Raw genomic sequence first — 144,179 nt, 5'->3', positions numbered from 1 at the left:
TGTGGCACGCGGGAGGTGCTGGGAGGGAGGGGGAAGAGTTGATCAGCAGGGCTGCCAGAAGATGGGAGGCACTGGGGTGGGGGGTGGAGCTGGCTGCCAGTGGATGCTAAGCACCCACTAACTTTTTAGCATGGGTGCTCCAGGGCTGGAGCACCTTCGGAATTGGCACCTATGGTCACAGTGTCAGGGAGTCTAGATACAAAAGGTAGGCTTCATGATTTTAAAAAATTACAAAACATGCTATGAATAGAAATGATTTGAATCATAGAATATCAGGGTTGGAAGGGACCCCAGAAGGTCATCTAGTCCAACCCCCTGCTCGAAGCAGGACCAATTCCCAGTTAAATCATCCCAGCCAGGGCTTTGTCAAGCCTGACCTTAAAAACCTCTAAGGAAGGAGATTCTACCAACTCCCTAGGTAACGCATTCCAGTGTTTCACCACCCTCATAGTGAAAAAGTTTTTCCTAATATCCAATCTAAACCCCCCCCCCCCCCCGCCACTGCAACTTGAGACCATTACTCCTCGTTCTGTCATCTGCTACCATTGAGAACAGTCTAGAGCCATCCTCTTTGGAACCCCCTTTCAGGTAGTTGAAAGCAGCTATCAAATCCCCCCTCATTCTTCTCTTCTGCAGGCTAAACAATCCCAGCTCCCTCAGCCTCTCCTCATAAGTCATGTGTTCTAGACCCCTAATCATTTTTGTTGCCCTTCGCTGGACTCTCTCCAATTTATCCACATCCTTCTTGTAGTGTGGGGCCCAAAACTGGACACAGTACTCTAGATGAGGCCTAACCAATGTCGAATAGAGGGGAACGATCACGTCCCTCGATCTGCTCGCTATGCCCCTACTTATACATCCCAAAATGCCATTGGCCTTCTTGGCAACAAGGGCACACTGCTGACTCATATCCAGCTTCTCGTCCACTGTCACCCCTAGGTCCTTTTCCGCAGAACTGCTACCTAGCCATTCCGTTCCTCGTCTGTAGCGGTGCATTGGATTCTTCCGTCCTAAGTGCAGGACCCTGCACTTATCCTTACTGAACCTCATCAGATTTCTTTTGGCCCAATCCTCCAATTTGTCTAGGTCCTTCTGTATCCTATCCCTCCCCTCCAGGGTATCTACCACTCCTCCCAGTTTAGTATCATCCGCAAATTTGCTGAGAGTGCAATCTACACCATCCTCCAGATCATTTATGAAGATATTGAACAAAACCGGCCCCAGGACCGACCCCTGGGGCACTCCACTTGACACCGGCTGCCAACTAGACATGGAGCCATTGATCACTACCCGTTGAGCCCGACAATCTAGCCAGCTTTCTACCCACCTTATAGTGCATTCATCCAGCCCATACTTCCTTAACTTGCTGACAAGAATACTGTGGGAGACCGTGTCAAAAGCTTTGCTTAAGTCAAGAAACAATACATCCACTGCTTTCCCTTCATCCACAGAAACAGTAATCTCATCATAAAAGGCAATTAGATTAGTCAGGCATGACCTTCCCTTGGTGAATCCATGCTGGCTGTTCCTGATCACTTTCCTCTCATGCAAGTGCTTCAGGATTGATTCTTTGAGGACCTGCTCCATGATTTTTCCAGGGACTGAGGTGAGGCTGACTGGTCTGTAGTTCCCAGGATCCTCCTTCTTCCCTTTTTTAAGGATTGGCACTACATTAGCCTTTTTCCAGTCATCCGGGACTTCCCCCGTTTGCCACGAGTTTTCAAAGATAATGGCCAATGACTCTGCAATCACAGCCGCCAATTCCTTCAGGACTCTCGGATGCAACTCGTCCGGCCCCATGGATTTGTGCACGTCCAGCTTTTCTAAATAGTCCCTAACCACCTCTATCTCCACAGAGGGCTGGCCATCTCTTCCCCATTTTGTGATGCCCAGCGCAGCAGTCTGGGAGCTGACCTTGTTAGTGAAGACAGAGGCAAAAAAAGCATTGAGTACATTAGCTTTTTCCACATCCTCTGTCACTAGGTTGCCTCCCTCATTCAGTAAGGGGCCCACACTTTCCTTGGCTTTCTTCTTGTTGCCAACATACCTGAAGAAACCCTTCTTGTTACTCTTGACATCTCTTGCTAGCTGCAGCTCCAGGTGCGATTTGGTCCTCCTGATATCATTCCTACATGCCCGAGCAATATTTTTATACTCTTCCCTGGTCATATGTCCAACCTTCCACTTCTTGTAAGCTTCTTTTTTATGTTTAAGATCTGCTAGGATTTCACCATTAAGCCAAGCTGGTCGCCTGCCATATTTACTATTCTTTCGACTCATCGGGATGGTTTGTCCCTGTAACCTCAACAGGGATTCCTTCAAATACAGCCAGCTCTCCTGGACTCCTTTCCCCTTCATGTTAGTCCCCCAGGGGATCCTGGCCATCCGTTCCCTGAGGGAGTCGAAGTCTGCTTTCCTGAAGTCCAGGATCCGTATCCTGCTGCTTACCTTTCTTCCCTGCGTCAGGATCCTGAACTCAACCAACTCATGGTCACTGCCTCCCAGATTCCCATCCACTTTTGCTTCCCCCACTAATTCTACCCGGTTTGTGAGCAGCAGGTCAAGAAAAGCGCTCCCCCTAGTTGGCTCCTCTAGCACTTGCGCCAGGAAATTGTCCCCTACGCTTTCCAAAAACTTCCTGGATTGTCTATGCACCGCTGTATTGCTCTCCCAGCAGATATCAGGAAAATTAATGTCACCCATGAGAATCAGGTCATGCGATCTAGTAGCTTCCATGAGCTGCCGGAAGAAAGCCTCATCTACCTCATCCCCCTGGTCCGGTGGTCTATAGCAGACTCCCACCACTACATCACTCTTGTTGCACACACTTCTAAACTTAATCCAGAGACACTCAGGTTTTTCTACAGTTTCGTACCGGAGCTCTGAGCAGTCATACTGCTCCCTTACATACAGTACTACTCCCCCACCTTTTCTGCCCTGCCTGTCCTTCCTGAACAGTTTATAACCATCCATGACAGTACTCCAGTCATGTGAGTTATCCCACCAAGTCTCTGTTATTCCAATCATGTCATAGTTCCTTGACATCACCAGGACCTCCGGTTCTCCCTGCTTGTTTCCAAGGCTTTGTGCATTCGTATATAAGCACTTGAGATAACCTGTTGATCGCCCCTCATTCCCGGTATGAGGCAGGAGCCCTCCCCTCACAGACATTCCTGCCTGTGCTTCCTCCCGGTATCCTGCTTTCCCACTTACCTCAGGGCTTTGGTCTCCTTCCCCCGGTGAACCTAGTTTAAAGCCCTCCTCACTAGGTTAGCCAGCCTGCTGGCAAAGATGCTCTTCCCTCTCTTCGTAAGATGGAGCCCGTCTCTGCCCAGCACTCCTCCTTCATGGAACACCATCCCATGGTCAAAGAATCCAAAGCCTTCTCTCCGACACCACCTGCGTAGCCATTCGTTGACTTCGACGATTCGACGGTCCCTACCCAGGCCTTTTCCTTCCACGGGAAGGATGGACGAGAACACCACTTGCGCCTCCAACTCCTTTATCCTTCTTCCCAGAGCCACGTAGTCCGCAGTGATCCGCTCAAGGTCATTCTTGGCAGTATCATTGGTGCCCACGTGGAGAAGCAGGAAGGGGTAGCGATCCGAGGGCTTGATGAGTCTCGGCAGTCTCTCCGTCACATCGCGAATCTTAGCCCCTGGCAAGCAGCAGACTTCTCGGTTTTCCCGGTCAGGGCGACAGATAGATGACTCAGTCCCCCGGAGGAGAGAGTCCCTGACCACCACCACCCGCCTTCTCCTCTTGGGACTGGTGGTTGTGGAACCCCCAACCTCAGGACATCGCATCTCATGCCTTCCAACCAGCGGAGTCTCCTTCTGCTTTCTCACCCCAGACATATCATCTGGTCCACTCTCCGCAACGGTACCTGTGGAGAGAACATGAAAGCGGTTAGTTACCTGTGTCTGTGATACTGGAACCCGGACATTCCGCTTACCTCTTCTGGAGGTCACATGTTGCCAAGCTTCTTCACTGGCCTCTTGGCTCCTCTGTGCAACCTGATCTATATCTTTAGAGCTTTGTGCCCCTAGAAGCATATCCTGAGTTTTGTCCAGAAAATCCTCAGTTTCTCGTATGCAATGCAGGGTTGTTATCTGTTGCTCCAGACCTTCAATCTTCTCTTCCAATATGGAGACCAGCTTTCACTTTGTACAGACAAAGTCACTTCTGTCCTGTGGAAGAAAGACAAACATGGCACATCCAGTGCAGGTCACAACAGCTGAACCCCCCCCTTCCATATCACCTTCCTACTATGAGCTTCCTCAGAGCAGTTTGCAAGACGTAAGCCTCACTGGGCTCACTCCAGGCGAACTCCCAGGCAAACTCCTGCTGTGAGCTGCTCTGCTGTCCACCGCTGCTCAGCTGGTTCGCCGCCACTCAGCTGGTTCCCGAAGCTCTGGCTATTTTTAAACAGCCAGGCTTCCCTGACACAAACAAACGGACACCCTAATGCCCGCCCCCTGCAGGCTAGCAGCCAATCAGACACTCACTCAGGCTCTCACACTGCCCTCCCAGCAAACACACGCTCGTATACTTCCTCAGCAAGCAAACACACACACACTCGGATACTTACCAGTCCCAGGCAAACTCCTGCTGTGAGCTGCTCTGCTGTCCCCCGCTGCTCAGCTGGTTCGCCGCCGATTTGCATGAGGATTATTTATTTCATAATAGCCTTTTTTGGAGAGGGTGGCGGTGCAGATAGGAATTTAAGCCTTCACTCCTAAGCCACGAACAGCAGAGTTTCTGTGGGAGTTTGGCCTGAAAGGAGAGTGATGAGTTTGTGTTCTGATGAAAAAGGTCTAGGCAAGCACTAGAAGTGACATGTGAAGAACAGGAAACAAAGAAGATGGTCATGTGCAGAAGTTGTGGGATATACATCATTCTTAAGTGAAAATTAGATGGAAGCTACTTATATATGAAATATCACCTGAAAGAGCTTATGGCAGAGAAGATCCAAGAATTAGAGAGGCAGCTGGAGTCTATGATGGAATTCAGATGGGAAAGGTATAATGCAAGAGAGGAGATAGTATAGACAATTCATGATTTCTTGACACCTGCCAAACGAAAAGACCCGGAGGGCAAAATGCCAGAAGAAGAGGGTGATCCATGGAAGAATGTGACCACAAGGACAAGGCAGAGGAAGAAACCAGTTATTGGTGTTGAAATCAAGTTGAGTAACATGTTTTCTGAACTGGGAAATGAGGAGGAGAAATATGCAGAAGATGGGTTAGCAAGGAAGAAAAGAAGGAAAGCCTGTCCCTGAAGAAGAAGAAGGGAAGATATGATGGAGATAGACAAGGACAGGAGCCTAAGGAAAAAAGGGGAGGATGCTGTACAAATGGCTGAGAGAAATAATATAAAATGGATTCATGCCAACACCAGAAAGAAACAGGTCTGTGTGATCATCAACTCCATACCAGATGGATACGAAATGTGGACATGAGTCTGACAAGGATCCTGATGAGAGCAAGAAAAAAACCACTGATTGTGCTGCATGTGAGGACAAATGACATTAGTAGATTCCCCCTAGAATGGATCCAAACCCACTATGTCTGTATGGGTAATACACTTTAAAATGTGGAAGCCCAGGAGAATACTTCCAGTCCTTAGAGAAGGCGTGTGAAGGCATGACAAGGTGATGAAAACCAACAGATGGCTCAAGGACTGATGCTATGAGGAGGTGTTTTGGGATGATTGACCATTGGGAGTCATTCACAGAGAGAATACTCTTCTCAGCTGATGGACTCCACTTTTTGTATCTGGGTATATACATGCTCAGATCAAGGTTGGCATGATTGATAAGAGGGGCTTTAAACTAGGAGATGAGGGGGAAAGGTTGGGAGAGACTCGTGAAATCTCCACATCTGGTTTCAGTACACAGAAAGAGGAAAATCAGCGACATGAAGGTATAGTAAGGGATAATGGAAAACACAAAGTAAGAGTATGGACAGCAAGGAGAAAGTACAAATGCTGACTGGGGTACTAGTCAGGTACATGTTATAGTTAGTGTAAGGACTATTCCTAATCTGGCTGCAAAACAGGGTCAGGTACAAAGGAAACAACTGAGACGTTTGTACACGAATGCCAGGAATCTGGGCAATAAAATGGAGCAGCTGAAACTACTGGTGCATGAAGTCAAACCAAATAATACAGGGATTACAGAAACATGGTGGAATAAACTCATAACTGGATTAGTGTTATTGAAGGGTAAATGCTATTTAGGAGAGATAGGAATAAAGGTGAAGATGGTGGGGTAGCATTGTACAGCAATGAAGCAGTAAACTGTAAAGAAGTACAAAGTGATAGTATGGACAGCAGAATCTGTTTGGGTCAAAATCACTCTGTGGAAGGACTGTAAAAGAGGTTCTATTGGAAAAGTTTCAGAGTAGCAGCCGTGTTAGTCTGTATTGGCAAAAAGAAAAGGAGTACTTGTGGCACCTTAGAGACTAACAAATTTATTAGAGCATAAGCTTTCGTGAGCTACAGCTCACTTCATCGGATGCATTTGTTAGTCTCTAAGGTGCCACAAGTACTCCTTTTCTTATTGGAAAAGTGTTCGAGATCTGCTACAGAACCCCCACCCACAAGGTCCAACTTAGATATGGTTAGAGATCTATTATTATTAGAGAGGTAAAAACTATTGAGAATTGTGTCACAACAGGAGAATTCAACTTGCCGGATATAGATTGGAGAATGAATTCTACTAATACTGGCAGTGCCCAGTTACTCCTGGATGCAAGAGACGACAGTTTTCTTTGCCAAATTTTCACTGAACTAACAAGAAGCTATGCAATTTTAGGCAGATCAAGTGATCACAAATTGATTCAATTTAAATTAAATGGAAGGATAACCAAACTGAGGTAATCAACCATGGTTTTTTATTTGAAAAGGGCAGGCTTTGGGAAATTAAGGGAATTAGTTAAAGAAGTCAACTGGACTGAAGTGCTCAGGACTTAAGTATGGAGGAGCCTTAGAATTTCTTCAAAATCAACTATAAAAAAGCTATCTGAAAGTTGCAAGCAAGGCGGGAAGGGAATTGTAGGGAAAGGCTCCAGATCCAACTGGATGAATAACCACCTCAAAAAGGTTATTAGGAATAAGCAGAGAGTCCATAGGGAATTAACAAAGGGACTGATCAGCAAAGAAAGCTACATTGTGGAGATTAGAAAATGTAGGATAAAAGTGATAATTTCAAAAAGTCAAGTTTAATTAGCTCTTGCAAAGGAAATTAAAATAAGAGGATTTTTTGAGTCATATAAAATAAAAAGAGAATAAAGAAGAATGAGTCTATGCAATGTAGATGGGAAACAGATTAAAGATAATCTAGGTATGGTCCAAAAACTAAATGAATTCTTTTTGTGCTGGTTTTCAATAAATGATAATTTGGAACATGGCATGAAGGCTGGACTGCTAGTTGAAACGGGGATATAGAAATGGAAATTACCACATCTGAGATGGACAGAAAACGTGAAGAATTTAGTGCAGTCAAATCAGGGGGACCAGATAATTTCCATCCCAGAAGGCTGAACTGGGATAAATAAAGAACTGGCATGAGATGTCATTCTTTTAGCATTTTTTTTCTATTCGGGGATAGTATCATATGACTGGAGAACAGCTAACATCATGGCTGGAAAATTATAGACCTTTTAGTCTAACCTCATTAGTATGAAAGTCTTTAGAACAAATTGTGAAGGAAAGAGTAATTAAATTCATGTAGGTAAACAGTAAAGGGGATGTGATACAACATGGGTTTAGCTACGGTAGCTAATGCAAAACTATCCTGATTTCCTTCTTTAAGAAAATAATTCATTTAAGGGAAATGCAATCGATCTAATATTCTTGGACTTTAGAAAAGCATTTGACATGTACCATGAGAAAATGGGGATTATAGAAAATGGGGATTAATACAAGAATTGTATGGTCAACAGGGAATGGCTAAAGGGGAGAAAGCAACAGGTTGTGCTAAAAGATGAACTATAAGACTGGAGAGAAGTTACTAGTGGAGTTCCTCAAGGATCAGTCTTGGGACCAATCTTAATCAATATTTTTATTAATGAGTTTGGCAAAAAAAAACAGGTAGCAATGTGCTAATGATACAAAGTTAGGAAGCATCATCAATACAGAGGAAGATTGGCACAGTACATAAGACGACCTGGATGACCTTGAAGACTGTAGTGACAGAAAGGGGATGAAATTCTAGAGTACAAAGTGAAAGTTCATGCACTTAGGGTCTAATAATAAGAATTTCTGCTACAACCTGTGGGCGCCTCACAGAAGGAGAGAGAACAGGACATGAGAGGAAATTCAAAGAACTTCCTTTGAAGTTCCTAAACTTCTTGAACTTCCTAAACCCCTTTGCTGGTTTAGCCTAGCAAAAAGAAGACTGAGAGGGGATATGATTGCTGTCTATAATCGGTAGGAGAGGTGGGGAAGATGACATCAGGCAGGGTGAAGAGTTATTTAAGTAAAAGGACAAAGTTGGCACAAGAATAAATGGGTATAAACTGGCCATGAACAAATTCACACTGGAAACCATCAGAGGGGTCAGGGTCCAGAACAGCTTCCTGATAGGAATTGTACAGGTAAACAACTTAATTAGTTTTAAGAGAGAGCTAAGAAATGTATGAGTGCAATTGTTTGATGGGGTTGCTAGTGAAGGTAGCAGGTAGGACTCAGCAGTCCTGGAGCTCATTTTCGGTTTATGTCTTATGCTCTCAAAAGTTCATGCTTCAGGGTTTCAACCAACCAGCTGAAAGGGTCAGAAAGGGATTCCATCCCTCTTTTCCCCTCCCACCCCAAAATAAATACTGCTCTGAGGTGACACAGAGCATTCTCTCTCTCCAGCGCTTGGCTGGTTGGTTCTTGCTCACATGCTCAGGATCTAATTCATTGCCCTACGTAGGGTCAGGAAGGAATTTTCCCCAGGTCAGACTGACAGTGGTCTTGGGGTTTTTTCACCTTCCTTTGCAACCTGTGGGTGACTTGCCAGGATTATCTGTGTACATTTCACTAATAATTTCCCTGTCATTTCAGGAGCCTCAGTCATTGGTGCACCTTGGTCCCTCCTATGCTCTGCCTGTAACATGTACTAGTCGAGTCTCCTGTGAGCTGTAATACTTTAGTCTAATTTCAGTTGTTGGATTTAGTATGTGGGTGCTGGCTGGCGTTGGTGGCCTGGAATATACAGGAGTCAGACTAGATGATCTGGTGATTCCTTCTGGCCTTAAACTCCATGACTCTGTGTAAAGTTGTGATAATGTATGGGGGAAAGAAAACCAGAAGGGTCTTATTACACTCTCCAAGCTGAATAAAATGCAAAAGTTTAAAAAATATACCAAGAGTGAACGATGGTTAGCTTTTAAAATTAAATGATAAGATTATAGTTAAGTATTCATAGATGATACATTTGTAATGATTTTTCTCTTTCTAAAGGACTTTAAACATCTATCTTTATGTTATCTGCGTAAAATGTACATTTTTGTCCCCATTCAGCAAAGCACATGTGTAAGTCCATCCTTATTTGGCAAATCACTTGTTTATTATGCAACAAAACACTTAAACTTATGCTATAAAGATATAGTAACTGTAAAGATAGAGTAACTGAGGAAGAGGGCAGAGAAATTGCTAAAGGCACAGAAAGGAGTGGTATCTCCTTAGAATGCTTATCCCTTTGTTCAAGACATATCTTGTTTGGGCTCACTATTACACTTGACTTCATATGGAATATTAAACAAGTAAGACTGTAAAAAAGTAGTCAGAGACAAGTAATTTAGAGCAATGTTCCAATTTTCTAGTTTCCAGTTTATTTCTGAGAATCAGTATCCTCTTCTTAATTTGTTTCCTCAGAAATCAACAATATTCTTCTTGCATCCAAACATGTTAACCTATTTTTCTTTAGCACAACATTTTATTATATGCCGTGGAAGCAATATATTTGCACTGAATGGGTCTTGTTTTTAATTTCTTCTACTTGCTATTTGGGAGCCAGAGGAATTTCAGGAATTTTTTAATAAAATGCTATTCTGTATAACCTTGATAATGCTGAACACTAACAGATTCAGCAGCCCCTCAGGGACATCAGTAAATGTTTCATGAATTTAGCAACTGAGGTTTCACACCGGGATGCATTTTCTGTCATGTAACCTGAAAACCCCACACCTGCAGAAGATCATCAGTTTCCAGCTTCCACTGAGTTACTAGATGAAAACCCCTGTTCCACAGCAAGTAATAATGACACATTGTCCTTACTGCAGTCTTTACTCAAGAAGCAGAATGACAGTTGGAGTACCTCAGATTTAAAACAATCCATTGCAGCAAATGTTTATAGCTGAGAAAAGAACATCAAGGACAAAACACAAACCCTAGACATGCAATGAAAAATGAGAATAAAAGTTAGACGTGGAATATCATTTAGATCCTAATTTAAGACCTTTAAAATATAATTTAATTTGGCTGGAAATCCACTTTGAACAGCCACTACTGTATCTATTATTTTTCAATACAGAGGCATGGGAAAAAAAGGCAGTTGGCAACTGCAAAATCAATATTGCTTCAGGACATTATCTACAGCCGGAAGTCAATGGAATTTCCTCTTCCATATCCCTACTATTATAAACTGTAGCATTGTACAATTGGCCAGGTGCACAGTGAAGGAAAAAGGGGGTCACCTTCTGCAGCGTCAATAGTCAATAGTCTTTTGTCAATAGATGACAAAAGAAGAATAGGTTTCAGAGTAGCAGCCGTGTTAGTCTGTATTCGCAAGAAGAAAAGGAGGACTTGTGGCACAAACCAATTTTATTTGAGCATAAGCTTTCGTGAGCTACAGCTCACTTCATCAGATGCATACTGTGGAAAATACAGAAGATGTTTGTTTTTATACACACAAATCATGAAAAAATGGGTGTTTATCACTACAAAAGGTTTTCTCTCCCCCCACCCCACTCTCCTGCTGGTAATAGCTTATCTAAAGTGATCACTCTCCTTATAATGTGAATGATAATCAAGGTGGGCCATTTCCAGCACAAATCCAGGTTTTCTCCCCCCCACACACACACAAACCCACTCTCCTGTTGGTAATAGCTTATCTAAAGTGATCACTTTCCTTACAATGTGTATGATAATCAAGGTGGGCCATTTCCAGCACAAATCCAGGGTTTAACAAGAACTTCTGAGGAAGGGGTGCGGGAGGGGGTTAGGAAAACAAGGGGAAATAGGTTATCTTGCATAATGACTTAGCCACTCCCAGTCTCTATTCAAGCCTAAGTTAATTGTATCCAATTTGCAAATGAATTCCAATTCAGCAGTGTCTCGCTAGAGTCTGGATTTGAAGTTTTTCTGTTGTAATATCGCAACTTTCATGTCTGTAATCGCGTGACCAGAGAGATTGAAGTGTTCTCTGACTGGTTTATGAATGTTATAATTCTTGACATCTGATTTGTGTCCATTTATTCTTTTATGTAGAGATTGTCCAGTTTGACCAATGTACATGGCAGAGGGGCATTGCTGGCACATGATGGCATATATCACCTTGGTGGATGTGCAGGTGAACGAGCCTCTGATAGTGTGGCTGACGTTATTAGGCCCTTTGATGGTGTCCCCTGAATAGATATGTGGGCACAGTTGGCAACAGGCTTTGTTGCAAGGATAGGTTCCTGGGTTAGTGGTTCTGTTGTGTGGTATGTGGTTGCTGGTGAGTATTTGCTTCAGCTTGGGGGGCTGTCTGTAGGCAAGGACTGGCCTGTCTCCCAAGATTTGTGAGAGTGTTGGGTCATCCTTCAGGATAGGTTGTAGATCCTTGATAATGTGTTGGAGGGGTTTCAGTTGGGGGCTGAAGGTGACGGCTAGTGGCGTTCTGTTATTTTCTTTGTTAGGCCTGTCCTGTAGTAGGTGACTTCTGGGAACTCTTCTGGCTCTATCAATCTGTTTCTTCACTTCCGCAGGTGGGTATTGTAGTTGTAAGAATGCTTGATAGAGATCTTGTAGGTGTTTGTCTCTGTCTGAGGGGTTGGAGCAAATGCGGTTGTATGGCAGAGCTTGGCTGTAGACAATGGATCATGTGGTGTGGTCAGGGTGAAAGCTGGAGGCATGTAGGTAGGAATAGCGGTCAGTAGGTTTCCGGTATAGGGTGGTGTTTATGTGACCATCATTTATTAGCACTGTAGTGTCCAGTAAGTGGATCTCTTGGGTGGACTGGGCCAGGCTGAGGTTGATGGTGGGATGGAAGAATACCAGATCAGATGTATCAATGTTTCTCCTTGCATAGAGCTTTCATTAACATTTTACTGTACCCAAGTTTGGCCTATTGTATTGAGGAGGCTAAGTGGGGGTTAATGCCATTTTAGTTCAGATGTCTTTTGACCAGTTAGAAATGGTTCTTTAATATAAACACAAATGTGCAATATGAATCCAAGTCCCTTTGAATTTGTTTATTCTGAATAAAAGTAATAGAGGAAAAAATCTGCCCTCCAATACAGCCATTCAGCTCCTATTTCACTGGGAGTAAAGCATACATCTCTAAAATCAGAATCTTACTAAATGGCTATTTTAAAATGTTTGACAAGTACAGAATAGAGTTGACACACATTACCAGAATCAGTGTGTATGGTTTTGGTGGTCTTATTTTTCAGAAAGGCCCTATTATTTGTTTATATTAATAGTCACAGGATATTAATTGTCCTAACTTCTCAAAACTGACCACCCATTTTGAGTGCCTACCTTGAAGTACTTGAATGGAGTCCGATGTTCAGAAAGTTCTAAGCACTTGCCTTCCGCGAATCATGTTCCTTAAGAGTGTTTCTAGTTGGGTACTTAAGATCACTAGCTCGTTTGGAAGACTTTGGCTATAACCTTTATCAAATAAAGTATGCTGGCTGGACATTACACAGAACTATCCAGAAATTCCAAAGTTGTTGACTATTACGCAAAACTTCAGACAAGCTTTTCAAGGAGTGGCTCTACTGCAGCTGTTCCTACAGTTTGGAGGGGAGCTTTGCTATATATTTCATCTGATTCAAACAGAAACACAGCATATCCAGCTTCTGCACAGCAATAGCATGACTACGGCTGCAATTTCCACAACTAATCAATTTGCCATCGCTTCTGCAGTGAAAGTCCAGACATATTTTTTCCGATTAAATCAAGCTTTTATATTATATCAACAGGGTGATATAGACATATCTTTGTTCCCCCATAGATACATTATGATTTGTTACAGTTTTTCGCTTTGTTGAAATCACTGTGTGAAAAGCAGGTATGTCAATTACACACAAATATTTTTGCTGTTTAGAGGAACTTGTCATGATAGCTTGGGATCCCAGAATAGGTTTGATTTTATAGTAAAGCCATAGAGAGACCATGCATTTCTTTTCCCTCTAATGATCCAAAAGCATTACTGGTCAACATAATAATTCACTTCATATTCGTTTATGGCTGGGGAATTTAGGAATCAAATCTTACTTGTTTTGGATTGAGCTTCTCTTATTGAGGTTAATTTTCAATTTCTGAATCTGAATCATCAAGATAGGATATGCCATGAGGTTATGGGGTGGGGAGGGCGGGCGGGGAGAATAGCGTATAAACAAGAATGATTACAGCCTACAGTGTTTGCAGAGTGTTTGAAGTATTTGATAAGCTATTGTTTGCTTTACCTTCAATTGTCTACAATTCCAATTTTATTTGGAAAAACTCTGCACTGATTGGGCCAAGATGCATAAGTTGAATTTAGGTGGTCCAAATTATTTACTGCTGTATCTCCATTGAAGTTAATGTAGTTATGCCTGCAACAAATTTGGCCCTAACAGTATTTTCATTTAAAGGTGACTTGCAGGATGTTTGATTTGCCAAATCATGAATTCAAGGTTTATGACTCTTGTACAGCCGTGACCATCTCACATCTGATGTAAAAGAGAAAGCTGTTTCTGAGTGGGGAAAACGCAAGTTACCAACTTTCATACCATGTGCATCTAGTACTTTATATGCTAACTAAACATCTTAGATTGTTTGCTCTTTGAAATAAGAACTGTTTCCTTTGTGATAGTGGAGTGCCTAGCATGACAGGGCATGGTGCAGGCCTTTAACCACTATTAAACTATGTTTTTAATAATAATTTAATATTGTGACGTAGCCAGCAGCAAAATTAATGACTGTGTTTACACTAGACCTTGTTCCTCCTAAAACTTCCCATTTGCTGTAGCACTGGTGCAGTTGACCAGTGGGAATAGAAGTACAGACCATACTCCTCTCAAGTCCATGGAGAAATTTTGCTGCCTAGGGAGTATGCTATCACAGAACGGCACAATTCATGATGAGATTACCCATTGCATAACCAAGGTCATCTTTGCATTTGGAAAACTGTCATGCAATCTATTGAACAATAGGGGTATCTAAATAAGCAGAAAGATAATTGTCTCAGGGATCAGTCTTGGGACAAATCTTATTTCAGATTTTTACTAATGACCTCGGCATAAAAAGTGGGAGTGTCCTAATAAAATTTGCAGATGACACAAAGTTGGAGGTATTGCTAATATAGAGGAGGACCAGAATGTCATATAAAAAGATTTAGATGACCCTGAAAACTGGAATAATATTCATGGGATGAAATTTAATAGTGCACAGTGCAAGGTCATGCATTTAGGGACTAACAAGAATCTTTGCTATAGGTTGGGGATGTATCAGATGGGAAAAAGAGAAAAGGAGAAAGACCTGTGTGTGTGCTGGTTGACCACAGGATGACTATAAGCCACCAATGTGATGCAGCAGTGAAAAAGGCTCATGTGATCCTAGGATGCATCAGGTGAGGTATTTCCAGTAGACATAGGGAAGCGTTAGTACCAGTATACAAGGCACTGGTGAGACCTCATCTGGAATACAGTGAACAATTCTAGTCTCACATGTTTAAAAAAGATGAATTCAAATTAGAACAGTTACAGAGAATGGTTTTTAGTATGATCAAAGGAATGAAAAAGCTACTTTATGAGAGGAGAGACAAAGAGCTTGGCACGTTTAGCCTACCCAAAGGAAGGCCGAGGAGAACTATGATTGCTCCCTATGTATACATCAGAGGGATAAATACCAGGAAGGGAGAGGAGTTATTTAAGTTAAGCATCAATGTTGACACAAGAACAAATGGCTATAAATTGGCCATCAACAAGTTTAGGCTTGAAATTAGATGAAGGTTCTAACCACCAGAGGAATGAAGTTCTGGAACACCCTTCCAAGGGGAGCAGCAGGGGCAAAAATCCTAACTGGTTTAAAGACTGAGCTTGATAATCATAGAATATAGAATCATAGAATATCAGGGTTGGAAGGGACCTCAGGAGGTCATCTAGTCCAACCCCCCGCTCAAAAGCAGGATCAATCCCCAATTAAATCATCCCAGCCAGGGCTTTGTCAAGCCTGACCTTAAAACTTCTAAGGAAGGAGATTCCACCACCTCCCTAGGCAACACATTCCAGTGTTTCACCACCTTCCTAGTGAAAAAGTTTTTCCTAATATCCAACCTAAACCTCCCCCACTGCAACTTGAGACCATTACTCCTTGTCCTGTCCTCTTCTACCACTGAGAATAGTCTAGAACCATCCTCTCTGGAACCACCTCTCAGGTAGTTGAAAGCAGCTATCAAATCCCGCCTCATTCTTCTCTTCTGCAGACTAAACAATCCCAGTTCCCTCAGCCTCTCCTCATAAGTCATGTGTTCCAGACCCCTAATCATTTTTGTTGCCCTCAGCTGGACTCTTTCCAATTTATCCACATCCTTCTTGTAGTGTGGGGCCCAAAACTGGACACAGTACTCCAGATGAGGCCTCACCAATGTCGAATAGAGGGGGACGATCACGTCCCTCGATCTGCTCGCTATGCCCCTACTTATACATCCCAAAATGCCATTGGCCTTCTTGGCAACAAGGGCACACTGCTGACTCATATCCAGCTTCTCGTCCACTGTCACCCCTAGGTCCTTTTCTGCAGAACTGCTGCCTAGCCATTCGGTCCCTAGTCTGTAGCTGTGCATTGGGTTCTTCCGTCCTAAGTGCAGGACCCTGCACTTATCCTTATTGAACCTCATCAGATTTCTTTTGGCCCAATCCTCCAATTTGTCTAGGTCCCTCTGTATCCTATCCCTGCCCTCCAGCGTATCTACCACTCCTCCCAGTTTAGTATCATCCACAAATTTGCTGAGAGTGCAATCCACACCATCCTCCAGATCATTTATGAAGATAAGTTTATGGAGGAGGTGGTATGATGAGACTGCCTACAATGGCATGTAGCCAACCTGTGATTTCTAAAAGCAAATATTTCCAATGGCCTGTGGTGGGACACTAGATAGGGAGGGCTCCAAGCTATACAACCGTTACAGGGAATTCTTTCCTGGTGTTTGGCTGGTAGGTCTTGCCAAAATGCTCAGGGTCCAACTGACCACCATACGTGTGGTTGGGAAGGAATTTTCCCTGGGTCAGATTGGCAGAGACCCTGGGTTTTTCCCCCCAGTTTCCTCTGCAGCATGAGATACAGATCACTTGCAAGTTTAAACCAGTGTAAATGGTGGATTCTCTGTAACTTGAAGTCTTTAACCCTGATTTGAGGATTTCAGTGCAGAACTCAGCCAGACATTATAGGTCTATTACAGGAATGTGTGGGTGAGGCAAAAGTCAGACTATATGATCATGATGGTCCCTTCTGGCCTTAAAGTCTGTGTATCTATTGGACAGCCATACTTCCAATGTTTCTATATGGTTGTGAGACATGATCAACATACTGCTGCCACATAAGGAAACTTGATCAGTGCTTAGGTCTGTTTGAGGGTCAAATGGTGGGACAAGAGTCCCAATACTGAAATCCTTTATCACTGTCAGGTGTCTGGTATTCAAAGCACGCTCATAAAAAGCTCCATTTTGTTGGCTGTGCCTTTCGTTCATATGGATGACTCAAGAAAACCAAGGCCATATTTTACAGTTGAACTTGAAAGCACATGAGGTTGAACCTAGCAAATGAGAAGCTATGGCCCACAACAGAGCAAGGAAGAAGTAGATTTGTCACGATAGCAATTAACCGTTTTGAAGCATGGTGTATTAATGCCTTAGGTGAAAAAATGTGAATACTGCAAGCAAGGATACAACAGCTTACAATGGTCATGGATAAAATCTTCTCTGCCCTACATGCAACTGTGCTTGTGGTTCTCGCATTTATCTGACCTCACATATACATGGTCACCGATAGTGTCTGCTGAATCCTCATTTGTTGACATGGAGTCTCTTGTCAATTATCATCATTGATCAGTCACAGGCCTTTTAACTATTAGATGGTATAGCCTGCTCAAACCAATACTGCTGAGCACACTGGTGACTACCAGAAGCATGTTTGCTTTAGCATTCTCACTATTGCCACCACCAGTAGAACTGTGGCAAAGCAGCAAGAGTGCAAAATTTTAAGAAAAAAAGTCTAGCCTACAGGACAGCTGATACTGAGGAGGGGGGTATCTTGCTGAAATTCTGCCTCCATAGCAGAGATAAAATTAAGATAATTTCCTTGGCTCCACCAGAGCTCATCTCTCCCCACTCTTGATACTGTTGAAACCTGCCAGCCATGGACAACTTCTCATTAAAGCACTTAAACAATTTTTGAAGAGCAAATATTTGTCTTTAGAATATAGCAAATTGCACCTAGATTTGGGTATTTTAAGAAATGCTGTTATTACATCTTAAGTTCCTTTTTCCACCTGCTCTCAACATTTAAAATGACGAGCTGAACACTGCTTCATATTCAATACACTCAGTTATTTTTCATGAATAAAGTATATATATATTCTCAGCATCTGGTATTTAATATGCATAAGTTGGTTTGCTTTCACTGGGAAGATTGTGAGAAAACATGGTTTTAAATGAGAAAAAAAACGAACAGCTCCCTGTCCCTTAAAGTACATATTAGATGCAGGGTACACAGGTGATGGGGAGACATTTTTATGGAAGTCTCTTAATAAATAGGGGAAGCATATCCTGGCAAAAGTGATGGATGATGCATAAATGCTACCACCCTAATCCTGCAGTCAGTTCCAGGTGGGGTGTGCACAGAACTCCATTAAAGTCTAAGGGCTCAGCATGTAGATCAGCAAGCAGAACCTGGGCCAATAATCTTTGATTATTTTGGACATTCATCTGTTGATTATCTTTTTAGTTTAAAATAGCTTCTTTATTAGACATCTTCAAAATTTTCCCCGTATCACAAAGTGAATGACACATTTATTCTCCAAGCAACTATGAGTGCCAAGAGTATAATGGTGAAAAACTGGAAATCAGCAAACAATGAACATTGCTATTTGGCATTCAGGTCTTGGTGATGTAGCACATTTTAAAAAGATTGGTTTCAGAGTAACAGCTGTGTTAATCTGTATTCACAAAAAGAAAAGGAGTACTTGTGGCACCTTAGAGACTAACCAATTTATTTGAGCATGAGCTTTCGTGAGCTACAGCTCACTTCATTGGATACATACTGTGGAAACTGCAGAAGACATTATATACACAGAGACCATGAAACAATACCTCCTCCCACCCCACTCTCCTGCTGGTAATAGCTTATCTAAAGTGATCATCAAGTTGGGCCATTTCCAGCACAAATCCAGGTTTTCTCACCGTCCGCCGCCCCCCCCCCCCCCCAAACTCACTCTCCTGCTGGTAATAGCCCATCCAAAGTGACCACTCTCTTTAAAATGTGTATGATAATCAAGGTGGGCCATTTCCAGCACAAATCCAGGTTTTCTCACCCCCCCACCCCCATACACACACAAACTCACTCTCCTGCTGGCAATAGCTCATCCAAACTGACCACTCTCCTTACAATGTGCATGATAATCAAGGTGGGCCATTTCCAGCATAAATCCAAGTTTAACCAAAACGTCGGGGGGGGGGGTAGAAAAAAACAAGGGGAAATAGGCTACCTTGCATAATGACTTAGCCACTCCCAGTCTCTATTTAAGCCTAAATTAATAGTATCCAATTCGCAAATGAATTCCAATTCAGCAATTTCTCGCTGGAGTCTGGATTTGAAGTTTTTTTGTTGTAAGATAGCGATCTTCATGTCTGTGATTGTGTGACCAGAGAGATTGAAGTGTTCTCCGACTGGTTTATGAAAGTTATAATTCTTGACATCTGATTTGTGTCCATTTATTCTTTTATGTAGAGATTGTCCAGTTTGACCAATGTACATGGCAGAGGGGCATTGCTGGCACATGATGGCATATATCACCTTGGTGGATGTGCAGGTGAACGAGCCTCTGATAGTGTGGCTGATGTTATTAGGCCCTTTGATGGTGTCCCCTGAATAGATATGTGGGCACAGTTGGCAACGGGCTTTGTTGCAAGGATAGGTTCCTGGGTTAGTGGTTCTGTTGTGTGGTATGTGGTTGCTGGTGAGTATTTGCTTCAGCTTGGGGGGCTGTCTGTAGGCAAGGACTGGTCTGTCTCCCAAGATTTGTGAGAGTGTTGGGTCATCCTTCAAGATAGGTTGTAGATCCTTAATAATGCGTTGGAGGGGTTTCAGTTGGGGGCTGAAGGTGACGGCTAGTGGCATTCTGTTATTTTCTTTGTTAGGCCTGTCCTGTAGTAGGTGACTTCTGGGAACTCTTCTGGCTCTATCAATCTGTTTCTTCACTTCTGCAGGTGGGTATTGTAGTTGTAAGAATGCTTGATAGAGGTCTTGTAGGTGTTTGTCTCTGTCTGAGGGGTTGGAGCAAATGCGGTTGTATGGCAGAGCTTGGCTGTAGACAATGGATCGTGTGGTGTGGTCAGGGTGAAAGCTGGAGGCATGTAGGTAGGAATAGCGGTCAGTAGGTTTCCGGTAAAGGGTGGTGTTTATGTGACCATTGTTTATTAGCACTGTAGTGTCCAGGAAGTGGATCTCTTGTGTGGACTGGACCAGGCTGAGGTTGATGGTGGGATGGAAATTGTTGAAATCATGGTGGAATTCCTCAAGGGCTTCTTTTCCATGCGTCCAGATGATGAAGATGTCATCAATATAGCGCAAGTAGAGTAGGGGCTTTAGGGGACGAGAGCTGAGGAAGCGTTGTTCTAAATCAGCCATAAAAATGCTGGCATACTGTGAGGCCATGCGGGTACCCATAGCAGTGCAGCTGATCTGAAGGTATACATTGTCCCCAAATGTAAAATAGTTATGGGTAAGGACAAAGTCACAAAGTTCAGCCACCAGGTTAGCCGTGACATTATCGGGGATAGTGTTCTTGACGGCTTGTAGTCCATCTTTGTGTGGAATGTTGGTGTAGAGGGCTTCTACATCCGTAGTGGCCAAGATGGTGTTATCAGGAAGATCACCGATGGATTGTAGTTTCCTCAGGAAGTCAGTGGTGTCTCGAAGGTAGCTGGGAGTGCTGGCAGCGTAGGGCCTGAGGAGGGAGTCTACAGAGCCAGACAATCCTGCTGTCAGGGTGCCAATGCCTGAGATGATGGGGCGCCCAGGATTTCCAGGTTTATGGATCTTGGGTAGTAGATAGAATATCCCAGGTTGGGGTTCCAGGGGTGTGTCTGTGCGGATTTGATTTTGTGCTTTTTCAGGAAGTTTCTTGAGCAAATGCTGTAGTTGCTTTTGGTAACTCTCAGTGGGATCATAGGGTAATGGCTTGTAGAAAGTGGTGTTGGAGAGCTGCCGAGCAGCCTCTTGTTCATATTCCGACCTATTCATGATGACAACAGCACCTCCTTTGTCAGCCTTTTTGATTATGATGTCAGAGTTGTTTCTGAGGCTGTGGATGGCATTGTGTTCTGCACGGCTGAGGTTATGGGGCAAGTGATCACTAGCCGTCACCTTCAGCCCCCAACTAAAACCCCTCCAACGCATTATTAAGGATCTACAACCTATCTTGAAGGATGACCCAACACTCTCACAAATCTTGGGAGACAGACCAGTCCTTGCCTACAGACAGCCCCCCAACCTGAAGCAAATACTCATCAACAACCACATACCACACAACAGAACCACTAACCCAGGAACTTATCCTTGCAACAAAGCCCGTTGCCAACTGTGCCCACATATCTATTCAGGGGACACCATCAAAGGGCCTAATAACATCAGCCACACTATCAGAGGCTCATTCACCTGCACACCCACCAATGTGATATATGCCATCATGTGCCAGCAATGCCCCTCTGCCATGTACATTGGTCAAACTGGACAATCTCTACGTAAAAGAATAAATGGACACAAATCAGATGTCAAGAATTATAACATTCATAAACCAGTCAGAGAACACTTCAATCTCTCTGGTCACGCAATCACAGACATGAAGGTCTCTATCTTACAACAAAAAAACTTCAAATCCAGACTCCAGCAAGAAACTGCTGAATTGGAATTCATTTGCAAATTGGATACTATTAATTTAGGCTTAAATAGAGACTGGGAGTGGCTAAGTCATTATGCAAGGTAGCCTATTTCCCCTTGTTTTTTTCTACCCCCCCCCCCCGACGTTCTGGTTAAACTTGGATTTATGCTGGAAATGGCCCACCCTGATTATCATGCACATTGTAAGGAGAGTGGTCAGTTTGGATGAGCTATTACCAGCAGGAGAGTGAGTTTGTGTGTGTGGTTTTTGGAGGGGGGTGTAGGGGTGAGAAAACCTGGATTTGTGCTGGAAATGGCCCACCTTGATTATCATACACATTTTAAAGAGAGTGGTCACTTTGGATGGGCTATTACCAGCAGGAGAGTGAGTTTGGAGGGGGGGGGCGGACGGTGAGAAAACCTGGATTTGTGCTGGAAATGGCCCAACTTGATGATCACTTTAGATAAGCTATTACCAGCAGGAGAGTGGGGTGGGAGGAGGTATTGTTTCATGGTCTCTGTGTATATAATGTCTTCTGCAGTTTCCACGGTATGTATCCGATGAAGTGAGCTGTAGCTCACGAAAGCTCATGCTCAAATAAATTGGTTAGTCTCTAAGGTGCCACAAGTACTCCTTTTCTTTTTAAAAAGATTGCAGATCTGTTAAATGGTGACAATGAAAAAAAAATCAGGAAACAAGTACTGCTTCCAGAGATGTCTATGGATGAGTAAGGGTAATGCTGTTAATAGTCATTTTCATGACTTATATTTTGTATGAATTCTATGTGATACTGCAGAGTTTCAAGCTGAAATATTTGGGTTTCATAGATACCTCTTTCCTTATTCTCCATAATAAACTCATAAAATTGGTTAGACTCCAACCTTAAGCCTCAAAAACACAGTCCAGGTTCAATATTACACACATTTCCAGCTTCGAGTATCTTTGTAAAAAGAGGTAAAACTAATATCTTGGTCCTGCTAGGTATTCAAGGTTGATTCATTCTGGAAATAGTGTTGCAAAATGATTGCTGTTTCATTTAATTTACTTTACATTCACTTGGAAATCGAAAGTTCACATTTCCATGAGATATTTACATTTAAATCAGAACAACATGAAGCTGATATTAAGAAAAGAAAAATTCCTGAAAGATCTCCTTGCTTCAGATCATTTTTTGAACACTTAACAACCCTTGTGAATGGGGGCGGGGGGAAGTGGTAGATAGCAAAAGTTTTAGAAAACCTGACCTATGAGAAAAGGTTAAAAAAATGGGCATGTTTAGTTTTGAGAAAAGGACACTGAGAAGGGATCTGATAACGCATCAAATACATTAACAATGTTTATAAAGAGAATGGTGACCAATTGTTTTCCAGTAAAGGCAGGACAAGAAGTAATGGGTTGAATCAGGCAGATTTAGACCAGATGTTAGGAAAATCTTTCTAACTTTAGGGGTAGTTAAGTACTGGAATAGGCTTCCAAGGAGGGTTATGGAATCCCATCATTGAAGGTTTTTAAAAACAGGTTGGATAAACAGTTGTCACGGATTACTTGGTCCTGCCTCTACTCACAGAGCTGGACTAAATGACCTCATGGAAGTCTCTTCCAGCCCTACATTTCTATGATTATGGGGCTTTAATATGAGCCTTCATCAACTGGCTGTAAGTCAAAGGCCTATGAGACCTGTAATAGCATTTGGGTTGCATTTTAGGAATTTAATGATAATAGCTGACCATATCCTTCTCACAGATGTCTGATTTTATTTTATTACTTTTGTGCAACAGACTTTAGGTTAATGGCTCAGTTAATTTTTCACAGGTCACCTATTTTAATTGTTATTGGACTATATTTCTGTACGTGGTTTAACCCTTACTTCACATAGAATTTATCTTTTTTTCTACTAGTCTGAAACAATAAAAATAAAAATAAAAATAAAAAAATAAAAAAAATAAAACAAGAAAAATAAAACTTCATCACTACAGAAAATTGCACTGTAGTTTTACAAACATTTGAACCATGAAAATAACTACACACAAAGCAAGTTCAATATTACGCAGTTTCACCTATAATACGGTAAGATTTTTTGGTTCCCAAGGACAGAGTTATATCGGGGTAGAGGTGTATGTTGCAAAAGAGTCCTAAGTTGACCTCCTGCTGGCAATGTTGTATGAGATGCACAAAAAGAAAGACCGTCCCATCAAAACTCATTCATCATTTGAACATTGCTACTCCTGCAATTTTGAAATGAGGTTCTTTTGTTTAGCTGAATAACTTCTTACACAATGGACTGTACCATTGTGGCATTATGTCTGAGAAAGAACCAAAGAAAGAACAGTGGAGGGATGAGAGTAATCTTAAAATCTTAAAAATAACTAAATACCCCACTTTTTAAAACAACCTTGGAAGCAATTAGTACTAAATTTGTGCCGCATTCCCTATCAAAGAAATTTATGAGACTGGGCACTTGATTAGCTTCTTTGAGGTTTCCCTTCATTAGAATTAAACAGCAGACAGATCCTATTTCACCGTACGACAGTACAATATGTCCAAACGGCTAAAGAAATCACATCCTCTTTTTTAGGCTCAATGTTACAAAACAATTTGAAACAAAAACCTGCTTTACTACCACATTGTTGATGTTCTTCAGGATAGCCCATCCCTTTTCTTTTTGAATATGTAGTCCAATTTTTAACTTGTTTTTCTTAGGCAACACCACTTTTCCTTTTGCCAAACCTTCAAAACTGTAGAGTTTAATTGATCAAATATATTTTTTTAAAAAGTTTTCAATTGTTTTTAAAATTATTTGCCCTGGAAGTTTTTACACATCCGTCCAATTAAAGGGAAAATAAAATAAAAATAGCCAATAATGAAACATATCTTACCAATCATCAGGGAACTATGCAGCATAATAAATAAAAATACAATGAAACGGGATAAAGAATAGTCTCTTAATAAAATTAAATGGGAAAGGAAGTGAGTTCTGTATCTTAATACTCACCCCAGCAAAAGCATGGATGACTAGATAACCTGAGGCATAGTGATGGAATCCCTAAAGGGCAGGTTCTGTTCTATTCCAGTTCTTATACTACGCTCATCATCATCACATCAGCACACAGATGAGTTAGCAAGTCCTGGCTATAAATGGATTTTTAGAACCTGTGATGGAATTAATTCCATTCATTAATACTCTTAAGTACCGATCCTGCAGACACTTAGGCACATGAGTAACTTTATGCACTAATAATTGTCTCATTTAATACAATGGGACTATCAACAAGCTCAAAGTTACTCAGAATTTGCTGGATATCTGCCGTAGTGTGTATCAGAGAGTGCACTATTTACATATATCCACAACTCTGCTTCTTTGAGACTAGCTACAACTAGAAATTGCTTTCCAGCCAATATTTCCCTAAAGGAAAGGGGGAAAGTAACACTTTCTTATTTACTAAAAATTCTTATGATCTGTTAGTCCATTCAAGATCAATAACTGTGAATTAAAATAAAAAGCAATATTTTGCTAAATTATTACTAAATAGTACATTGCATTTCTCTCGTGCATTTGAAATCTCCATAATGAGGGGCTGTTTGCCAGGACTGCAGAAAGATAAAACAGCCCAAAGATAAAACAGCCGGATGTCAAATGTGCAGATAAAAAAAAAGTATAAGATCTCAATTGTACCCTTCTTCCTAGCCATGCAGCCCCCCCACCTCTCTTTTCAAAAATTACATTAATATATATATATGGACACAAATTATTTTTCTTGGTTAATCTAAATTTGCATGGAGTTAGCACTCTATTCACCACACAGACAAGAGTGCAGGAAAATCTTTGTACAGAAACATATTATTGTGCTGCAAGATACTGAAGCCTGCTTTTCGGTAAATGGATTTGTAAATTTGTAAGTTCTGCCACTCAGTCTGGAGTGATAACACTGGCCTTTTGCACCTGGGCTATGGGTGGCAAGAATAGATACAAAATTACAGGAGAGGCTTAAAATAAAAAAGAAAATTATAATAACGTATCCTTAATATACATATTGTAAGTCTCATGATTCCAATGTTTAAATTCTCCCCAGAAACTGTGCATGTGTCACTACACTAAAGACCCTACTTACATAAAATGGTTGTTCTGTCACAGCACAGACATGAAAAATCGGAATGCCCATGGTATTTACCAGTTGACAAGTGATGTAACTTTGACTTGCCTGTTTACTTTTGCGATTCTCTTAAGGTTTTAAAGTGTTTATCTTAGGAGCACTTGCACCCACTTCCCCCCTTCTTTTGCATGGATGACAAATGGAGAGTTTTTGTGTAGTTTTCAGTATAAAGATAACCAAAAATGTTTTTCAAGAAGCCTATACTTTTAAAAAGCAATATGATTTTAAAAATTAGTGTCTATTGTTGTACCCCACTATAGTAATAACAGAATTAACAGAGTGATTATAGCTCACTGAGTCTGTCATTCAGCTGCAAATTCCTCCACAGAGTTAAGTACTATTACCTGGGAGATGGAATTCCAAGCTGGACTGTCAAGCTTCTACACAATTTTAGGTTTTAGCCACAAGAAAAAAAAATATCACTCTTTGGTAGGACTTCCAAAAAGTCAACAGTGTTATGCCTTCATTAACTTTAAGTTCATTTTTCTAAGGTGAATTTATGATCTACTAAAATAATATCAGCCCTAGCTGTAGGAAGGAACACACAACAGTGTACTTGGAGACGATGTTTAGCTTTGCCTCAAGGATTGTTTGGCTTGATAAAGATAGAATACTTTGTTGGGTGATGTTTGCTTTCTAGATAACTGCTACTGCACCTTTAATGGGACTTAATCACACCCCAAAAAGGGCTCTAGTTGTGCGATGATACTGGCTGAAGATGGCCCAACATTCATTTCAATTTCCCAGACAGATTTTTTTTTTTTTAGCAAAATTGAAATTTGCCTGCAGAACGTTTTGATTATGCAGAAATTTCCTTTTCTGATGGAAAATCATTCAGATGGAAAATCCTGGTCCAACTCTAATACTTATACTGACTGTGTGTTTGATGAAATTACCACCTGTTTCTCTAGTCTGATGATCCTAGACCTATCCCCAACCAGTTACTATATATAACACTTGTGTGAAGGAGAATTATCACTATGTTTATTGCTAGAAAGAGGAACTAATTTTCACCAGTCAATTCATTAGAATTTGAACTCAGGTCTGCACAGATGAAAGCTTATTTACTGAAGAGCTCAACCAGCCAGCTGTGTTGTTTTGCACTCTCATCAGCAGTCCTCTTTTTTTCCTTTAGTGTCTCATAGTTTAACATCCTGTTACTAGCTCAGTAAAATCACATTACATAAAAACAGAAACAGTCCACATTGTTGTAATCACAGCATGATAAGAATAAAATAAAGCCCACACTTTCCCTTCAATCAATGTTTTTATAGATTTACCTCCTTAAGTTACATGTTTGGGTGTATTATTGACAAGTGTTGCTAGATAATTAAGAGCCTTTCTGATTAGAGAAAAAAATTCTAACGTTGTTCTGCTTATCTGGACTTCTCATTTTCTTAGTCCTTCATCTTTACATGCTTGTTAAAATAGAAGCCCCTAATGCAAACAAATGATACAAATTAAAGTTAATGAAAAGATGGCAATATGTAGATTTCACTAGAATGGTCTTATACTCAGCAGTTTCAGATCCTAGAGGTTTCTAGCAAACTTTTTTAAATATACTTGGGTTTATTTGGTTTAATCTTTAAGATTTCTTTTGTATTTTACTTTTATCTGAATTCATAAGAAAAAGACAAAACTCTCAGAGAAACTGGAAAGTGTACTCAATTCGAGGTTTCATCAATGATAGTTTAATATCACTGGCTGTAGATATAAAGGGTCATGAATGGGACCTGGCTTGGAACAAAGGGTGTAAGAAACCATATACATTCAGGTTCAGAATCAAGCTCTAAAATGTAGTGCACTTGTATCTGAACTGACCTGTATCATCATCATCTTTCAGTTCCAATGTCAGTCTTTGCCAGATCCACAGTGGTGCTGAAGCTAAGATGACTGGAGAAGGGAAGCAAGTGGGTCCTTCATCTCATTGAGGAATAGAGTGAAAACCAATTTTGCTATCCTACCACCTATCCACAGTGGCTGAACTCTTTTCTGGTGGAATTTTCCAGGAAGTGGTGTTGTGTCAATGTAATTCCAATCAAACACTAGCCCATATGATCTCAGTATATGGCTTTGCTGATTTACCTTCTCCTTATTCCCCTCAACCACTTGCCAACCCTAGTTTGCTTGCATTTAAATGTAGAAAAGGAAGAAAAGGAATCTGACAGAAAATTAAGAAAAAAAGCCATTCCTACCCTCATTTCAAAATGAAAACAAATGTATAGCACATCAGTTGTGCAAATAAGATAACGACCGGTAATGTACACCAATACTAGAAAGCCAACAAAAGTTCTTGCTCTCGACTTTCCTAGCAGAGATATTTGCCAATTCTTGGTTATCTTTGTTTTAGGCAATTGTCTTTTACTTCCAATCTTATTCAACTATGCAAATTAAATCATTGGTCTCTTTATCGTCACTGTCTAGGAGGAAGCAAAACAGACACTTGTACTCAGCTGCAATTCCAATGCATTTTAGTTTTTCATACTTCAGTTTTACTAGACACTTTTGCTATAATTCCAGGAGTTAGTTGTGAGGCTTTATCTCTTATAGCCAGCACAATGATGTCGCCATACCCCTCCAGTTGCAAATATAGTTCAAATCATTCAGCAACAAGTGGACAACAACTTTACACAGAATTAAAGTTTACCTAAAACACATAACTCAGATTGCTGTTGCTGCAAATATAAACTATAGAAGGGCAAGCTTCAGTCAAGGATAGTTACTCTAGGGAAGGAGGTGCAGGAAATAAGCTGCTTATTTTTCTGGAGGAGGTAGGGGATATAAGTGCCAGAAATTGCAACAGTGATTGTCATCTACTTTCAACAGATACTTCTGTTATATGACTACACACAAATTTGTGTTTTTTATATATATCTCCATAAGTGTTTCAGATGGGTTGCTAATAGGAAATGTAGCTTTTCATCTTTATCTCACCAACTCAAATTGAGCACAAGTCTACTTTCTGGTACAAGCTGGCTATATATGAAGTCTGTTCATTGGAGTATGAAAAGTACAGTCCAATTCCTAGTTATCAAATACAATAATGAAACATTTAACAATAATTAGCACCATTGTTGGGCAGAGAAGCCAAGGACTAAATGGACAACAAGACTGAACTTTCTTTTTCTTCTTACTCTATTTTAACTTAAAGATAGTCAAACCAACATTGATTATTATTCCAGGACAAAGGGTATTAAGACATCACTCAATTCAAGGAAATATGGGCCTGATTTTTTTAAAATAGGCCTTAAATTTTGTGTGTACAACTTTGCAAGTACACTTAATTATGGATGCAAATGCTAGCCTGTACATGTCTAGCTATCTGCCTGCACCTGAGTATTATATATATATATATATATAGTTGTTATAATAGTAATAATATGATCTAAGCTTTTAGATTAACACTTTTCATCAGTAGGTCTCAAAGCATTTTACAAAAGGATATCTGTGTCATTATCCCTGTTTTACAGATGGGGAAACAGAGGCATAGAGGGCTGTAATTATTTGCCCAGGATCACCCTGATGGCCTGTGGCAGAGCTGGGAATAGAAACTAGGTCTCCTGAGTCCCAGTCCTCTTTATTAACCACTAAGCAACACTTCCTCCTCTGAATTGGCTGTCTATTTGGCCTAATAAGCCAGTTTTTTCTAAGCTGCACAGTGTTTCTAAAATGGACAAATGGGATATATCCTCAAGGGAGGTATTTCAACAATCTTTTCCTCATGACTTTGACACTCTGCTGATTTTCTGAGATTGTAGGAGAGTTACTTAGAAATATAATAAAATAGATAAAAAGCTAATGCCCAAAGCACACGATGGCATGAACTCTTATTATATGCTACAGTACAAGCTGTATGCTTATTCCGCAAATCGAACTCAAAGTTATAATAATATTATTCATATCACAGTAGTACTTAAAGATTTCGGTTAGGATCAAGGCCCTCATTGGGCTACGCACTGTACAAATATATAGAAAAAGATGGTCCTTGCCCCTAAGAGTTTGAAGTCTAAATATCATTGGGAGTTCTGAACATAGTTAAAACTTCTCTGTCACTATGAACAGACACTTTAAAAACTCAGCTGGTGTGGAAGGGAGGCAGAGGCATATCATCCAGAAATGTAAGAGAAAGATAAATTAAGTGCAGTCCATATTGAAGCATTTTAGTCTTGTGCCCATAATAAGACAAGATTACACTTCTGTATTAGCCAGAAACATGGTAACTGTAAAAGAAAGTAATTTATCATATAGTTCCCTTTCAGGTTTATCATTCCATGCACAAAAGTGATTCATAAAATAATTTGATTCCACATGTAAATCAGTCAAATTATTACTACTACTAGTGGAGAATATTAAAGCCTTTCATTTCTCTGGAAAATAGTGTTCAAAGGAAGTCGCACTCTGGGAAACCAGATTGTTGAAGCTGCAACAAAATCTGAGTTCAAAGCCATCTAAACTTCTGAACTTTTTAAGACGACACATGGAATACATTCTACAAAATCATATGTAAATAGTCGTGATCTGAGCAGACACCTACGGCATCTCATATTGAAGGACAAGAAGGAACACACATGTCAGGAAATGAAATTGAGAAAGTGAAAATGGAATGTTCATGTTTTCAGCACTCTTATCTCCACTGATTAATTTAACAATGATAAAGCCTTCAGTGTATCTCCAGTCCAATGAACTTGCATAGATCCAACTTATACAGATCTACCTGCTCCTTACATAAATCTACCTGCTCCTGGACTGGTTGGGATGAAGAGTGTGAGGTTAACCAACAGCCAAACCAGGGCTTCTGCTCTCTCAGGGGCCCCTCCAACAGAGCTGAGGTGGGTCACCACTCAGGCATGCAGTCACCATTCAGATGACCCCCAGGCTCAGGTATTTGCCCAAACCTGCCAGATCTGCATATCAGTCTGTGCATCAGCTCCACATGATCTGGCACCCTCCTCCTCATATCAGAATCTCCAGACTCCCAGCCTGCTCTTGATTCTGTTACTGCCCCAGCCTTGCCTGAGCCCTGTTCCAGTCTTTTTCTTGTCCTACATTGACCTTCCTTCAGCCCTATTACTGACCCACTCCAGCCTTGCATTCGCTTCCTGACCCACAGACTCTGACTACCTGGCTTCAACCTTTGGCCTGTATCTGGACCCCAGCTATGATACTGACTTGACTTGTCCCTGGACTGACCACCTGGCTTCGACGCCTGTCTTGCACCTGGACTCTGGTACTGACTTGACTTGGCCCTGGACTGCAATCTCGGTTCTGACCTGGCCTGTCCTATCCTGGCCTGCAGCTAGATTTCAGCACCATCTTTGGCCCACTCCTCTTGAGGCAGTGCTTTAATAAATGAGGTAATGCGGCTTTTGAGAAGGAAGGACGTAAAGAACTCAGTGAGTTCTGGAGCAGATGAAAACTGGATTTCAGAGGAGGAAAAAAACTATACGCCATACAAGTTCTCAGTCTTTTCTACATCAGCTATAAGGAAACTTCTGTGCACAGCAAAAGTGCACCCAACCAGCCTGTTCTTAAAGCCTCATTCATCGTTGTATTGTCCCCAATGTTTAAGTGTGTGACATATCCCATGTTTTACCCATTGCTAATTTTGTCTTTCCACCAGGCTGATGAAATAGTGAAAGAATTACTTTTCACCGGCTCAAGTTTGCATTTTTTCATGATAGGAACGGAGCTGCAGAAATCCTTAAAATCTGTTTGGTATCATAGCCCAGTTCCTCATAAGCAAAGGAGGACAACATGGATTCATAGTTGAAATGATACCCCTTCCAAATATAAGCCCTTGCAGAGCAGCCAGAAATAGTTTCATAATGTCTGAAATTCTCTTGAGGGCCATCTCATTAGTATTCACTACAGCTGCCATAGCATGAAAGAGAAGTGAAGATGCACACAGAAGAGAGATGATAAGAGAAGAAGAAGGGAAAAATACCTTGGTTATTGTGCTATGAACTTCCTCTCTTTATATATCCGCCTCTTAACCCACCACATAAAGAAACTGACATTTGGTATTTTCTGCAGAAGAATCAGTTGAGTACACAAAACAGCAATACTCACCATGTTGCTCTATTTAAATTCCTCAGATAAATACATGGGTGGACAACAAAGGGTTTGGAGTTTGGACATTTGATCCCAATATATCCAAACTTCTCAGGCCTCAACTTGTTTGGTTTAGAACCTGTTACTAAGAGCAGGGAAGCACACTGACTGTACGAAAGGATTGCTGAAATGAGAAAATGGGGAGAATGAATGCTCCATCATTTGTAGGCCAAGAATCTGCCCCGATAGAAGCAGAGGTCTGAAAAGGATTATGGAAAATCTGATAGAAGGAAAGTTCAGTTACAATAATTCTGAGGAGAAAGTGAGTTCCCAGAGACTGACTCCAGTCCTGGAAACCTAGAACTATCCACAGAAATCACTGAATTCTCCAACATGGTTTTTTTCCAGTATAGACGGGATCCAAAAGGAGCAGAAACAGCTAGCAAACCAGGACTTTAGCAGAGTCCTTCTGTGGAATGCATGATATCTCTGTTAATGACTCTACTTAAACCAGAACTGCTTTTCTAACTTCCCAGCACACTTCTTGACTATCATTATTGTAATCAGACAGAAAAATATTCTGATTGGAATTCCTCAGACAACTCTATAGTAAAATCTAAGGCCATATGGTACATTTTCAAAAAGGGGCCTCTAATTTCGCAATAAAAATTGTACATGAAAATTGTGTGCTGCAAAATTGCACTGGGTGTGCAAAATGAGCTTCAGATTTCCCAGTACATCCTGTCCTGTTTTTTATTATTATTTTGACCAGAGAGTCCTCATAGAATGTCTAGGTAGTGTTTTGTGTATTTTTAACACCAAACTGATTTGTTCACACAAACGAAGGCCAGGTGGGCACCAATCTGTTCAAAATCTGTGCACGTGTGAATATATAAGAGGCTAAGCAAATTCAAACACCTGATTGAAGAAAGCAAGCAAAGTTAAAACCCATCATGGTTCCCAAAGGTAATAATGTGTAAAACAGCAAATGACAGCCTATACTTACATCTTACGATCCTTAAGTACAATTCTTTATGACCAAGCAGTGTTACTCAACAGAGCTGATACACAGATTGTAAGTGACAGCCCCAAAAATTCCCCTAATTTTGGATGTTTGGCAGAACCTGAAAGCCCATAGTTCTACAGCATATGTGCATATGATTTCCCTCCCCCTTTTTTTTTGTCTTGGATGAGAGTTTCAGACTAGAAGCCTTATCTCATGATCTGGACAGATGAGGCCTCAGACAAAAAGAGCCAACTCAAAATAAAAAAAAATGTCCATGCCATAATGACAGATGGCAAATTTCACATTTTCAGGTTTTTGTTCTCATCTGGAACAGAAAAAAAAAAACGCAGCAGTTGGAATTTCTTATAAAATGGACATTCCCATTCCTGACCAGCTCTTCTCAATTCTTATATGCTGTCAAGGCTGATTCCCCACTCTGACACTTTGAGTGCAGAAGGTGGGGGCTCGCAAGGATTCTAAAAGTTAATATTGGCCACTCCAGGCTTGTATTAAACTCCCAAGGTTACAGCTTTTCTCTGACCTTGCGTGGGTAGATGCTGCCACCACCCAAGTGCAAAAACCCCTTTGAGAACCCAAGAAGGCGCACTTGGGAATTCCTTCCTGTGGGGTACCCTCAAGCACTTCCATACACATACAGCCCTCCGGGGAAGAGCTGAGAAAGAAAACGAAGGAAATCAGCTGTTGTCACCAGCTAATTGAACAACATGTGCGCAAACCTCTTAGGACACAAAATCCAATCCTCTTCTTAAAAAAGGTAAATTTTATTAAAAACAAAAAGAAAGAAAATACATTTGAAAACTCAGGCTATTGCTAGATTTAAAAAACCCACTTACAAGAATTAAGCAACAAGAATAACCTTCTTGGAGTCCAGCTTAAAGGTTACAAGCAAAATAAAAACATGTAGGGTTAATACAGAGGAATCCATAAGCCATAAAGAAAGAAAGAGAAAGAAATCTAATGATGTCTTCCTAGACATTTCCTGATCTACTTACATATCTGGAGGTTTCAAGTGAGTAGTTTCTAGGTATGATTCAGGTGATTTTTTACACCTGGCCCCAAGCTTCTTACAGAATAGTTCCAGCCCTGCCTCTTCTTCTCCCTGAGAACAACAACAAATAAAGGGGATGTTTTCCCCAATTTTAAAAAGTTCTAGCCTTTCCATTGGCTCTTTTTGTCAGGTGCCCACTCTCTTCCTTTTACCTGTGCAGGGAGACTTTTTAACCCTTTACATGTAAAGGAAGTCGAGAACAGCTACTAAGAAGGATTTTATAGCTAACTGGCTGGCTGGGTGAGGAGCAGATAAATAAACTGGCTGGTTGGGATATGTAAGGAATACAGAGTTTCAGCCTAAAATTGCTGTCAGGATACCAGAGAGAGATAATGAAACAGCAAGGCTTCAGGTTCCCTCTTTCAACAGCTAATTTGAATGAACAGTCAGAAATAGTTAATTCATCCTTAGGGATTCAATGGTATGTAAAGCAGCCTACTTATGCACTTCCAAGAACTACCCTGTTTGGAGCTACCCATCACAGAATCATAGAAATGTAGAGCTGTAAAGAGCCTCCAGAAGTCCAGTCCCCTGCACTGAAATAGAACCAAATAAACCAAGACCATCCCTAACAGGCATTTGTCCAACCTGTTCTTAAAAAAACTTCCAATGAGGGGCATTCCACAACCTCCCCTAGAAGATTATTCCAGGGCTTAACTACCCTTAGAGTTAAAAAGTTTGTTTCCTAATATCGAACATAAACCTCCCTTGCTGAAAGAAGTAATCCCAATACTTCTTGTCCTACCTTCAGTGGACATGGAGAGCAACTGGTCCCCTCTTCTTTATAATAGCCCCTAATATATTTGAAGACTGTTATCCAGTCCCCATACAGTCTTCTTTTCTGAGGACTAACATGTCCAGTTCTTTTTTAACTTTTCATCATAGGTCAGGGTTCTAAAACTTTCACCATTTTTGTTGCTCTCCTTTGGACTCTCTCCAATTTGCCCACATCTTTCCTGAGGTGTCGTACCCAGAATTGTATGCAGTACTCCAGCTGAGTGCTGAAAAGAGTGGGACAATTACCTACTATGTCTTACATGTGACACTCCTGTTAATACACTGCAGAATGGAATTAGCCTTTTTTAGCAGCTGCATCATATTGCTGACTGATATTCAATCTGTGATACACTATAACCCCCAGATGTTTTTCAGCAGTACTTCTGCCTAGACAGTTATTTCCTATTTTATAGTTTTACATTTGATTTTTCCTTCCTAAATGAAGTATCTAGCTTTTGTCTGTATTAAATTTCATCTTGTTGAATTCAGACCAATTCTCCAATTTGTCAAGGTCTTCTTGAATTCTAATCCTATCCATCAAAGTGCTAGCAACCCCTCCCTGCTTACCCTTCCCCATTAGAGTAGAGGGCCTACACTTTCCTTCATCTTTCTCTTGCTCCCAATGTATTTAAAGAAGCTCTTATTATTGCCTTTTATGTCCTTTGCTATGTGCAATTCATTTTGTGCTTTAGCCTTTCTGAATTTGTTCCTACATGCTTGTGCTATGCCTTTGTTCTTCTCCTTAGCAATTTGTCCATGTTTTCACGTCTTGTAGGCTTCCTTTTTGATTTCCAGGTCAGTAAATTGCTCTTGACGGAGCCATATTGGACCCTTACTATTCTTCCTATCTTTCCTTTACTTTGGGATAGTTTGCAATTGTGTCTTTAAGACTGACTCATGGAGAAACTGACAGCTCACCCCAACTGCTTTTTCCCCTTACATTTTCTACCCTTGGGACTTTACCTATCATTGAAAAATATGTTTTTTTCAAGTCCACTCTCCTTATTCTGCTGCTCTCACTCCTTTCTTTCCTTTGAATCATGAATTTCTTGATCACTTTAATCCATATTGCCTTCCAACTTCAGACTTGCTACCAATTCCTCCCTGACAGTCAGAATCAAGTCTGAAATGGTTATCTCCCTTGTTACTTCCTGCACTTTCTGGACTACAAAGTTTTGTCCCCAGTACATTCCAAGAACTAAATGGAAATTTTGTGATTTGCTGTATTACTTTTCCAACAGATGTCTGGGTAGTTAAAGTCCCCCATTAATACCAGGTCATGTGTTTTGGATATTTGTGTTATTTATTCCAGAAATTCCTCATCCACCTCCTTTTCCTGATTTGGTGACCTATAGTAGGCCCCTACCACAACATCACCCCTATTTTACTCCTTTTATCGTTACCCGGAAACTCAGCCGGTCAGCCTCCCCATCTCCTTTTCAGCCTAAGAACAAGTATGTATATTCTTGATGTATAGTGGCTCACCTCCTCCCTCTTTTTACTCTGCCTGTCCTTCCTGAAAAAGTTATATCCCTCTATACTATTAATCCAGTCATGAGACTTATCCCACTAAGTCTCTGTGATGCCAATTAAATCATAATTTAGCTTAAGTACTAATGCTTGCAGCTTTTTCCTGTTTATTCCACATATTGCTGACATTTGTGTACAGACATCTAAGATATTGAGCGGATTCCCTCACTTATGACCCTCTTGCTTCTCCTATCACCTTATTGTAATTTTCCATGTCCCCCACAACATCTAACCATCTGTTAAGGTCACTATTTTATATTACCTGTGGGCTTTTGTCACCTGCCCGCTTTGAACCTAGTTTAAAGCCCTCCTCACTAGGATGGTGAGTCAGTGAATGAAGATGCTCTTAGCCTTCTTCCCAGCAGACCTCTTTCCTGGAACCACATTCCATGGTCAAGGAATTCAAAGCCCTCCTGTCAACACCATCTGCACAGCCATGCATTCATCACCTGGTTGCACATGTCCCTGCTTGGACCCTTACCTTCAAATGGGAGGATGGAAAAGAACACAATTGGTGCTCCTAATCCCTTCATCCTAGCTCCAAGAGCCCTGTAGCCACTATTGATCTGCTCAAGGTCATACCTGGCAGTATAATTAGTGGTTAGGTGGATAAGCCAGATGGATGAGCTTTGGCAATCTTTCCATAGGGTCTCAGATGTGGGTTTTTCCTGGAAAGGGAATCCCCAGTCAGCAGCACTCCACATCTCCTCCACATCTCCTCCTTTTGGGTGCGGAGGCCATGAGCCTCCCAGCCATGAGGATGAATGTCTCCTCCTCCTCAGCCATTGGGGTCTGCTCCTCACCTCCTGTTGCCAGTACACAATACTTATTCTTCACCTTGATGGACGGGGGAACTGGGTGAAGGGTAGAACACTGTCTACTGCCCAAGGTGGCCCGCAGCCACTCTCCTCCTCACAGAGCAGCCAGTTCTCCTTCCTCCTCTGGTGCTGCTGTAGTCAGCTAGCTTCCTCCATCCCAGATGTCTCCATTGGCATCCCATTGGAGTCCTCACACTCCCTGGAAGATGAGTCACCTCCTCATGCAGCTCTCTTACCTGCTTCCTGAGGGATTACGCCAACAGACATCTTTAACACCTAGTTGTTCCACCTGCCTGGCACATTCCCCAAAAGACCAGAGCCTTGGTGGAAACTTACAGGGTTAGGATGCCTATCTGGCCAGGGGCTCCCACAGCTGCAGGCAGAGAAAGAGCTAGCAGTGGGGTTGATGACATGCCATTTTCCTCCCATTATGTGGTCTTCCTTGTAGAGTTCCTGCAAGTTAAGGAAACAACAAAACACACAACTCTACCTCCCGTCTTCCCTCCACTCATGAACTCAGACGTCTCCCTTCATCTCATCAGCCACATGTCTTACAAGCCACCAGAAGCCCATGTGTTTTTTAAATTCTAGGCCCCACACACAGCTGGAACGGGGTGGCTCAATCTCTCTCACTCAGCCACCTCTAACCACTGACCTACCCAATCACAAGCGGCACTGCTCTCACTTCAAAGGACCCCCTTCTGGAATGCAGGGACTAACACAGCTAACTATAGGGCAAACTAGACCAGACAGTCAGCAAACAAGCCTAGATTTCCAAACATAGCAAACATAGCCCAGAGTCCTACCAAACTTGATGGCAAGTTCCCAGCATCTCTCAGAAAATGCTTCTCTTTTGCTCTCCAATGTTAATCAATATCAATGAGACAGAAGTTCCAGAGATACTCAGCAGCTGGATAACATCCTTATTATGTTTCTAGATGTTCATTGGCTCCTTAGCTAGCTGAATTAACTCAAACTAAATGAGCAGTATATATTAGCCATTTTGAAATTTACTCAACAAGAAGTCAGTTCTAATCTGCTGCCTTGCCTCTTTTCTGGTGCAGAATTGGTGTTGAGGTTATCCATACATCTCTGTAGATACCTACCTTTAATGTTTATAAGATAAATTGTAGGCCTGGCTATAATCTGAGATATAATCTGCTCCAGAAACTGCCAGTTTTGTATATTTTAAATACTAACTACTTAGCTTTCTAACAGAATGAAGTAAAAATAAGCTATTCATAGTCACCATGTTTTATTAATTCTCCTAGCTGATGTAAAAGCACTTCTCAGTGAAAGGAAACTGTTGTTTCAATATTTCCTAGTTTGGTCATTAGGGGGCAGGTTTTAGCTATAAATGTGAAATCCTCAACATCAAAAATCATACAAAAAGCTTTTTCTGTTATAATGCGACAAAAATAGCTAACAAGATGTTAACATTAACTTTTATCATAATCATCATTTTATCATGCCTAAAATAAATGGATTATCAAGATACTTGATAGTGTATCTCTAAAGCACCGAACAAACTAAAGTGGGGGGAAGAGGGGAAATAATCTCTGTATTGAGGTTTGAAATAAAGGTGTGGCAGAAACAACAACAACAAAAGTCTCTTAACCCTTGATAAACCCAACTTTGCAGGACCATCTCCTCCAGGAAAAAAAATGCCTTGCTTGGAGGGACTAGTAGGAAGAGCACAGATAAATTATTTCACTTGAATTTCATTTCCAAGCTACAGGCCCTAGCTTTCATAACAACAATGATGCTTTACTGCTAGCAGCCTGAGCAATAGATATTCAGGATTTAAAGAGGGTGGGAAATATCTACAAAAATACAATTGAAAGTCAAGTGTGAATTTTGAAATGACGGCATCTCGTTTCATCTGTGAATGAATCTTTATACAGGGGTGCAAACAACCAGAAGTGGTTGGAGCAATACCCCACCACCTTCCCCAGAGCTATATCCTGCAGCAGTCCTGCATTAAGAAATAACATCCTTTGCATTATGTTAGCCTTATTGAATTTTGCTCCACTCAAATTGAAACATGCAGTAGGGCAAACAAGATTTTTAAGAGCTTGCAGTCTAAATGGTTAATCACAAACCAGAACCTTATTTGCTTTTCTCAAGTATTACGGTAGTTCTTGTGATGGGCACCTACAGAAGACCTAACCCTGCACTACATATGCCAATGGGAGCTCCTCCATTGTCTTCACTGGAAGCAGGATCAGATCCATGTTCACTAGTTCTCTGTTTCAGCCAACAGTTTGCTCATTGCAAATTTATACAGCTAAGTTTAAAAACATCATCATCTATTTGTATTATGCAGGTATAAATGAGACAAATGAAAAATAATATGATTTGTTTAAGTGATCCTCAGAAATGCTCAGCAATAAGAATGTTGCTAGGTGAGTTGATCATATTTTCTCTGGAAAGTAGTGTAACCTCTGACTTTACAGCTTTAAGGCAATTGTGCTACCTAATCAGCCACCACATTTCAGTCTTCTTCCTGCAGTTGCTGAAATCATTAGTAAGGGAATTGGTGAGAAAACTGTAGAACTCACAATAGCAGTGGGATATAAAGTCTTTAACGGTAATAACTCACACTAAGAATGACAATTTATGGCTTTTTTACAGAATACAATATAATGTATGGGATGTTACACATTGATGTGTACGCTTAACGAGTGTTGTATAAAGCTATAAATCATCAGTATTTCCATCTTCCTATTAAGGTCTAGTGTATTGCACCATCCCAGCAGTGCAATTTCTCATGATAACCACACCCCTGTCATGCCTTATTAGTTGGGGGGGAGGGGAAAGACAGAGAAGGTGGATGTATTCATAGCCTGATATGATATATATAGATATAGATATATAAATATAAAAGAGACACAATAACAATCCAATCCAATAATGCCGAATAGAAGCAGGATGAGTATCTTAGCTGATAAATGCACTGACCTTTCTGATCTTATTTGTTTTATTATTAACTAGGGGAATAGATGGAAAACGTTTTATCACATGTATCTGCTAAAATGCAACATCTTCTGTACAAAGCTAATGGGGGCAGGGATAGCTCAGTGGTTTGAAAATTGGCCCACTAAACCCAGGTTTGTGATTTCAATCCTTGAGGAGGCCATTTAGGGATCTGGGGCAAAAATTGGGGATTGCTCCTGCTTTGAGCAGGGGGTTGGACTAGATGACCTCCTGAGGTCTCTTCCAACCCTGATATTCTATGATTCGAAAGACAGGAGGGGGGCAAGACTATCTCCAAAGCAATACATAGTCCTTTCCACCAATGTTCCACAGAACCTTATATTTTGAGTGTTGCACACACACTCACTCTCTCTCTCTCTCTCTCTCTCTCTCTCTCTCTCACACACACACACACACACACACAGACAGTGCAAACTCAATTCATCAGCTGGAAAATAGGCATTTTACTAATCCTTTACTGTAACTTTGGGTAACTGAATGCAACCCTAAAATATCTCAGCATTCAGAACATAAGAAGCAGGACTGCCATTGACATTAAAAAAGCCAAATCGGGAACTGGGAAAAGACTATTGCCTTAAGACTCTTTTGTACACGAGGTGCAAGATAGTTTCAAAGGAATTGTTGAATATAAAATTAAATGTTGGGATGGGGTTGATTATTCCTAGATTTTATTTGTATGTTGCTAGTACTGATTTTTAAAGCTGTGCAAACATTTGTAACTCAATTCACACCCAGCTGAAACACTCCAACTGTTACATCTGTTACATTAATAAATGAGATTGTTGCACTATTTTATAAGTAGAACTGGTCAGAAATTTGTCAAGAAAAAAATCTTTGTTGTGTTGAAACAGAAACTTTTCACAAAGATCTATCAGTTTTCATTAAACTTTGGTCAGGAAGGTGTCTCAGGTCCAGAATGGAATTGCTGGTAAAAGTCAGCCAGACAACCTAATGGGCCTCATGATAGCCACCAGCTCAGGACAGGTTTCAGAGTAACAGCCGTGTTAGTCTGTATTCGCAAAAAGAAAAGGAGTACTTGTGGCACCTTAGAGACTAACCAATTTATTTGAGCATGAGCTTTCGTGAGCTACAGCTCAGATTACTTTAGATAAGCTATTACCAGCAGGACAGTGGGGTGGGAGGAGGTATTGTTTCATATTCTCTGTGTATATATAAAGTCTGCTGCAGTTTCCACGGTATGCATCTGATGAAGTGAGCTGTAGCTCACGAAAGCTCATGCTCAAATAAATTGGTTAGTCTCTAAGGTGCCACAAGTACTCCTTTTCTTTCAGCTCAGGACACTTACTTACGCTATAGAAGACCCAGGTTCAAGACCCTGCTCTGAAACAGCTGGAGCTGTAAAACAGTCTGATCACTGTGTTACTGGCTATTCTGGGAAGTGTCTTTCTTCACCAAAAAAAAAAAAATTCAAAAGGTCTCACTTCCATTCCATTATAAAATGAAAACATTCCAAAGCCTCCATTTGTCACTCAATGCAATTCTTGTTTCCTGGCCAGACCCAATTTTAGATCATCAGGAACTAAGCACAATGGTTTAGATTTGGAATCCAGGCCATGTGGGCTGCAGACTTTAAATAAAGGTTTTTTGAATGACAGGTTTTGTGGAGGTAAGCCAGTGCAGGGAGAGAAAAGGTCAGTGGCAAGTGGCTGTAGATCAGATCACAGCATAGGAAATTGATTTCAACCAGGTGGTATCAGACAGTGTTGGTAATAGGCATTTGGTAGGATGGCGAAATAGAGTGGGTGCCTGTATTAATTCAAATAGCCACTATGCATCCAGGTTTGTAGTGACATTTCAGATTCGACATTGTCCCATCTCCAGTCACAAACCTGGCTATAATTCAAGTAAACCTGAACTGAAAATCAAGAGAACCTGAGCCAAATTTTGAGCAAACCAAGTTCAATTTATGGTTTTGGGTGGAAACCCTGGGAGACATGATGGTTTACATTGCATTTCATTGTGCTTTTGGGTTTGACTGAATCCAAAACTTGGAACAGAACTCCAGGGAAGCAAAAGCCCAGAGAGAACATGAATGGAGCTTTGCACAAACAACTGGGACCTGAAGCAGAGTTTTTTTATACCTGTGAAGATGCTTTAATACATATTATCTGTTCAGCAAAAGCATCGTTAAGCTTTATTCACTGAAGGTGGTTTTCTTTCCAGTTAATTTGGAGTGCACTTTCTAGGGACAGTGAGCATAAGTGGAAATGGTTGATCCACCTCATAATAGTAGGACTACATCCTTGTGTCTTCCTGGCCACTTCTCCAACTCCTTGGGGGAAATCCTCAATGCCACTGAATGGGGAAGCAAAAGCTGGTTATAAACTAACTTTCCACATTGCTTGATCCTGTGATCAGCCAGGCACAAGTTACAGCAGCCAAAAGCCTGCTCTAATTTATGCTAGCAGGAACAGTCCCCTTAAGACTGTTCTACCAGCCAAGGACAGTCACCAACTCATCTCCTGTACCAAAGGGGAGTACGGGAACAAAAATTAACAGCTCAGGATTCCTCCAACCAGCAACTGATATTGGTTTAAGATCACTTTTTCACTGCTCTGGCAGCATAAAGGAACTTTAGCAGAGGCAAAGGACCGGCACGCACATGTGTGTCTCTGTGATTTCCATGAGATAACATGATTAGAGGGGGGAAAGTAGAGAGGCAAGTTACTTTATTAAGTAACTTCTGTGATTCAAACCTGAATCACAAACACAAAAAAGATGTATTTATCCTATAAATAATGGAACTCTGCAATGCTGACCATAATAATAAAATAAAATAATACTTTCCATTTACAGCACATTTCATTATAAGATTTCTCAGTCCCTAAACATTAAATCTCATAACATCCCTGTGACGTGAATAGTATTAAACCCTGTATTCATATTACACAGGGTCATCCTGAGAGGCAGAGAGGTTATGTGAATTATTCATGGTTATGTACGAGCTAATGTTGTCCCCTTCCTCCTGCTCAAGCACAAAGGGTCATATTTGCAGCCTTGGAAAGAGAATACCTTGCCTACCCCGAGCCTTGTAGAACCATTGTCCAATTTCTCTGGCCAGTCATTACCAGAGGTAGGAATGAAATCCAGGAAACCTGACTCCCAGTCCCCTGCTTCAACCATAAGAACCACAGACACTTCCCATGGTGGAAACAATTACCAGAAAAATAGCAAAAACAAGAGTTGAGAAGAAGTCAATAAAGAATAGTGTTCTAAGTAGTAAGTTAGAGACCTAGAACAGCAAATAGAAGACTGGGAGGTTTCCAGAGTCTTGTCTATGGATTTTTGGCTCGAAAAGCAAAGTTCTGAGTTATAATGCACTATATTGGGCTGTGGAGGGGTCATTCCCGTCTACCCTATCCTTGCTTGGAATATCTGTCTGCTCTCCTTGTACAACAGGAATGGGGAAGCAAATCTTTTCACATCCTTGCTAACATAAAAAATAAAATAGTTTGTACATTGCACAACAGAGAACAAAGAGATGGAAATTAAATTCTATGGTGCCATGTGGAAATACAGTCAAGAGAGATTACTCTAAGGAAAACCACAAGGAAATTTATTTCATGTAGAAATATTATGTAACAGACCACTCTGGTTTTGCATGTAATAGATCATCTCTAACTGTGCAAGACAGCAACATTTGTTGATGACACAGATATAAAAGAATAGTCTATCATAGTATCACTGCTACTAGGACTCTTGACTACCCCCTATACTATACTGTGATGTCTGATTTTGCAGGTACCAAATCCTATTTTTAAATCAAATAGTATGCTTGAAAACATTTGCTTATGTTGTTTCTTTGGTTTTAATGTATTCTCATCTGTGTTATCTAGCCCTGGAAGTGTCAATTTGCTGCAGAATTCAGCGAAGGATGAAGATGGGTTGCAAAACAAAAACCAAAAACAAAAACCCACCAAGGGTCTTCCCACCAAATTTTATGCTTATTAACAATTGTGTTTGATTTCTTAGAACTGAGGTTGTTTGTCACAAGATCGAAGGAGAAAGACATTTGGATTAAAGAGGAATACTCACTCAGTGACATTGCAAGGAGTGAAACTATAATCGTCCCTAACACAATTCTAAGCATTATTAACTCAAGAGTTCCATATGGTACTGTATCTGTCCAATCACTGGTTCTACCCTAGTGGTCTTATGCCTGTCATGTCCATTGCTTATTACAGTTCTCTTCTCTGCAAACATCCTGCCTTCTAAGCATTGGAAAGGGCAGATTCTACATCTTTTCAGCAACATCAACATATTTTTCAAATTCTTCAGTATCTATTTTCTTGGAGGGAAAGAGGAGTTTATTTTCTGGCTGCTCTTTGTCAATCACAATCTCAGAATGTGCTGGGAAATAGAGAACTTTGGAGAGTTATTTCTAAGGCCACAATTCCCAAGCCTGCTGAATTTAGCATTATCCAAAACAAAGTTAAATATTTCTTCCCAGACAAGAATGCGGCCAAGAACTCTTTGGGTACTAAATTGTCTAGAAGAGCTCACTGGATATCTGAGAGGTTTATTTTCACACAGGCAATGAAACTGCAATACAGTATTAAAAATGGACAGTAGCCAAAGTACAATTTCTATCCTGCTGGAAAAGCTACTTTCAAAGTCATGAAACATCCCTGACTGTCCTATAAAATATCTCATACAGAGTTTTCTTTATAAGGTCCCTTACAAATGTATGACAGATCAAATGTTAATTTTTATTAACACCACAAATCTAGACCCAATTTGCTGAGAAAAGTCCAGACTCAATGGAGCTATGGGGAAAAGAAACTAAACAAAAAACAAAATAATCCATTAATACAAAAACTCCACTAATCTTGGATTCCTCCAAAAAGCATGATTCAGCCCCTCGAGCACTTCCACCTGCTCAGCAATGATAAAAGTTTCAGCCTATGCAGCTGCTTTAAAAACAATTCTCTTAGAAACTCCATTCAGTTTTTCCAGGTATAAAACTGCAGATACTACTGAGCCCAGCTGCTGAAAAGACTTCGTCGTGCTCGTCTAGTGGATGGAGTACTAGACAGGGAGTCAGCAAACCTGCCCTGTCAGTGACATTTGATAAACTACTCCCCCACCCCCCCCCCCCAGTGCCTTGTATGCTTTATTTAATATTCTTCTGGTTTTTTGTTACAGTCTGTACTGAAAAGAAAGCCAGACTCTGGCACCCTTGCTCCTGGTGAGTAGCACCTTACTGAACAAGTACTTCTATTGAAAGTGAGTCCCGGTGTTAGTGATAAACCATCAACAGGAACAAGGATGGAAGGATCAGCCACAGAATGAATATTAACATTAAAACTTTATATAATTAACTCTCCAAACTGAATGCACAAGACAGTCCCTGCTCAAAGAGCTTACTGACTAAACAGGGAAGACAGACAAAAGCTAGCAGGGAAAAAAGAAGCAAAGCAACTTGCCCAAAGTCACAGTAGGTAAGGAGAAGTAGGAATAGAATCCAGGTCTCCTGACTCCCAGACCTCTGGTCTATTCGGTGGACCATGCCTCTCTATGTCTGGGTGTCAGCCTGGAAAGTCAGAAGACAAACAGGTAAACTAAATATCATTGTTTCAGATAAACAATGTGGAGAGATGACATTCAGCCAAACTCCACCAGTAGATATTGGTTTTACATTTTTAATTTTTTTGTAATTTTTTTATTTTTACACAGTTGCATTGTTATATGGTGCATGTTGGAATTAATGGACTGTATTCAATGCATGTGCATTGTTCAAACAGTTATAGAAAATTAATACTGCATTTCTGATAAGTGTAATTTATTGTTAGGTGATGTTATTGGCAAAGTATGCAGGCTTCTTTTGTTAATGTGTTTAGGAAGATTTATACTGTGCAAGTGCAAACTAATGAATACAATCTATATTCAGATATTGACTCACTTAACTAACATTATGCTGTGGATTTTCAAGACAGGAGGAAGATATGAAATCAAAACTGCCACCCCCACCCATCTTTGGCATATGATCAGTGAGATGGAAAAAAATGGAAAAACGTTTCTATCTTCTCTAACTGCGTGCAGATTGTTTCCCTTTATGTACATTTGAGCCATAGGGGACTGACACAGTAGTCGAGTGATGATGCATTTCAGTACCCCACAAGGGATCAGAGTCTGAATGCCAGAGCAGATTCATCACTGTGTTGGCACAAGCAATAGTGCATGGACAGAGAGGAGACAGTTTGCACCTCACCTACTCAGGACCTACAAGGGCCATCATGGTCCCCAGAGCAGGCTTAGTTGTACCCCTGGTTTAATGTCCCCTGTGGTGCTTGCTGATGCATAGAATCAAGGCACCAGTTTCCCCAGTCACATGCACTCCCAAAGCTGTTCTGCCCTCTTCCAATTCTATCCTGTCGATTCTCTGCTCCCAACCTTCCTCAGAATGTCCCCTGTGCCTGGGGTTGCTGTAGTGGAGGTCCAGAACAGCCAGAGCTACCTTTGTACCAGGTATAGGGGTTCCCTGTGGGAGAGTACTACCTGAACATGGAAGGTCCTTTCTGAACTTATTCCTCCTTCAAACCTTTCAGAAAAGCCCTCCTTCCCCCAATATTCCCGTTAATAAGGGGTATATTGAGAAGCAGCCAGGCAGAACTGATGCATATTTATTAAACATTTGTTCACAGCTGATTGAGCTTTTGTAACAAATGTTCACCACACAGCTTGCTGAAGTTCAAGTTTTATATACATTGACGACCAAGTTGGGGTTTATTTTTGATTCAGGTGGTAAAAGGAACCATAACATTTACTAGTTGGTGCTGAATTTGAGTTTGGAGCTCATTTTGATCCAGAACTTTAGGGAGAAAACCATATGTGAACTGTTACAAAAATGAGGTTTGTGTGAAATTGTGACAATACTTTTTTTTTCGCACATTTCTAGATACAAACTGTGACAAATAAGGAATTTCCAGTGGATATGAGGATAATTCATATAGTACAGAAGTAAGCCTAGCACCACCAAATTATTTATCAGTGACTCAGTCAAGAGAATTAAGGCACCTGTATGCCTTAAAATCCAAAAGCCTGGGTCTCCCAATTTTGTTTGCAATTCAATCTCTATGTTCATTTAAAAGCCTAGAATCTTTGGAAGTTTCCCAGCCACCCTAGTATCTTCCAATTTCACAGTTTGACAAATCACTGATAAAACTTTGACTCATGAAATAGCCATTAAAATTAATGGGCACATTTGATGTTTATTTGCAAGAGGAGTTTTGCTGCCTTTTTTTTTTTCCCCCAGACAGAAACATCTCCAGTCTCCTAGGAACAGAGTTAAGAAGTAAGCCATAAGGTAACAAAAGCCTATGAATCAAATTCCAAATTCAAATCCTCACTGGATTTTCCTCAGACCTTGTTGTCAGTTACCTATTTACACTGCATAATAAAATATGTTTTTCAGTACAGCAAATTCCATTTATTCCGATTTTCCTGTCTAACAACTATATCTTAACCAAACACTAAGTCTGCAGCATGCTTCTTGCATATGTAAAGGATGAATCTGGCACAGTTGGATTGGATTTTTAGTTTTGGCTGGCCAATGTCCATATCAGTTGGCAAGTCTCACTGCACCTGTCACCCAGCCAGTAGTCAGCCTTCTATCCTTATTTCTTCCAGCAAAATGATCTATTTATTATCCAAGAACACCGCTGGACATTGCTAGGACATCCAGCTTGGAAATATTATTACTCAGAAAGGAACAAATCTGAAGCAACATGAATTCACTCCCCTCCCCCACTTGGGCAAAGTTCAATAAATAGCTAGTTGCCAATTTACATTTTCACAGAAAACACACTGACAGTTCTTGAAATTTCAGAGGACAATAGCCAACTGTTTCTGATTTGTCACCTGCTGGGTTAACATTTGTAGGATGGTTTGCACAAAAGTACTATATTGCTAAAAGCGGATCTTTGCTCATGTGGTGTGTAATGAACATGGCACTTTTTTTGTATTGAAGGGAGACATAATTTCTGCTGCCGATCAGAAGGCACTACACTTGAAGGTGTGAATGGTTAATTACTTTCTGCTTCCCAATTATTCCCCCTGCAGTTGCAATTGGTTATGGTATTCTTCTCCACATCTCATCTGATGTCAAGGAACTATGACGTGATTGGAATAACAGAGACTTGGTGGGATAACTCACATGACTGGAGTACTGTCATGGATGGTTATAAACTGTTCAGGAAGGACAGGCAGGGCAGAAAAGGTGGGGGAGTAGCACTGTATGTAAGGGAGCAGTATGACTGCTCAGAACTCCGGTACGAAACTGTAGAAAAACCTGAGTGTCTCTGGATTAAGTTTAGAAGTGTGTGCAACAAGAGTGATGTAGTGGTGGGAGTCTGCTATAGACCACCGGACCAGGGGGATGAGGTAGATGAGGCTTTCTTCCGGCAGCTCACGGAAGCTACTAGATCGCATGCCCTGATTCTCATGGGTGACATTAATTTTCCTGATATCTGCTGGGAGAGCAATACAGCGGTGCATAGACAATCCAGGAAGTTTTTGGAAAGCGTAGGGGACAATTTCCTGGCGCAAGTGCTAGAGGAGCCAACTAGGGGGGGGGCGCTTTTCTTGACCTGCTGCTCACAAACCGGGTAGAATTAGTGGGGGAAGCAAAAGTGGATGGGAATCTGGGAGGCAGTGACCATGAGTTGGTTGAGTTCAGGATCCTGAAGCAGGGAAGAAAGGTAAGCAGCAGGATACGGACCCTGGACTTCGGGAAAGCAGACTTCGACTCCCTCAGGGAACGGATGGCCAGGATCCCCTGGGGGACTAACTTGAAGGGGAAAGGAGTCCAGGAGAGCTGGCTGTATTTCAAGGAATCCCTGTTGAGGTTACAGGGACAAACCATCCCGATGAGTCGAAAGAATAGTAAATATGGCAGGCGACCAGCTTGGCTTAATGGTGAAATCCTAGCAGATCTTAAACATAAAAAAGAAGCTTACAAGAAGTGGAAGGTTGGACATATGACCAGGGAAGAGTATAAAAATATTGCTCGGGCATGTAGGAATGATATCAGGAGGGCCAAATTGCACCTGGAGCTGCAGCTAGCGAGAGATGTCAAGAGTAACAAGAAGGGTTTCTTCAGGTATGTTGGCAACAAGAAGAAAGCCAAGGAAAGTGTGGGCCCCTTACTGAATGAGGGAGGCAACCTAGTGACAGAGGATGTGGAAAAAGCTAATGTACTCAATGCTTTTTTTGCCTCTGTCTTCACTAACAAGGTCAGCTCCCAGACTGCTGCACTGGGCATCACAAAATGGGGAAGAGATGGCCAGCCCTCTGTGGAGATAGAGGTGGTTAGGGACTATTTAGAAAAGCTGGACGTGCACAAGTCCATGGGGCCGGACGAGTTGCATCCGAGAGTGCTGAAGGAATTGGCGGCTGTGATTGCAGAGCCATTGGCCATTATCTTTGAAAACTCGTGGGGAACCGGGGAAGTCCTGGATGACTGGAAAAAGGCTAATGTAGTGCCAATCTTTAAAAAAGTGAAGAAGGAGGATCCTGGGAACTACAGGCCAGTCAGCCTCACCTCAGTCCCTGGAAAAATCATGGAGCAGGTCCTCAAAGAATCAATCCTGAAGCACTTGCATGAGAGGAAAGTGATCAGGAACAGCCAGCATGGATTCACCAAGGGAAGGTCATGCCTGACTAATCTAATCGCCTTTTATGATGAGATTACTGGTTCTGTGGATGAAGGGAAAACAGTGGATATATAGTTTCTTGACTTTAGCAAAGCTTTTGACACGGTCTCCCACAGTATTCTTGTCAGCAAGTTAAGGAAGTATGGGCTGGATGAATGCACTATAAGGTGGGTAGAAAGCTGGCTAGATTGTCGGGCTCAACGGGTAGTGATCAATGGCTCCATGTCTAGTTGGCAGCCAGTGTCAAGTGGAGTGCCCCAAGGGTCGGTCCTGGGGCCGGTTTTGTTCAATATCTTCATAAATGATCTGGAGGATGGTGTGGATTGCACTCTCAGCAAATTTGCGGATGATACTAAACTGGGAGGAGTGGTAGATACGCTGGAGGGGAGGGATAGGATACAGAGGGACCTAGACAAATTGGAGGATTGGGCCAAAAGAAATCTGATGAGGTTCAATAAGGATAAGTGCAGGGTCCTGCACTTAGGATGGAAGAATCCAATGCACCGCTACAGACTAGGGACCGAATGGCTAGGCAGCAGTTCTGCGGAATAGGACCTAGGGGTGACAGTGGACGAGAAGCTGGATATGAGTCAGCAGTGTGCCCTTGTTGCCAAGAAGGCCAATGGCATTTTGGGATGTATAAGTAGGGGCATAGCGAGCAGATCGAGGGACGTGATCGTTCCCCTCTATACGACATTGGTGAGGCCTCATCTGGAGTACTGTGTCCAGTTTTGGGCCCCACACTACAAGAAGGATATGGATAAATTGGAGAGAGTCCAGCGAAGGGCAACAAAAATGATTAGGGGTCTAGAACACATGACTTATGAGGAGAGGCTGAGGGAGCTGGGATTGTTTAGCCTGCAGAAGAGAAGAATGAGGGGGGATTTGATAGCTGCTTTCAACTACCTGAAAGGGGGTTCCAAAGAGGATGGCTCTAGACTGTTCTCAATGGTAGCAGATGACAGAACGAGGAGTAATGGTCTCAAGTTGCAGTGGGGGAGGTTTAGATTGGATATTAGGAAAGGAAAAACTTTTTCACTAAGAGGGTGGTGAAACACTGGAATGCGTTACCTAGGGAGGTGGTAGAATCTCCTTCCTTAGAGGTTTTTAAGGTCAGGCTTGACAAAGCCCTGGCTGGGATGATTTAACTGGGAATTGGTCCTGCTTCGAGCAGGGGGTTGGACTAGATGACCTTCAGGGGTCCCTTCCAACTCTGATATTCTATGATTCTATGATTCATCCTGAAACAATGTGTAGCGTTACTATGTGCTGTTAAGTACTTTTCATGTATTTCCCTAGAGAAGGCTGCATTGCAGAGACAGGCGAAAAGATTTGCAAACGTATACATTTGAGAAGTACTTTGGAGGATCCTACAGGATATAAAGGTGCTACACATTACTACTACAATTTCCAGGTTTCTTTCTTCTTAAAGGTGCCTTCTGGCAGAAGCACTGCAGAACTTAGATATTTTGTAGACATTCAGTGTCTACAAAAACTTCCCTTCAGAGTCCTGCACAAAAAAGGGAGGTCTGCAGCAAAAATCCAGATGTCAATAGTCCCAAACTCTGGATGGTGGCTTAGATCCTAACTTCGAGGCTTGGGTCCATCTTTGAGCCAGGAAGTCTGTCAACTTCTCTGAATGAATGAAAGCCAGGGGCGTGGATATCTGTTGCTTCTGTCCCTGGATGAGTCTGCAGGTGAGGGATCGGAGACACTATGCCCATTGCCTCCTAACAACCATGCAGAGACTTTTCTTAAGAATTAGCAGAGCTTTAAGCCAAGCTGGCATTTTATCCTGTGGGTAAGACAAACACCACATGCTCCTCCACTGCCCTGACTCAGTGGAAGTATCTACTTAAAATTATGGGCCTAATACGAAACCCACTGAAGTCAAGAGGGGTCTTTCTATTTTCTTGAATGGGTTGCAAAGCCAAAATGAGCAGGCCTAGATGAGGTCAACCTCACACATACAAAGGGGATCGAGGTAGATACTTTCTTTGGATATTTCAAGTTTACTTCAGATAAACAACTATTTTTCTCAGATATTTATAGTCTCTTCCCGATGAAATCTACATATTATGTTCTAATCATCCCTCTTATTTGTGATACCAGATATAACCTTTTAGTCACACGTCGATGATTAAAAAAATTGGAAACAAAATATAGTTTGAACCTCCTAATTGCATTTTGCCTGATATATTGACAATTAAAAGGATTCCTAGAGCATTAGTAGACTGGTTTTTTCATGGCCTAATGAATGCTGTAATCTTTTGTGCATAGCCCCAGAAGGCTTTCTGTTTTTAAAATGAACATAGGTGAATATTAATTTTTTTTGTTTACTTTATAATTATACACTCAAACTCATGTATTTTATTTAAAGATTTACAGGTCAGCATCAAGGCAGTTGCCACAGTAAATTAAGTTAATAACTGGGTTTGAATAGATGGTGGTATAATGCTATCTGATGAGATTTTATCTATCTGTAATAAAGTTAGGCTCAAGTGGCAATAAAGTGAATTAGCAGACCTGTGCAAAATTCACTTGCCTTCATTACTGGATTCACAAAATTCTGGATAAGAATCATTATGGCATAACCCTTGCTATGAAATTGGGGAAAAATGCTTAGTATGAAAGAAATGGTTATGCAAAGGTGTATACTCTATAGGCAACTGAATCCCTACTGGACACTTTATTGCTTCTTCAGCTTTGCAAAATAAATTCAGTATCAATGGGGATAAATTTCAGATAAGCACAGATTAGGAATTGTAGTCTCACAAAAGTTAATGATTTGTTTACCATTCCAGACACATCCATCTCAGTATATATTTAAGAACCAAGGGAACACATTCTCTGCCTCATACGATTTCAGTATTTGTAAGCATGCCATTTCTATTTCAGCTCTACTATTAACAGGTTTATGAAAAAAAAGATATGTAATCACCTGATAATTCATATTACACAAAAAATGTAGTAAAATATTAAATAAATACAGGTCAGCATTGGCCATCCAGTTCGAATGCTTGACCCAATGTGAACACCTGACAACACACAGGGATGAGCTAAAATAGTCTGGCTTCTACTGCACACCTCACGAAGACTGAGCTTGCTCATGCTGCTTTCCATTGTCCCCTTGGAGTTATAATATTAGGTCATAGATGAAGGAAGTATGACAACAAAGTGCATATATCTTGAACATTTATGACAGACATTGTGCAATAAGTGTATCACTTGACTGCCGCAGTTACAGTGTGACAATTCCTCCCCAAACAAGTTGTCCAATAGAAGAGTGCCCTTCCATACTCCCTGGAATATACCAATGGTCCCCAGGATGCATACCCACTACAAAGATCACTCTGATATTGTGCTGTAATTTTAATCATTGTGTTCTAATCAGCAATCTGCTCTTGTGGGTATGGATGTATTTTGTTGGCACATTTTACATCTCCATAAATAACTAATTACATACTATGGAGGTTCAAAACAGAGAGCACAGTGTATGTTTTTGTGTACATGCATACAGGTCCTTTGTTGCTATATGGGGTCCGCACACTAAGACAAGAAGTACCCAAGCTAAGTCACATTGCATCGGGTGACCCAGCTGAACAGTATAGTGGATGGCTAGTGAATTCCAGCAGGAGGGCTGGAAAAGATAATTTTTTACTCCCTTGTGGAAGAGTTGATAGTAACTGAGGCAAGCTGAAGGCTTCCCACCTGCACTTGACTTCACCAACTGCAACAGGTGAGCCCTGTTCGATTCGAAGCCTCAGCAGGGGCTGAGTGTCATTCAGGAAGGAAACAGATCAGGGTTACCTACTGGGGGACAGGTAGTTCTGGAGACACTAGATTCTATATTGCGTTATTGTTGATTTCAATGTTTAAAAAATGTTCAGGGAATGGGGCCAGACACACATAGCTGCTCTCTTTTTATTTTTGGTGCACCAAAACACACACACACACACACACACACACACACACACACAAAAGAAAAACCCCAAAAATATAAATAAACGAGGCACTTTAAAAAAAGGATTATTCTTGCCTGACCTGGGAATCCTACTGAGTTTCTACGCAGCTGCATGGACCTTGGCTCTGCCGTAGCTTCCAGAATTATAGGATAGAAATGTTTATTAATATATCATGCCTGATTACTCTTTAAACTAAAATGAATGTGAATTGTAGTTTTATTAATATAAACTTAATTCTGTATGTTTGCTTCTACAATGAACACTATTTTAGGTGACCATTCAACAAACTGAAAATACAGCTGATTAATGGAGGATGTCTTCTGCCAAAGCCACAGGACTGTACTCAGTCCCTGGGGATGCTTTGAGACAGTCTCTTAAACAGAGAAGGGTGGTCTTGGGGTTAGATTGTTATTCAGTGCAGCCTTGAGCAAGGGATGGCATGGAAGACAGTGTGTATCAGACAACCTGCAAGCACAAATCTCTCCCTATTTCCTTGCTCTGGTGGGGAGAGTGGTAGGAATTTGCAGAGCTATTGGCTGGCATGATGGGGTAGAGTCAAGGCTCTACCATTCTGAATCCCTTGCCAAGGAAGGGACGGAAAAGATGCACAATGCCCAGTTACTTCTGCATGTCAACACCCATTGTTCAAGAAGGATTTGCAGGTGTGGAAGCAGGGATCATACTTCCTGTTATAGCCTAACATGAGTGTATAGTCAGTTTGCAGTCAAGCCCCAGTTAGTCACAGAAAGGACATTTTCTTCCCTTTCTTTGCATTTGTCCCCTGTAAAACCTTCAAAGCTTAACAACTAAACAGAAAGGAGATAATCTGAAATGGCATTTAAGGCTTAAAGCAAAGGTAAGACTGCCAGGCAAATATGTGTTGCTCAATAGTGCTCCTATCTAAAAATATCAAGCCCTTGTGGTTATGCCACTTCCATTCACTGCAATGTATTCACATAGCCTACCTAGAGGTATATTATTTTCCCCACAGTCTGTCACCACCAGCCATTTCTTGATTACGGAGGAGGAATTTCCTTCTCAGAACTGCTTGTTCCCTGGTGAGGGACCAGATGAGGGGGAGGAAAAGCTTCTGGGGATGAACAATGAATATGTCCAGTATAAGCCAAGATCAACAAATACCCTGTTGTATCAACCAAGCAAGGTACTAAACAAGCTTCAACAGGACTATATTTTCAAAGTGGAAATCTCTTTAACAAGCTGCTGCTGCACCCTCTCTAGCTTTCTCCCAGCCTCTCAACTCCTCCCCCCTCCTTCCTGTTTCCTGTCCTTTCAGACTCCCAACAGCCAGTGCTCCCAATTCTAATAACTACAAGCAACATCTAAACACCACATACCCCCACCCGGGTCTGGATACACCTCCATCTCTCATTGTGCCCTTCTAACAAGTGACCGAGTGGCTCCTCATTTCTGAATACCAATTTACTTCCATGAGATCTATGTAAGATGCATACTTGAGAGGGATGATTGATTTTCTTGAGCTATTTCTTGATTGCTAGGGTAATACAAATTAAGGAACCAGGCAAGCATTGTGTCTTAAAACTTGTTTCTCGGGCCCCCATATATTTTTGCACATTGCAAAAATCAGGGTCCCTTCCCCTTACTGCCTTCATCCTACAGAGTTCCTTTTATATTTTCCCACCTTGTTTGAAAATCAAAAGTAAAATCCATTGCTACTGTGATTAAAAAAAAAGTCAGAGATTTGTGACTGTGGATGAAGCTCAGCTATTTCATTAAGAATGCAGTCATAAAGTGTAGAGCCAGCACAGAGTGGCTCATTAGACCACTGCAGCACTAAGCAATTCTCTTGTTGTAGTCAAGAGACAGGTAATAGATTCAGGTATAGATTTTCCTCTTATTTCATCTCTCTTATGATATCTATATTTTTTAGAAGGAATCATGTAATGTCTTTATGCTCCTAAAAGTTCAAGTAAAAATACTGGCATAAGAATTGGATGTTGCTTGAAAGCACCCACTGTTTGCCCATGTCTGAATTCTTGTCAGATGCTTTCACGTGCATTCTCTCTACCTGCTTTCAGTAAACAGAAGCAAACCTTGGTTTGTATAAATTAGCACCAATTTGAAATGCAGTAATTGGATATATTCATGTTCAAACCAATAACAGCCTCCAATACATATGTCATAATTACACCATATGCAGCTTTTCTATTACAGAACTGCAGTCTCATTTACATGCATCAGGGATAACAGTTTACACTCCACCTCCTTTGTTCTAGAGGGAAAAAGTGGGGGTGGGGGGAGTTGTACTTTAGGTGAGGAGTCAAAAAAGATACCCTGCTGAAGAAACTACAAATTAAACCAACCATCTTTGTACTTTAAAAGCCATATAATCTGTCCATCGGAAGGACAAATGTTGACAGGGGAAAGCTTTAAGGTGGGTCTCTGAAGATAGGACTAGTAAAAAATAAGCCCCTCTGTGGATTCTGAAGATATACAAGGTACCCTGTATCTGGAATGCAGACAGATGTAATGGCATGTTTTCACAGAAGTGTCAGGAGGATTGTAATAATGCATACTTCTTCTTGAACGAAAGGAGAAATAAATGGGATCTTCAAAGCAGACCCAGGAGTGCATGCTCATATTATTAGCTTTTGTTGCCATTTCCATCCTTAATTAAGGGCAAAACTAGGCAAGCAACAAGGAAACCTATTCTGGCATAGAATTATTCCAATTTGTGAAAATGTCACTAACGCAACCCATGCAGGTTTATAACTGTGGTATGAGTGGTTATGAATTTGTAACATTTTCTATCTCTGTAAAAGCCTAGGAGATGAATGATGGTGCTCATTTCCAGAGACACAATGTCAAAAGGGCTTGGGATACCTAGTTTCAAGAATAAAAAATGTCCTCAGTCAACAAATGTTCTACTAGATACAAACATTTCTAGATCAATGTTTTGCAATTTTGCCAAGACTTCTGAACATATAAAGCTTATTTTTAAAGGAAGCCTACATGCACACAGATGTCGCTTGAAAAGTAGAAGACAAAACCTATGTAAAAAATAAAACTGATTTTCTATCTATCCAGAGTATTATTATGGGACGTCCTCTACAAGCACCATTATGGCCACAATATTCATTTTACTATTTTTCATCAATTTGCAAAGTAGTGTTCAAAAACAATAAATCAAAATGTTAAAAAAGTCAATTAGACTCTACTTGAATCTTAGAGATCAAAAAAGTCTGGCACAAGGGCAAATCCTATTACTATAAGACAACTCACCTATCAAAGTAATCAGTTTCCCACTCCTAAGATCTGCTGTGACTGGTCAAATCACATTGTATTTTGCTTTCCCTCACTCCCAGGAACTGGACTGAAAGTTCTTACCCTGACCCAAGTGAACAACATGTGCAGATAATTTTACTAGGACACTGTGTTTTTATCTCTCTTGAATAGTATCTAGATCCTAGCAGACGAGTATTTAGTACGTGTTTGGATTTCCACAGAAGATATGAATAATATGTAAAAGAAAACAAGATCCTTTTAAAGACACAATGCTGAGATGAGGGCAAGTCAAGGATCTTTCCTGTTTTAATGCTGTTTGGTTTATTCATCCTCTTTAACTGAATGTCATTCAATGATATAGAATCATAGCACTGGAAGGGACCTTGAGAGGTCTTCTTGTCCAGTCCCCTGCACTCAAAACAGGTCTAAGTATTATCTAGACCGGGGTGGGCATACAGCCCGGGGTCCGCATCTGGCCCTCCAGCTCCCACCAGAGAGCAGAGTCCAGAGATTACCCTGCTCTGGTGCTCCAGCCGGGGAGCAGGATCAGGGCCTTGCCCCATTCTGCACAGCTCCTGAAAGCAGTGGCATGTCCGCCCTCCAGCTCCTACGTAAAAGGGCAGCCAGGGGGCTCCACATGCTGCCCCCTCCCCAAGCGCCACCCCTGGAGCTCACATTGGTCAGGAACCACGCCTCTGCAGAGCCTGCACCACTGACCCCCTTCTGCATCCCAACCCCCTGCCCCAGCCCTGATCCCCCCCTACGCTCCGAATTCCTCGGTCCCAGCCCAGAGCACCCTCTTGCACCCCCAAACCCTCATCCCCACCCCCACCCCAGAGCCCGCACCTCAGCCGGAGCCCTCACCCGCTCCTGCACCCCAACCCCCAATTTTGTGAGATTTCATGGCCCGCCATACAATTTCCATACCCAGATGTGGACCTTGGACCAAAAAGTTTGCTCACCCCTGATCTAGACTATCCCTGACGGGTGTTTGTCTAACCTGCTCTTAAAAACCTCCAATGATGGAGATTCCACAACCTCCTTAGGCAATTTATTCCAGTGCTTAACCAGCCTGACAGTTAGGCAGTTTTTCCTAATGCCCATATGACGAAAGGAAAGGTGAAAAATCTCTGTACTAAAATGTATGTACTGAAAGGAAACGATACTTATGCTATTGCTTAAATACCAGTAGTGTTTACTGTGTACAGATGTTAACTAATTTATCTTATAACACCCAAGAAACCCTCACAAGCAAGGTAAGTATTACAATCCCCATTTTTAAGAGCAGAAAAAAAGTGACGTGCTCAAGGCTCACTGCACGTCACTGCAGAGCAGGAAGTAGAATCCACAAATATCAATCTCATTCTCAGTCCCCACATTCAATGATATATGCTCACTACTTGGTAACATATTATAAATGATAAAACTAGAATTCAACCATGCTTGTAAGTCACTTAGTTCCCTATACAGGACAGCAGTCAAGTGACAAGAGCAGGTATAATCAATGCAATGATTCCCATTGTGTTAAAACATATGTACGCAAACTGAGAAGGTGTCAGATTCAGTATATGTAACAAGCATCCTCTCCACCCTAACCACTGGAGAACTGAAAGCATATGCTGCAAACCCTCAGCTGGTCTGTTCCCAGCAACTGCCTGCCCTTTCCTCCCACATTTTTTCTATGGGCTCATCATGACATGACCTGAGAAATTAGGCAATAGAATACCATGGAAATCTACTGCTCCTCTCAGGACTCTTCATTGGCAGCAAGTTGCTGGAAGCAGAAAGCTGAGTGCCCTGGAGCCTGCTGTTTACTAATTCTGAATCAAAGTCCACTCCAGCTACAGCCTCATACCCTGCCAAGGATCCTGCCTTAAAATTTAGGTGAACTGAACAACAAATTTGTCAGACAGCATAAAACCGAAGAACTTGGATTCCTGATATTCTTTGCGCCCATTCCTGTCAATGAGCTGGGAGCCTATGACCCAATGGAGCAGAGATTAGCATTCCTAGCTCTGTCTCAGGGGCTCATGTATTATCTCCCTTCTCCACTCAGGACAAGGGCAAAAAGGAGCTCTGTGCTCCCTTTATGCTTGGAGCCTCCCAGTCTTCTCTTAAGTCACGATCCTTGACTGTTACTTGAAATATTCAGTCTGCCCTGATAAATTTACCTAAGCATTGTTCTATTAGACTAGGCAGCTAGAGAGTTGCAAAAGGTTCTGTTTACCAAAATTAATTTTCCAGCAAAGCAATGTAAATCCAGAGATTAGCAAAACCCAAACCAGATAAAACTCAGCTGACTTTAGGGCTCATCAAATGGATAATGTATTGTAAGTCATAATTACTGCAGGGTGGGTGAAATCCTGGCCCCCTGCTATGAGCACCTTAAAACTGAAGTTAGGGCCTATTTAATAAAATAATGCATTCAAATTCTCTTTTTTCCATCCAATATTTTTTTCCAGATAACTTTCTTCTTCTTTTCTCAACCAGCTGTAGCTAAGACAGAGTGGATGTCATCTGTCCCCTGTGCGGCGATGCAGAGTGTAGACAAGGAACGCTTGCCAAAGGGATTTCACAACATCCTCACCTCCATGGCAACTATACATAGAACCATAGTAACTCAGGTCAGGTGGTGGCTTTGCATATTAGTCTACTAGCTCACAAACCCACACAGGGAGAAAGATGGCTCAACAGCCTACGGTCACTATTACAGCTTCTAGGCTGGAGTAACAGCCACAGATGTACCATGCAAGCATCCTGACTACTTCCAGATTGGAGGGATAATAGTCTCTCCCAATCCCCAGATAAGATTCACATACTAACCCTGTTTATTCAAGATTTGTGCAGGGGACATGAATTTCACCCTTAAAATGTTTTTATCACTTTGCATCGCCAGAACTTCAAAATGTTCCAGGTTTGTGACCAAGAATTATTGAGCTTCCTGAGGTTTGGACTATACTTATTGAAAATGTTTCTATTGCACTAATAAGTGTCAGGTCTCTGTAATTAGCTTGCTAGATGACCTTGTGCAAGGTCATCGCAGCACTCTGTGCCTCAATTTCCCCATCTTTAAAATTGGAATAATGTTACTTAACTCCTTTGAAAAGCACTTTGAGATCTACTGATGAGAAGTGCTATGGAAAGAGCTAACTATGATTATTATTGATTATTATATGGTAAAAGAATCGAACAGAATGCTTGTCCTTACTCAGTTTACCCATTAAACTCTAGAATCTGCAAATTTTCAGACACGTTAAACAGCTACGTTTGTGCACATAAATGATTTTTTACCATATTTAAAGTACTGTTGTCATGTATTAAGCTTAGTCCAAAAGGATTGACTTTGACAGGAGTATTAAAAGAGAGTTGGTATATCCCAGTATGACAAACATGGACAAGCTGTCATGGGATAAGAATAAAGGTCCTCTCATGGATTGGTAACTGGTTAAAAGATAGGAGACAAAGGGTAGGAATAAATGGTCAGTTTTCAGACTGGAGAGAGGTAAATAGTTGCGTCCCCCAGGAGTCTGTACTGGGACCCGTCCTATTTGACATATTCATACATGATCTGGAAAAAGGGGTAAACAGTGAGGTGGCAAAATTTGCAGATGATATAAAACTACTCAGGATAGTTAAGTCCCAAGCACACTGCAAAAACGAACTCTCAAAGTGGAGTGACTGGGCAACAAAATGGCAGATGAAATTCAATGCTGATAAATGCAAAATAATGCACATTGGAAAACATAATCCCAACTACACATATACAATGATGGAGTCTAAATTAGCTGTTACCATTCAAGAAAGAGATCTTGGAGTTATTGTGGATAGTTCTCCGAAAACATCCACTCAGAGTTCAGCGGCAGTCAAAAAAGCGAACAGAATATTGGGAAGAAAGGGATAGAAAATGAGACAGAAAATATCATATTGCCTTTATATAAATCCACGGTACACCCACATCTTGACTACTGTGTGCAGATGTAGTCGCCCCATTTCAAAAAAGATATATTGGAATTGGAAAAGGTTCAGAAAAGGGCAACAAAAATTATTAGGGGTATGGAGCAGCTGCCATATGAGGAGAAATTAATAAGACTGGGACTTTTTAGCTTGGAAAAGAAACGACTATGAGGCATATGATAGAGGTTTATAAAATCATGACTGGTGTGGAGAAGTAAATAAGGAAGTGTTATTTACTCCTTCTCATAACACAAGAACTAGAGCTCACCAAATGAAATGAATAGGCAGTAGGTTTAAAACAAACCAAAGGAAGTATTTTTTCATACAACACATAGTCAAACTGTGGAACTCCTTGCCAGGGGATGTTGTGAAGGCCAAGACGAAAACAGGGTTCTAAAAAGAACTAGATAAGTTCATTGAGGATAGGTCCATCAATGCCTATTAGCCAGGGTGGGCAGCAACAATGTCCCTAGCCTTTGTTTGCTAGAAGCTGGGAATAGGCTACAAGGATCACTTGATGATTACCTGTTCTGTTCACCTGGCACTGGCCACTGTTGGAAGACAGGATGCTGGGCTAGATGGACCTTTGGTCTGACCCAATGTGGTCATTCTTATGTTCTTAAACATATGTTTCCTTAATCTCCTTAATTTGTCTGGTGTAAGGGAAAAAATAGTAATTCCAGGTGAGCTCCCAAGGAACTAATATTTAATATACAGTAACAAGTTGCTACCATATTAAAGCCACCTAACTGTACAAATGTCAATATTAAATATTCTATCATTCGCTTGACCTTTAGCCTGCTTGCAAAAGTTGTAAATAGCAAATACTTTATGCAGTGTATGCAAATTGATAATTCATATAAACTGAACATGTAATAATTGCAACATGTTTCTTCTAGAAGAAATAGAGCAGAGCTTAACTCCTACAATTTTTTTCATAACTTATTTGCACACGTTTCCTAAAATGGATCACCGTTGCAAATGTATTTTCTCTGCAAGGAATATAGTGACTTAGAAATTTAAAAAAATACATTTCCACCCACATGGGCAATCAAACAATAATTCTACTCTCTAGACAAACTTAGGTCTTGGTAACTTTGTTGCCTTGATTATAATACTATAAATCAATCCCAATACACGGTAGTTTTGCTTAATAAACTAAAAAAAAGCTGTGAGTAAAATAGCAGAACCCAGCCGAAGTGATTTTTCACTGTTTTGTGTGTTTGATAACCCAAGGAAGGTGAAGTTATATGAACATTATTAGGACAACTTCATTCTTTGACATCCAGATAAACGGTGCACGTAATTCAAGGTGAACATGTCACCAACATATTTTAGATAGTATACAAATATCAGTTACATCCATGATGCACTTACTGTATCAGCATACTGTACGGAACTGAAAAAAGAAGCTGGTAGCTTAGGAATCACAACTTCACAGATTTTGCATACAAAGTTGGCTGCTCTAGATGCCTGATCCAAATCCCATTGAAATCAACAAATAGACTCCCCATTCACTTCAAAAAGGATTTGGATCAGCTCCCAGATGAAGTTAACCAACTGGAATATGATTTTTACTTGCCTGCATAGTACACATGATAATGCTCGCATTAGTGAAAAATGTATTTCTTATCACTTGAAAATAAGCTAACCATATAACAAGTAGTGTATCTAAAAGTGCAAGGATTGGGGGTGGGAGGGCGGAATCTTGACCCACAATACTAAGTACATCCATTATATTTTTTTCTACTGTATAAAATTACTCAGCTGCTGACTGCTTATTATTGGACTCTTCAACACTCCTGTTGATGAAAAAGGTACAGGAGCACTTCGATTTCTTTTTTATAAATCCATTTTAAATGTATAGTTCTTCACCAACATATCTAAACTAGAAAGAGGCAAGACTCATAGATTTATCCACTGTGATGGTGATCAAGTTTAATGCCTGCCAATGTCGGTTTGTTCTCCATAGTTTATTCCATGCTTTGCTTCAGTAGATTATTAATGGACAGAAGGAACGGAGCCACCGTTTCTTCTGGGAGATCATTTCACAGTATAATTGATCTCACCATTAGGATTCTTTCTAACTCATATTCATTCTAATTTTTTTCTGGCTGTGTCTTATCCTAATACTCCTGGCAATGTCCTACAGAGCAATTTACACAATTAGTCTCCTTCCTTGCTAATTAGGCCCTTAATTGCTCATGAACTGCTATAGCCCCTTAGTCATCAAAACAAAGGAGACTAGTCCAGACTTAGATCGGAGATATATCATTGTAAAATGAGAGAAGCTTTACTGGTATCTGTGGAGATACTCTTGATTTACGTCACTAACTGAGACCACAACTGGGCCAATTTAGTTGTTTTAAAAGTTTCCATACAGTAAGTCCATCTCTTTCTATGCCCTTAGTCATTGTGGGGTGGTGGTCTGAATTATCTTTAATTCTTACAAGATCAGTGACCATATATATGAAGATTTGTAACTCAAACATACTTTTAATCCATAAATTCATCCCAGAACAAAGGAATTACTGGACCTATTTTTAAGTATAACTAAAAGAAGTGTTTCCAGAAGTTATTGTACCATCACTTCAATTGCTGAAGGGATCTTGTTATTACGACTACAATTTACCATGTAAGAATGTCAGTGAATTTCAGCACACATGACATGTAACATACTGGGAAAAATTCTGCCCTCAAATGCACCCGTGCAACCCAACAGCCTCAACTGCACAGGTGTAACTGAGGACCAAATTTGGCACATTGTTTTATTAGTTTCACACATTTTAGATTAAGATACTTTGAGGCATGATTTCCATCCTTCAAAATATTAGGATTGTAACTGTTTTAGAAGCACAGAATTTATCCTGTGTATGATTTCAACCTAGTAATTGAATTAACATGCAATTTCAATGTAAAGGTTTACTTTTAGTATAGATTATAAAACTCTTATTATTGCAATTGCATTAATCAATATGTTATTAAAATATAGTGAATATATTAACTATTTATTCATAAATACCATACCTGCAACCCTTATTTACAGATGAGCAGTATAGTGTTTTCAAAGGGAATACTCAATGTGGTTGCAGAATCAGGCCCCATGGACAAAGACTCTACAATGCATCATATCTGATAGTCTAATTAAAATGTATCCCTTTTGGGTATTGACCATAAATCTCCTGTTCTTCTGGTATACCAATAATTTCGAGGGTTACTGACATCTCAGAGGACTATGTGGGACAGGAGCTTGGTCAGATAATAAAAGAAGTCACTGGCTCTAAACTCAAACTGAAGCCAAGCTAAAATATGTGTGAGGTTGCATGGGTAGGACGAGGAAGGCAAAAGAGATGTTAAACTATACTAGGCAAAACACTAGAAAATGTATTGACATACCAATCCTGCCTTTGCTTGTCTAATGGGTCTTTTACATCTCTGGGAGGATTATGATGCCCTTACTCATTGAGTCAATGGTTCTGCGCAGAGTCAGTGTCATGATCCACCGGTCTTGTACCCACGCCCACAAGGTTCATGGGAGCCACCATGCTCCAATCGTTTACCTAGCAGTCAGCTGGCAACAGCTTATCTGAGACCCACAGAGCCCAGCCCCATGAAGCTGCACTCATAAGCTCCAATTGGCAGAGTCCCAGGACAGCTGTTTGGCCCGCTGGACCTACTTAAATCAGCAGCAGAACCAAGTCTGAACAACTAGACTCCACCCTTGCTTCCTACTACCTGCTCCTGCTCCCCCAGCTTGATCTCCTGGCATTCCAAGCCCCACTTTGGTTCCTGACATCTAACTTGTAGCACCTGACCTCCAGTTTGTCTCCTGCTTCTGGTCCACTGGTATCCTGGCAAAGCCTGACTGTTTCTTGACTAGTGGTTTTGAGCTCCTGGTGTCAGGACGCAGATGAGTCTTGATGCCTGTACCATGACTGCAAATGTTGGTTATGACCTCTAAGTATGCCGCCCTCCCCCCAACCTAGTTGTGACAGTCAGGCATGAAGAGTAAGGATGGAAGAAACTAGGGTGGGTGAATACAAAGCAGTCTTTACACAGGAAATAATCCATTGGGATTATTAATTAATTATTATTATTATTATAATTTTCCCATGCCTGGACTGCAAGGGTAGACCCTTCATCTGTAATTCAGATTGTTTCCAATAATAAAATATCTGAATCAAAATTTGTTTTTCCTCTCTTGTAAATTTCAGACTGTAGATTACACAGTTACCTATGTTCCTGTAAATTGGTATCTCAACCTTGGGGCTGTACTCCTATTCTAATCTTTTTCATTATTGTTAGTTGTGTAAATTTTTGTTTAATGTTTTATCTTCTGCTGAAATTGCTCTATGTTTCCATTCATTCCATTCCATTAAATGAACTTCAAAATTTAATAAATACACCAGGCAAAAATTATATCTAGTTGGATATTTATGTGACTTCATTTGTTCTCCTAAGCATCTCAGCAACAGTGTAGTATAGAATGAAACACAATCCTGGGTTAGTGAACAGATTAAGATTCTAACCAATGGCCTCCCTTAGTTATACTGATAAGTTATTAAAAAATAGTTTTTTGTGGGCCATTTGCGTATAATTGGTGGATTTTTTAAAAATGCATTTAGTGCTTCTTACACCCTTCAGCTAGACTCCTCTCTTCCAGTCCTTGGTACATCAACTGCACCTAGAGTGACCAAATAGCAAGTGTGAAAAATTGGGATGGGGTGGGGGTTAATAGGCACTTATTTAAGAAAAATACCTGAATATCGGGGCATCTGGTCACCCTACTTACACCATCTGAAACTCAGGACTAAGTCAGCCCAACTCAGAGGCGATGTATAAGTTATTTATCAGGAAGAAGCTGTGATGTCTAAGACTGTCTACATTTGTGTAATATGAATGCTAAAAGGTGCTGAAGGATACATATACCACATTTGCTTAGATCTTGGAGTTTGGCCCACCTCTGATGACATATCACAGATATGTTCTTCCCTCTTTTGTCAGTGAAGTTTGGTTACTACAGGACTTGGAAAACTGCCATCCCAAATTTATAGCCAGTAGGGGATGCAGAAGCATTGAACAGCAGTGTGTAGACAGGCACCACCTGTCCTGGTTTTTCAGGTCTGAGAACTAGCTTTGCTCATCTACTAATAAAAATCCTTTTAGCAGAACTAAGCACTCAGCAACTTCTTGACAGGAGAGACACTATTCTTTCAGTGGCACCACTATTTTTCATCCAACAGTCTTGTTGACATAAGGAAAACTAAGCTGGAGTCACTTGCAATGTTTCCTTCTATTTCACAGAAAATTCTATCAATCGGAATTACAATATGTTGTGTTGCAGCTGAGGCAAGACCTTTATGACGTGTCAGCTCTGCACCAACAGGATCTTTGGTTCCCAAGAAATAATCACAGGTCAACTCTAGAACCAATACAAGCTCTAAGTGCTCACAAAAGTCATGTTGTGTCCCAATTTTGACAAGTCTTCAGGTAGCTATTTCTCCCACTCCGGATTTTAAGCAACATTGTATTTTATTTGATTAAATGGCCCAGTCTGGGTTTTCCACTATAATGCAAAAAACAAATAAAGAATATCCTAATTGTTATATAACCCTCAAGCCGTATCCCTTTTGAATTAGATTAAGTTGAACAAGAATAATTTCAGTCTTTCAAAACTACCATTTTCATTTTTCTTTTTTTGTGGACACCTTCTCGAACTCCAATTACTTTCACTAGCCTGAAGGTTAGACATTACTTCCAAAAAGCCAGATGCATACTGTCTGTATACACACTGCCCATACCATAGCAAAAATGGTAGTGTAACACTGACAGACCCCTCCCCCCACTTGTCGGTGGGCAAAATTGAACCTGGGACTTCTGGAGCCTAGTGCATGAGCCTCTATCACGTGAGCTAAAAGCTAAGGCTCTAGAGCAGACTCAATCTCAATCTCTCTCTCTTTCTCTCAGTGGTCTCAGCGCCACTAGATGGGACAGAACACCACACCCAGAAGGTGTGTGGATTACAGTAGCACCAACAAGACTGTGCTAAATATGTTAATGTGGATCGTTTCCATCCTTCTCCATGTTATTTTGTAGTTCTATTTACATAGAACTAACTGGCATCTTGGGGGAAAAATAAGTAACCTAATACATTTATAGTGAGTAATAAGAAGAATCACCTTTTCCCCCCACTTCCATTCTTTTGGTACTTGTTCAGTTTAGTTAGAACTTTTGCTGTTCAAGCAATTTGTTTTATTGGTTTGGGTAGTTTAATGGGAAATCACTGAATGTGAAGAGGGGAAGTTCCTGTCAATGGTATTTCAAATTAATATTAAAATGTTGCTAAATAGAGTTTTCTTTCATATTCATTTCAATAAAAAACTCCAGAAGGAAAGGGCAACATAAAATGCCTTTGCCTTTAAAAAAAATCACTTATTTGCCAAGCATTTTTAAAGGATTTCCCAGAACTGTAAAAATCAACAGTCAACAACAGTTTATTTGCAAACAAAACTCTTATGTTTCTCACTGACTGTACTATGCTATTATAGGATAAATTCTCTAAGGATTATACCCTGACAATATTTTCTGCAGGACTTCTTGCACCCGCAACATGCTGTTTTTAAAACAAGTGTTTTAAAATCATGGCACTTGCTTATCTGATCCACCTGCAGCTTCAAAAGAAATTGACTGAGACTCCTGGGTAATCGGAACTGCTAATTACCTGCAAAGATTTGGGACGGGTGTTCATTACTAGAATTAATTTACTGCACAATAAAGACTGACTGCTCATTCCAGGAAACCAAAATGAGGTTTATTTTAAGTGGTTCTTAAGGGGTTGGGGAGGTGATTCAGAATTGAAGCATCACTGCTTCAGGAGGAAGGAAAAACAAAAACAAAAGGGCGAGGGGCAGAAGTGGGAGGTAATGTGGGGAAAACAGGATCAGTGGAAAAGGCTTGTCATGTGCAGAACTAGTGAATATGCATGATCATCTCCTACCCCCAACTCATCAACCTGAAAACTGACACATATCAAAAGGGTCCTTTCATCTAGTCTTCAGTCTGGAGAGGAAGTTAATTCCAAAAATACAAAGCGTCTGATTTGCAGTGAAGGCTGTGAACTTTGGTTAAAAGGGAGAACAAACATGTACAAGAGAATGGCCAAGACCCGGAAACTGTTTGAAGAACCCTCTTCCCCTATTCAGATAGCAGATTACAGCAAGAAACCTAGGCATGTCAGATTTAAGATCTAGCAAAGAAAATTCCAGCAATTGGAATTACAATATGAGGTACTGTGTATATCCATGTTCAAATTTATGTGTGGGCATAAACACAAAGTGCTAGGGTCTTGCATACACAAAGGGGTGCTCCAAGTCACCCAAAATTTATTTTCCCCACATTCTCCCAGATATTCCCTAAGCTTAATGTACAGATACATAGTATTAGCACTTACTTAGTACAGTGAATACCTGTACTCCTTGTTACTTTCTAACAGGAACAGTCAATATTTCAATGATGGTCACATCACACAAATAAGAGTTTTGCCTTCAATTCTCCAGTAGATCAGGAAATCTAGAGATGTACAAGAAATAAAATTAAAATGGGGCCAATGGGTGAAGTTTACTCTGAATTGCATCAAGTATTCAAAAAGATTGAGTTCAGGTTAAGTTTTGGGCAAAGGTTTTGACATCTCAGCCACAAGCAAAGGTAGACAGAGCCAAATTGTGAAAAAGGAAATAATTATGTCAGCCTTCTTATGAGAAGAAGTGTATATCAATTCTGATTACCAGAAGAATAGTGTCAGAGTCATGTCTTTTTTTTTTCTTTTTAGACTGAGACCCAATACCCATTCTGTTTTACAAAAAAAGAATAATTTCATAATGGGGTGTATTTGTTCTCTTTTGGGGATATCATATTACTGGATTTTATTGTAATTCCATTTGATATAGATGTCAGGTACTTCAAGATAAGATTTAAATCATGTTTAATGAGGTAGAATAACTATATTAAAGAAACTGAAGTGAAACTGAAATCAGCAAGTGATTCTGAAAAGAAGATATAATACGGTGGGAGAAAGAAAAAACATGCATTGTTAAGAGCAAAATAGGATGTTAGGAAGATAACACACTCATTGACCACTTTAATATAATTGTTTTAACTTTAGCCTAAAATTCAATAACAGAAATACAGTGACTAGCTATAATTTAATTACTAGTTAATCTTGACAATGGTATTTGCCACAGTCTGCATCTGTATGTACAGTGCATCCATACTGGAACGCTCCCTACTGCTAGCATGGATCTCCAAATGTGCTCTGTGAGCCCTGCCAGGTGTGTAACACTACAGCTGTTATTCTCTTTATGGAAATGAAGGTGAAATCAAATGGAATCAGATTTAATTTTTTATAATGTAATAGCAAAAGTGTATCTCTGCTACAGAATTTTATAGGGTAGTTCTGAAATGGCAGGAAGTGTAATGACTCTATACCAGAGAGAGATGGGGAGGGGCAAGTTACCATGTACTCCCCAATCAATCCCCAAACTGTTCTTATGCTCAGGACACACAACCAGCTTGTAGTCTCCAGGATGGTAGCTATGAAAATTTCCACCTGCCAAATAGCTTTCTCCAGCATAGTAAAGGGAAGGTGGGCCTTATTGCTCGTTCCTTTTCAGCCTCCTTCCCCTGCTACCTAAAAACACTTTCTCCTGGCTTAGACAGCACCCAGGACCATATGGTTCATTACAACTTTTGTCCCTTCATGGATCTTACATGGATCCTAGAAAAAGCAGGAAGTAAGGTTCATGGGATCCTGGTGGGCCAGGCAGCACAGCCTAACTCATGCAGTATTGCTATCACAGCTGTGTCGCACAAAGCACACAGAGATGTCATCCACCAGCAGGTAGTCCTGTTAGCAGAGACTTAATATGCCTCTAGTTATATCATTTGCTTTGCCAAAGTGTTGAAACAGCGTAAAATATTTTTTGTACACGATCTCAAAGATAATCAGAGAGAACAGAAGAGCCATTTGCCAGCAATATTCTAGATTGTGTGTTTGTGTCATTTTTATTGCAGTCCTAATGCACTTCCAAAAAACTGCAATATTACAAATTTGACTTGCCAATGTACTCTTGTCAAAAAAGTAACTGTAAGTAATGCTAAGCTTGACAAACTATATATATGCCCAGACACACAATTCCATTCACAGCATGATTAACTGAATATGTAGATTTATACTTATCTACTGGAAACTTTATAATTTTGTAACTTTAGCTCTTCAGCACTCTTACTATGAAAACAATTTCACTAAGCATTTCAATTTGTAGGCAGAAATGTACACAGCATCCATTTAGCTTATCAGCTTAACAGCTTTTAAAAGGTGGGGCTTTGAAGCTTGTTTGTTTTGTTTTGCATGTATTGAAGCTCTGGGAAAACTGGGATTCAATACCAACAGCTGACAAATAATCCATTTGACAGTCATCTTGCCTTCCTACCAGCAGCCACTCCCTGAATGTAGAAAGCTGGTAATGCCCCTGTCAGTCAGCCAAAGGGAGCACTGTCCAGTAGAATGAATCTCTTTACTCAGTGCAATGAAAAACCTATGTCCCAACTGCAGCAGTCAGAATTCTCACAAAGCTTTGAAGCTGTCATAAATATAAAGGGAAGGGTAACCACCTTTCTGTATACAACACTATAAAATCCCTCCTGGCCAGAGGCAACATCCTGTTACCTGTAAAGGGTTAAGAAATTCAGCTAACCTGGCTGGCACCTGACCCAAAGGACCAATAAGGGGACAAGATACTTTCAAATTTTGGGAAGGGAAGAAGGCTTTTGTTTGTGCTCTTTATTTACGTGGTTGTTCTCTCTTGGGACTGAGAGGCCAGACATAAATCCATCTTCTCCAACCCATTCTAATCCAAGTCTCCAATATTGCAACCAGTATACGTAAGCCAGGCAAGGCGAATTAGTTTATTTTTTGTTTTATGTGAATTTTCCCTGTGTTAAGAGGGAGGTTTATTCCTGTTTTCTGTAACTTTAAGGTTTTGCCCAGAGGGGGATCCTCTGTGTTTTGAATCTGAATACCCTGTAAAGTATTTTCCATCCTGATTTTACAGAAATGATTTTTACCTTTTTTTTTTAAAACAAAATCCTTCTTTTAAGAACCTGACTGATTTTTCCATAGTTCCAAGATCCAGGGGTTTGGGTCTTTGATGATTTTGTAACCAATTGGTTAGGCTATTATTCTCAAGCCTCCCCAGGAAAGGGGGTGTGTAGGGCTTGGGGGGATATTTTGGGGGAAGACGTCTCCAAGTGGTCTCTTTCCCTGTTCTTTGTTTAAAACGCTTGGTGGTGGCAGCATACTGTTCAAGGACAAGGCAAAGTTTGTACCGTGGGGAAGTTTTAACCTAAACTGGTAAGAATAAGCTTAGGGGGTCTTTCTTGCGGGTCCCCACATCTGTACCCTAGAGTTCAGAGTGGGGAAGGAACCCTGACAGAAGCAAAGGTGGGGGCGGGGGGTCTTTCTGCTTTGAAGCGTATGGCTTTGAATAAGAGTTTGCAGTTGTGTTTCCACTGTATTTTGTGTTGTGTGTGTGAGAAGGTGTACTGTTGTTTTCCAAGCCTCAAAAGGAGGGGAAAAAAAATTACAAGCATTAAACTTTGCATGACAACTACTGTAGTCATGCTGTAGGGTATACATTTTGATTGTTTAAACATTTGTGAGCTTTGCTGTCTGTAGCCTTACTCTGCAAGCATCTCTTCAAAGGTGAATAAACAGAGACTTTACATATCACTTTACCCTCCCACTAAAAAACTGTTAACATAGAAAAAGATTTTATTTGTAAAGAAAGGGTTGAAATAAGGCAGTAGGAATCATCTCTCTGTTATATAAAGGCTGCAGCTTGATATGCAGCGTATCAGGCATTCGACTTTAAGTTAACCCCTAGGTTCTATCCCAAGCTCTGCCAATGGCCAGCTCTATCATCCTGGGCAAATTATTGTCTGTCTCATTGACCATCTGCCCTTCCATCCTTTGTCTGCTTTGTTTATTTACATTGGACAGTCTTCATGGCAAGACCCCCCACCCCCACCCCACAGGTGTTTGTACCTTACCTAGCACAATTTCCAATTTTGCTTGGGGCCTCTAGGGGCTACCATAGTACAAACAATAATGATAATATCAACTATGCTGCTTCCAACTGCTTGTTTTATAAGTCATATGCAAAGTTGGGAGTCTCTGCCCACATCTTTACAACTATTTAATAGACTCTGTAGTGAGATCTCCATGTAACCTAGAATGTCATAAAGCATCATGAACCTATGGTTCTTTTGTTGGCACACCTGAAGTGATTTGCTGGCCTTAGTCCATTCAGAACAGAATAACACATCACTAAAACAATCACCAAAGTATTAACTGACATCCTCACTTTAAGTGTTACCAAAGGTGAGGCCCCCCCAAAAAACTGATGAGGAGTGTGCACTACCTCTTTAGCCCAGACCAGAGATCAGGCATGTGTGCTCTTGATATATCTGTTCTGCAGAAACAGCAGAGGATTTCAGTTTCTACTTCTATCAACCCAGCTTCTTTCACCCAACACTCAATTCATTTTAAAGGATTAAGGGAAAGCAAATTATGACCTCGTGTCAATGCCTGCACAGAAATGCCAATTATATTTTAAAATAATATTTAAGTGTGCCATGGCTTATTAATGTTGAAAAATGTTTCTTACCTTAAAGATTGATTTAACTGGGCTAAGCAAAGTGGTTGGAGATTCCCTTTAATGAACCCAGTTAGGAGAAGAAAATATTCATTCTTAGTATTTCTTAGTATGAGTATATGCTAACTGAGCTGAAGAAGCAGCTTTACTACCACAAAACCAAAAGAAACCATTGCATATAAAGAATGACTGTCTTACAATTCCTTACGTTTGAGAGTTAATAAACTAAAACATTTTTGCCATTTGCGAATAGCAAGCATTCTGGAATTTGGAAAGTCTCTCATCTTTTTTAATAGACAATATGTAGCAGAAGCCTCATAAGAGGTAGCATTTATTTGAAACACTGCATGTTTATTCAATCTAATAACATATGCAAAATTATGTAAATATCTTGCCCTGATGTGTTAAATGTGGGATTACATCAGAAACGATCCATCCCACAATTTCTTTTAGATTTTATTCAATCAAATTGAATTAAATGTCAGTCTCAATTTTATTTATTTGGAGACTTAACTTTTATGATTATTAGTTCAGGATGTCATAGATAAGGAGTCTAAACATTCTGGTAACCAGACTATTGTTCAAGGAGGTATGGATCAGAGATATTACGCTTACTTTATTATTTCAAACATCTTCCATAATTACTGTATTTTGGAAAGGTTAGGGACAAAAGATCACTGGAGATCAGTGGTTTGAGTTCATTACTAAATGTAAGAGCAGAAAGGAATAAAGAAAATTTTTCACACTACTTTGTTAGAAGGGCTAACAGATGTGTGTGTAAAAATTTAATAAACTAACTGGATTTTGCAATAATTAGCAAAAAAAAATCAGTGGAATCTTTGCTATTTTTGTCTCTCACTATTCATCTTCATACATGAATAGGAAAAAATGAATAATAGCATAGCAGAGAGATGGAAAGGGCTTTGTTAGAGACTGAGAAAGGAGATATGCAGCTGTTTATCAAGATTTTGATCATGTTTGGTTTCAAGGGCCCTGATCTCACAGCCATTCATTATGGCCTATGAACATGAATGTTATCTACATCTGATCAGAATGTTTGCTCATCCATATTTACTCTTTGAAGTTAAAAAATGTAATAAAAGAAAAAACACACGGCCTATGCTGCACAACTTGCAGTCTGCATTGCTTCCATCTACAACACAGGTACAGTAAGTCACATCAGTAGTCTGGGTATAAGGATGTCACTCTGGACAGATCATCCTTTGACAGGAAGGAGTGAAATCTCCTAAAAACCTGAAGGTGAAAAAAAGAATCTCAAGCCCTTGAACTTCTGGAGGGAAGTTTCCCAGGTTAGAAGACAAAGTCAGTGCCTTGTCCAGTTCCTCAGTGTTTCCTCTTTTCCATTGCCATTGATTCTATTTGCTTGGGTTCAATCTGAACCAGTTTTTCCTCATCCAAGAGGGTGAGCAATGAGACAGAGCTCTTATAGGCTCTGGAACTTTTTTGATGGTGCTGACTGTGTACATCAATAAGGGAATAAAATACTGGGTCTTACCAGCATATCATTTGGTATCAAAGCCAGTGGCTTCTCAAATCTTCCCTAGCTAGATATTGAAGGGGAAAGGATTGAGTTGTGGAAGGAATGAAGACCCTGTTGGTCTCCAACAGTGATCATTCTTGGGCATGAGAAAAGATTGCCCATCAAATCCTGGATAAAATGAATGAATGCAGCCATTAAAATGCCATTGCTACTTTTTCGGTGACTCCGCCCAAAAAGGGAGATGTTGGAAAGTAAACATTCATACTGCACTCATCACCGTGATATCTGAATACAGTCAATATAGTGACAGGTTTCAGAGTGGTAGCCATGTTAGTCTGTATCAGCAAAAACAATGAGGAGGACTTGTGGCACCTTAGAAACTAACAAATTTATCTGGGCATAAGCTTTCGTGGGCTAAAGCTTATGCCCAGATAAATTTGTTAGTCTCTAAGGTGCCACAAGTACTCCTCGTTGTTTTAGTCATTATAGTATCTTTGTAGTGATTTGTCCAGTGTCGCTTTAAATAATATAAGTGATGCCACATCCTAATACACCTCACTGTTAGGTCAACATTTTTCCTGATATCATCCTACTTTCTTTCCATCACTCTTTATTTAATATTTATACACTGTTAAGCCAGCCTGCAACAATAGCCCTTGGCTGTACAAAATGGTCTAGATGTTTAACTTCTCTAAAATGTTAGACTGTGTTCCCATTCCCGTGTGAGTTTTGGAGGAGAAAAAGGAATTAGATGTGTTTTCTCGTTTCTGTTTCCATTATCTTTTCATGGTAATAAGCCAAAACAGACTCATTATGACCCAGAGGGAAATGTATCAGTCTATTGACCTGAGAGGATACATTTATGTCATATTATTGTAACAAAAAGAGAGGTTGCTTATTATCCTCATGAGAACATTTTGGCTGCATTACCCTGACAGTGTCTGCCTCAGAATGTATTTTCATACTGAAGAGATGGCTGCCATGTTTCTGTTGATAAGAAAATCAGGATTATTTTCACAGAAACATTTAAATTCTGCCCTGTCAGAAATTACTCTGTCATTTGATTAAAGGAAACTACCTTGAAATTAGACCATCAGCATTACCTTTCTGTGTGCAGTTATTTGTGTGGGGAAGGGGACAGGAGAAGGAGTAGAAACTAGAAGGTGCTTGCAAAGGCACAAAAAGGAAAAAAAGAAAACAGAAAAAAGTAAAAAAGTAAAAAACAGCACAGCAAATTATTGGGGTAAATTGGATAATACAGAGCATTTCCCCAAAGGGTATTTTATTTGTTCTAGATCCGTTTAATAAACTGTTGAAGGTAGCATGTGCTTTAATCTTCAGAAAACATCAGCACTGCTCACTCTGGGGACTAAACCTCCATAAATAGGTGCAAGCTGGATATTTGTCATTCAGGCTGGATTCGGAAAGGGTGGGATTGGAGTCCCTCCACATCTTCATTAAGGCCATTCAGCCTGTATTTGGTTTTAATCACTGACTTTCCCAGGCAAGTGAAAGTAATGAGTTTCAGAGAGGAGTACAGCATAAAAAATGAAACTCAAAAAACCAGTATTTAGAAAAGCATCACTCAAACAGTTGAAGTGACAACCCTTGTTTCCCTTCCCCCCCACCCCCACTGCTGAAGTTGTGAACAAAGGAGAATGGGAATGCCTGCATAACCATAGTAACATTTTCCCATTATTTTTCAAAGAATTTAGGACACTAAAATTCATATTCTGCATTCTGAGGATAAAGTTTGTATCCAGAAGAGGAGTTGGTGAAAAAGTAACTTCATTTTGGTTGCAGTCTTATGAGTGCCATCTTGCAGGCTTCCTCAGATAGCTTGAACTATGGGTCAACACTTAGACATGGTAGAATTTGATTTTTTTTCTTCATAATTTATTTTAATGTTGAATAATTTCTAATTTCAATGTTTATTTTAAAAACTTTTTTATATTTTTATTGATTTTAATTTTCACTGTTGTGGGAAATTATGGGGGAGGGTCAGACCATAATTATTTAACAATAGGTGTTGAGATTCAAAAAGTGTAAACTTTATAATAGTTAAAACAAATTGTCAAAATATACAAAGTAAATTTCCTTCCATCAAACTCTAAAGTTCTCGAGCAGCATTTTTATTACTTTGCCTATCTGTCAGTTTTGATTGTTATTGGCACAAGTATTTTTTCATTCGTTTGTCTGTACAGTGAATCAACTTTTACCGATTTTTACTGACAAAAGTCTAATCCTGACAAGCCTATCTACACTGAATCATCTCTCAGGAATGAAATTAGCAAGAGATACTAGCTGCACTTTATGTGCAATTACAATTGTGAATGCTTAAATGTGTCTGTTCTTTAATAATGTTTTGCAATACATGAACAGCACAACTGACAGAAGACTGCATTTGGCAGTTACATTTCTGCATAAAAAGGCACATGGTAATAAATATGGCCAGTCATATAAAATCTGCCTGAATCTAAGATGATCTTACAGTGTGTAAAAAATTCACATGGTCACCAATTTATTTCATCTCCGTACAATACCCAATTACCCAGTGGTCCTGCTATTCATGATCAGGGCAAGGGTCAAGTCCCAAGTACAAATCTCTTGACTTTTGTTACTTAAATCAAATTTGAAAAATATACTCCCTCTACCCCAACTCCCACCCTGCTTAAGAGTCTGCATTTGAAGTTTAAAACTGTGTTTGCTTTGCATATCCAGGTATTTATTTTTAATCAACACCCCCTACTCTTCCAGTTTTATATAAATAGACCTATGATGTCACTCAAGGGAGCTTTTAAGAAAAACAAAACAGCTATCAGATTGAGGCATAAATACCTGATGACCAGCAGTAATATATTGAATACCATGTGGTTTAAGTACCTTAAAATCTTTAAAGCAGATTCTGTTTAGTTATTATACCATCTGAGCCTGTTTTTCAAGCAGGAGTCTTTTCACACTACATCCATTTCCTCAGAGACATGCATTTTCAAAGCTAGATTTACCCTCTGTTCTTAATCTCAGTCTGTGATTGTTTGAAAAAGACTATCAGGCCGTACGCTGTCTCTCTGCATCTGGCAGTGTATGTTGGTTACTGAAATTCAGAAATGAACTCTCCACTGGTTTCCTTTAGTGTCACAGCTGTATACTGCTCTTCTGTTTTAATGGGCCTTATTTATTATTTGGCAAATTCTAGCTGATTTACAATTCCAGATGCTTGTATTGTTTCCATGTTAATCAACACCAAATTTTGACTGGAACATTAACCTTTTTAGCATTTACTCCCACATAACTTCAAATAATTTAAAATACTAGCAAGGGACATTTTCAAAAGCACTTAAGAGATTTAGGTGCACAAGTCCCTTTCACCTTCAAATATAAAGACCTGTGCTCCTAACTCTATTAGGCCCTTATGAAAATCTCTCAATTATAAATATTTTGCCTAATAGGATTTCCTCTCCAGTGTTTTTTCTTTTTTTTACCAAGACTTGGCAATAACTGAAGAAGAGACCAGAAACTCAGGTAACCCACACTCAGTTATATAGTGAGCCTAGCAGATGCTGGCAAAGGACTTCAGAAGTCTTCCTGCAGTGAAGGCACGATCAATGAAGCTTATAATTATGTGACCGCTCTCCTGAGTCTCTGTACATTGATTTAAAGAGCTCCCCTATAAAGTGAAGCATGACATATAGCTCTTATGTCATATTACATCTCTTCCAAGAAGGGGAAGGGGTTCAGATTTCCAAAAGAAGGAAAATGGAGGAATTTATGTGCCTTTCTAGTGACATGAATAAAAATCTCATTGTGCCCATTCAAGAGTGCATATTCTCTCTTTGTCTCTCAACTAGTGCAATGAATAGTTTAAACTGACCTGCACTTTACAGCCTGCTCCTCATACTTGTATGCTCCACTTACCTCTCACGACAGATCCCCCAATCTCATTTACTCCCCTCCCATATAGAACGAGGAGCCCTTTATATGAGTTAGGTCAAGGGAGAGGTCACATGACTTCAGTAACCAAATGTCTCATGGAGTTCAGATGCATTCCCTCAGCCCTGGAAAGCCACCGAAAAAGAAATCCCTGCTCACCCATCTATCCAGAGCTCAGATCCCATGGGACTAATAGGGCATGTCGATACTGCAATTAAAAATCTGTGACTGGCCCGCTCCAGCTGACTCAGGCTCCTGGGGCTCAGGCTAAGGAGCTGCTCAATTGCAGTGTAGATGTTCAGACTTGGACTGGAGCCCGGGCTCTAGGACCCAGCTAGGTGGAAGGGTCCCAGAGCTCCGGCTGTAGCCTAAGCTTCAACACCTACATCGCACTAGAGAGCAGCCCCTTAGCCTGAGCTCCATGAGCCCAAGCCAGCTGACACAGGCCAGCCACGAGTTTTTAACTGCAATGTAGACATACCCATAGATTCAAGTGGGATCACAGTACTCTGGGACTAGTAGCTGGCACCTTTTACAACACAAGTGCTTGCTCTGCTAAACAGACTGGAGAACTGTGCTTCTGACCAAAATCCACTACCCACCAATCCAAAAAGAGTTTGCACAGCCTACTCTAAAGACCAATCCTAATCTCAGATGACATTTATTTACATTACAAATGCACTGCACTATTGGGTACAACTTGCAATCTCTGCTCAAAAGAATTCCAGGAGCATAAAAGTAGGGAATACCACAGATGAGGATAAAAATGAAATGGCAAAATTATGTGAATAAGATTGCAAAATACCTATGCTTACAGCACATCAAGCAGATTTTAGTCCCTCTCTTAAAAACTATCTGTGGTTAAATTTAGTACTAAAGAAAATGAAACAATTTATTTGGATCCAAAACAATTCCTATACCCTGTCTGTTGGGGAAAGTGACTTAATTCTGACTGAATACCATATAAGGATAAACAATGCAACAGACTTTTGATGGTACTTCCATTGGGAAGGGAATAGCTACCATGTTCATATGTGAAATTGTTCTATATATCTTACTCAATGGCCACACGATTTTATTTTTTGATATTCGGTCAAAATACTATGCAGACCTAATATTTTGATGTGTGTAAAATTCCAATGATATCTTATGTACAGATAAGCAACCTGAATATCTAAGATTACATTTCAGAACTTTCTTTTTCAAACTAACTCATGCCTACATTCCTAAATTAGCAACTGACAAACTTGAAATATTCTTCAAGACATGGAAAACATTACCACACTTATCATTACAATTCTCCTTCTCCTTTAAATTAATGAGAAACATTTTCATGATTAGCTCCGCTCTTTCTTTACCTCATCAGCCCTCTTCTACATTTATATGTCCAGGGAAACTGGCCACTTAGCTGTTTTCAAAATGATTTGACCTTATTTTCCTTTAGCTAAAATGTAGCTCTTTTCTTGATTTCAGCTCCCTACCGGTAGTTCTAGGTGGTCTTCTTGAAATTAGCACAAGCCTGAAGTCCTGGGATCTATCACTTGAAAGTGGATGTTGTGAACATGGGCAGGGGGTTAATATTTCTCTTCAAGCCTACATTGCTGAATCCCTTAGGAAAGCTGTTCAAATTCATGTTTCTTTGTAACGCTGGAACTCTAGAGATGAAAAAACAAGTGTAATAATACCTAGACCTCTTCAGACTACAGGAGCCAACAGCACCATAAGGCAAGTTATGAGCATTTTGGAACAAACACACAAAAACAGCTAATATTTCAATAAATATTGTCTAAAACAATATTTACTTAACTACAGAAATAATGTATTTATTTGTATTGCTCGTAAGAGTAGAGTATGGTAAATGAGAAGGAAGCCACACACTTCAAACTTATGAACTGTGCAAATAGTAGCTTTAAATTTTTTTTAAAAAAGTTATTTTCTAGCAATTTACAGTTCATGTTCAATTTCAGTTTACTTATGTTTTCAGTTTTCCAGTTGGTGTATCCATGTAAGCATTTCTGGCCATGCTCTTAACACAACAGGTGAAGGCAAACATGAAAAAGTAGAAAGATAATTTTAATATGATTTCTTGTATTAGTTTCCATGTACGAGCAGCCATCTTGCTGTTCTCATATATGTTGCTGTTAACCAAGCCATTCTGATGTACTTTCAGTTTTATCTTAGATCTGGCTAAGCAAGATGGCACTTTTTTTCTGGAGGCTGCCAGCTTCTATTTCATAATCTCAGTTATGTAGAACTTTGCCAAAATTTAACCATTCAGGCTGAACATTTCCATGCTTGCTTTCTGCCTCGGGATGAATGATTTGGGGATGTTTTACTGAAAAGAGTTTGCTAATTTCCAAGAACCGAAGCTTAGTAAAATTGAAGTAAAAGTAAAAGCTTAGTAAAATTGCCAAAATTTTGCCAAAATTACTTATTTTCCCTATCATTTTTTCTTTGAAGACCGCTTTCAACTTCATCCTTAGAAAGATAACTTGCAATTTGGCAAGGAGACCAAGAGTCAGAGATGCCTTTTGCTGCTTCCATGAAAATTCTCCCAGATAGGAGAATGGTACCAATAAATTTCTTAGGGTACAGAATTAAGATTTGGGTATAGTAGGTTGGGCCTGAATTACATATGTCATGATCCTATAAAATACCTTGTAAGAGAGCTCTTAGCAGTTCGGTTCATTCAGTTTAGTGTAGTGTAGTTTAGTTCTGCTAAGTTTAGCTCTTCTAAGTTCTAAGCTCTATCTATCTATCTTCTATCATGCTATCAGCTCAGCTTGTGTAGTATACTATAACTACTCAACATTCCTAACCACTGGGGAAGCCAGCACCATCGCGTAATCAGGCCTGCCAGGAGTGAGGCTGGTCCTTCACCTCCTATTACTGGATCCTCAAGGAAGGGTGTGAGTATGTTAGGTTAAGGTACTTATAATAGAAATGGTACCACGAGGAGTTTTGGAATTCTTTTACAGTTTTGCAGTTAACTTTCATTGCATTTCTTATTTTTATGTTAATTTCAATAAAGGTTTTATCAACTTGGTATTGTCCTCAGTGTATGTGTTCTTGCCAAGCACCCTGAGAATCCTCTCCCACAGGAGCAAGCCTCCTAGCTTTGGTAGACAGAATATAGATAAAAATAGCAGTGTAGACCACTGCTTTGAAGTTGTAGCTCAGGCTGGAGCTTGGCCTTTGAAGCCTAAGGAGATGGGAGTGGGCTTCAGAACCCAACTTCAAAGTGTTGTCTACAACACTTAAAGCAGGGATCGACAATGTTTGACACACTGCCCGACAGGGTAAGCCCCCTGGCAGACCAGGCCCATTTGTTTACCTGCTGTGTCCGCAGGTTCGGCCAATCGCAGCTCCCAGTGGCTGCGGTTCACTAATCCAGGCCCATGGAGGCTACGGGAAGTGGTGGCCAGCGCATACCTCAGCCTCCGGGCTTATCCTGATGGGCCACAGGCCAAATGTTGCCAATCCCTGACTTAGAGCATGAGAAGAAGCCCTGCTAGCCCAAGTTTGTCATCCCAGCTGGAAAGCTCACTCCCATGGGCTACAGTGCAGGTGATGTTGGCTTGGCTGATCAGCCAAGTCACCATACAAATTTAGTCCTTTCCAGAACAATAAAAGTCAAACTAGATGTCCAAACAGATTCTTCTGCCTCCCCTGGGCTATTCTTCACGCGACCAGTTCTTCACCCCTTCACTCGACCAGTTCTTCACCACTGACTCCTAGGTTGGTTTCCTGAAGTCCCCCTTGTAGTCTACTCCACACTGGAGTTCCCTGCTTCCTGCAGATCCTATCTCAGGGCCTTCCACAGCAGTTGAAGCCACTTCCACAGGAGTTCTCTCAGCCCTTTTATGTTCTCTCAGCCTTTTAATGAAGCCTAGGGTGTTCCTCAGGCTACCGCCTCATGCCATTAGTCCCACACCCTCAGGCCGGGAGGCAGGTAATTATGGCACATCTGACCCTGACTAAACAGGACTGGCCAGGCCAAGGCCACATAGTCCTTAAAGGGGATGGCTGCCAAGTTACAACCCTGTATTGAGCCTAGTATCTTGTGTTTTTCTATTGTTTACCCTCTAGAAAGGCATCCAGTCCTGATCTGAAGGCATCAAGAGATGGAGAATCTACCACAGCACTTGGTAACTTGTTCCAGTGAATAACTACCCTCACTGTAGAATATGTTCCCTATTTCCAATTTCAGTTTTTCTGTCTTCAGCTTCAGGCCACTGGTTCTTGTTATGCCTTTCTTTGCTAGATTAAAAAGAGAGTTTGATAGTATCTGGTATTTTCTCCCCATGAAGATACTAACACACCAATCAACAAATCACATCTCAATCTTTTTGATAAAACAAACTCTTTAAGTCTCTCACTGTCATGGATTTTCTCTTTCCCCCAAATAATTTTTGGCTCTTTTCTGTGCCTCACCAGCTTTCAAACATCCTTTTAAAAATTGTGGACACCTGACCTGTATGCATTGTTCCATTATCGGTCTCACCCATACACATACAGAGGTTAAATCACCTCCCTATCCACCTGTTTATACATCCAAGGATTGCATTAGCTCTGCTTGCGGCAGCATCATACTGGGAGCTTACGGTGAGTCACTTGCCCACTCTGACCCCTAAATCCTTTTCAGAGTCACAGCTTTCCAGGATACAGGCCCCCATCCTGTGGGTGTGGCTTATATTCCTTCTCCTTAGGGAAGGTCTACACTACCAGTTAAGTCAACTAACTTATGATGTTCAGGGGTATGAAAAAGCCCCTCCCCCCCAGAGCAAACACAAGTTTCACACTGTCCACACTGGCGTTAAGTCAGCAAGAGATGGTCTCCCAATTACATAGTTTACGCTTACACTTCTCACTGATGTGGCGTAATTATGCCAATGGGAGAGCACTTGCCCATCAGCATAGCGTATCTTCACCAGATGCCCTAGAGTGGCCAGCTGCACTGATGCACTGTGTAGCCTTGCCCCTAGATGTGAAACTTTTCCATTTCACTATTTTAAAACACATGTTGGTTAAATAGGCCAAGCTTACCAAATGACACAGTTTACTCTATGACTGCCCCGTCCATCCTTCACCAATCTTTGTATTATCCGCAAATTGTATCAGAAATGATTTTATATTTAGTTCCAGATCATTGATGAAAATGTTGATTAGCATCAGGCCCAGTATCCATCCCTGCAGAATCCCACTGGAAATAGCCCATTCAATAATGACTCTCCACTCTGGACTACTTTTTGAGATCTGTCAGTTATCTATTTTTTAATAATTTTAAAAATGTGTTCTTTGTTGATATCATGTGCTGATTTTTTTTAAAAATCAGAATGCCATGCTGTACTCAGTCAAATACCTTACAAAAGCCCATTTCATCTGTGTAACTATCTTTATCAATCAACTTTTAATCTGATCAAAGAATGAGATCAGATTTCTTTGGCAAGACCTATTTATCATAAAATTATGTTGACTGGCATTAATTGTATCCCTGTTTTTAGTAATTCAATCCCAAATCAGCTTCTTGATTATTTTTCCCAGGATTTGTGTCAGGCTAACTGGTCTATAGTTACCCAGATTATCCCTCTTGCCCTTTATGAATATTCAGTTTGAATATTGGCACTCTTCCAGTTTTCTGGAATTTGCTCTGTATTCCAAGATTTATTAAAAATCACTATCAGTGGGACAGACATTTCCTCTATCAATTTTGTAGGACTCTTGGGAGCAAGTTATCTGAGTCACCTAATTTAAAAATGTTTATGCCTAGTATACGTTGTTTAACATCCTCATTTACTAATGGACTAGAAAGTACTTCAGTTGTGTGTGATACATCCTGTTTCATTTCAAATACAGAACATAAATATTTATTGAACACTTCTGCCTTTTCTGCATCATTAACAATTTTACCTCTCCCTCAAGTAGTGGGCCTACACCATTCTAGGATTGATTCTTCTTTTAAATGAGCTGGATAGGTTTAACTGTACTTCTGCCAGCAGAGGGAAGCTGTTGCAATCCAAGTTAGATTAAAGGGAAGAAACCCAGATTTGGATTCTACAATGTAGGAAAATGATTTCCAATAGGTGAACATTTGCAGTCCTCAACTCCTTCGGCATGGGCATGTGCCCTGAATACAGAAAACCTAACACAAACCTGGAACTAGTGGGAGACATGAGGCTGATTATACAATTTCCTTCTTTTACCTCTCAAGAGGAAATAAAACACATTTCATTATACATAGTGTAAGATATTACCATGTATTATCTAAATGTGGAGAGAAGGAAAATTATATTAGAGTAAAAGGTATTCCCATTATGACACCAAGATAATAACAAGGTGATCATTTACCACCCAAATATGAATTCTGTTGAAAAAGAAAATTTAATGGGAGCAAACATAAAATCAAAAACAACAGAAAAATATGCAGGTAGAAATGGAAGAAGGATGAATGTTCTAGTCACAGAAAAATTATGTCCAGCACAGGAGATATCATGCAACTACACAGATCACTAGTTTCTATCATTACATCCAATAGGGAGAGTTAGAAATGTAAGTCTTTATTCCTGGGATATATGATGTTGCCAAAGACCACACTGCCATTTCTATTCAAATTCCAACTGGCAGATCATTTGCTTGTGTAAATCAACATACGTCTGTGCTAGTCAAAGAAATGATACAGATTTACACATGCTGAGAATTTGCCATTTTGTTTCTATTTTTCAGGTTTTTATCATATCAGTCATAGTCAATATGTCAAAGCCAATTAATAATGGTTAGATGCAGTAACTGATCAAAGTATGTTGTTTTCTATTTTTTGGAGGTATGCACCTTGTGAGGACAAAGTGAATTCAGTTTGGCTAACAAGTGCACTTAACAGACTGATCGTTCATGAAGATTATCTAGTATGTGGAAGTATTTCTTCACCAAATAGCAAGACCATAAAACAGGCAACGATTTTCTGCTTATAAGCCCATGGAACATTGAATCAACAATAAAAAAGTGGTCCAGCTGCCCAGTTGTTCTGGGTGTCCTTAAGAAGAAAGGATGGCCCTGTGATTTAATCACAGGACATGTAGTTAGGAATCCCAAGTCCTAGCTGTACCTCTGTCACAGACTTCCTGTGATCTTGGGTAACTTATATGTATCTCATTTTCTTGTGCTCTAAAATGGAGATAATATTTACTTTACTCACAAGGACAGTGAGATGCTCAGTGTACTGGTTTGTAGAGAACTTGTCACCAGACCACCTCATGAACTACCTTTATGATTATACAATACAGACTCATGAACATAGTTCACTGTGTTGAACCCTTATTAATGCTAAAACAAGACTCTTAATTTTGAATCCCAGCCACTGACAAACAATTGCATGTGTCAATGAGGGCCTGTAGACATCTAACATGTTCTCATCTCAGTTTGTGCTAACAAACAATTATACCCACAAAATCACATCCAGAAGTATCTGAGGGGCACAGCACTGCGGGAGTAACTTGGGATCATGATCAGTTGAACAGTGTCAGCTCCAAGAGCTGTCTGATCTAGGTGCAGAGTTTTTTCATACACTCACCTTTTATTTATCAGAAAACTGTATCTCCAGCTGTTATGCTCACATAAATTTAATGTCTGCTCTTGTTAATTCTCAAGAGGAAATAGAAAATAAACAAGTTGTTTTAATATTAATAACTTTGCTATTAATATGCTAAGCTTTCAATCATATTGGCTTTTTAGAAGATACAAAGGACCAAATCATAGCTCCTCTAGCACAAGAAGAGAGGAAGCCTTTTATCCCCTTCTCTTTCTAGTACACCAGGCAAGAGGTGGTCTGGCTAGCACTGTCAGCAGCGCAAGTCTGAATGAGGCATAAGTCTTCCCTGAGCAGCTTCACATCAGCCAGTGGTTGTGTTTTTGTTTTACAGGAGCACAGACTACACCTGTTCTAGAGACTGAATTGATCCCACCACTTCAAATTATGATTAATAGTAGTGAAGTATCTGATCAGATGTCATCACCTAAAATAGTGGGATCAATTCTGTATAACACCATGTGGAACTGTCCCACTGTCTGTACAGAAAATTGATAGTTTACTTTGCCAGTCACTCTTTCCTTTACCATCAGTCCTCTTTTTCTGAAGTTGAGGGACATAGTGTGCAGTCGGAATGGAGCGTTTACTAACATGAAATATTGGTATAATTTCATATTATGAATACCTATTTTCATCTTGTTTCCACATGGATATTTTGTCATTATTAGTGAGCTATTCACAGTGCATGTTTTGTATTTTTCTTTAAAAATTCTAATAAGTTTATGTTCACATAAAATAAGTGTCAATATTAGTAGAGAGAAAGCAAAAATATTTATCACTCAAAATATTTTTGGTATTTGACTATATCTGCTATCTCACTGAAAACTCAAAATGAGAATATTAACACAGTATTAGGATTGAACAACATTCAAAAGCACCAGAAGAAGAAATGAAATACAGAAACACATGCACTTCCTGGAAGTTATCAATTCCCACATTCCCTTAGTGCCCCACAGCTCTTAATCAAAACATGGAGGGAGAAACCAATTAGTTCAGTATTTCTTTTGAAGAAGTTTAAAGACCTGCTGGTTTAAGATATGACTACTAGAGTAGACAGAAAAGGTGCAATAAATTACATTTACTTTCATTTCCAGAAAGCATTTAGAAAAGTTCTGCATAAGAGGTTAATGCCAAAGGTGCAAAGTTCATGGAATAAGTGGAAAGTTGGCTCCTAAGACAGAAAACTAGCAGGTGATTAATTTATAACATGTCATTTGTCACATTAAAGGCCTGACAATCAGAGTCTCCATAAAGGGCAGAATATGACTGGCAGCCATAAATGAAACATTTAAGCAATTTACCTAATCTGGTCCCTGGGATACAAAAGTGGTTCAAATTTAGGGCAGAGATCATTTCCTTAAGGAGTAAAGCCCTGTTTATCATGGAACTGACCTTTACAGGTTCGAGCTTATTACAAGGAGTTACTTCTGCTGCCCAGACAGTAGCAAACATAGGAAAACAATGCACAATGGTGAATGAAGCACACATGAGCTCACAAAAAAATAGATCAAAATAAAGATAATAAATTAGAGATGGATATAGAAAGAGAGCATTAAAACAGCTATATTCCTTTTTGCTGGAAATGGTTTGCAAGATTAGCATTATTTTATAAAATTGAGCTAACAAATATCCTTGTGGTGCTGCTAAGCAGCCAGTTGTTTGGGAAGCAGAGGTGTTTTTATTTTTGTTTTTTTATAAAATAAGAAGTCTGCAACGTCAAACTGCTAAACTAGGCTAGACATTTTTGGTTGTCACTGCCCAATAAGCTCAGATTCAACCCTTTTTCATGACATTCCAGCTTTTAAATTAGAAAATGAAAAATATGTTTCAGCCAACTTGGATGAACAAAGGAAGTACATTTCCTTAACTAAATGTTCAAGACAGAATGTGTTTTTATTCTCACAAAAATAATTTCACCTAAGAAAAAACACCCAGTTTGGAAATAACAAGAGATATACCACACTGAAATTATTGGTGGGCATTAAAGTGTAGTCAACCTCCCATACAACCCCTTCAGTGTTAATTGTTGCAAAATTATTGTAACAGCCATCCTAGGACTTGCTTTTCTACTGACAAGATGAAGTGCTCTGCAAAATTAGCTAAGGCCTATATGCAGCTGGGATCTAAGACCCTATAATCAATAGTAAAATTAAAATATGTAGGAGCATACAGCCATGCAGGATCTGAGCTTTAAACTTCCACAGCTGAAGATCATTTTAGTGCTTATTGGACATTAGCCATAAAGAAGGTAGCTTTAATAAGAGGCAATTATATTTGCTGGAATTGTAGGGAAGGAAATGGGAATTCATTACACATGCTATGGTTATGTTTTATACTGACAGAGGCCAGTCTAATTCCTTTAAGATTCTGTCATGGTTGCCTTTCCCCTTGTTGAACTTCAATAAATTAGTATAACACCTCCCAACATAATCCTCCTGATCCACTGGTGTAACATTGTGTAATTCACCACCTAATGAACATACAGGATCAGTATGTGGTGTACGTGCTATGTGACTTTTTAGAGGTCTTCCCCATTCCACCCTCAACACACAGTTATCTGTCCTACTTACAGGTAAGAAGATCAGAGACACAACAATTCTGTGAGGGCTCAGGTGTGGTAAGCATAATTAGGGCTTCATTTGTATTGATGTCAAACTGGACACAAAGAAACAAATTATGTCTGAAATACATTTTTTTTTCAAATGTTGCATCTCAAATGGATAAAAAAATCCTGTAAATAATTTACAAGAATAAATGTTGGTAAATAACATTCCATACAATTTCTCAGGATATTACACTAGAAAAACAGAAGTCCAGGGAATATAAATGGTTTGCCCCTTTCAAAGGCAAGCAAATGCAAGTCAACTGTGGAAGGATTCTAGGTCTGTAATACTGACAAGCAAAGGAATACTCACATGCAATTTCAGTTGAGGAATCCATGCATAGGTGAGATACCTGAGCTGTTAGGAAAGGCAACAAGAAGTCTTCTCAATTTTGGCCTGTAATCTGATGGTCTGCCTCTTCCTCTGTGGAAAGAAAAGGAAAGGGGAAGCAAGTACATGTTCTTTAAAGCAGGATGACTGACATGGCGGTGCATCTCTAAACAGGTCTTATCAGAAACATGCATTCGGTAGAAATTTTAAGGAAATGGTGCAGGAGGATATAACGTGGTGGCTATCTACTATTTAACCTCTCTTGTATCCAGGGGTTGCTTTGCAAGCACCTTGCCTCTATTACCCCCTCTTGCACACAGAACTCTACACAGTCTCTCTTGTGGCTAACAGCACTCCAGTCTGGTGTTGGTTGAGCAACAGAAATGGCTCAAACAATCCTCAAAGTGCCCAGAATAAAGTCCATAACCACAACCCAAAATTTCATACTCCACCCTCATTTTTCTGCCACACGTGGAGCTCTTCCTCTGTCCCAGTCTCTTCCACTCGAAGTCAACAGCCCTAGCCTTTTCTCACTGGAGCTCAGCTCTCTGGTCCTGGCTTCCTTCGCCTGTCAAGCACATCCTGCAATTTTCAAACCCTCTGATATCAGGGTCTTCCCAGCAGGAGCCTCTCTTACTTTCTGCAGTTTCGTGAGCAGCAGCCACCTTCTGCCCTTTATAGGAAATTACATGAGTCAACCCAGATATAACTATTGAGTTACCGGGTTGGCTACCCCTCGACTTTACAAGGGGTTTCCTTAAGGGACAAGCCACTCTGTTACAGGGGAAATAATTTTGTGTTGATTTCCTTCAAATAAATCAAAATAATTATAATAATCAAAGGATAATGTGTGTTATATATTGAGGGATGAAGTCCAATGCAGTCATTCATTATAGGAGACGTACATGGAGGCCAATAATTTAGTAGATGCAGTGCCAAAGACACAGGAAGTGGTAACTTTAGCCTTCAGATTTCCCTTCATCCTAGGCCCATAGTTGTCAATTAGTTCTCATAGGCTGGGTGACTACAGGGTTGCATGACAAAGCTAGTTTTACAATTAAAGCTAAATAGTTTAATAAGACCGTTGATATAATCCCAGTAGAATTTTTTATTTTTATTTTGCTGGTTTTAACAGGGAGTTGGCCGTAACTAGCACATCATATTTCCTGGTTTCTAGTGTTGGTCCACATAAAGGATAACAACTTACTACTACAATCAGTTATTTTACTAGGCAGAGATCTGTGCAGTGTTTCTAGGGGTTCCAACCCTGCTGATGACCCACGTGGGTGTCAATCTGGATTTTTTTTCAGTTTGCTTTTTTAAAACCTAGGTAAATATACACAAAACAATATTTAAGAAAATTTTTAGTCAGGCTCTCAAAATTTAGGAAATGCCAGAATTAAGATATTTGCTTGTGCAACCTTAATTCAACGCCTTTATGCATGTACATTATGATACAGTCTTCAACTGCAAAAATCATATGTATAATGTATAAATATATGTATAATGTAAGCCTGTGCAGAGGCAACATTAATTTTAGCATTTCCTATTTTTTGATTGCTTGATTTTGCTTCTTTAATTATGCTCTTTAACTTATTTTTGGTATGTAATATATACATACACATTAAGCGTACATTATATAAAAAATCTCCACACTTCATATAATTAATTTTTATCTTTTTTAAGTTTAAAAAAAAATGCAAAGTAGCCCCCAAAATGTTTCAACACAAATTTTAAATTTGTAAGGACAAAGAGCAAGCACACTTGTAAGAAAAAAATTCTTTATTTTGTATCCCCAACTTCCTAGGACAGATTCTCAAGAGGTCATCACCAGTTTATCTGAGAGCACCAGTACAGAACTGTTATAGACAATCAAAGCATTTCCTTTCCTTTTGACATCTTTGATATTAATTTAGTGATAATTAAGATAAGGTAGAATTTACAGCCTCTCTTTCCCTTATAACCATGCAGGAGTAGGAACATAGAAAATATGGAGTGGAAGTTTACTGATATATTTACATCACGTATATGGTACATAACATACTCTGGGACTACCTACAAATGTATACAGTCATCCCCACCTTGTGGTTTATTACAACATAAAGAGGGAAGAGATACTCTTGTAATAATTTGTGCCAGAATTTAAGCAAACAAACATACCAAATATTCTTAAGAAATTACAAGTATTTGACTATAATGCAAAACATGGTAAACTTTCCTATAAATAGGAACAACAGTCTAAAGAAATATGTAATCTACTATACACGTTCACATCCTGTATGTGGCCAGTAAAAGCAATTAGGCATTGACAAATATAAGCATAGGAGCAAACATACATGAGTAAAACAAAGTTATCCCTGCTGCAGGCTGAATGGCCTATGTGGAATTCTCTTCCTGTACATTACAAAGAAACTTCCACCAGCAGGGAACAGGACCTTGTACATCTTCTGTATGTGTTCATCTATTGCCAATATATTTGTGTGGCTCCTGTATAGATAGCTAAGGTACTATATTATCTGTATGTTACATATTTTACATATTCTATTTAGGAGACAGCACCTCCTCCTTCCCCCCGCCCTGCCAAAAAATACATACATCTTTCACCAACAGTCATAGAGCACAAACCTGTGTTTATGCTATAATCAGTGTCATAAACCTAAGGCCCTTAGAATTAATGTATATATACATACACACATTTTATATATATATATATATATATAAAACCATATGGACAATGAGGGAATGAGATAATAGAACCCTTAATTCATTCAAAAGATAAACAAAAATGACATTATTTTGCTTTAACTTTCAGTTTATCTTATTTTGGAATATAAATTTCACACTATGTATTGATGTGTGGGCCGGGTTTTTATGAGCTAATGCTTTCTGTGAAATACATTGGAAAATTGTATGCTCTATTTCATGCAACAGTTGGCATAGTATTGGAATAGCAAAGCTATTGGAATAGCAAAGCAAATGAATGCTAAAGCCAAAAAAATATGAGGAAGTGTGATTTACAGCTGGCTTAAGATTTATTCATCAGACTGCCTGAAACATTTTCTATACATATATTATTACATAGCTTGTGCTTCTACTGCTAAGTTTATCTAGCACTATTTGCATGGGTTTGTAATAGCCATAAAATATTTCCTCTGTACAGGAAGCATGTGTGGTTTCAGAGAGAAGCTTTATTGTCTTTGATTAGTATGATTTCACATGGTGAGTTCATTAACAAGTTCTGCTTGTGGAATCCCTACATGTCCAAAGTAGTTTATGGTGTAAAGCTCTGATAACTCAAATGAACAAACTTTAAGTCAACTTATAATTAACAGTCACTAAAATTAGTATCCAGAGACAAAATATAAATAGTAAAACAACATAAAAAACCCAAAAAATTATAAGCAAACATATTTGGTGGAAATTTCAAAAGCATTCGGGATTAATATAACTCTGCTCCCATTGAAGTCAATGGGAAAACTCCCACTTACCTCTATTTTTGAAAATCCAACCCAATATATCAGGGTAAGAAGATTATAATAAACAAATTCCATCAAAGTAAAATTCATACGCACTCAGTGAGTAAGGTTTTTTCTTACCAATCGTGTTCTCATGCACCATTCAGAAACTCATGTACATGTCAAAATTGACTTAGATATTATCAAATTTATCAGCAGACAGCAAATTGACATAACCAGGAGTCATACTTGTGAATTTCTTACTTAAAGACACAATTTATTTCATGTAGCTCACCTAAACATGATGCATCCCTTCTACACTTGCTCTGTGGCAACTTCTGCACCTTGTAATAAACAAGAACCTGTGTGCAAAGACAGCTGCCATTTTGTTCTCAATGTTCTTGTAGTTTACTACACAGACCACTAATTTTTATTCATCTCCTTAATCTAAACAAAGAAGGCCTTCAAACTGAAAATATATGGCTGCTCTTTATGTATGAGCAAATATCATGTGTCAAAGAATAACCATTCTTAAAATACTGCTGAAATGATAGAAAGATAGAACAAAAATCCATGAACAACATTCCAGAAACTGGAATATATCAGTATCATTAATTGTCATTCAGACTAACCACCATTGGAATATGATTTATTGATTATATCCCATTATATGCTACAGACCAGCTGGCAGAAAATACCAATAATAGTGAAGTCAGGATAAAAGATTTTGTTCAGTATTTCCTCTCCAGCTTTGTAAACAGCAGCCACCAAGCTCTACCATGGATTTGAAGTATGATGGTGAAAAACCTTTCTAGCATCTCATGATTGATTTGAGAGCAAACATGAAATTTGATCCAGGTGGGCTAATCACTTAGTACTTTGGAATTTTAATTAGAAGTCATTTCATTTAGAAAACCATATACTGCCCCTTAATTACCTTTAATTAAAAATGTCCTGTGTGTGTGTTCTAATAGACCCTAATGGAGTTGAAGGGTAACAATTCACAAATTAATAGGTCTCTGGCGATGGAACCCTTGCAGCCTTTCTGTGTGCATGATCCAAACATTATGAGTTCACAATAGGTGCTGGCACAGACTATTATAGTCTACTGTGTTAATAATCTACAATTTAAACTACAGTAAGCCTAAATAAGCCTCCACACTAAAGATGTCAAGGTCTATTATGTTAATAACCCACATACTACAAAGTCCCCAATAAGGCCTCAACGTAGCCCATAATGACTACAAATTACCACAGTAATTGTACTATACACCAGAACTGATTCATCACCTACAGGGAAGACAGAGTAAAGTTATTTTTATACTGTGTGCCTGCTTTATAATCTACTTTTCTGTAATATATTCTTCTTTACATCAGCATTTCATTGATCTGTTTGCCACAACCTATTTCATACAGTTTTTGAAGTCTAAACTAACTTTTTAAACTTATTACCACCAGTCATTTAGTGACTTGAGATCAAAGTGTTTTTCAGTAAAGGGAAAACCTGAAATGTTCACATCATTATCCAAAGCCATAATGAACTGGATGAAGTTTTCCCTATATCACTCCTTTCTCTCTCTTTCATCCCAAACCAATCAGATGATATTTTTCTTTCCCTCAGCCTCTTTCTTCTGCTCCCAGAACATCAGCTGTGCTAAGCACTGGTTGTAGGGAGTTCCTAACCCTGCCTTCTACTCACAAAAAATAAAACCCATCTTCTCTTTAGTCATATTCTTTCAGAAATATAGTCTATTAAGCATGTGACTTTCTTTTCTGTGCTCCCAGCTACTCTCTTCAAACTCCATTTGTTCATTCATTTCCTTAGAACACATCCTACCAGCCCTTAGAAAAACAAAACCTCTATTCAAGAGTGTATTTATTCCTTCTCCTCTTCTCCCTTCCACAAAAGGATCTATAAAAATAATTCAAATATGAGAACGTATTTAAAATAGACCCTACAAAGAATTGTACTATATTAGGCCTTGAAACACATGCGAGCACCAAACAGGATGTATTAATTACAAAAGGACTAGGAAAATTAAGATTTTTAAAGCATAACTGAATTATGCTCTTGAAGGATTTCTGAATGGAAATAATTAAAAGGGGCAGGAGAGCCACCAAACTGCAGCTTCAACATCCAGCAAGTAAACCCATTTGGCAAGAATTTACCAAGGATAAAATTTTCAAAAGCACTCATTGACTTAGAAGCCTGCTTTCAGAAACTCCCATGTCACCTAAGGGCTTTAAAATTGTTTTACCCTTGGCTATGTGACCAGATGAAATGCTCAATTATTTTGTTCCACATGTGAATTATATTTTAAGTATTTTTCTTTACAGTAAAAAGCTTGAACATCAATTATAACGTGCAGTAGCATTTCTCCAGGTCATTACTAAGGAAAATGAGTGACTATCTCACCAAATGGACACAATTTAAAATGTCAGCACTGCAAAGGCAGATAGAGGTAAACTGATAGATCATTTTTTCACATCTAACACAGATCCTAGCATACAACAGAGTTCTAATTCTTAGAACTGTAAAATAAATTTGTTAAAAAGGTATGTCAGGATGTGTCAGTCTTCACAAAATCAGCTAAGAATAAATTGTAAAGACAGACAAGATGTATAAGCAGGGATACAAAGAACATTTTCTTCCACTAATACTTACCAATCTTCCTCTCAGAAAAGGAAGAAAAGAAACAGTGAAGGCATATGCACACTTGAATTCTACTTTAAGGTATATGCACACTTAAGAATTCTACTCATATCCCAAACTTGGAAAGATGGGGTTAATTTGTAAACATTAACAAATGTGCCCAATGGATGTGCAAGAGAACTCTAAGGAAGAGAGGGAAAGATCCAAGTGTTAGGATACAGGTCATTAGTGTCTTCAATTCCAGGGAAGTACTGATCACTTCAGGAAATAAGGACACCTGAATTTTAAATGCTGATAACTTGGCTAGTCTCCAGAATAAAACTTATAAATAAAACCTACTCTAATTGGCATGAATAAAAAGAGACAAAAAGTTAAGTTCTCCTACCAGGCACAGAGAGAGATTAGTTTGTGTGGATCATCAACAACCCACTCCTTCCATAATTAAACAACAGAAAAGAATTCAAACAGATAAAACATAATTGCCACCACTAATTCCTGGCAAGAAAGCATCCTTTGAAAGGCCCAGGTGCATAATCAGTATCGAAGGCACAACACATAATTTAAGGATGAGCAAACTAATCTGCATGCTTTATACCAAAGGTCTCAGCTGCAATCAGAAGGAGCCATAGATTTCATTGGACTTAAGTGGTGGCTCACTACACAGAGGAATAAATATAATGAAGATTATGAACAGATAAAAGTCACCTTTGCATGCTAGCAGTCTAAGTGGTTCTGGATATATTTCTAAAAAAGAATCACTTTTTATTTTTTACAGTGGATCGATAATTATAACACATTGACAGTGTTAGCCAGGTTTTCAGCCAATGTGTGTTTAAAATACAGTAAGTAGAGGGATGCTTTTAATGCAGCTTTCTGAATTTAGAATGGATGTATCCATTTTCTGATGAAGGTTAAGTCAAATTGTTTATGTGCATTGCAAAAACGTAACCCTACAATGGCTACCTTTTGTCTGTTTTTCTTTAATGGAAAAGTGTTTAACAGTTTGTTATATGACTCCCCACCTACCTGCACATATACCTCCTCTCTCCCCCATCCCAGTTTAACGCCATAGGTAATGAAAATGCAAGTCCCAACTAATTTAGGGATTTTCTCAAACCACACCACCAGGAAGGAGTTGAGAAAGAAGGAGTTATCCTGATGATATATAGAAGACTTAAAGGCTTCCCCCTAAGAAAACATATTGAGGAGAGTGAGAGAAGGTTAGGATTGTTGAAGGAAGAAGCTGAGCATGGAAAGGAAACAGGATGCAGTGAGTTAGGAAGAGAATCAAAAATTAACCAAACTTAACCAAAAACATAGCCGGTTTGATCCTGGTTTAAATAATTAGTAGAGATCCAAGAAGGCTCTCATTGGTTTGTCATCCAAATTGTTTGCCCATCTTTGGTGAGCTCCTGCTATGCTCAGTCTGAAAAGTCTATAAGTCTGGCTGATGTCTAAAATATATTTGGGCCCTTGCTGCAATTTAAGACCATTGCTTCTTGTCCTATCCTCAGAGGTTAATGAGAACAATTTTTCTCCCTCCTCCTTGTAACAACCTTTTATGTACTTGAAAACCGATATGTCCCATCTCAGTCTTATCTTCACCAGACTAAACACACCCAATTTTTTTCCAAATCTTTCCTCACAGGTCATGTATTCTACAGCCTTAATCATTTTTGTTGCACTTCTCTGGACTTTCTCCAGTTTGTCCACATCATTACTGAAATGTGGTGCCCAGAACTGGACACAATAATCCAGTTGAGGCCTACTCAGTGCAGAGTAGAGTGGAAGAATTACTTCTTGTGTCTTGCTTACATCACTCCTGCTAATACATCCCAGAATGAGGTTTACTTTGTTTGCAAGAATGTTACACTGTTCACTGATACATACATAAAATATACAGGCAGGCAGACAGACAAACCATTCGCCCTTTACAGAGCATGTACTATGTCTTTTCCTGATAAAGACAAACACAGTACATCATATGAATTGACTTACTCTGCAGATGGTACTTAATCAGATATGCTGTGTGCATCCATAATTTTTTTTAAAAAAATCTCTCCATACCAATTATTAGCAGCACTTACCTAAATCCTGTACACTTGCACAGTTATCACAAGCAGGGTTTGGGTTTTCCTTTGTTTTTAAGTTATGTTTTACTCTGTTGGATATTTTTAAAATGCCAAATGGTGAAGATCTCAAATGTTGGCCCAGATTAAAAGGGGTCGGGGGGGGGAGGGGATAAATTTTACATGTTATTCAGCAACTTGATTGTTTTGTGAAACTGACTCTGTGAATTGGATCATCCCAGGATATATTTAATGGCAGAGAGACAGGCTAACATCTATAATACTTTCCGTTTGTGTCCCAGTGTGAGTAGAATTTACAACTCTATTCATTAACCTTGTTTTCAAGGAATGCTGTTTTGCTATGTTTTAATAAATGGTCATGATTTTACAAACCTAAACCACTCTCCTCATTACAGAGATTTTCAATGACTTAATGCTGGACCTTTCCATTCTCAAAGGATTACTAACAACACAACTGCCACAGAATATAATTATCCTCATTCTGTAGCCAAATGAAAAACTTTTGAAATCCGATCTTTGCCTTGGAAGTTAAGGGTCCCAGAAATTAAAAGTTTAAAAGTTCTTTAAAAGTTATTTTGCTCAACAGAAAAAAAGGTTATTTATTTTTATTTGAACAACCTCATTACTCAAAAGGCTGAATCAGCTTTATGCTTTAGTAGGTATAATGGGTAGATTATGAAAATCAGGAAAGAAGCCAAATCAGCTATTGGCTCAATTTGGGAACAAGTCATAAAGAATGCCTGAAAACTAATTTTCTCTTTCAGGGGCCAATCATTGAAGGTGCTGAACACCTCTTGTGAGAAGATGGTGGCCCTCAGAGCCTATTGCAAACAATGACATTTGGCTAGTAGAAGAAGCCATGTTAGTTCACCCTTGTTTATGTTGTATACAAGTTGCAATTAACTTTGTTACAATAGAGGCCCCTCAGAAGTGACCAAAGAACATTGGTTTATGCAATTTATTTAACTACCAAGAGTTGGCTGGGTTCAGATCAGTAACCTGGAAGGGAATGGCCTCATATCTCAATCACCCCAGGGAACCTTTATATAGAGGACTGTGATTAATTTGGTTTCTTTCTCCCAAGAGCTTTACTGCCTTCATTTTTTGGAGCACAAGAGAAAGAAAGGTTATTACTATGTAGAATTTTGACTCTACACATTAGGAATCTGGCAATTAGTGTGGCAGAAAACTAAATGCAGCCCTTTTCAGATAGGCATTTAAGTTCTTCATATAAAGAAACACATGAGGTTTTGGATAGCGGAATTGGTAGCATAGTGGCTAAAGTAAAAGTCTGAGACTCAGCACTTCTGCAGTCTATTACCGGCACAACAACTGTGGGATTGTGGAGAAATTACCACCTCTGTTCCTCATTTCCTTCATCAACAGAAGGAGCTTAGCAATATTTCTAAACATGAAGTCTTTCAAGTTAAGTATAGAAGTAATTTCAGAAAGTTACTATACTGGGATTCTGATTTTCTTTACTCTTTTTGCTTCCCTTTAAGTTAATCAACTAAAAATATTCACAGGAATCCTAAACCAGCATCTCTGAATATAACCACACAAGTAAAAACATAAGTGTGCTCAAATCCTGTTATATGTAGCAGCATAGCACAATGAGGCTGGCCACACTGGATGACCCCAATGTTTGCATGAACTTTAAGTATGCTGCAACTGTATTCTCTGCTTTGGAAAATATTAACAATAATGATCTTAATGTCAGTCTCAGAAATAACCATTCATTGGCTATCATGGTTCTGAGATGAAGGACAGTCACACTGTTATCAAGGAAAACATTCAACTGTTAAAATTTAGTTGGCAAATGTTTTTAGTGTAACTGAAAGAGACCATCAGAACACTACTGAGCATTAGAGAATTCTTCTGTAAGTGTTACTTTCCTGTCATTTTAAATTCTACTTAAGTTTTATGGTAGGAACTAAGGTCATAATATGCTACAGGCTTAAATAACACACTTCATTTTAAGCTATGGTTTTTGCCTTCTTTACCTTCACTGGGAAAAAAATATATTTATTTTCTGGCCTTGCCCCTTTTTCAGCCCTTGCAAAGACTGAAATTATATAACTTGTAGAAAGGGGAACAAGCATCAGATGAAAAAGTTACACATTCTCCCATTTTAAAATCATCTTGGTAAGTTTGGAATATCACAAAAAGGACTTTTTCAGGTACCTTGATATTCCACAACTATTGAACAACAAAGCAAACCACAGGGACGTCAGCAGCATTACAGGATATTTTCATTTCTCCAATGCGTTACACACAAACAAGATTGTATTCAGCATCAGACATGCGTGTCTTTCTCTACCATTTTTCTTCAACTCACATTAGTCATTGTGGGTACTTGGAATTGTGGTTATGCAGTTGGAAGAGTAACTATAAAAATGCCATCAGGGTTTCCATGTTTATGCACTCAATAACATCCACACCATTTGTTTAGTTTTCAGAGTAACAGCCGTGTTAGTCTGTATTCGCAAAAAGAAAAGGAGTACTTGTGGCACCTTAGAGACTAACCAATTTATTTGAGCATAAGCTTTCGTGAGCTACAGCTCACTTTTGCTTAGTTTGCTAGGGATTTTTCCCAACAGGCAGCCCTGCAAATTCAACCTAGGAACTTAAATTCAAGCTGTGTTATTTCCTTTATGTCATCATTAGTAACAAAGAATCGGAAACTAGCTGACAAAAAAAATTTCCTCTGTTTAGCCCTGCAAACAGCAAGTAGATCCACACTTCTTTTCTGTGCACTGGACTGGCCTATATACCTGATATAGGGGCCCCCCAATGAAACCCCAGACTGGCAGCAGGCCGGTGGCCAGGACCCCGGCTGGCAGGGGTCCGGGTAGCTGGCACTCCAGACCAGCAGCGTGGTGAGCGGGGTGGGCAGCTAGTATTCCAGGCTGGCAGCAGGCTGAGAGGGGTCATTAGCCAGGACCCCAGCTGGCAAGGGGCTGGTGGCCAGAGCCCTAGACTGTCAGCAGGCTGAGCAGGGTGGCAGACAGAACCCCAGACCAGCAGCGGCTCACCCGCTGATGGTCCTTGGTTCTGTCCGCCAGCTCCTGCCAGCCAGGGTCCCTGCCGCTGGCCCCGCTCAGCCCACTGCTGGCCTGGGGTTCTGTTCACTCAGGCTGTCAGCAGGCTGAGCCGGGCTGGCAGCCGGGACCCCGGCTGGGAAGGGGCCGGCGGCTGGAATCCCAGACAGGCAGCGGGCTGTGTGATTCAGCCCGCCGCTGGTCTGGGATTCCGTCTGCTAGCTCCTGCCAGCTGGGGTCCAGGCTGCTGGCCCCACTCAGCCCGCTGATGGCCTGGGGTTCCATTGGACCCCAGCTGGCAGCAGTGTGCCAGTAAAAATCGGCTCACATGTCGCAGGTTGCTGACCCCTGTTCTAGATAGTGTATATACAGAAGAAACAGCTGACAAGGATCAGTTCAGTTATAACTGGTACTACTCATGTGTGGAAAAATGCAATATTTTTATGTATGATCTGCAACTGTAATACATTATTGAGGTAATCCTCTGAGGAAAGAGGAATTTTTATAAAATTAGTAATCTACTGATCTCATTCTTTAAGAGCAAAATGTTCTAAAATGTATGCAAGCATGCAATTAGCATGAATATGAAATTATTTTAAGTATTACAAACTGTTCCTGGCCTAGTTGGATGGTTCCATGTTTGCATATTTCTATCCAAAACCACTTACAAATATTTGAAATCTAGATTGTTTTTACTCATTCGAGTGCAACTGCAAAGGCTGCATTGGAGAAAATAAACATTCAAAAATCCAGCTGTCTGGTTGGAGTTCTGAGTGACAGCAAAATAGACTGAAAACTCTGAATCTAATATGCATGCCTATATAAAATCTGGTTTCAGAGTAACAGCCGTGTTAGTCTGTATTCGCAGAAAGAAAAGGAGTACTTGTGGCACCTTAGAGACTAACGAATTTATTTGAGCATGAGCTTTCGTGAGCTACAGCTCACTTCATCAGATGCATACCGTGGAAACTGCAGCAGACTCTATATATACACAGAGAATATGAAACAATACCTCCTCCCACCCCACTGTCCTGCTGGTAATAGCTTATCTAAAAGCCATTTCCAGCACAAATCCAGGTTTTCTCACCCTCCACCCCCCCACACAAATTCACTCTCCTGCTGGTGATAGCCCATCCAAAGTGACAACTCTTTACACAATGTGCATGATAATGAAGTTAGGCCATTTCCTGCACAAATCCAGGTTCTCTCACTCCCTCACCCCCCTCCAAAAACCCACCCCCATACACACACAAACTCACTCTCCTGCTGGTAATAGCTCATCCAAACTGGCCACTCTCCAAGTTTAAATCCAAGTTAAACCAGAACATCGGGGGGGGGGGTAGGAAAAAACAAGAGGAAATAGGCTACCTTGCATAATGACTTAGCCACTCCCAGTTTCTATTTAAGCCTAAATTAATAGTATCCAATTTGCAAATGAATTCCAATTCAGCAGTTTCTCGCTGGAGTCTGGATTTGAAGTTTTTTTGTTTTAAGATAGCGACCTTCATGTCTGTGATTGCGTGACCAGAGAGATTGAAGTGTTCTCCGACTGGTTTATGAATGTTATAATTCTTGACATCTGATTTGTGTCCATTTATTCTTTTACGTAGAGACTGTCCAGTTTGACCAATGTACATGGCAGAGGGGCATTGCTGGCACATGATGGCATAAATCACATTGGTGGATGTGCAGGTGAACGAGCCTCTGATAGTGTGGCTGATGTTATTAGGCCCTGTGATGGTGTCCCCTGAATAGATATGTGGGCACAATTGGCAACGGGCTTTGTTGCAAGGATAAGTTCCTGGGTTAGTGGTTCTGTTGTGTGGTATGTGGTTGTTGGTGAGTATTTGCTTCAGGTTGCGGGGCTGTCTGTAGGCAAGGACTGGCCTGTCTCCCAAGATTTGTGAGAGTGTTGGGTCATCCTTTAGGATAGGTTGTAGATCCTTAATAATGCGTTGGAGGGGTTTTAGTTGGGGGCTGAAGGTGACGGCTAGTGGCGTTCTGTTATTTTCTTTGTTAGGCCTGTCCTGTAGTAGGTAACTTCTGGGAACTCTTCTGGCTCTATCAATCTGTTTCTTTACTTCCGCAGGTGGGTATTGTAGTTGTAAGAAAGCTTGACAGAGATCTTGTAGGTGTTTGTCTCTGTCTGAGGGGTTGGAGCAAATGCGGTTGTATCGCAGAGCTTGGCTGTAGACGATGGATCGTGTGGTGTGGTCAGGGTGAAAGCTGGAGGCATGCAGGTAGGAATAGCGGTCAGTAGGTTTCCGGTATAGGGTGGTGTTTATGTGACCATTGTTTATTAGCACTGTAGTGTCCAGGAAGTGTATCTCTTGTGTGGACTGGACCAGGCTGAGGTTGGTGGTGGGATGGAAATTGTTGAAATCATGGTGGAATTCCTCAAGGGCTTCTTTTCCATGGGTCCAGATGATGAAGATGTCATCAATATAGCGCAAGTAGAGTAGGGGCTTTAGGGGACGAGAGCTGAGGAAGCGTTGTTCTAAATCAGCCATAAAAATGTTGGCATACTGTGGGGCCATGCGGGTACCCATAGCAGTGCCGCTGATCTGAAGGTATACATTGTCCCCAAATGTGAAATAGTTATGGGTAAGGACAAAGTCACAAAGTTCAGCCACCAGGTTAGCCGTGACATTATCGGGGATAGTGTTCCTGACGGCTTGTAGTCCATCTTTGTGTGGAATGTTGGTGTAGAGGGCTTCTACATCCATAGTGGCCAGGATGGTGTTATCAGGAAGATCACCGATGGATTGAAGTTTCCTCAGGAAGTCAGTGGTGTCTCGAAGGTAGCTGGGAGTGCTGGTAGCGTAGGGCCTGAGGAGGGAGTCTACATAGCCAGACAATCCTGCTGTCAGGGTGCCAATGCCTGAGATGATGGGGCGCCCAGGAGTTCCAGGTTTATGGATCTTGGGTAGTAGATAGAATATCCCAGGTCGGGGTTCCAGGGGTGTGTCTGTGCGGATTTGATCCTGTGCTTTTTCAGGAAGTTTCTTGAGCAAATGCTGTAGTTGCTTGTGGTAACTCTCAGTGGGATCAGAGGGTAATGGCTTGTAGAAACTCGTGTTGGAGAGCTGCCGAGCAGCCTCTTGTTCATATTCCGACCTATTCATGATGACAACAGCACCTCCTTTGTCAGCCTTTTTGATTATGATGTCAGAGTTGTTTCTGAGGCTGTGGATGGCATTGCGTTCCGCATGGCTGAGATTATGGGGCAAGTGATGCTGCTTTTCCACAATTTCAGCCCGTGCACGTCGGCGGAAGCACTCTATGTAGAAGTCCAGTCTGCTGTTTCGACCTTCAGGAGGAGTCCACCTAGAATCCTTCTTTCTGTAGTGTTGGTAGGGAGACCTCTGTGGATTAGTATGTTGTTCAGAGGTATTTTGGAAATATTCCTTGAGTCGGAGACGTCGAAAATAGGATTCTAGGTCACCACAGAACTGTATCATGTTCGTAGGGGTGGAGGGGCAGAAGGAGAGGCCCCGGGATAGAACAGCTGCTTCTGCTGGGCTGAGAGTATAGTTGGATAGGTTAACAATATTGCTAGGTGGGTTGAGGGAACCATTGCTGTGGCCCCTTGTAGCATGTAGTAGTTTAGAAAGTTTAGTGTCCTTTTTCTTTTGTAGAGAAGCAAAGTGTGCGTTGTAAATGGCTTGTCTAGTTTTAGTAAAATCCAGCCACGAGGAAGTTTGTGTGGAAGGTTGGTTTTTTATGAGAGTATCCATTTTTGAGAGCTCATTCTTAATCTGTCCCTGTTTGCTGTAGAGGATGTTGATCAGGTGATTCCGCAGTTTCTTTGAGAGCGTGTGGCACAAGCTGTCAGCATAGTCTGTGTGGTATGTAGATTGTAATGGATTTTTTACCTTCAGTCCTTTTGGTACGATGTCCATCTGTTTGCATTTGGAAAGGAAGATGATGTCTGTCTGTATCTGTGCAAGTTTTTTCATGCAGTTGATAGATTTCCACTCCATACGGCTAAATGCAGTGCCTTGCATAATGACAGGTTTCAGAGTAACAGCCGTGTTAGTCTGTATTCGCAGAAAGAAAAGGAGTACTTGTGGCACCTTAGAGACTAACGAATTTATTTGAGCATGAGCTTTCGTGAGCTACAGCTCACTTCATCAGATGCATACCGTGGAAACTGCAGCAGACTCTATATATAAACAGAGAATATGAAACAATACCTCCTCCCACCCCACTGTCCTGCTGGTAATAGCTTATCTAAAAGCCATTTCCAGCACAAATCCAGGTTTTCTCACCCTCCACCCCCCCACACAAATTCACTCTCCTGCTGGTGATAGCCCATCCAAAGTGACAACTCTTTACACAATGTGCATGATAATGAAGTTAGGCCATTTCCTGCACAAATCCAGGTTCTCTCACTCCCTCACCCCCCTCCAAAAACCCACCCCCATACACACACAAACTCACTCTCCTGCTGGTAATAGCTCATCCAAACTGGCCACTCTCCAAGTTTAAATCCAAGTTAAACCAGAACATCGGGGGGGGGGGTAGGAAAAAACAAGAGGAAATAGGCTACCTTGCATAATGACTTAGCCACTCCCAGTCTCTATTTAAGCCTAAATTAATAGTATCCAATTTGCAAATGAATTCCAATTCAGCAGTTTCTCGCTGGAGTCTGGATTTGAAGTTTTTTTGTTTTAAGATAGCGACCTTCATGTCTGTGATTGCGTGACCAGAGAGATTGAAGTGTTCTCCGACTGGTTTATGAATGTTATAATTCTTGACATCTGATTTGTGTCCATTTATTCTTTTACGTAGAGACTGTCCAGTTTGACCAATGTACATGGCAGAGGGGCATTGCTGAAGGTATACATTGTCACATTTGGGGACAATGTATACCTTCAGATCAGCGGCACTGCTATGGGTACCCGCATGGCCCCACAGTATGCCAACATTTTTATGGCTGATTTAGAACAACGCTTCCTCAGCTCTCGTCCCCTAAAGCCCCTACTCTACTTGCGCTATATTGATGACATCTTCATCATCTGGACCCATGGAAAAGAAGCCCTTGAGGAATTCCACCATGATTTCAACAATTTCCATCCCACCACCAACCTCAGCCTGGTCCAGTCCACACAAGAGATACACTTCCTGGACACTACAGTGCTAATAAACAATGGTCACATAAACACCACCCTATACCGGAAACCTACTGACCGCTATTCCTACCTGCATGCCTCCAGCTTTCACCCTGACCACACCACACGATCCATCGTCTACAGCCAAGCTCTGCGATACAACCGCATTTGCTCCAACCCCTCAGACAGAGACAAACACCTACAAGATCTCTGTCAAGCTTTCTTACAACTACAATACCCACCTGCGGAAGTAAAGAAACAGATTGATAGAGCCAGAAGAGTTCCCAGAAGTTACCTACTACAGGACAGGCCTAACAAAGAAAATAACAGAACGCCACTAGCCGTCACCTTCAGCCCCCAACTAAAACCCCTCCAACGCATTATTAAGGATCTACAACCTATCCTAAAGGATGACCCAACACTCTCACAAATCTTGGGAGACAGGCCAGTCCTTGCCTACAGACAGCCCCGCAACCTGAAGCAAATACTCACCAACAACCACATACCACACAACAGAACCACTAACCCAGGAACTTATCCTTGCAACAAAGCCCGTTGCCAATTGTGCCCACATATCTATTCAGGGGACACCATCACAGGGCCTAATAACATCAGCCACACTATCAGAGGCTCGTTCACCTGCACATCCACCAATGTGATTTATGCCATCATGTGCCAGCAATGCCCCTCTGCCATGTACATTGGTCAAACTGGACAGTCTCTACGTAAAAGAATAAATGGACACAAATCAGATGTCAAGAATTATAACATTCATAAACCAGTCGGAGAACACTTCAATCTCTCTGGTCACGCAATCACAGACATGAAGGTCGCTATCTTAAAACAAAAAAACTTCAAATCCAGACTCCAGCGAGAAACTGCTGAATTGGAATTCATTTGCAAATTGGATACTATTAATTTAGGCTTAAATAGAAACTGGGAGTGGCTAAGTCATTATGCAAGGTAGCCTATTTCCTCTTGTTTTTTCCTACCCCCCCCCCCGATGTTCTGGTTTAACTTGGATTTAAACTTGGAGAGTGGCCAGTTTGGATGAGCTATTACCAGCAGGAGAGTGAGTTTGTGTGTGTATGGGGGTGGGTTTTTGGAGGGGGGTGAGGGAGTGAGAGAACCTGGATTTGTGCAGGAAATGGCCTAACTTCATTATCATGCACATTGTGTAAAGAGTTGTCACTTTGGATGGGCTATCACCAGCAGGAGAGTGAATTTGTGTGGGGGGGTGGAGGGTGAGAAAACCTGGATTTGTGCTGGAAATGGCTTTTAGATAAGCTATTACCAGCAGGACAGTGGGGTGGGAGGAGGTATTGTTTCATATTCTCTGTGTATATATAGAGTCTGCTGCAGTTTCCACGGTATGCATCTGATGAAGTGAGCTGTAGCTCACGAAAGCTCATGCTCAAATAAATTCGTTAGTCTCTAAGGTGCCACAAGTACTCCTTTTCTTTCTGCGAATACAGACTAACACGGCTGTTACTCTGAAACCTGTCATTATGCAAGGCACTGCATTTAGCCGTATGGAGTGGAAATCTATCAACTGCATGAAAAAACTTGCACAGATACAGACAGACATCATCTTCCTTTCCAAATGCAAACAGATGGACATCGTACCAAAAGGACTGAAGGTAAAAAATCCATTACAATCTACATACCACACAGACTATGCTGACAGCTTGTGCCACACGCTCTCAAAGAAACTGCGGAATCACCTGATCAACATCCTCTACAGCAAACAGGGACAGATTAAGAATGAGCTCTCAAAAATGGATACTCTCATAAAAAACCAACCTTCCACACAAACTTCCTCGTGGCTGGATTTTACTAAAACTAGACAAGCCATTTACAACGCACACTTTGCTTCTCTACAAAAGAAAAAGGACACTAAACTTTCTAAACTACTACATGCTACAAGGGGCCACAGCAATGGTTCCCTCAACCCACCTAGCAATATTGTTAACCTATCCAACTATACTCTCAGCCCAGCAGAAGCAGCTGTTCTATCCCGGGGCCTCTCCTTCTGCCCCTCCACCCCTACGAACATGATACAGTTCTGTGGTGACCTAGAATCCTATTTTCGACGTCTCCGACTCAAGGAATATTTCCAAAATACCTCTGAACAACATACTAATCCACAGAGGTCTCCCTACCAACACTACAGAAAGAAGGATTCTAGGTGGACTCCTCCTGAAGGTCGAAACAGCAGACTGGACTTCTACATAGAGTGCTTCCGCCGACGTGCACGGGCTGAAATTGTGGAAAAGCAGCATCACTTGCCCCATAATCTCAGCCATGCGGAACGCAATGCCATCCACAGCCTCAGAAACAACTCTGACATCATAATCAAAAAGGCTGACAAAGGAGGTGCTGTTGTCATCATGAATAGGTCGGAATATGAACAAGAGGCTGCTCGGCAGCTCTCCAACACGAGTTTCTACAAGCCATTACCCTCTGATCCCACTGAGAGTTACCACAAGCAACTACAGCATTTGCTCAAGAAACTTCCTGAAAAAGCACAGGATCAAATCCGCACAGACACACCCCTGGAACCCCGACCTGGGATATTCTATCTACTACCCAAGATCCATAAACCTGGAACTCCTGGGCGCCCCATCATCTCAGGCATTGGCACCCTGACAGCAGGATTGTCTGGCTATGTAGACTCCCTCCTCAGGCCCTACGCTACCAGCACTCCCAGCTACCTTCGAGACGCCACTGACTTCCTGAGGAAACTTCAATCCATCGGTGATCTTCCTGATAACACCATCCTGGCCACTATGGATGTAGAAGCCCTCTACACCAACATTCCACACAAAGATGGACTACAAGCCGTCAGGAACACTATCCCCGATAATGTCACGGCTAACCTGGTGGCTGAACTTTGTGACTTTGTCCTTACCCATAACTATTTCACATTTGGGGACAATGTATACCTTCAGATCAGCGGCACTGCTATGGGTACCCGCATGGCCCCACAGTATGCCAACATTTTTATGGCTGATTTAGAACAACGCTTCCTCAGCTCTCGTCCCCTAAAGCCCCTACTCTACTTGCGCTATATTGATGACATCTTCATCATCTGGACCCATGGAAAAGAAGCCCTTGAGGAATTCCACCATGATTTCAACAATTTCCATCCCACCACCAACCTCAGCCTGGTCCAGTCCACACAAGAGATACACTTCCTGGACACTACAGTGCTAATAAACAATGGTCACATAAACACCACCCTATACCGGAAACCTACTGACCGCTATTCCTACCTGCATGCCTCCAGCTTTCACCCTGACCACACCACACGATCCATCGTCTACAGCCAAGCTCTGCGATACAACCGCATTTGCTCCAACCCCTCAGACAGAGACAAACACCTACAAGATCTCTGTCAAGCTTTCTTACAACTACAATACCCACCTGCGGAAGTAAAGAAACAGATTGATAGAGCCAGAAGAGTTCCCAGAAGTTACCTACTACAGGACAGGCCTAACAAAGAAAATAACAGAACGCCACTAGCCGTCACCTTCAGCCCCCAACTAAAACCCCTCCAACGCATTATTAAGGATCTACAACCTATCCTAAAGGATGACCCAACACTCTCACAAATCTTGGGAGACAGGCCAGTCCTTGCCTACAGACAGCCCCGCAACCTGAAGCAAATACTCACCAACAACCACATACCACACAACAGAACCACTAACCCAGGAACTTATCCTTGCAACAAAGCCCGTTGCCAATTGTGCCCACATATCTATTCAGGGGACACCATCACAGGGCCTAATAACATCAGCCACACTATCAGAGGCTCGTTCACCTGCACATCCACCAATGTGATTTATGCCATCATGTGCCAGCAATGCCCCTCTGCCATGTACATTGGTCAAACTGGACAGTCTCTACGTAAAAGAATAAATGGACACAAATCAGATGTCAAGAATTATAACATTCATAAACCAGTCGGAGAACACTTCAATCTCTCTGGTCACGCAATCACAGACATGAAGGTCGCTATCTTAAAACAAAAAAACTTCAAATCCAGACTCCAGCGAGAAACTGCTGAATTGGAATTCATTTGCAAATTGGATACTATTAATTTAGGCTTAAATAGAGACTGGGAGTGGCTAAGTCATTATGCAAGGTAGCCTATTTCCTCTTGTTTTTTCCTACCCCCCCGCCCCCGATGTTCTGGTTTAACTTGGATTTAAACTTGGAGAGTGGCCAGTTTGGATGAGCTATTACCAGCAGGAGAGTGAGTTTGTGTGTGTATGGGGGTGGGTTTTTGGAGGGGGGTGAGGGAGTGAGAGAACCTGGATTTGTGCAGGAAATGGCCTAACTTCATTATCATGCACATTGTGTAAAGAGTTGTCACTTTGGATGGGCTATCACCAGCAGGAGAGTGAATTTGTGTGGGGGGGTGGAGGGTGAGAAAACCTGGATTTGTGCTGGAAATGGCTTTTAGATAAGCTATTACCAGCAGGACAGTGGGGTGGGAGGAGGTATTGTTTCATATTCTCTGTGTATATATAGAGTCTGCTGCAGTTTCCACGGTATGCATCTGATGAAGTGAGCTGTAGCTCACGAAAGCTCATGCTCAAATAAATTCGTTAGTCTCTAAGGTGCCACAAGTACTCCTTTTCTTTCTGCGAATACAGACTAACACGGCTGTTACTCTGAAACCAGATTTTATATAGGCATGCATATTAGATTCAGAGTTTTCAGTCTATTTTGCTGTCACTCAGAACTCCAACCAGACAGCTGGATTTTTGAATGTTTATTTTCTCCAATGCAGCCTTTGCAGTTGCACTCGAATGAGTAAAAACAATCTAGATTTCAAATATTTGTAAGTGGTTTTGGATAGAAATATGCAAACATGGAACCATCCAACTAGGCCAGGAACAGTTTGTAATACTTAAAATAATTTCATATTCATGCTAATTGCATGCTTGCATACATTTTAGAACATTTTGCTCTTAAAGAATGAGATCAGTAGATTACTAATTTTATAAAAATTCCTCTTTCCTCAGAGGATTACCTCAATAATGTATTACAGTTGCAGATCATACATAAAAATATTGCATTTTTCCACACATGAGTAGTACCAGTTATAACTGAACTGATCCTTGTCAGCTGTTTCTTCTGTATATACACTATCTAGAACAGGGGTCAGCAACCTGCGACATGTGAGCCGATTTTTACTGGCACACTGCTGCCAGCTGGGGTCCAATGGAACCCCAGGCCATCAGCGGGCTGAGTGGGGCCAGCAGCCTGGACCCCAGCTGGCAGGAGCTAGCAGACGGAATCCCAGACCAGCGGCGGGCTGAATCACACAGCCCGCTGCCTGTCTGGGATTCCAGCCGCCGGCCCCTTCCCAGCCGGGGTCCCGGCTGCCAGCCCGGCTCAGCCTGCTGACAGCCTGAGTGAACAGAACCCCAGGCCAGCAGTGGGCTGAGCGGGGCCAGCGGCAGGGACCCTGGCTGGCAGGAGCTGGCGGACAGAACCAAGGACCATCAGCGGGTGAGCCGCTGCTGGTCTGGGGTTCTGTCTGCCACCCTGCTCAGCCTGCTGACAGTCTAGGGCTCTGGCCACCAGCCCCTTGCCAGCTGGGGTCCTGGCTAATGACCCCTCTCAGCCTGCTGCCAGCCTGGAATACTAGCTGCCCACCCCGCTCACCACGCTGCTGGTCTGGAGTGCCAGCTACCCGGACCCCTGCCAGCCGGGGTCCTGGCCACCGGCCTGCTGCCAGTCTGGGGTTTCATTGGGGGGCCCCTATAAATGTAAAATTTATTACTGGCATTACTAAATTAATGAAGACTTGGCACGCCACTTCTCAAAGGTTGCGAACCCCTGATCTAGAAAATAATCATCCTTGCCTGTTATAAATTTTATTATAGCTGTGTACCAGTGAGAAACATGGATATTGATTTAGCATAGTAATTATTTTCCAGTTTTAATAAAATCAAAATCAGTAAGAGAATATTTAGGGTTCTGAGTAAATTTTAGCTTCCCATCTTATATTTTGTTAGTAAAAAAGGAGGAAGAGAAAGACAAAAGAAAAATAAAATTAAAAAATATGCCCAATTGTGGTGTATGTATTGAAAACAATTTTCAGGGTTTTGCCAGCATGAAAGTGAGTGTCATTGTAAAAGCCTGAATTACCATTCAGTACACAAATATCAGCGATTATAATTTCTTTTTATTTTAATTGACATGGCCTCAGAATGCATATATCCCAGGTTTTATATATATAGGTTTTAACCACATAAACAGGAAGCAAAATCTCTGAGTTACTATAATGTAAATTCTAGTGATCAGGCATTTTATACTGCTGAGTTTGAACTTTTTGATCTACTCTCATCCGGACTAGTAGCCCTGTTAATTTGTGCATAACAAGCAACAAAATCAGACTACAGATACATGCATACTACATGGCTATAGAGGAATTAAAAGCAATTTAGGAGCATGAGTTGATTAACTTTCTGTTGGACTGGTTCTCTTAAACCAGCCATGGAGACACTTTTGAAAATCCCATTCATATAGCTCCCACGCAAGGTTTTAAAAAAAGATTCTTTCAGAAAGATTTTGGAAGAAAGGCTGTGGGACAGGGAAGGCATTCTTTTCAACATACTTTTTTTTTTTTTGCTCCGCATAGCCAGAATGACCCTGAGGATGGGCAGACTGGTGGAGTAGAGGTAGCGGTGACACTTCAGTTGTGCCAGAAGGTTGAGAACTCTGTCAATTTCATCTGATCTTCCATTGTAAGCATTTAAATTGTGAATTTCAAATAGTTCCCAGTTATTATATCATATAAAGTATCTGGAAAGGCATGAATTGTTTTTGAAATAGCAGTGAGGCGGTTCTGGGGTGGACAAAACAGTTTTAAAGAGTCACTTTGTCAGCTTCAGCCCCCACCCTCCAAGTTCTTTGTGGCTACAGCACTTAAAAACATTTAAAAATAGCACTTACCAATGCGAGAAGGAAGAAAGAGAAATAATTTTTAGATCTTCCCCTGGAACACTTCCTCGCCCAATTTAACAAAATAGTCATCATTTTCTAGTTTGCTTTTATAGATTTTTGATTTGGGTGGGGGATGAGTTTCCATCTTCATGCACGGTTGTACCTTTCTAGAGAAGCCCAACCTGCCAGTCAGAACATGGTTTAGCACAATCAGTACGGTTAGATCATCTACAGTTTTAGACAGCATATAAACAGTGTTTTACACTACTGAATAGTTCAAACACATCCCTAGGCAATTAGTGTAGAAGATTTTCTGTACAAATCAATATTAAAATATATGCCAGATGACAAGTACAGTCCAGTTATTGATTCAGTGGTCTTGGATATTAAAAGCATCTGGCAAATAACTTTCTAAATGAAAAACACAATAGAACTGAAAACAGATGAATTGATGTGAAAAGGGAAAAAAACAAAGTTGCACCAAAAAAACACTAATAGCTAAAAATACTCCAGTTGTCCCTTCTTCTCAGCAACTTCTCCATAGGTAATTTATTAGCAGTAATTGGCATGGATGTTTTCCCATATGAGACCTTTGGTTAATAAAAAAGAATAGAACAATACATTGTCAGGGAACCTCTCAGAATATAGTACAAATAATTGTTGATATATGTCAGTGCTATGAAGCTCATAGAACTATTATCTGGATAAAGCAATTGTAAAGTGCCAGCAAATAATGTAATCTAAAGCAGTACAATCTATACAGGACTGTCTTTTGTGCTCAAGTTACCTAAACAGTATTTTCTCAATTTAAAATCCATTCATATAACCTCCCTATTTTCCCTAAAAGAAAATCCACTTGCAATTAAGGTTTTTAGACGTTGTGATAGATAGTCCTCCAGGTCACTACTTGGCTTCTTATACTGGAATCTTGAAGATCAAAATTAATTTAATAACACCATATGTAGATGGTATAAGCTGAAAGCTAGTTATAAATATATAATGCATGAACTGATATTTTCTTAGAGCTGCCAAGAAACACTGAAAGTGCAATCAACAACTTACAGAACTACTGTAATACTGAAACTATATTTAACACAATGCTGAATCCCTGAAACCAGTGAATCTATTATTGCAAACCATGCAAACATATGGCTCCATCAAACTGCAATAAAAACATGTTTATGGATGAAACCCTTACCATTCATTATTTTTGAAAGTGAAATCAGTCACTATTTGGTGCTCTCGTTAACATTACGGTTTTGAACTGCCCTTTCTTCCACCATCTGCTTCTTCCATCTGTAACTCTAACATGATCCATAAGCTTCAAATTATTTTCTGCGATGACCTCACCACACATTGTCTGGCTTGTCAGAAAAGGTGCGTGCTCCCATTAAGGGAGAGAGATAAGCGAGTGACTTGCTGTTGCAGCTTCATACCAGGTCAGAGTGGGGACACTGACTCATCCCTCCCCGCAGGTGTCTGGAAGAGAGTGGGGACCATTTATGTCCATGGCAGTGCAGAAAAAGCCCTGTTGGTACTCAAGGCTGATTTAAAGATCCTCTCAGATGCTTCAGGAGGTACAGGTTTGTGAGTATTTTACCAACGTAGCAATGGCCTGAAGGCATAGTGCAGGATATATATAACATTTCTGGATTTTTCCCATTTTGGTGGCAGTGGTCCTTAGGGGAATGAAGTTTGTTAATAAAAGGGTACATACTATCAATCGCCAGCTTTCCAGATCACACAGGTTATGAGGTTGGTGAGGGCACGTGTACTACAATGTTTACATTTTAACATCTGTTTCTCTTCCAGATATGTGCCTATAGTAATGCTGCAGATGCACTGTCATTTTCAGGTGGACAGCATTTCAGATCTGGCACCAGCAGCTAGAAGGGAATCCGAATGCCTGCCTCAAGCACTATGAGCCTTGGTGTATGATGTCCGTCAGGGTAGCTGTAACAGGGTGCTGGCCAGGAGGCCCTGAGCCAGGCCTCTGTTAGCCCAGCTCCAATTAAGAAGGATTAATTTGGGGCTGGCTGAGTATGACACACCTTATTGGTGAAAGAGGATCACCTGCGGGCCTTATTAGCCAGGGGGCTATATAAAGCTGGCAGGAAGGAAGTGAGAGGGGGAAAGGAAAGGGTCACAGGCTGTGCATCCCTGCTGGCTGGAGAAGCTAGTTGTCCCCCAGGTTGCTAGTTTACAACTGTCTGTAAATAGAAGGTGGTGGGAGCTGACACTGTTAATGAAAGAAGCACTGGTGATTGCACTTGGAGGAGGTCTCTGGCTGATTTGTGCGAGGGCCTCATTACAGTAGCACAGAAATCAGTGGCTTCACAAACATTTCGGAGGTATAGAAAAGTTTTAATGATTTTGTGCAATTTTGGGAGCGGGAGAGTCTGTTATCAATATGGCCCATTACAGAGAAACAGTTACTGCCTGGGACATGGGGCCAGAAAGGGTTACACAACTAGCAGGTTAATTGACCCAGATTCAACCTTTAAAGACATATTAGTAGATAATGTTTGTATTTTTGTGTGTTTACATATATATTGTTAGAGGTTGACAATGTAACCAAACAGTTCCTGTCTATTTCTGTATTCTGTTAATTCAGAGATCAAAAGATGTTAACATTTAAATGAACTGTGAATGTAGTGATATCACTGTCTTCATTTCTCTTTGAAGAATATAGTAAACTGCTTGTTCATGGCGGGAGATAGGCAATTGCCTTATGTTAATCCAAAAAAGAATTTGAGGAACAGTGATCCAAAGACTCAAAAAGTAATAACTTTTTTTTTAAGTACATCAGAAGCAGGAAGCCTGCTAAACCACCAATGGGGCCACTGGACAATCAAGGTACTAAATGAGCACTCAAGGACAATAAGGCCGTTGCAGAGAAACTAGATGAATTCTTTGCATTGGTCTTCATGGTTGAGGATGTGAGGGAGATTCCCAAGCCTGAGCCATTCTTTTTAGGTGACAAATCTGAGGAACTGTCCCAAATTGAGGTGTCATTAGAGGAGGTTTTGGAACAAATTGATAAACTGAACAGTAATAAGTCACCAGGACTAGATGGTGTTCACCCAAGAGTTCTGAAGGAACTCAAATGTGAAATTGCAGAACTACTAACTGTAGTCTGTAACCTATCATTTAAATCAGCTTCTGTACCAAATGACTGGAGGATAGCTAATGTGATGCCAATTTTTTAAAAGGGCTCCAGAGATGATCCTGGCAAATACAGACTGATAAGCCTGACTTCAGTACCAGGCAAATTGGTTGAAAATATAGTAAAGAACTAAATTGTCAGACACATAGAAGAACATAATTTGTTGGGCAATAGTCAACATGGTTTTTGTAAAGGGAAATTATGCCTGCCTCACCAATCTACTAGAATTCTTTGAGGGGGTCAAAAAAGCATGTGGACAAGGGGGAGCCAGTGGATGTAGTGTATTTAGATTTTCAGAAAGCCTTCGACAAGGTCCCTCACCGAAGGCTATTGAGCAAAGTGAGCAGTCATGGTATAAGAGGGAAGTTCCTCTCTTGAATTAGTAACTGGTTAAAAGATAAGAAACAAAAGGTAGGAATAAACAGTCAGTTTTCAGAATGGAGAGAGGTAAATAGCGGCGTCCCCCAAGGGGTTTGTACTGGGCCCAGTCCTAATCAACATATTCATAAATGATCTGGAAAAAAGGGGTAAATAGTGAAGTGGCAATATTTGCAGATGATACAAAACTACTCAAGATAGTTAAGTCCCAGGCAGACCTTAAGGAGCTATGAAAGGATCTCTCAGACCAGGGTGACTGGGCAACAAAATGGCAGATGAAATTCAATGTTGATACATACAAAGTAATGCACATTGGGAAACATAATCCCAACTATACGTATAAAATGATGGGGTCTAAATTAGCTGTTACCACTCAAGAAAGAGATCTTGGAGTCATTGTGGATAATTCTCTGAAAACATCCATTTAATGTGTAGCAGCACTCAAAAAAGTGAACAGAAGGTTGGGTATCATTGAGAAAGGGATAGAAAATAAAGCAGAAAATATCATATTTCCCCTATATAAATCCATGGTATGCCCACATCTTGAATAATGCGTGCAGATGTGGTCGCCACATCTAAAAAAAGATATATTGGAATTGGAAAAGGACAACAAAAATGATTAGGGGTATGGAGCCTCTGCCCTATGAGGAGAGATTAATAAGATTGGGACTTTTCAGCTTGGAAAAAAGATGATGAACAGGGGATATGATAGAGATCTATAAAATCATGACTGATGTGGAAAAAGTAAATAAGGAAGTGGTATTTACTCCTTCTCATAACACAAGAACTAGGGGTCACCAAATTAATAGGCAGCAGGTTTAAAACAAACCAAAGGAAGCATTTTTTCACATAATGTACAGTCAACCTGTGGAACTCGTTGCTAGAGGATGTTGTGAAGGCCAAGACTGTAACAGGGTTCAAAAAAGAACTAGATAAGTTCATTGAGGATAGGTCTATCAATGGCTATTAGCCAGAATGGGCAGGGATGGCGTCCCTAGACTTTGTTCTCCAGAAGCTGGGAATGGGCGACATTGGATGGATCATTTGATGATTATCTGTTCTGTTCATTCCCTCTGGGGCACCTAGCATTGGCCACTGTCAAAAGACAGGATACTGGGCTAGATGGACCTTTGGTCTGACCCCATATGGCCATTCTTATGTTCTTAGCTAATTACCAGTGATTCTTAGGAAATAGGAGCTTACTTCAAAGACAGTATTCTTCACCCAAGGAACACCTGCTGTCAAGAGGCTGACAATAGCCTGCAAGGGATCTATAAAAACTCTTGGGCCCTGATCCTTTCATCTCAGATCTGCTTAAGCTTCATCAGGGGAAGCTTGAGTCGCAAGATTGAGGTCTCCAGTCCCATCTGGATCACCCTGATATTGGACTTTGGACTATAATCTATGGACTAATTCTGAAAGGACTTTTTAGAGTTGCAAAGCTCACCATCTCTATTATGAAACTGACCTAAGAACTCCATTCATATCTGTTTGTATAAAGATCTTTTAACCAATACTCTTTTCTTTTTTAATAAATCTTAGCTTAGTTAATAAGAATTGGCTGTAAGTGTGTATTTGGGTAAGATCTGAACTATTCATTAACCTAGTGGGTAATGTGTCCAATCCTTTGCAACTGGTAGAACTTTTTTATATGATGAACAAGATTTTCAGGAATCCTCATCATATTTGACTTGGCTGTCTGGGTGGGAGCCCAAAGCTGGGTTCCTTTAAGGGAGCTATGTTCTGGCTTCTGGATAACCGGTAAGGTATTGTAGAAGCTGTTTTGTTGCTGGCTTGGTGAATCTAAGTATTGGTGATTGCCCTATTCTTTGCAGTTTGCCCTAATTGAACAATCTCAGAGTGGGTCCCTTGGACCTCAGTCACACTGCCATACATGGTGTCATTAGCAACGCAGCGACTGGTGTTATTGACCATCTCTACTTACCTATCACACCTGACATTTGTCAGTAGGCTGAATGGTTACCCAGATCCTTCTACTGGGTTTTTAGGATTGAAAGGTGTAGGAGGTATTCAAATAGGGAGGTCACCAAATTCATAAGTGGCATGGTGCAGGGGTCAGTAATTTCTCATTTGGATATAGCATACAAGGCACAAGAATTATTCAGGGAGGATGGGATCTTCTTGTCAGACTTGGGAGATGCCATATTTCTGGCCAGTATCAAAAGTGGATTTTGTAGATGTCTGGGAACAGGTATGTGGGGGAGACAGACAAGCTAACTGTTGGCATCTCCTTGTAGCAAATGTCCAGTGCAGTTACTCCATCTGGAAGGGATACAGTGATTATATAAAATGGATTGGGAAAAGATTTAAAGGAGGTGTCCTTTAAAGGAGCAGATGCACGGAAGGGGCTCCTATGACTGATACAGCAAGGAGTCAACCCCATTCCTTGGTAGCTCCCCCTTAACCCTCATTCAAGGGGCAGGTGAAGTCCCAGCAGTGGATTGGCTGAGGACCAAGATGGGTAAAGTGGGATGACTGACAAAAGCCCCCCCCCCGATATATATAAATGAGTATGGAATTACCTGCCCTGCATCTCCCACATCTTGCTACAGCGGACTGCCCTTCCACTCCATTGTGAACTTTATTTGTCCTTCAAAACATATGTTTCACATGTAAACAACATCCAAAACTCATCGCGGATCCTTACATACAGTGAAGGTACAAAATATTTGCAGTCATCAAGAGAAAATGTGGGAGCTGTAACACAAGTACCATGTGATTACCATTGCTTCCAGCAGGTTGTCATACATTTTCCTCTAAAAATAATTCACATTATTTCACGTCATATAATTAAGTCATGTTATCTCTGTAGTTACAGTAGGAACACTGTTTTGAAGTTGAACAAAGAGTTCTACTGAGAATTACCAATTTTCTGAGTTTACAGAAAAACCAAGCAAATACCACTGTGTGGATAAAAGAACAATCTGAATTTCTGTTATATATCCATATACGTTAATTTGGCAATTACTAAGAACTTTTTCTGGGCATTTGTTAAAATAAAGATGAGGAATGTCATTCATAAAACAAAAGTGATCTACCATATATGTAATCGCCCAGTCTGATTTCAGTGCATTTTAGATTAATCCAGGTTATATCTAGGAACCACAAAAGCCTTTTTAACATTTTTGTTCCTATCACAGGGTGAATCACTCACTGCTGGACTGACGCCTCCTCCTGGTTACTCTGAGGGTTAGCTTGAGGCCAGCGTCCCCTCCCCCCCCCCCCCCCTTCCGCAGTTTGCACACCATCATTCTCTCTCTGCAACCACCTGCAAGCCCTCTTGCAGCCTCAAGAACCATAGCACGCTCTTCATGGCTTGGCCCTCGAGCCATGTTACCATCTGTGTTCCCCCCTTCCGAGGGTTAGCATCATAGTCCAATAATCATGGCACGTCCCCAGTGGCGAGTGTGGGGACCTGGGCCCACTCACTATGCAGGTCCTGACCCAAGGACCCTGTCCACCACAGCCTCATGCTTTTCTCCTTGGAACTGCTCACCACTTTTCCCTGGGCCTCTTCCCCACAGCCCCTCCATGGACTTTACCTTTACTTCAGGAACTTCAAGTACTGCACTGTCCATGGTGCTAGTACTCCTTCCACCTGCTGGGAGCCCAGCCTTCACCCAATAAGCTGTAGGTAGCTACTGACCCTGCTCTGCCCTGTAGCTCCTCTCATCTGAGCCTGCCAGGCCCAGATTGGTTGCTCCCTGCAACTGCTCCCTGATTGTCTGCGCCTCATGCAGCTTCTGTGAGTCACTTGGAGGACTCCCCTCCAGTGCTCCCTGCTGAGGTTAATCCTTTCTACAACCATGTGGGGCAGACACACCATCACAGTTCCCAATATGAATTTTATAACCCTCTGTCATCAACCTATGGCACTAAAAATCACAAACTGGAAGGATTTAATCCTGTGAATAAAGAGCTTCCCAAAGTGGCAGCAGCCTCTGTGGAAAGAGAAGTCAAGGTTGGGTAATGTGCTGTAATAAAGTTGATTCTGAATTTCTGAAAAACAGATTGCAACTTTTATAAACCAGCAAAGCAATGAAAAGGTTGTCTCAGCAGTGATTCGGGGAGAACAGACACAAGAAACAGAAATTTATGGTTCTGTGATGAAAGCTTCTGTAAAGTCTGCTCTGCAGCTCATGATGAAAAGGAGTGCTTTTTTTAAAAAAAAAAAAAAAACAGAAAGACAGAAGTGTAGGAAAAGAAAATCCTCGGGTTAAATGGCCTAGTTATTACTGTATTCATTTCTAATGCTAGTAGAGGAAACAGCTTCCTTCTATTCTTAATTTTCCGCTACATATCATGAAACACTTTTTTTTTCTTTTGAAAGTAGGGCCAGTTCAGAGTGCATGAAAATAATGGGCATTTTGGAAATAAAATATTTTCTTCTCAAGTTGAGGACTTTCCCACAAACACTTTTCTCAAGTGAATGTAAGTGCTTTGGAAAAGTGCCTGATAAACAAAAAATGAAATTTCTCTTATATATTCTTCTCTTTAGAATAGGTATGGTATGGTCAGCCCCTTCAACCACCATGACAACATGCTTTTATCCTGATTTGTAGTTACTCATTTAATCATTGCCTTCTCATCTTAGACTAACAACACAAATAAGGGCCTTTTAGTGCCTTTTTTGTGAAGTGTACATTTCTCCGCTCTGATAAGAAGTTGTTTGAAGTTCCTGTCCTGCAAGTTCTTACAGGACTTTGGGAGCTTTATCTTTGTTAAAGCTAAACTCTTTCTCTGCCACAAACCCCTACAAGAAAGAACCTGTAGGTCTTTTCCCCTTTTGGACCTTATTACAGATTTTATCCAAAGCCAGCTGAAGTCAGGGGAAAGACGGAATGATTTTATTTGGAATTTGAATAAGGACCTATGTAAGCAACAATTTACATGATGTGATCTGAATGTGTGAACAGGTTATATCATCCATTCTCAGGACAAAGTCTGAAAGGTTTGAATATTCTAAATAAATTTGGAAATAATAAGCCTTCCACGTAAACTTGTTTTATAAACTTACTTTCTAGAGAAAGAAAAGCCATCTGTCCCTTTGAACTTCTCAAGAAAAGCATTTTTGAACTCATATATAAGCAGCAAGGTTTTCCTGAATTTTTCTTCACAGCAACTTGCTTGAGGAAAATGCAGGAGAACACTAGGAGACTTGAACTCCTGGTTATTTTTATTTTAATGTCAGTGGCAGAGATGGGACAACTCGAGCTGAAAAGGCAGAGGAGGTCACACTAGTCATCTAATGAATGTAATTGTGAACCAACAAGCTTCTTGCTCTTCATAAAGCTGAAATCAGGACAGGGTATTAAAGACCTCTTCAGTACAGTGAATTAGCTATCCCAACAGGCTTTAAATATCAGAGAAGTGGAATAAGGAAAGTGTTTCTAATTTTTATATGTGTGTGTGTGTGTGTGTGTGAGTATGTGTGTGAGAGAGAGAATATATCACATACACACACTTCTCAATAATAATAGCAGGCACTGTTTCACTCCTAACACTGAGAAACACTTCTGTTCACCTCCAGTTCATAAGAAGATGTTTCCTCAATTCTGAATCATCCTGGTAATACTGAAACAAATGAAGAGTGCTGTATCCAGCTGAGCACCGGGCACATTACATTCTACTACCCCAACTTTTATCTCCTAGTTCTGTGCTCAAAGCACAAAAAGAGAGAGAGAGAGAGAGATTTCATCTACACTGTATGCACTTCTTTAACAACAGATTTCTTATTTGTAGTTTATCTTACTGCTATGGTTAACAAACAAGGAAGTTCCACTGCTGGAAATGCCTGTTGCTAGATTCAGAAGACACCATATTCCTGTCCAAAATATCTGCCGTCTCTATAGACTAATACTAAAATTTGCTCAGCCTAGAAGCTCAGCAAGAAACATGCGATCTTGCTGTACTAGACTTGCAGCTTCAGGAATGACCTTGATCTAATTCTAACCAAAGCCAGGAATAGCACAAAAGCAACAAATATAGTCTCTAACATGGGAAGGGAAGGAGCTTAGTTAATCTCCATAAGAAATAGAGGGACTGTTAAATTAACATGTAATAAGATTACCTTTGGATGGAGAAGCTCATAGTACAATACAAGGAGGTCAGACAGTAATGTGCTATGAGCAAATGAGCCTGAGGAGAAAGTTCTAGGGTAAAAACATGGCTATTAAATTCACTGCCAGGTGAAATACAAAAGGAGCCAACTGTCTTCTGCTCCAAGACACAGACTTCACATTAGAACAGCTGGACCTTTGTATGGTTAGTTACATCAGAATATATAGGAATTCCATTATAAAGGAATTAGAGATGGTTGGAAAACTTTCCCCCAAAATTTTTTCAACCAGTTCTAAAAGGCATAAAAAAGAGTCCATAATTAACTGGAAACAGTGTTCATCTTATATTTTTAATTTGGTATGCTTAAAATTTAAGTAGAAAAATTAAGTCTCCAAAGGAGCTGAAAATCAAAATCCTCTCACTTATATGCCTTTGATATGCCACATGTAGAGTCCACAAACTGCACGGACTCATCTTGAAGAAAACATTAACTAAGAAAAGATTAATTAACTGCACTTTCTTAGCAAAAAGATTGTTTTAAAAGAATTGCAAAATGTTCACATTTACACCAACATTCAATAAGAAAATTAAAACTATGTCAAACTATTCCATGCATTGATTTATCCTCAGATTGTGGATAAATCAACTGACCACTTTTTTTCCCTCTCTCTGTAAAAAGAAGAGAATCTAAAGCTATTTTTTTTTTCATTAGGGCTAAGAGTTACTGGTGTCATAGATTTAAGTTCCAAGGAAAGGGGGAAGGTAAAAATTAACTGTAAAATGTGCTCTTCAAGGTTGATTTTTCCTTTCTTACACTGAACTTTACTTGGGAAACTATGCTGGTAACTTCCTAGAGCTGAGGAAAGCTGCAATGTTTGCTGGTAGCTACTCTATTTTGAGTCAGGTAGAAGCAACTGATTGACCAGAACCAACTAGAAGAGGGGCTGAAGCACTGTATGTTCTACTCCAGCTTTCAAGAAGAGTCAATCCAGCTTGAGATCTTAGCTGAGGCAGAGGCCTGCTCCAGCTCACCAATCTATTAGAACACTTTGGGGGTGTCGACAAGGGTGATTCAGTGAATATAGTCTACTTGGACTTTCAGAAAGCCTTTGGATGGATCATGGATCATAAATTGGAAAGCCTTTGGATGGATCATGGATCATAAATTGGTTAAAAGATAGGAAACAAACATTAAAAATAAACAGTCAGCTTTCACAGTGGAGAGAGATAAATAGTGGAGTCCCCCAAAGATCTATACTGGGACCAGTGCTGTTCACCATATTCATATTTCAATGGCTATTAGTCACGATGGACAGGGATAGAATCCCTAGCCTCTGTTTGCCAAAAGCTGGGAATGGGAGATAGAGGATGGATCATTTGATGATTACTAGATGGACCTTTGGTCTTACCCAGCGTGGCTGTTCTTGTTTTCTTATGTTCATAAATGATCTGAAAAAAGGGATAAACAGCGAGATGGCAAAGTTTGCAGATGATACAAAATTACTCAAGATAGGTAAGTCCAAAGCAGATGGTGAAGTGTCACAAAGGGATCTCACAAGACTGAGTGATTGGGCAAGAAGATGGCAGATGAAATTCAATGTTGATAAATGCAAAGTAATGCACAGTGGAAAACATAATTTCAATGATACATTCAAAATAATTCAGCTGAAATTAGCTGTTACCACTCAAGAAAGATCTTGGAGTCACCATGTACAGTTCTCTGAAAACATCTGCTGAATATGTAGCAGTAGTCAAAAAAGCTAACTGACTGTTAGGAACCATTAGGAAAGGGATAGAAAATAAGACACAAAATATCATAATGCCACTACATAAATCTATAGTGTGCCCATACCTTGAATGCTGCATGTAGTTCTGGTCACCCCATCTCAAGGAAGATATATTAATAGCAAAAAGTACAGGGAAGGGCAACAAAAATGATCATGGGTGTGGAACAACTTCCATATGGGGAGATATTAAAAAGACTGGGACTCTTAATCTTAGAAAGGAGATGTCCAAAGGAGGATATAATAGAGTTCTACAGAATCATGAATGGCATAGAGAAAGTGAATAAAGAAGTGCAGTTTCCACGGTATGCATCTGATGAAGTGAGCTGTAGCTCACGAAAGCTCATGCTCAAATAAATTGGTTAGTCTCTAAGGTGCCACAAGTACTCCTTTTCTTTTTGTGAATAAAGAAATGTTATTTACCCCTTCACAAAACAAAAGAACCAGGAGTCATGCAATGAAATTACTAGGCAACAGGTTTAAAACAAACATAAAGAAGTACTTCTTCACACAATACATAGTTCACCTGTGGAACTCATTTCCAGTGGATGTTGTGTTGGCCAAAAGGGTTCAAAAAAGAATTAGGTAAATCAATGGTTATTAACCAAGATGGTCAGGAATGCAAACCCATGCACTAAGTGTCCCAAAACCTCAGAATGCCAGAAGCTGTAACTGGATGAAAGGGGATGGATCACTCACTAATTGCCCTGTTCTGTTAATTTCCTCTGAAGCATCTAGCACTGACCACTGTCAGAAGACAAAATACTGTGAAAAATGAACTCCTGATTTCACCCAGCATGGCCATGCTTATGTTAGCTTTGGAAGATTTGGCAAGCCTAAGACTGATGTTAGTCTGGAAGCTTGACTTAGGCAGAAGCCGGATTTAGCCTTGAAAGTCTGAGTTAAGATTTGTTTTAGGCAGAGGTCTACACAGCTTGAAAGATTTGTTTAATCTCTGGGGTTTGTGTTTTTTAGCTGGGAACTCAATTTGTATGCAGTAGTTTTGTAACCTAAATTATTTCACTTCCTATGCAACCTAGACTTTTTCCTATATTTTAATGCTTTTGAGTCTTTTCTGCTTTTTCCTCCTTCACAGTATGAGTCTACAGCCACCAGTTCACATGTGTTATACCACTGTGCAAAATAGCCACATGCCCACAAACCTATTTAGCATAATCCCAAAGCAGTGTATTTGTACCTTAATCCTTTTTACATACAAGTCAACTGAACTTGTCCCTTTAAACAAAGTTCTTCAGGTCACTTCTAACTCTGTGAGATTAATTACTTTGTAAGCAAACAGATTTCTTCCATAGAGTCCAACCCAACAACAGTGGCATTGATGGGTTGTGCCCATCTCACGGTGCCACTCTCTCTGCCTTTTGTTGTGAATGCCTTCATCTCAGAGCCACTTTGTCTCAGTGTCAGGTTTGCTTTTCCTTAGCTAGAGCTGCTAACCAGTTCTCAATAAAAAGAAAAGGAGTACGTGTGGCACCTTAGAGACTAACCAATTCATTTGAGCATAAGCTTTCGTGAGCTACAGCTCACTTCATCGGATGCAGTCCAAACTGGCTTTGCTGCCCTTTTGAAAAACCTTAGGGTTTCACCCTTCACCAGAATTTCAGAAGCCTTCTTATGTCTTTTAACTCAGATCATATGTTTTCTTCTTTGTGCCTGGAGGAAATAAAATGTGAAAGTTAAGCCCTTTGGCTATCCTCCAGCAACATGAGACCCTCTCAAATAAAAGCCTCTCCTTCAAGAACATGCTTCCTTTCACATCTCAAGCTAGGTGGCTAGGCCTAGGCACATAACACAGTTGGGCTTCTCTTTCATTTTTGACATTCATATTTCTGAACCAGAATCTATCAGTTGAATAAAGAAAAGGAGTACTTGTGGCACCTTAGAGACTAACCAATTTATTTGAGCATAAGCTTTCGTGAGCTACAGCTCACTTCATCGAATACGAATGCAGTCGCATGAAGTGAGCTGTAGCTCACGAAAGCTTATGCTCAAATAAATTTGTTCATCTCTAAGGTGCCACAAGTACTCCTTTTCTTTTTGTGAATACAGACTAACACAGCTGCTACTCTGAAACCTATCAGTTGAATGTTTCTTTAACGAATTTGTGTTTTTCCAGAATAGAAGAAATCAAGGTAGGTTTTTAACAAGTGCTTGGTGGTAGTGTAGGGAGACCCTGGAGTCTAACAAGGCACATACACTTCTGAGAAGTGAGTATCAACAATTCTGTACCATTTACACTATTGCACAAAAGTTAAAATCAGATTCATAATCTGGATCCATATTTCTAAAACTCCCAAATCCAAAAATGTTAAGATTTGGGGGTGTTTGCTCAACCCGTGGGAAATTGGTAACATCCAAATTTCAGTTTGAAATTAAAATCTCTCTTAAATCCAGGCATTTTTCCACTGGCATCATGGTTGCTCTCTACTGTTGCTCTTTTTTGCTGTCACACCTGAATGAGAGACTGATCAGACAAATTGTTAATAAACGAGGCCCACACAAAATATCCTCAAGACTATTTATAATTTCTGTCCAGTACACAATGGTATAATTATAGATTAGTCTACAGGCATCTCATCCATCGCTGCCTCTTTTTCACTGCTGTTGACTATTCTACTTTCTCCTTCAATGATGTGACTTCTCTCAAGCTGCCATCATGAAAATATTGCTAGACCCACAAGAAATGTTCAAGGACAAACCTAAGCTTCTCTCTCTGCAACCTGTCACTCTATAAAATGTAGGTAGTTAGGAAAAGGACTGCCATCAACCATGAGTCTCTCTCCATTGTTAAAAGATATAACAAGCTTCTTATGAGCCTAAGAACCACATTGCTTCTTTGTTCACTTTGTCTCAATATGTTCTTCTTGATTTCTGAAAAGCTGAGACATCAAGAGCAGTTCTTTTGGAACAGCAAGGAGGAGAGATTATGGATTATGCTCAGGTGAAAAGCCTATGAAGTAGTTAAAAATGAGAATTTAAGAGAAGGAGAGGTATTTTCCTTTACAAAGGAATGATTCCAAGCCTTCATTTGACCCTGAAAAATGTTACTCAAAAGAAAAAGGGACCTTTGTTTTGAGAAATTTATTGCTTTCTATTGCAAAAACAAGATTATCCATGAAGGGGAAAAATGGTGTTTGTATTATTACAGTTAAATGCATCATGGTCTCTGTTTAAGTACAATCTTGATGAATTGTTCCTAAAAATGGTATTGATCTGGGTCATCAATCTTACACCTTTTGTCAAACAGAATGTTTTTACCAAAACTGCAGTATTGATTACTTACCTCAGTGCTCTGTTTAAGAAAGAAGGCAATTCAGTCAATGCAGGCTTTGCTACCATTGAAATCTAGAGCAACATATCTACACTCAAAAATCTTTATTTCAGCTTCATTTGCAACCTTTTCTTCTTCCTTAAAGTACTGCCAAGCTACTTGGTTCATACCAGCAATTGTCCTTAATATCCATTTCTCAGAGTACAGCCTGTAGTTTTTGTTTAGTGCTTATCCGTCAGAGTAAGTAGCACATAAATATGGGTTAATTGCTGCACCAACAGCACCTCAGTAGCTAATACAGGAACCAAAAAAGAGAGTACAGAAGAAGGGGAGTCATTTATTTAAAAATATTTTTCTGCTGTTTCTAGGATTGCTGGTTATATTGGCGGGGGGGGGCTGGGCGGGGGAGAGAAGAGAGCAAGCAAATGAATCTTTTTATTAATTGTATTGTGACCTTTAAACATTATGTCATATTGGTAATCACAAATAACTTTGGCAGTGTTGACAAATAATGCCTGCTGTATTGTGCCCAAAGAATGGAAATTGTTCTAAGTATTTCTGAGCCTCAAACAGGGTACCCACAGAGAATTTAGTTATTCCAGCATTATACAAAGTATCTTCAGCTACCATGTGGAGGAATTACTCAATTTGTTGGCATGTGGGCAGCTCTCACACACAAAATCCGTACTTTTGGAGACTGGTCGAGCCGTCGTTTATTTATGCTAAAGGAGAAGTGTTAAGGTCGACAAAGTTTTATATACTTTTCCTTTTGTATCTGTGGGCAGAACCTTTGTACATTTTTATACATGCCTTTTCTTAAAAATAATGCAATATACATTTTTTCTATAAATAAAGTGAGACCAGAAACCAACCACCCACTATTTCCGATCAACCCTATAATAAAACAGTGTGCATGCATGAAGAAGAATGAAAATTCTGAAAAGATGCAGTTTCAAGTTTACAAGATGGCATTACAAACAAGAGAAGAAAAACTATTTTAAAAATTATGGAATACACCTCAATCTTTTAACCTCCCTTCCACACAGAAGATATGAATTAATATTGAAGAGATATTTCTAAGATTCATAACACGGAAGAGAACTCCATAATGAGTATGAATATGTTCCAAAAGCAGCTTCACCCGCTACTAAAATCCCTGCATGAATACGACAACTTTAGAAAATAAACACTGAAATCTTTACCAGCGCCCCTTCACCAAAACAGAAAAATCCCTGGAATTTATCTTGTATTGCAATTGTTAGACCCAGAAAACACTAAAGAAGGATAGTAGATAATCTAATCCCACACATTGGTTTTCTCATCAAGCAATATGACAGGCAAACAAACATTTTTGAGTTTTTAATATATACAGTATGAGACACTACAGACACAGACTTTAGAAGCTTACAGTACCCTGTGTGTTTTTACACTGGTAGTTTGAGGAATTGCTGAGGGCCAGTTGCTGCAACAATTATTACTAAGTATTTGAAGAACATAGTATGAAGAAAAAGAAAAGTTAAAATCTTACCAAAACCTTATCTTAAAAAAATTAAGATACTTTCTAACTGAAACCTAATCTGTTTCCAAAACCTCTTATAGTACTTTCAGGTAATTGGCCTGGCCCTGAATCACCCTGACAATTCTTCTGGGCTCAGATTCACATTTTCCCATTTAAAAAAAAGTTTCTCCTCCTTGCTGCTGAGAGGAAGATCAGAGAAGTATCAAAGAAAACACAAGTGACTGAAAGGCCAGAATGTGCTACCCTGATGAATGGTGAGTAGTACCTTACTCATTCCGATGTCTATGGAACTACTCCAAAGAATGAGACAGACCAGTCTTGTCGCTTGCTCTGTCTGGGGGCTGTTCTTTTCAGCTGCTTTGTTAACAGCTTCCCCCTATAAATTAAACCTTCTGATTTGGAAAGACAAGGAGACATCCTAAGTGCCATCTCTGCGGTTTCAACCATTCTTGGCAGGGTCTCTCCAGGACTCTAATCAGAGAAATGCAAATGAGAGGAATAACCATAGCAAAACAGCCAAGACTATAAACCACCAAACTAATCCAACTCCTCTTGCCACCTGCCCTTGGTCTTCCCTTCAAGATGAAGAGGCCAAGATTTTCAAGAGTGATGAGCGATTTTGTGTGCCTCAATTCAGAGTCATAAAATCATAAAATTTAAGGTCAGAAGGGACTACTAAATCACCCAAATAGGGCGCAGCAACCAAAGCCACCCGCTTCTTTCTCCTCAAAGCCAGGGAGAAGTAGGTAGATACCTTCTTACATCCCTTCCAAGGGTCACAAAATAGCTAGAGCTAGGCACCCAGCTAAGCACCAGCAGAACAGCCAGAACCTCCCTCAGCTGATGGCAAAGGTCAGCCAGACTTCCTCTCCCAGTGAGGGCAATCAGCAGCCAGCACGAAACTCAACCATAGCCCTCCACCCACTCCAAGACAAGGAGAAGCCAGGGACACAGCCTCAGCGACCATCCAAGTTACCTGGATACCAGCACAAGTTAATGCGAGAGTGAGCTGGAAACCACAATTTCTGCATTTTTGAAGTTCATTCCATGCAGCAACCAGATCACACTTAAACTGACCCCCAGTTTCTCTTTAACTATTCTACTCTTCTTAAGAGTCGGCAACTTTTCCTGTGGATGGACCCTTTTGGAAGCCCCTTCCCATTGTAAACTGGAGGTCATGTAGTTTGATGGTTTTCACCAGTATTAAATGCACTTAAATTTTGCAATCAAGACTTTTGTTAGCACTTATGTAAATTTGGTAATCCATGCTTATCTAGTAGGTAAAACAGAGCATTTGATTTGCATGAAGTCTCCAGATTCCTGAACATTCCATCTTAATAGGGAGGTATTTACTGTTAAGTTAGGGTGGCAGAGTCTGTCCCTGACTATGTTATGCTAAAAGCAAACTACTTACAGAGTCTGTGAAATGCACAAAGTAAACTAAAAAACTAGAGGATTTTTTTCTCTAATTACTAATATTGAGATACACACACATTTTCATAATAATCATTTAAAGCACATTTAGAGAAAAGTTTGGCTTTTAAAATTGTGCCCCTTCAAGAGGAAGAGGCCAAGATTTTCAAGAGTGACGAGCGATTTTGTGTGCCTCAATTTAGAGTAATAAAATCTTAAATGTTATGATCAGAAAGGACCACCAAATCATGCAGTCACCTCCTGTATATCCCAGGGCACCAACACCACCCAACACCCACACACTAAACCCAACAACTGAAACTGATAGCTCTTTGGACACTAAATTATCGTATTCTACAAGCAGAGAATATGAGGGGTCAATTTGCACCAATGCCCAGGGCCCTTGCCATGGCAGACAAATGATTAAGTGAGATATATCCAGATAATCCTGACAAGTGACTCAGACCTGCATGCTGCAGAGTCAGAAAAAAAACCCAAGGTCACTGCCAATCTAACCTGGGAAAAATTCTATCCTGACCCCACATATGGCAATCAGTTAGGCCAGTGGTGGCCAACCTGCAGCCTGCAAGACATTTTGCTGATGTTGACCATATGCAGGCACAGCCCCCTGCAGCTCCCAGTGGCCATGGTTCGCCGTTCCTGGCCAATGGTAGCTGCGGGAAGTGGCGAACAGCACGTCCCTGCAGCCTGCCACTTCCCGCAGCTACCCTTGGGCGGGAATGGCAAACCGCGGCCACTGCAGCTGCGGAGGGCCATGCCTGCAGATGGTCAATGTCAGCAAAATGTCTCGCAGCCTGCAATCAGATTACCGTGATGGGCTGCCTACGGCCACAGGCTGTCCACCATCGATTTAGACCCTGCGCACTTGAGCAAGAACCTACCACCCAAAAACTGAGAGAGAGAATTCTCCATGCCACCTCAGAACCATGGGCCACTCTGCTCAATGTTCCATCTTTAGCCGTGGCCATTCCTCATGCTTCATAGGAAAGAGACAAAAAAAAATCCAACACAGAGTACATGTGGAGGGGGGAAGATTCCCTTCCTGACACCTGCAGATGGCTGGCTGAAACCCTGAAGTATGAACTTTCGGGAACAAAAGACGTAAACCAGAAGTGAGCCAGAGGGCTGCTGAGCACTAACTCCTACTGTCGCAAACAACCATTTCATACAATTGCACTCTTAAATTTGTCCAGCTCTTTCTTTAAACTAATTAAGTTTTTTTGCCCCCACAACTCCTACTGGGAGCCTGTTCCAGAACCTGACCTCCTTTGATCATTAGAAACCTTCTACTTTCCAGCCTGAATCTGTTCATGGCCAGGTTATATCCATTTGCTTTTGTGCCAGCAATGATGGATAGTTTAAATAGCTATTTACCCTTCCTGTTATTTACTCCCCTAATATATTTATACAGGGCAATCATATCCCCTCTCAGCCTTCTTTTTGCTGGATTAAACAAACCAAGATCTTCCAATTTCCTCTCTTAAGATAGGTCCTTGGATCATCCTAGTAACTCTTCTCTGCACTGTCCCCATGTGAATTCAACTTTCTTTAACATGGGTGACCAGAACTGTACACAGTATTCCAAATGAGGTCTTACCAGTGCCTTGTACAAGGGGATTAATACTTCTATATGTCTACTGGAAATACCTCATTTGATACATCCTAGGACTGCAATTCTCTTTTTCACAGCCGCAGCACTTTGGTGGCTCATAGTCATCCTGTGATCAACCCACATAGCCAGGTATCACTCCTCCTCCTCTATCACTTCCAACTGATAAGCCCCCAGTCTGTAGCAGAAATTCCTATTATTAGACCCTAAGTGCATGACCTTGTACTTTGTATTATAGAATACCACCATATTTCTGTCACTCCAGACTTCAAGGCCATCCAGGTCTTCGTATAATATAATAATCCTCCTCTGTATTGATGATGCCTCCCAACTTGGTATCATCAGTAAATTTCATTAGCACATTGCTACTTTTTGTGCCATGGTCATTAATAAAAATATTGAATAAGATTGGTCCCAAGATCGATCCTTGAGGAGCTCCACTTGTAACCTCCCTCCAGTTTTATATTTCACTTTTTAGCATAACCCCTTCTTCCCTTTAGACAGTTCCTTATGTACCTTACAATTCTTGTCCTGATCCCTATCATCTCTAATTTAACAAATAGCTTCCCATGTAGTACCATGCAAAATGCTTTACTGAAGTCCAAACATATTATATCTATTGCATTATCCTTATCCACAAAATCAGTTATTTTCTGAAAGAAGGCCATTAGGTGATTCTGTCATGATCTTCCTTTGGAAAACCCATGTTGCATTGTATCCATTTACCTCCACAAATTTAATTATTCTTTCCTTCACAATTTGTTCTAAAGCGTTGCAAACGACTGAGGTCAGACTAGAGACCTGCAATGGCCCAGATCACATTCCCCCCCAATTTCTTAAATATAGGCACAACATTAGTCTTGATAATGTTAACACTGCTGTATATTCCACTGAAAAAGAGAGATAACTTCTGGTTGTCCAGGGAGATAAGTCATGCCATACCCATCCTCGATGATTCAGGAGATACTGACACTTGTGGCTGGAGTACTGGACAAGATTATGCCCTGTATACCTCATGCTAGTGTAATTTTGGGTTGAAACTCTATGTTCAAAGGGAATAGCACAGTATTTTAGTGTCTGTATTCTTGTTTGGTTTAGAATGCTAATTTAAAGCTGCTCAGAGATTTAGAATGTTAAACATATTCCTGAAAGAGATAAATTACTGGGCAGAGAACTGCTGATGCAATAATAATAGCAAGATAAATGTAGTCTGCTGCATGACACCATAACACAATTTCACATCCTTCAAATAACATGAACATTCCGAAAAGCGAAAGGGCACTACAATTGCAGATATGATTCTTTCACCCTATGAATCCTAAATGAACCAATAATTAGAAAAAACTGGGCATGATCATGGAGATACGTGAAGATTCTGCAGTGATGCTGTGAAAACCTAAAAGTAGAGAACTTGTTCTGGTATCTCTAGTCTTGTGGTTCAGACAATGGACTGGGACTGGATTCAATTCCTGGTCCAGTCACAGAATCATCACCTTACCTTGGACAAATCACTGAACTTCTCTTTACCTCCATTCCACATCTGTAAAATGGGCATAAAAGTAATTTTTCTGCTTTGACTCTTTCTGTCATGCTTATTGGAACAGACGGACAGAGGGTCCCTTCAACAAACTTTTTACAGTGTGTGCACACACCCTACCTACCACAACAGAGCACCTTGGTGCTGGTAGAGTACAAATAATATCAACAATAGCAGGTACATTTTGCCTTTGGTTATGTAGGTACTCCCATTGATTTCACAAGAATAATGACTGTGCATCTGAGGGCAGAACTGTGTTCCATGTCTCCACCTACTCGAACCCTTGTCACACCATTTCTCTATCTCATTTCCAAACGTTTCAACTTGAATGAGAGGTACTTTCTGGAATCTCATAACAGAGCATGTATGTTTTATACATGTTGGCTGAGAGAAGTGTATTTTAATACCCACACACACACCTCATGAAGAGGTTACTAGAGCTGCCGCTTTTATTTTATCTACCCTGAATAGATACATTGGCCTTTTCTTGAAGAGACAGTGCAGAAGTGAAAAGTGGTTTGCAGTTATTATAATACAGGCAGAAATCCAGCAGCTGGAGCCAGCTGTTAAAACTTTTGAAGTCTGATTAATTTTTTATCCCATGTCCAAGAGAGCCCTGAGATCATTATTTGGGGGCATTCAAATAAGTTTAGGAGAGGAGTTTTAAGATTATCTAATTTTTCAGATGATCTGATGTTGCTCGCAGTAAATTGCTAGTAATGGCTAATGATGCCCCTGTGAAGAAGAGGAAAAAAATGTTAAGAAAATTTCATTTTATTACACAACCAACTAGACCAAATATGTCAAACACATGCATTTTCATTTTGCTAAAGAGAACAGGTTCAACAGAGCATTAAAGAGCATATTACCACAGAGACAGCTCTATGCTAGCATACCAAATCAGGAGACATACAGGTTAGTTTCCTGATTTATGTGTCCCATAGCATCTCTCTGTCAAGGTTGAGTCCCATAACAGAAGCAGCAGACTAATTCCAGAGGCATATGCAATACTTCATTTTATCTCAAAATCTCAAGCCATTGTGATGGTGGTACAAGCTGACATAGAAAACGAAAAGATTTATAGTGATAAGCACTGTAAGGATTGCCAAGAATCACATTCAGAAATGACCAAATCTACCCTCTTTGCATATACCCATTAATTAGATCACTGATGCCAGAGCAGTCTATATGTATACAGCTGTTGATTACAGGAGAGTACAGGGCAGCAGATCTTTATTTCAGACTATTGATATGGTTGAACTTCTTTCTTACATTCTTAGCCTTTGTTTTCAAGACATATATTAAATTTGTTATGCTCCCACAGCATCTACAATGATTTCTTCAAAAAAATTTACACCTTTGAGCTGTTATTTTCACCAGATATCTTTGTGGTCTCTGATTGTACATTTTTAGTTAGTCAGTGGTTATCACTGAGGTTTACTTGGTACTTCCTGATGATTCCATTTGTTTACCCCATCCCTCTGGAACTCCCACCAAAATCTCAATAATAATACAGGCAACGAATTGAAATGTGCACCAGAAAAAACATCATCCAAATAATAAAGTTTGTTATAATGCCAAGTGCTATCTAGGTAAGAAATGCTGAAAAGATAATGGGAAATTCCATTTCCTTGGGGACCTCAGCAAAAAAGAACAGTTTGGGTACTACAAAAATGGGGGAGACAAAGGTTGAAGATCGTGCCAGAAAGATATAAACCAGAATGCGTTTCTAGGCTGGAGGCAAAATTCCTTCCTAGACTCTATTTGCATTATTGTTGGCCTGGTTTACAAGTGAAGCTTGATACAAATACAGCCAAGACAGCAAGCTATTGCAACTGAATTTGAGTCAGCTCAATGCAGTCCCCTTCCTCAAGCACCAACATATTCCCTCTCCTCTAAATCAAAAAGGTAAAAATCATTCACTCAGAACTCAGAGTAGTTTATGCTCCAGTGCCCAGCCATTGCAGGAACAGCTCCCTACGGTGTAAACGGCAAGTCAGATACTCAGCATCCCCACTCACTGCAAATGGATCAAATCCCACTAGTATCCACATGAATGAAATTTTGAAAGCCAAAGTACGGACTAAGGCTAACCGCACTGGTAATAATCCAGACCTAGTCTTGCTAAGTACTTATCACATCTGCTGCACAGGTTCAGGTCATTAGTCATCATATGATCGTACCAACTGAGAGGGGACAACTACAAGAATTGAAGGCAGGTGGGACAGTCAACATTTTATTTACATGGGAGACCAAGTTTTACCATGGCTGTTTTAGATTAATATGAAATGATTTTCCTTGTTCCCATTGTCATCTAAGCTGTTGAATTCAGACAAAGATATTTGGGTTATTTAGGGATTTGATTTTGTGTGTGTTTTTTTAAGCAATGGATCAATCTGCCATGGGAAATTATGGATTCAACTTCACTGGAAATATTCCAGGCTAGACTAGGTCATCTCTTATGGGTAGGTTAGGAATAATTAAAGCAAGCCTGCCACAATGCAGAACAATGGAATAGATGATCCATTAGAGATACATTTCAACCTAAATAACACTAAGAAAAATAGATTTTTTATGTTTCTTATTGTGAACAGGACCATTTATAAGGATAAGCCAGGAAGGTATATAAACATCCAAAATCATTTGGCTGTTTTAGATTAATATGAAATGTTTTTTCCATTGCTACTGAAATATTGCTCTAAAAGCAGCTTCTATATTAAAACAAACCCTATACTAACCAGTAAGATTAATGTACCCTTTACAGCTGAAATAGAGGTATGATGTTAAGATTTGTAACTATAAGCCAAACACTCAGCCTGTTTTAAAGATTTTCTCTTTTAGATTATTTCAGTTTAAAGGCTGCAAGGAGAAACTGTTTCCAAAAAAAAGAAAGGACAGTAACATTTTATGACATTCCAATAAAGGTACCAAGGAAAATGTTTACTCCATGACAAACGTGTATACACATAATAAGAGGTTTTCTTCCCTGCTTTGGAATGTCTGTTCCATTTCTGTGTACAGTTGGCAAAAGAAAAGTTTTAAGAAGACTCCTGAGGAGTCTTGCAAATTTCATTTTACAGGTTGCCTACAAAAACATGGCAGACACACACGCAGGAGAAGATACACTCATATCATGTTCCTGTACATCAGTCAGGGAATAGCTTTAGCTCTGCGAACATCAACTATATCTCAAAGAACCACAATCACATTTAAACATTGAAAATGGATTAAATTATGCTTGTTAGTGCTATTCTCTTTCCTAACGAGGAACATACAGAACATGCAATTACTTACAAAGGTACAAATCTTTTGTTGTTCAGACTTGTGTGTTATAAACTTAAAACAAGGCAAGAAAGGAGAAAACTGTGTATTGTAACATTGACTAGGCAAGGCTTTCAATGGGACCAGTACAGGAATGTCAACACTTGTAACTAATATTTGGGTTTGTATAAAATACTATATTTATTCCACACTGTACCCTGGAGGTGCTACTTACTTTGGACTCAATATACATGGTTTCAGTGTCTATTTCAGATGAAGATTCAAAAATATGTACAAGATCAAAAACACTTTTCAAAGGAGCAGTTGAATAGCAGTCCTTCTCACAAGTAGTTCACTATGATAGCTTATTACTGTATCTAATGTAAAATCCTATAAGGCCTGCATGTGAAATACAACTGACAATGTAATAGCTGCCAGTGGAAGCATATAATCATTGGTCTGAAAAAGCACTTTATTTCAAAGTGTAGTAAAAGACCTATATAAATGCAAATACAACAAAATATACAATTGATTTTTATAGATTTTTAAGTCTTAAATGTAAGTAAAAGCTCCACAGACTACCAGACTTCAGCTGCTAAATGTGACAATGACTCCCTAAAGGAAAATGGAACAGAATAACATTTTTCCGATGGCCCCTGATGCTTTGTGATCTTCTTTGATTACTCTGCCCCCAGATTTCATGTTAAAAGAGCTTTTTAAAAGCACACAAAGATATTATCGCAAGAAATGTAATATGACTGCCTTTGAACTTCTAGGTTAGAAATCATTTGTTTTTATTTACAAAGGCGAGGAAGGGAGAGAGGAAAGATGGTATTTCTGTTTAGTTGCCTGATTCTGCAAGTTCTTAAATGCCTTCTGCATAAACATTTTATTGGAAGCCTGTGCACTATAGATAGAGCTTAGGTATTTAAGAAGGTACTGCTTAGACCGCTATGAATGTCTTTGAGGAAACAACCCTAGCCAGCAGCCACAGTGCAGAAAATGAATGGAGTTGTACGAAAGCAGCCACAAAAATAGGAAAATGGATAAAGACATGATTATCACACAGTACTTTTGCTCTATCCCATCATCAGTTATCAACTGTGGTTCTCGCAAACGTCTGGAGTACAGAAGGTTACCGCTGTCTTGTAAACACAAAATCAATCAAGCAACACGTGAGTTTAAAGGGGTACGTATTGTACATGCAAAAAGAACAAGTAGCATATTATGCTAAGCATACTGTAGATAAAATAAAGTGGAATCCCATTTTAATGATTAATCTAGGTAGCCCCATTTTGAACGTTATAGCTGAATGACTCCTTAAAGAAGTGAACTTTCCAAATCAGAAACCTACACAGAAGAAAAAGCTAGATCTTCAAAACAGAATGAGCTCTAGTATGTACGTGTCAAACTCAAGTTATAACTGGCCACAATTAGCACTCCTAAAGCCTGTTGCTTTCTTGACCTGCAGACAATTGACACTGAAAATGATTGAGTATTTTCATATGTTTGAAAATACCAAAGACAATCTTATTGCCAATCTGATCCTTATAAGTGAATGCAGTGAGGGGAAACAGCAGTGTATGCAATTGCCTTTTGGAAAGCACATGAGTGAACGGTCACTTCAAGAGGCAAGAACTAACCCAGAGTAGACACTGTAGTCATTAAATTTCTCTTCATTTATAATCTCTTTACTTGACATGAAGAGTTTTTGTTCCTACCAGTTGCCCGTGGAAATAAGCTGGGAAGGTGAAATTTTAGCAAGATTTAAGATTTAATAACAAGTCACGAGAACATTGTAATTTAATGGAATAAAGTCCCCGAACGTAGCCCAGAAGTCTCTCAATACAGCAACAAAACTATGTGACAAGGCTGGGATTACCAGTGGTGCTGCCTGGAGTTTAGATCCAGCTTCCCTCCGTCTCCAGCAGGGCTGGATTACCCAAAAGGCAGACTAAGCACGTGCTTGGGGCACCAGCAAAGCAGGAGGCACCAAAAAAAAAGATATATTTTTTTTAAATTTGATATTTGATATTTCAAGGAAAAGCATCGAAGTAGTCATCATGGGAAAAATCAGAACTTTGTTAGACTCCTTTACACTCCACTACACACTCTTCCCCCGTTTTTCTGTTCTCTTTTTATTACTTATCCCCACCTAAATCAGGGGGACGTCCTACTAAGGTAGATCGAAATAATGCGAGGAAATCAGATCCTGTCATGTATTGCAATACATTTATGTTTTATTATTGATATATTCTTCTGAGTTATACGTACTTGATTTGTTTTTTTTTCTTTCTTATATATATATTATATATATACATAAAAATAGTGTACATTGTGTAATTTGTTTTATTTTTTTAAGTTCAGATATTTTTTTAAGTTCAGATAAGGGGCAGGATGAAACGTAACCAACTGAGTGGAGCACAGAAATGTAAACTGGCAGAAGAAAAGAAACAAAAAACTAGTGAAATTTTCTGAAATCTTCCAAAGCTGACATCATTTTTCAAAGCGAATCCATCAGAAGCAACATCTTCTCTCAGGAGCACAGACATCGTTCCAAAACCTGTAGGTGTTTCAGAGACTGATCCTTCTTCTATTGGTGAAACAAACACCATTCCAGAACACGTGGGTGTGTTAGAGACTGTAATTGATCATCCTTCTCCTGGTGGTAAAACAGACATTGTTCTAGAAGGTGTGGATGTGTCAGAGACTGAACCTGCTCATGCTGTAAATAATAGGAAAAAAAATCCTGGTATGTGGGTTAATTTCAGTACTGATGATGTAGCTTACTGGATAGATCGTGGACCAAATGACTGTCAACACCATACTGAGCCATTTGAGAAATCACGTCGGACTTTTACCAATGGCAAACAAACAAGATATTGTCCACAAAAAATATTTTTCAGCATGAAAGCGAATGATGAGAAATACACTCGAGAATGGCTACTGTATTCACCATCAGCAGGGTCTGCGTACTGTTTTGTTTGCAAACTTTTTGCATATAAACCTTCAACATCCTGGTTTGCTGCAGGTGGATTTAGTGACTGGCGGAATACTGTTTTAATTGAACAATATGAAAATAGCACTACTCACAGAGATTCAATTTTGACATATTTAAATCAAAGACAGGGCTTTGGATTGACACAAAAATTGGAAGAACAAATTAAAGGGGAGCATGAATACTGGCAACATGTCTTGCAGCATGTTATAACTGTTATTCAAACATTAGCTGAATGTGGTCTGCCTTTCCGGGGATCAAATGACACATTTGGATCATTGCAGAATGGAAATTTCCTGGGATTGTTGGAGCTTGTGGCTCAGTTTGACCCATTTTTAGCAGGCCATATCTCAAAATATGGGAATGCTGGCAAAGGTAACCCATCATACTTATCCGAGACAATAAGTGATGAACTCATTGGTCTAATGAGTGACAAAGTTTGTTCAGCTATTGTGGATGAAATAAGTACTGCTGGGTACTTCAGTTTATCTGTAGACTCTACACCTGATCTTTCACATATTGATCAAATGAGTATTGTACTAAGATATGTGTCTCCCACAGATGGGAAATCCAGTTGAATGATTTATAACATTCCTCAATTTGAAAAGCCACGCTGGTGAAGAAGTGGCAAATCAAGTACTGCATTATCTGTGCCAAGTTTGCAAAATAGATTTTTCAAAGTGCAGAGGTCACTCTTATGACAACGCTGCCAACATGTCAGGGCATTATCAAGGAATGCAGAAGAAGCTTTTAGAACAGAACAAATATGACGTATTCATACCATGTGCTACACACTCTCAATCTTGTTGGGCGCAGTGCTGTTGATTGTTGTCCGGTTGCATTAAGTTTTTTCTCAACAGTCCAGTTACTATACATTTTTCTCTGCCTCAATACACCAATGGGCAGTTCTTAAAACATATTCGGGCAATGATCGTGTGTTGAAATCTCTTTCTAATACTTGCTGGGAGGCACATGCAGTGGCAACAAGTGCAATTCTGGAGTCCTACTCAAAGATTGTGGATGCATTGGAAAGTATAGCTGAAGACCAATCACAAAAGGGAGAAACTATATGAGAGACAGAAAACATTGCAAACAAGATGCAAGAACTAGAGTTTGTATTCATGTTGACCATGTGGAATGAAATTTTACAACGCTTTTACCACACAAGTCAAGCTTTCCAAGGAAAAGTATTGGATTTGAAAACATGTGCAGACCTCTGTCAATCATTAGCAGACCACTTACACACTTTGAGGAATGATTTCGAAAGATTTGAAGAAATATCAAAAGATATCTTGCCTGATACTAACTACAAAGAAGCCCAGTCCCACAAGCGAATCAGGAAAAAACAAGCAAATTATAGCAGTGCAACAGAAACAGCATTTAATCCTAGAGACAAATTTCGTGTATATACTTACTACTCTATAATTGATACACTTGAAGTGCATATGAAGAGGAGAGGTGAAGTGTACAAAGAAGTATCAAGTAGATTTTCTTTTCTAAATGATATGGACTTATCTGATGAACAATATTCACAAGGTTCCCAAAAGCTAGTAGACTCATACCCTGTTGACTTGAACATGAATCTCTGTGGAGAAGTACAGCAGTTCCACTGTTATATGCGCACAAAGTTTAATGAAACAGGAAAAATGAAATTCAGTCACATTAATCTTCATGACACAATATTGAAAGACGGAATACAGTGCGTATTTCCAAATGTAGAGATCGCACTACGTATTTTTCTAACATTGATGATTACTAACTGCTCCGCAGAATGCTCTTTTTCTCAGCTGAAGAGAATAAAAAACCCTCCGAGAACAACAATGTGTCAGGACAGACTTGATTCACTTTCCCTATTGTGTATGGAAGCAGACATGCTTCGTCGAGTCAGCTTCGATGAACTTATCCAGAACTTTGCAATCAGAAAATCTAGAAAGAGGCTATTTTAATTTCAGCATACATGTAAGTTTTGTGTCATTTCAAAAAATAAAATTTTATTTTACGGTATAGTATTGTTTTTATATTGAATTACATAGGGGGGGCACCATAATCTTTTCAGTGCTTAGGGCCTCTAAAGGTCTTAATCTGGTCTCCAGCATCTCTAAAGGTCTTAAAAGATTATGGTCTCCAGCGTCCCTTACCAGCAACCACTTTAATGCTGTGGTGGTCCCCCTTTCAGTAGATAGCGACTCAGCCTCCTGGCCAGGTCACCAATGAAGTTCACCCCCTTTCAAGTTAACAGAGTCCAACAAAATATGTATCATCCAACAGTCCAACAAAAGAAAGGGTCTTCAGCCCACCTCTAGACCCCTGTTGGTTGTACACCCTTGCCTCAGAGTTTACATTGTTTCAATCCCCCCTTATCTCGGGGTGGGGGAGGTTGAAAGGAGTTTGTGTTCCCTTCATGAGAGGGGGCTTTGGTAGGAAAGCTGAGCCCTCCCTCTCCAGTGGGCTCCAATTCAGGGCCCTACAAGAGTCACTGATAACCAACACCCTTTGGGTGCTTTGGGACTGCCTCCATGGGCCATTTCCTACCACTTTCTACATCCCAGTCCAGGGTGTAGTCAAAAGCCCTGCAAACGATCCACGAGAAGTTAGAACAAAGGATTTCCTAATCCTAGGGAAAGGCTAGCCTCCTCTAGGGCCTGGGGTTGCTGCTGCTTGCAGTCCTTTCCCCAAAATCCACGACTCCTGATGTACCTTATTCAGGAATACCTTAGATAGGTTTTTCCTCCTCCTCCTCTCCTGTCTGCCCCCTTTCTCCTTCTCCTCCTCCTCCTCCAGTTTTGTGGCATACCAGACTTGATTCCTGAGTCCATGACCGCCATGCACTGTACTTTGTTTTTTTTTTCATGACTTATAGTCTTGCACTTGTCCCAGTATTATTCAAGAATTGAAGAAGAGCTTTATTTTTATTGGGTTCCCCTTCTATTCATGACAGATGTTGCAAGACAAAAATTGTTCCTTTATGGCCTCTGAGTGTTCTATATAAACACCTCCAATCATTGGTATAGTCTTCACCACCCCAAAGGATATGATCTATCCTTACATGTTACACATAATCCATCCTTGTGCATGTTAATTAGAAATAAATTACTATTTAATCCACAATGCCCTGTAAGAATTCTAAATAAAGCCACATTGCTCTTTCTCTCAGGGCCTTGGATTGTCAACATTGTTAACTGCTGAGCATAATTCTTGGAATTTTTCCCCCTTTGTTTCATTTGCCCACAGGTCTTATCATTCCTTCCTTAGCTCATTTTTGATTAGGTGTTTACATTTCACTTTGCTTAATGGGATTCCTAGGTCAACTTGTTCATGATTAATAGCACTTGACTACTATCCCCACATGTGCCCAGATCCCTGCTATTACTATAGTTATATCCAGTTGTGCCAGTTCATTTGTTAGCAGTAATATTTCATTAAGAATACCATTTCTGCCGTCAGACTTTCCACTGTAAATTGCCTGCAGTCCTGATAAGGAGTCAGATAGCATGGCCATGGCAGCTGGCCACACATCTGAAGCCCAATTTAGTGCTAGCATAATCCCTGTTATCTCAGCAGTGAAGTTGGATACAAAGTTACTTAGCCTGGTGGCTTTCTTGAGTCCGAGTGAGGGCACACAGAAAAATGTTCCCACTCTTCTTGTTCCTTCCTTTTTCAAGCATTCTGTATATATTTGGCAATCATGTCTCCACTTATCACATATTGATTTGCTATATCTTGTGGATCATTCTTTTTGATATATTTATTATGCAGTTCCATGTCTATCTAAAGGGGATGGTTTTCCAGTGATAGAGTATTTTCCCATAATGATGAGTTTGGTCTCTTTCAATCCTTTCTTTTTATTCAGATCTTTTATTCTCTTTTGTACCCTACTTCCACAGGGAATTTTCTTTTCTTTTTTTTTTTGTCCTATTCGGCCTCTACTTAATTCTCAACAATCATTATATAATAGCTTCATGTTTTCATCTTTGTTATTACCTAGTGCTTTGGCCCAACAGGTTACATCTAGCCACTTCATTCTAAGAGTGATAGGCATTTCACCAGCTGCTATCTGTAGTTCACACAGAGATGTTGTAATGAAGGCACCACATGGGATACACAGTGTACATGTTTTAATAAAGTCTAGTTTTCTCAGATTTGTGTTCGCTGCTGATCCAAAGCCTGGTATCCATACTCAACAATTGATACGTAGCACTCTGTATAGCATTACCATCATTTTTTTCATCTATCCCCCAGGATGTTCCAGAGATATTCTTAAATAATTTAATTCTACCTTTGCACTTATCTTGAGTGGTATCAATATGGTCCCTCCAAGTGAGCTTGTTATCAGATATCACACTTAAGAATTTGTCATTTTCACTATATCTGTTGGTCATATGGATATCATTTTACATTTTTTTGGATTTGCCTTGTTGTGATGATCACCTTAGTTTTTCCATGGAGAATATGAAGCCCCAGCTGTCTCCTCATTCCTCACCTCTCTTAAGTGCATCAATGATTCTTTTGGCAGCACTTCCAAGGCTTCTGCTTTTGGTCCATATGGCACAGTTGTCATCAAACCATGTGAACCCTATTCCTTATCTCTTTAGAGAGGTCATTTATCATCATGTTAAAGAAGGTTGGGATAATTTCACTGCCCTGTGGCCTTCCATTTGCAATTGAATATATGTTTGGATGGTATAGTGTTTTTGCTTAAGAAGTCCCTTATCCATCTGTGCATTTTTCCTATAATACCTATGGAGGCCACTTTATGAAGTAGTCCCTCTCTCCATAATACATTGTAGGCTTTTTCTATGCCCAGGAAAGTTATCATCATTAATTATTTTCTTTCCATGCTTTTATGTGCCTCTTTCTTTATCCTTACAATGCGGTCTCTCCAGTCCCATATTTTGTATGGTTTTACCTAAATACGCTGTGATGGCAATTGGTCTATGTGCCTCTGGCCTTGAGTGCAACTTAACTGGCTTCCTCACTGAGACAATAATTCCACATGCCCAGTCCTTATGTATTTCACTTTTTTGCCATATGTTATTATGTAATATGTAATTACTATGTAATTTTATCATCATCCTCAAGCTTCCTTTGCTTATGTGTTTAAGCATTTCAAAGCTTATTTCATCCTTGCCTGGTGCAGTGTTTTTCCTCCTTATTATCACTTTTTGGAGATTTCTCATACTAAAGTTCTCATTGAAAATAATATCCACCTCTTCATCATCTCATAATTATCTTAATGAATGTTTTGTCCCCTCTCCCTAACTGCTATCCTCTGATCATAGTCATTACTGACTTTTTGAAACATGGTGGCCAGGATTTCTGCTTTTTCTTTGTTGGAGCTTACTACTCCATGGCCTGCAATGGCAAGGCTTGGTATTATGTGGCTCTGACTCTTTATTTCATTCATTTTCCTAATTTGTTTATATATATATCTGCTATATGGGTATCTTTATGGGTATCTTTATTCCCACAGTATGTTCTCTAGCTTTCTCTTTTTCCCCTTTGTTCAACTGACTGACTTTTTTTTATATTTCATTAAGTCCTCACTACGTAATAATTT

Source organism: Eretmochelys imbricata, chromosome 9 (genome assembly GCF_965152235.1).
Source record: "Eretmochelys imbricata isolate rEreImb1 chromosome 9, rEreImb1.hap1, whole genome shotgun sequence".
Classification (NCBI taxonomy): Eukaryota; Metazoa; Chordata; order Testudines; family Cheloniidae; genus Eretmochelys; species Eretmochelys imbricata.
The sequence above is the reverse complement of the archived record's forward strand: the minus strand, read 5'-3'. Positions refer to the sequence as shown.